Consider the following 109,352-nt stretch of genomic DNA (forward strand, 5'->3'; position numbering starts at 1 on the left):
TTGTTAAACCAAGCTCAACAAAAAGGGATAACAAATACACTGAGTGAAGTTGCTCAGTCGTGTCTGACTCTTTGTTACCCCACGGACTCTAGCCCACCAGGCTCCTCTGTCCTTGGAATTTTCCAAGCAAGAATACTGGAGTGGGTTTCCATTTCCTTCTCCGGGAGATCTTCCTGACCCAGGGATTGAACTGCATTGTAGGCAGATGTTTACCGCCTGAGCCACCACGGATGTCTTAATAAACACACTACATATATATATATACACACTACTATATATCAACTAGATAAATAACAGTGTGCTACTGTGTAGCACAAGGAACCATATTCAACGTCTTGTAATAACCTGTTATGAAAAAGAGTATATATATGTGTAACTGAATCGCTTTGCTATACACAAGCAGCTAACACGATATTGTGAATCAACACTCCAATTAAAAAAAGGAGGAAATATTTCAAATACTGGGCAGATTTTGGCCCTTGTGAGCACATCACTGAACAATGAGGCATGTCACTGCTTTGCTCATTACTGAACGGAAACTCATTTGCTGAGTTATTGCTGTAAAACTTCTATTTATGTCTTCTGGAATAATTAAAAATAGAACACTTTCCCTTATGTAGTAATCTCACCACTTTATGTGTGGCAGAAATATTCATGGAACGCCTAATAACAACAGAAAAATTAAATCTCTCCGCTTAGCCCTTTCTGCCTCCCAGGCATGTATGTGTTGCTTGGATGCCTCTGTTTCTGATAAAACAGCTAAAGGCAAGACTCAAAGGCCTAAGGGAAAGATCAGTATTAAAACAATCCTTCTAATCCCTTGGGCTTCCCTGGTGGCTGAGAAGTTAAAGTGTCTGCCTGCAATGCGGGAGACCTGGGTTTGATCCCTGGGTGGGGAAGATCCCCTGGAGAAGGAAATGGCAACCCACTCCAATATTCTTGCCTGGAGAATCTCATGGACGGAGGAGCCTGGTAGGCTACAGTCCACGGGGTCACAAAGAGTCGGACACAACTGAGCAACTTCACTTTCACTTTCTAATCCCTAGAGGATGGGCCTCCCTGATAGCTCAGCTGGTAAAGAATCTGCCTGCAGTGCAAGAGACCTGGTTCTTCCCGGGGTTGGGAAGATCCTCTGGAGAAGGGAAGGTCTATCCACTCCAGTATTCTGGCCTGGAGAATTCAAAAGAGTTGGACAGGACTGAGCCACTTTCACTTTCAATCCCTAGAGAGTCGATAACTTTTTCTGAGATGTGAAAAACCTAAAAGTCATGCTGCTGACGAGCCAGTCAGCCTCTAAGCAGATTGTGGTCCATGCAGGACCATGCTGTGAAGAAGATGGAGGCCGCCCTGTGCCCGGTACTGGGGCGCCGCTGGGGCCCTTTGGCCCCTTCTGCTGGGAGGCGGGGCTCATGGTCCTTCACAGTGGGACATCCTGCATGGTGCTCACTTGCCACCTGACCCGTCACTAGTCACCCCGTCCTTTTCCAGGCTCCTGAAGAGGTGGTTTTCACTGAGGTTGGGATATAATAAAGTGCACACTTGGTCCTTGTCCCCAGTTCCTGGCACGGAGCTCCTAAAACCCAGGTGATCCGAGAGTTGGAATCTTCAGCTCCACCCCCGACCTCCTTGGCTGGCTGATGATGAAGCCGTCAGGCTCACAGGAAACCCCTAAATGAGGGGCCCGGGGAACTCCCAGGTGGGTGAACGCACGGAGGGTGGTGCCAAGGGACGGCCTGGAAACCGGGCGGCCCTCCCCACACCGGCCTCGGCAGCTCTGTTTCTCAGGGCAACCATGCTGGTATGGAAAGCGCCTTCCTGAGTTCTGTGAGTCATTCTTGCCACTTATCAAAGCAGGAAGGGGTGGGCTGTGGGAAGGCTGAAGCTGCAGTAAGCTGGTAAGAATGCAGTGTCCTGGCCTCCCCGCTGGCACTGGAGGCCCCCTCCTGAGCCCTTAACTTGTAGGGAAACACTAACTGCGAGCAGTGAGTACACGTTGAATGGAATTCTGGACACCCCGCTGCTAACCGGTTGGTATGAGAAAGAATCTCTCAAGTGTCTGCACGCCTACCTGCTGTCTCAGAGAAAAGGAAGAACAGGAGAGATAAGAGAAGAAGGAGCAGGCCTGAACATTCCTAGGTTTTGTGGTTTTGTTTTTTTTTTGCTTTATCTGCTCCTAACTGCGTGTCTTAACTAAGTTTGCTTCTCTGCACACCCCCAACCCTGCAACAGCTGCATTCAGCACCTATTAGCCTTTGCTTTTCCCGGTGGTCATGTATGGATGTGAGTTGGACTATAAAGAAAGCTGAGCGTGGAAGAATTGATGCTTTTGAACTGTGGTGTTGGAGAAGACTCTCGAGAGTCCCTTGGACTGCAAGGAGATCCAACCAGTCTATCCTAAAGATCAGTCCTGGGTGTCTTTGGAAGGACTGATGTTGAAGCTGAAACTCCAATACTCTGGCCACCTCATGCGAAGAGCTGACTCATTGGAAAAGACCCTGATGCTGGGAAAGATTGAGGGCAGGAGGAGAAGGGGACGACAGAGGATGAGATGGCTGGATGGCATCACTGACTCAATGGACATGGGTTTGGGTGGACTCCGGGAGTTGGTGATGGACAGGGAGGCCTGGTGTGCTGCGGTTCATGGGGGCACAAAGAGTCGGACACGACTGAGGGGCGGAACTGAACTGATCCTTTGCTTGCGCTCGCAGCACTCCCTTCCCCTCCTAGTTACACGTCAGAAGGAAGGCCGCAGGGCCACCGATCTGCCAGACTGAACTGCTGAGTTACCGACAGCCTACGACTGGTTTTGACAAGAACCTAACACCTTTATTCCTCATCAGCAACTCCTGACCGCGAGCCCTCAGAAGTGCCATGAGGACAAGCCGTCAGGAAAGCGTTGTGGCCACATGCCTGTGTGAGCCGTCAGGGGTGAATTAGTAAAAGGACAATTCAAGCGCCTCCTGGGCTCCCTGCTGGTCACGCAGGGCCTTTGGGGGAAATCCCATCACATCCTGGCCTCTCCTGGTGGCTCAGCTGGTAAAGAATATGCCTGCAATTCAGGAGACCTGGGTTCCATCCCCAGGTTGGGAAGATCCCCTGGAGAAGGGAAAGGCCACCCACTCCAGTCTTCTGGCCTGGAGAATCCCATGGATTGGACAGTCCATGGGGTCGCAAAGAGTTGGACATGACTGAACGACTTTCACTTTCAATTTGTCATGTCTTTATTCAAGAAAACTGAATTAACTATTATCCTCACTGTTTTTAATAAACACAAAAAATTTATTACCTTAAAAATTTGGTTTCTTCATAAACAATTTTGTAAAGCAATTATCTTTCAATCAAGAATAAATAAAGTTTTTTAAAAATTGGTTTCTCACGTTACTTTGAAATAAATTCCAAAGCGAATTAATAACAAAGAATAAAATGACAAAAATGCTAAAGAAAAATATAGGTGCATATTTATATGATTTGAGTCTTCAGTGACTGTTACGTTGGTGTTTCAACCAAGAAACAGAATGTTTGCTGCCGCGTCAGTAAACAAGGATGCCTGTCATCAGTGACTGCGGGCCTCCAGCGTTGCCTGGTGAGCCCCACGGGAGCTCGGGAAGGAAAGAATACCTGCGATTAGTAGCCAGCAGACCTCAGCCACTCCCCACGGTGAGCCCTGAACGACTCAGGATGTGGAAACACAGGATCCTGGTCCCAGATAGCTGAGGCACACGGCGCAGGAGCGATGTCAGCGAGCCAGGCTCTTGCATCTTTCTATACATGGAAAAGCACTAAGTTGAAATCCCTTAACCTGGATTATCTGGTTTCCTCTAATTTACAAGAAAACTTTTAACATTGAAGACTACCGGCCCTTTGTTGCAAAGCTTCTATACAGCCTGGCTCTGACCTCCACCTCCTCGGGGTCACTTGAGGTGCTGCCTCAGGGGCCCAAGTCCTAAGAATTTCCACCAAAGAAAACATAGCTCAGTTTTTTAGGTTGCTGTTTTTTCAGGCAACAACATGGAAGCATAAAGATGAAAACAATAGATGGCTGGGGGAAAGCAGATTGTTTCACAAATAATGTTGAGAACTTGGCTATTTATAAATAACCCAAGTCATATTTTCTCCTGAATGTCAACAACACAAAAAAATAGTGACAGATTAAACAGTTAATTGGTTTAAAAAGTATAAATATAGAAGAAAAATAGGTGACTAACTGATTTCTCAGTGGGAGGGTAATTCCAATACTGAAAGCAGAAAGCAGGGTAGAAATCACTAAGGGAAAGCCTAAATTTTATTACAGGGAAAATATTGCTCCTCAATAAAACACCACAAAGAAATATGCAAAAATATTAAGTTCGGCCCCTACCTCATATCACAGATATCAAATAGATTAACAATCTAAATAGAAAACTTAAAACCATAAAAGTCTTAGGGAAAAAAAACAGCTGTAAATCTTCGTGACTTTGGATAGGGCAATAGATTCTTAGCTGTGACACCAAAAATATAAGCAACAAAAGAGAAAAAATAGATGAACTCAACTTCATTGAATTAAAACTTCTGTGGATCGAGGGACATTATCAAGAAAGGAAAGATATAACCTAAAGAATGCGAGAGAGTACTCGCAAATCACAGAGCTGATAAAGGCCTAACATCCAGAATGCAGAAAGAACTCTTACCACTCGACAACAAAAAGACCAACAGCCCAGTGAAAAAATGAACAAAGGACTCGAACACACTTTTCTCCAAAGAAGATACGCACACATGGCCAGTAAGCACGTGAAAAGACACGCAACATTATTAGACGCTGCTGCTGCTGCTGCTGCCAAGTCGCTTCAGTCGTGTCCGACTCTGTGCGATCCCATAGACGGCAGCCCACCAGGCTCCCCCGTCCCTGGGATTCTCCAGGCAAGAACACTGGAGTGAGTTGCCATTTCCTTCTCCAATGCATGAAAGCGACAAGTGAAAGGGAAGTTGCTCAGTTGTGTCCGACTCTTAGCGACCCCATGGACCGCAGCCTACCAGGCTCCTCCGCCCATGGGATTTTCCAGGCAAGAGTACTGGAGTGGGGTGCCATAGCCTTCTCCATATTAGATGTTAGGGAAATGGAAATGAAAACTACAGTGAGGTATCACTTCTTACCCACTTTCTTTTAATACTTTTAAACGAAAGGAAATAACAGACATTGGTAAGACTGCGAAGAACCTGGAACCCTCATGCAAGGTGAGTGGAGAGCAGCCACTGTGGAAAGCACGCTGGTAGCTCCTCAAAGAGTTAAACGTGAAATCACCATTCGATCCAGCAACTTCTCCTAGTAATGTACCCAAAAGGATGAAAAGCAAATACTCAAATAAATACATGTATATGCATGTTCATAGCAGGATTGCTCACAGTGAGCCAAGAGTGGAAACTTACCAAATGTCCATCAGTGGATGGTTGGACAAACAATATGTGTTCTTTGCATATGATGGAATATTATTCAATCACAAAAAAGGATGAACTGCTGACATCTGCTATAACATGGGTGAATCTTGAACACATTTTGTTGTTCAATCCCTCAGTCATGTCTGACTCTGCGACCCCGTGGCCTGCAGCACGCCAGGATTCCCTGTCCTTCACCATCTCCTGGAGCTTGCTCAAACTCATGTCCATCAAGTCGGTGATGCCATCCAGCCGTCTCATCCTCTGTCGTCCCCTTCTCCTCCTGCCCTCAATCTTTCCCAGCATCAGGGTCTTTACCAATGAGTCAGCTCTTTACATCAGGTAGCCAAAGTATTAGAGCTTCAGCTTCAACATCAGTCCCTCCAATGAATATTCAGGATTGATTTTCTTTAGGATGGACTGTTTTGATCTCCTAGAAGTCCAAGGGACTCTCAAGAGTCTTCTCCAACATCATAGTTCAAAAGCATCAATTCTTTGGCACCCAGTCTTTATGGTCCAAACTCTCACATCTGTACATGACTACTGGAAAAACCATAGATTTGACTATACGGACCTTTGTTGGCAAAGTGATGCCCCTGCTTTTCAATACGCATTATGTGAGACGAAAGAGGCCAGACACAAAAGAGGTCACGCATGATTCAGCTTGCTGGGAATTGCCAGCACAGGAAAGTCCACGGAGATGGAAAGCAGGCTGGTGGCTGCCACTGGTTGGGAGCAGCAGGGAATGGGTAGTAACTGCTTAGTGGATACAGGGTGATGAAAAATATTTGGAGCTAGATCAATGTGGTGGTTGAACAACAGTGTTAACAGACTAAACACCAGTGTGTCATTCACTTTAAATGGCAATTTTAGGTTTTATAAATTTCACCTCAATAAATTGTTTTTTAAATAAATTGTTTTTATTATTTATCAATTAGAAAAAGTGGTTTCTAATCTTTTTTTTTTCTAAAGTCACAGAGCTCATCATCTAATTGCTTATCCACGCACTGTAAGTGACACCCTGATGCGTAAGACACAGCCCCATCCCCAAGGGCCTTAAGGCCGGAAAACACAGACGGGGAATATACAAAGAGCTACTGTCAGAGACGCACCATCCCCCGGGGGGCAGTGTGGGTACAAAGGCGTACCTCTGGTTATGCAGGAAAGGGAACAACTCTCAGAGAAGACGACACTGGAAATGAGCTTTAAGGGTTGAATGTGATTTTCCCCGTTAAGAGTTGGAAGTGGAGAAACAGAGTAACACGAGGAAGCGTGTGACCCCTCCAGTGGCCACATGGTCACCTAGAGGCAGGACCCAGTCCAGCCTGGTGGTCCTCAGAGCTGCCTGCCTCTACCACGGGGGCCGCAGTCAGAGGTCCACACGCCCCACTTCCTTCCCCAGGGCCTGATGCAGGGTTGGCAATATTCATGCCGACCAGTGAAAGTCAAAGAAAGATAAGATGTGCATTAAAGAGGGAATTCCCAGGCAGATCAACGGAAGGGAAGCCAAGCTTCCGCCGCAGGGGCCATGGGTTCCATCCATCGTTGGGAAACTGACATCCCATGTGCTACACAGCCAAAAAAATAAATATGCATTATGGAACATTCCTAAAAGCTCAAGCACCAAGAAATGTATCAAACGGTAGGGACGGCTAGTGGCCTGGACGGATACCGAGACAGCCTCAGGCAAGCAGGTGACCAGGAAGAGAACACAGTGCAACCGGAAAGAAACGCGCACGGGAGTGAGTGGGACGTGAGCCTGCGGCCTGCGGAGCACTTTGCCTGCCATCCTACGGGATTCAGGCTGCGTCTCACTGAGGCCTACTGGCCCTCAATCTCTGTTCAGGGGTCAGCCTGGGGGAGAAGCACGGGTGTGCAGGCTGGGAGCTGCCCAGGCCCTGGAGACACAGGGAGGGCAGGGCGGGCAGGCGCGGCGCGCACACCCCTACGGGGAGGAGAACCTGCCGCAGAAGAGCGTGCTGCGGGAGCCGTTGTGTCTGATGAAGAACAGGAAGGGGTGGTCGGCACAGAACCGGGGCTGGTCCATGCCGCAGTCAACCTCGATCACAGCCGAGGCGGCCGCGGCCTCCGTGCCCTCCTCGTTCACCTCCACCACGCTCTTGTGGGCGAAGGCGGACAGACACAGGCCTCTGCCAGGCGACATGCCTGAGAAGTCAGCCCGGTCCGGCTGGAAGGCCTCAACCACCCCCAGGCCTGGGAGCACCAACAGCATGTTGTAGGTCTCCTCCAGCTTAAATTTCGGGAGGAAGACAGCCACCTGGGTCTTCTTCATGGAGTCAGGCTGGGTCCAGGCGAGGAACTTCTCCCAAGTGAGATGCTTCTCCACCTGAAAGGCCAGAATTCGACTTCGGGACTCAGCAGCATCAGACAGCCCTGAGCCTCCTTTCCCGGAGGGACAGCATCACCGCCGCCCCAGCCCGCCCCCACTCCCGCCTGAGTCACCTGGCAGACAAGTGTGCCATCTCGTGCTCTGGTACCCGAGCTAGTGCGCCCCAGAGCGGGAGGAGGGGCTCGAGGGCCAGCCCGGCAGGAAGGGCGCGCAGGACACTCACCGAGCTCAGAGGCACGTGGTCGTCCGGGAGCAGCACCAGCATGCTCAGCTCCTCGCCCTCGTATGGCAGCTCCAGCACCTGGGCCTGCACCTCCTTTATGCGGGCGAGTCTGAACTCCCTGTCCTGAAACATCATCGGCACCGGCCTCTGCTCCTTCTGCAGGAGTAAACGGATGACCCGGAATCAGACACAGATCACCGGAGGAGGCAGCAGCATCTCCGGGAGAGGCGGTGGATGGAGGGGTGTGCAGAACCCCCGATGGAAACGGCATCCGTGCCCTGGTTAGCGCTACAAACTGTCCAGCAGCTTCTCCCTGTTCCCATCACAAGGCACCTGGCGTCAGCACACCGGTGCTGGCCTGGGAAAGATGGCTCATTCAGCAAAATAAACATGGTGCTCTGCTGTGCTCAGAGAGGAAGTCAGATTTCCAGAGCTAAAAGATGCCCGGTAAATATATCTAACGAAACAATAGAATCTGATGAAAATCACTGCTATTTAATTAGAAAAATGTTTTATGAAACCTTAGAGTTTCACAGCAGTGCAGTCCAGAAAGGTAGACAGGCTCGGAAAACAGTGTGACAAGAAGTGCAAGGAGCCGCAAGGGAGGTTCTCTGGGGCCCAGAGGTTAGACTGCAGGGGTGGCAGGTTTAATTCCTGCTCAGGAAGCTAAGATCCCACATGCTGTGCTGCACGGTGAAAAAAAAAAAAAAGAACTATATGGGTCTTCATGCATTTAAACCCAACTGTACCAATTCTGAAACTTTAATTGGAGGAAATAACTTTTTAAAATACAGAAGTGCTATATGTACACAGAAGTTGACTGAAATGCTACCCTTACTAAATTCAGTTTTACAAGTTGACACAGGTCATCTATTAAAAAGATTAAAACAAATTTCTAAACTCCATGCCAGCTGTGGATGGCTAGCTGGGCTCCCCTCCCACGCTGCAACTAGAAAGCTGATTATTTACTGTATTCAAAGAAAAGGGTTTTACTCTTATAAATTTCTGAATTGCATTAAAATGGTATTTTTATGAGCTGGCTGTGGGGGAGTGGTTAACAAACTATTTTAATGCCTGTCTCAATTGAAATTATACCTCAATATCAAGACTAAGGTCTGTGTAAGTTTTATTTTTAGAAAACTATGATTACTGAATTTCTGATGATTAATTAATAGCAAATCAAGTCTGTATTTATTCTCATTTTTAAATAATTGATTAAAGAAATACATTTTCTTATTCTTTCTCTCTGCAGACCCCCCCACCACACCCCACCCCCATCATAGTAATGATCACACTTTCCTAACACCTGTGGGGGTTTAAAATTTGGATTTCGTCTTCATTTTTTGCTTTCTATCTGAGTAATTTGGACTTAAAAGGAAAACTTAAGCTTTCAGGCTGAATGTAGGATGGCCACGCTCATCCAGCAACGACTTGATGAGAAATTGTCACGGCTCTAGGAGCAGTAAAAAAAGTAAAAGGCTAAAGGCAACAAGTGTTTTTCATCCCTTCAGTTCTTCCCCACCGAGTTTAAAACTTCATTCAGAAATGTGTGACGTTTCAACTTATTATTAACCAATGATTTATGCTCTTACAAAGTTAAATTTTTCGATTTTTTCACCAAATTCTCAGGATGTTCAGAAGCTTCCCCTACCTGGTTTATTCGAAAAGGCATCTCCCTGGTGTACGCCTTGTCGAATTCCTCACTCCACCTCCCTCTGAAGTAGACAGCGTTGACCAGAACCAGCTTGGTCTCTGCATTAATGGAGTTCGGAGGCAACAACTCTGGAATCTTACCTTAGGGAGAAGTAGAGAATACAAAGCATGATTTAAAAAAAAAAAAAAAGAAAACCCTTGATGAGGCTCATTGGAGAATCCTGATTAGTAGTCTAGAACCAAAGTCCTCGTTTCAGATTTGCCCAGTCTGGGTTGTTCTACACGGGACCCACTCACATGGATGGTGTTTATGATCATGGTGCTTCAGGACCTCTGCAAAGTGGGTGGCGTGGACCACTTCATCACGCAAGGATAAGTCTGCTCCAGGTGGGTGGAGACAGACAGGAAACAAGGGGTGGGCTGGAGAGGCTATGGCTGGAGAAGCCACATGCAGAGCCAGCCTTCCAGGACTGCACGGAGGCTTGTCACAGGAGGCCACAATGAATGGCTCAGAGGGCACACCATCAGCACAAGGACAAACTTCTGCAAGCCTCTAGCAAAGGTTTCACTATTTGATCCTCCAGACATTCTCAGAGAAGGTCAGGGAGCATGTGAAAGGTACTCCTTTCTCCCCTGGAGATCAAGTCAAGCCTTTTCAATGAACTAAGAGCACCCCTGCTAATTCACGCCTCCAGAGGGCAGGGGAGAAACAGGGCAAGGATGGCTAAGTCTTGAAGGAAAGACAACCTCCTGCTCTCTGCTGGTTCACATACCAGCGGAAACAGCATTGCTCCCAGTGGAACCACGTGTAATTGGTACAGAGGGGCCTGCGTGGGCCCAACGTCACATGGCAATCAGGAGGCCACGGCCGCAGCAGGACAGCCTGCGGAACAGAAGCGACCAAGGCTCAACCCGCCCCCGTGCGGTGATTTCAGTCTGCAGGACCATCAGCCCGAGACAGGGTCTGCAGCAGGCCTGTCGCAGGACTAGGTTCATCACATCTGGGGACAGGAGTGGAGGCAGGAGACAAGGAAGGAGCAGGAGGGGGTCGGTCTGGTGTGATGGAGGGCCCCAGAGGCTGTTCAGAGGCGGCCCCAGAGGCTGTTCAGAGGCGGCCCCAGAGGCTGTTCAGAGGCGGCCCCAGGCTCCTTCCCACAGAGGTGGGGCATGCAGCAACGCGCGAACACACGCCCGAGGGAGACGACGCTTCTCTGTGAGGTGTTAACCTGCAAGCCCGGCCTGGGAGCGTCTGCTCCTGCCGGTCACTCTGCTCCAGGGAGAATGGACACAGTGAAGTCTCTGCTGTTGAAAACCCCAGCATCTGATCAGAACCTCTGCAAGTCCATTAGCGTTCAGACAGTCCACGGGGCCCAGGCAACACAGCGCTGACCATCAGAAAGACCAGGGACGGGAGGAGCAGGAGGATCGGAAGCGCGGGCGCCGCCGAGGAGCACTGACCTTCAGTCTTCTTTGAGATCCAAGCGTTGATCTGCTTCCTGGACGGCTCTGCAGCTTCGGCAAAGGAGAGCTGCTCCAGCTCAGCACAGTAGAAGCGGAGACACGACTCCTTAAAGGTCTTTGGAGAGGAGAGTGGTCAGTGAGTTTCCAAAATTCTGAACAGTATATATATTACATTAAAGTAACCATTAATCCCTTAAAGGTGATCATCCTGGTCTGCTAGATATGAAAAGATCAGCGTTTATAAACAGGTAAGAACTCAGCTATGAATAATCATAATGGATCAATGCATTTAGAAACAGTCAAATTTCAACTAATTCAAAGTACAGTTAGAGAATTACAGGTTTTAAAAATCATGTTCATAAGTATCAGTTCTCTGGGGTCTCTCTCTCACACTCTACATTTTGAGCACAACCTGTACTGTTCTGTTGATTGAACTTACAGAGAGAAATTCACACGTCTTCTCCCCAAAGACCCTGTTGGCCATCCTGAGCAAGTACTGAGTGTCAGGCTTGTTCAGCTCAGCAAGTAGCTGCTGGAAATCCTGGTGAAAGTCCGTCTCTGTGTTTAAGGAAAGCACCTATCGAGATAAGTAATTTAAAATGATCAATATTGCCCTTCAATTTCTGAAAGTTTTGTGACCAACATTTTTTCTCAAATACTTCACAAAATATTCCTAAAAGGACACTACTCTAAGAGGCGAGATGACAGGGGTCGGGGGAGTGGATGCTCCTGAGTAGCTATTCATCTAGGCTAACTCCCACCTAAGCATCTCTACAGGTAAAGAGCCCACGCCTTTGCACCTTCTTTGCACATTTCCGCTTATCCCCTGACTCAGCTGGAAAGTACGGTGGTATATCATTGACTTGAAGTACCTATTAACCTACCCTTCTCAACAATGAACAGCTGTACGTTTTAGTACAAAATCGGTACTCTCAAACTGAGACAGAGCTCAGCTGCTGAGATCTCAAGCAATTGTTATCATAAAGTATTAAGACAAAATTTTGATAGTCACATCCAGGCTATTAACTGGAGAAGGATTACCCAAGGAAAACATTGGTGAAGGAGACCTCAGCTCCGTCCTCTGCGTCTGGGCATCCCCAGCCCCTCCGGAGGCAGCAGCGTCTGCACTCCCGTCCACTCTACCCTCCCACGGGCAGGCCTGGAGAAGGCAGTCTGCAGCCGGGCGAGCGGACAGGACACGGGAAAGAGTCCGCGTTCCCAGCTCACCTGGGCCACCTGGGCAGCGGTATCCCCTTTGGCTCCAAGGAGGACCATGGCCAGGACCGAGGAGAGGCTCACAGGAGAAAAAATCACGTTTCCTGAAGGGTGATCTTCACACAGGGCCTTAAAAAGGCGGAGGGCGAAGGTGCCATTTGCTTCACAGAGCGCATCCATGAGGCCAGGTCTGGAGTCTGAGAGCGGAGAGAGAGGCCCTCAGTAACTCTGAATGCCGTCCACCTGAAACAGGACACTGTCCTTTTAGGGTGGAGCGTAAAATAGTCTACGGAGCAAGATCCGTGTATGGGTGCTTTCCATCCTAATAGAAAGTCCAAGGTTAAGGTCACTAACTACGTGTGGTCCTGGCAGCAGGTCAAGCGGTTGAGAGCCTCGGGGAATGAACAGCAATGGCTAACGGGGGCACCAACCCCCCCCCCCACCCACACACTGCTGGGCTCCTGGGAGCAGTGAAGTCCAGTCCTTTCCCATCTGAGAAGGGGGAGGACAGGGCCAGAGGGGAGGAGGGGAGAGACCCCACGTGAGAGCCTTGTCGGCCCTCTGCCGGGTCCCCACAAGGCCCCGTGTATCCTTGCACATACTCCTGAGGAATCCCAGAGAGATGTTCAGTTATGAAGCAGACCAGGTCTCTCCATTTCCCAGCTGATAGCTGAGAAATGTTTGAGAAGCTGAACTGGAGCCAGACAGGCTGGAATCTGGGAGGAAATGGGCTGTGAAGCGAGGAATTTCCACCTACAGCGGCTGCTCCGTGCCAGCCGGGCCTCGGGTCCTGATGGTCAGCAAGTGTCCCTGAACCCCGACCCAGCTCAGGGCACCTGCCCTCCGCTCCCCAGCCCTCAGGGACCCTCGGACACGGGACGTGGGGCCCAAGTCCTGTGCTTTTCTTTGAAATTTGAAGTTCTTTCTTTACCAGAAACAGGATTTGAAGGCTCCCTCCTTCCTTCCCTCAACAGCCACCAGCGGACACCGAGCCTGACATTGGAAACCAGGTCCCGAGGGACACAGGAGAGAACGGACTAAAGACAGGTGTTCAGGAGAGGACCGTCAGGGTGACGGGGTGCAGCCAGGGCGAGCACTGAGGCCGTGGGAGAGGCAGGGGAGGTCAGAGGGGGTCAGGCAGGCCGGCGCAGTGGCCCAGGCCCTCCTGAAACCGGACATGGCACGGCCATCAGCCCCCAGCCCACCTGTGGCCATCTTTCCTTGGTAACGAGACCCTCACTCACACCACGGCTGGCCTCAGGCCCTGAGGGGGCCCTGTATCCTCCCAGCCCACTCCAGCCCCCCAGAGCCACCACCAAGCCTTGCCTCCTGTCCCCTTAAAGCTCTCCAGCCAGGCTGGCCCTGACCCCACGTCTATTCTGGCCCGCATTCTCCCTGCTGCCGCTCGGAGCCTGAGAACAGTGTCCCCACTCCCCACCTCCCGCCACTGCGGCAGGCGGAGGCGGTCCTGACCCTCCACTCGGGCTCTTGCCTGGCCCAGCCCTGGGGCTCAAACACACTTGGCCAACACGGCTCATCCTCCTGCCAGACCTGAGAGCCCCTTCAGCCCCGCCGAGGCGCTGGGACCTCTGAAAGCTCCGCTTACCCAGCTCCCCATCCTTCAACCAGGAAGTCACCCTTCTGCCTCCAGGTGGCGGCGCAGCGGCTTCTCAATCCCCACCTTCTAGATGTGCCCTGAGCCCGTCCCCCGCCGGCGCTCCCCTTCAGCTCCCTCTCGCGCGGGAGGGGCTCACCTGCCTCCTCAGCTCCAGACGCTGACAGCTCCCAGCAGGGAGTGGCCTCTGGTCCCGGAGGCCCCGCGAACAGAGCCCGAAGGGCGGGGCCGCCTCCAACCCCGCCCCGCCCACAACTTGAGGTTCAGCCCACTGCCCTGGGAGCTCCGTTCTGGCCTCAGGATGCAGAAGGTGGGGGTGGGGGTCAGGGGGGTGGGGTGTGGGGGGTAAGGGTCGCGGGGTGGGTAAGGGTCGGGCGGGGGAGTGGGGGTCGGGGTGGGGGAGTGGGGGTCAGGGTGGGCGGACCCAGGCCTCCAGGATGTGGAGGTTTTTCAAAGTCTTTAGATCGTGATCTGACTTGCAGCTCTAGAGAAGAAACAGAGATGGTCCTGGCAAGTGCACCCCAGCAGGTCTGGGTCACCTGTCAGAGCACCATCTCCCACCACCACCACGTCAGTCCCCCTTGGCCTCCTAACTCTCAGCCCAGTGAGCCCTGTGCGGGTATTGTTAGCAAAAGACTGTGCCTGCAGCTCTGCCTGCGGGCACTCAGATGCCATTTCTCAGCAGCCTACAAAGAGCAATGCTGAGCACGGCCCTGTTCTGCAAAGCTTTCTGGAACTTTGAAGGCCTTTCTCCCTCTAAACTTGTTTCTTCCCTAACTTTGAATAACCTTTCTTTAAACTTGATTCTTCCTTAACTTTGAAGACCTTCTCCCTCTAAACTGGTTTCCCCCATGAGTGCTCCATCCCTCCATAATGAAGATTGTCAACTCAAATAGCAGGGACGTCTCGGCCTCTCCCACGAGCGTGGCACTGGGCTGGGCGCTGGGCACCTGGCTGAGGACATGACCTCGACCTGAGGTGCCTCACAGGTGATGAGAACACCAGAAGTGCTCAGAGGTACTTCCTAGGTGTAATGAGAAAACATCTAGATGGTGGCAGCCACACACAAATTCCCCAAGAAAGTCCCCGGCAGACACTGCACTCTGGACGGACTTTATGGAGGAGCTTCCGTGTTCTGTATGGTTCCCGCTAGGTGACCAGCCTTGCTGCTGCTGCTAAGTCGCTTCAGTCGTGTCTGACTCTGCGACCTCATAGACGGCAGCTTACCAGGCTCCGCTATCCCTGGGATTCTCCAGGCAAGAATACTGGAGTGGGTTGCCATTTTCTTCTCCACTCGGTGACCGGCCTTAGGACAGCCTCATTCTCCTTGACTTGATTTTGTGTCCGTACCATCAACCACAGTGTCTGGACACATTTCTAAAGGGATGGTGAGGCTTCCTGGGGGATGTGATTATGCACAAATGTTAAAGCTCTTCAGCCAGACGCAGAGGGAAACAGCATTTTAGATCCAGGTCTTCTCGGGGATGTCAGAGAACAGGTCCTCTGAGAATGGCCTGGGAGGTCCCGGGAGGTGGCGGTGGGGGGCGGGGACTGTGTCCTGGAGGGGATTGAGGAGAAGACGGGTGCAGGAAGGGGCCTTGAAATCGGAGCCAGGCCAGATCGGGAAGGGCCAGCACCCAGCACACGGAGCCCAGAGAAGGGCGCCCGGTGGTTCCCGGTTCCGCGCAGGAAGTGCTGGGCAGTCGGCACCTGCTCCCTCACCTCCTGAACGTGACTTCAGGTTCCGGATTTGTCCCAGCTTGGAGCCTCTCACATGTGAGTGGCTTTTCCACCTGGAAAACCGGTCAGATCCTACATCCAGAAGACCTCGTCTGTCCCGCACACCTGTCTTAGCACCCCTCGCCCCAGCTCTCACCCCAGCTCAGAGCACGTGCGTGGTGGGCTCTGCTTCAAGACGATCCACAGACTGTTTTCTCTGCAGAAACACTGCAGGACCCATCCCAGAGTCTCGGGTGTTCCTGCCCTACGAACACAAGGGTGAGACAGAAACCCCCAGGGCAAGCAGAGATTTTAAAAGAGCGATTTGCCCTAACCTCGTTTAATATGGTTTTTCATTTCCATTGGCTCCTAGCCAGTGGCTGGATCTATTGTGCTTACTTGTTTGTGTCGTGCACAACCCTCCGAGCCAGAAGGTGTTGTGTGAGAGCAGAGCCAGACGTCTCGGCTCAGCAGGCTGAAGTGGAAGAGAAGGGTGTCGGGGTCCCCCAGTCCCCTGAATGGGGTGCTTCTTCCCAGAGAGGCTCGCAGCTTTGGGCATCTCTGGGCCCCCGCTCCAGCTGTCCGCCTGCCCAGAAGTTAGCGTCCAGCCATCTGGAGCCAGGCCTTGTTCGATGTGTCCAAAGGAAGGACAGGAGGCAGGGGGCTTCGTCCTGCTGCCGGCCTCTCTTTCCATGGGGAGTCCAGGTGAGCCCTGATCCAGGAGCGGCTGCCTGGACGCAGTGCCGGCCCCAGGCTCCCCTGATGTTCGCAGCCGTCCGGGCAGACGCCTGGGGAACGCCTCTGTCCCCAGGAGGAGAGGCAGGAGGCCCGCAGGCCACCACGAGGCGTGCTGCCCTCTGTCTGCTCGCAGAGACGCTGCTTCAGGGCCCAGGCGTTGCAGGCCTCGCTGAGGGCGCTTCCACTGGGAGCCAGCAGGACGCTCACCCTCGCTGTGCACGGAGCCAGGGCCTCTGCCCGCTCGTCCTCAGCTCTGGGCCTTCACGCTCCTGACAAGAGGGCTCTCTCCTCTACCGTGGACGCGGGCCGCCCCTGTGTGCCAAGGCCTGAGGGACCTCCCTCCGTCCGGCTTGTATCCCCGTGGTAGGAGATGGCTTTAACCAAGGATGAAAAAACTGAGCTCGAAATGAGAAAAAAGCTTTTCATTTTTTCCTCCCTCTTCTCCCAACAATAGCTACATGGACTTAATCCGCCAGGCTCCTCTGTCCATGGGATCCTCCAGGCAGGAATACTGGAGTGGGTGATCGTTCCCTTCTCCAGGGGATCTTCCCGACCCAGGGATCGAAACTGGGTCTCCAGCATTACAGGCAGATTCCTTACCATCTGAGCTACCAGAGAACTCCCAAAACAATATATAGGGGACGTCAAATCCTTTTAACAATCATTTAAAAATCAAGAGATTTTGAAAAGCTATCTTATCCATCTTAATTTTCCATATGTGATTATTTTTAAGAAAGTAGCATTGTATCTGAAAAATATTTCCCTATCTGGTTGAATCTGAAGGATCCTGCCAAAAAAGAGGAAAACCAGGCCGCTAGAAGGAAGCATTTTCGGAAGTGTTCCAACACTGTCCAGACGGGACGAGGTTTCTGTGTTTTTCAAAGTCTTTATTTCACGATCTGACTTTCAGCTCTAGAGAAGAAAGTGTTGGTTTCTGGCAAGCGCACTCCAGCAGGTCTGGGTCAGCCGGCAGAGCACCATCTTCCACCACCACCAAGGTTAGTCCCTTTTGGCCTCCTAACTCTCAGCCCAGTGAGCCCTGTACGGGTATTGTTAGCAAAAGACCGTGCCTGCAGCTCTGCCTGCGGGCACTCAGATGCCATTTCTCAGCGGCCTACAAAGAGCAATGCTGAGCATGGCCCTGTTCTGCAAAGCTTTCTGGAACTTTGAAGGCCTTTATCCCTCTACACTTGTTTTTTCCTTAAATTTGAAGAACTTTATCCCTCTAAACTTGATTCTTCCTTAACTTTGAAGACCTTCTCCCTCTAAACTGGTTTCCCCCATGAGTGCTCCATCCCTCCATAATGAAGATTGTCAACTCAAATAGCAGGGACGTCTCGGCCTCTCCCATGAGCTTGGTACTGGGCTGGGTGCTGGGCACCTGGCTGAGAACATGTGTTCTGATGTGTTTCACATGTGAAGAGAACACCAGAAGTGTTCAGAGGTACTTCCTAGATGTTTTGAGAAAACATCTAGATGGTGGCAGCCACACACAAATTCCCCAAGAAAGCCCCCAGCAGACGCTTTACTCCACACATACTTTATGGAGGAGCTTCCGTGTTCCCCACTAGCTGACCAGCCGTAGGACAGCCTCATTCTCCTTGAATTGGTTTTGTGTCTCTACCATCAACCGCAGTGTCTGGACACATACCTAATGGGATGGTGAGGCTTCCTGGGGGATGTGATTACACACAGATATTTTTTAAATTTGCGTATTTATTTTAATTGGAGGCTAATTACTTTACCATAGGGTGGTGGGTTTTGCCATGCATTGACATGAAGCAGCCATGGTGTACATGTTTCCCCATCTTCTCTAGAAGCTCGAGCAGCCATCTGTATGTCCTCTTTGGAGAAATGTCTGTTTAGTTCTTTGGCCCATTTTTTGATTGGGTTGTTTATTTTTCTGGTATATTTTTATGCAGTATTGAGCTGCAGGAGCTGCTTGTATATTTTTGAGATTAACTTTTTTTCGTTGCTTCACTTGCTATTATTTTATCCCATTCTGAAGGCTGTCTTTTCACCTTGCTTATAGTTTCCTTCGTTGTGCAAAAGCTTTTAAGTTTAATTAGGTCCCATTTGTTTATTTTTGCTTTTATTTCCGTTACTCTGGGAGGTGGGTCATAGAGGATCCCGCTGTGATTTATGTCAGAGAGTTTGCCTATGTTTTCCTCTAGGAGTTTTACAGTTTCTGGTCTTACATTTAGATCTTTAATCCATTTTGAGCTTATTTGAGTGTATGGTGATAGAGAGTGTTCTTGTTTCTTTCTTTTACAAGTGGTTGGCCCGGTTTCCCAGCACCACTTGTTAAAGAGATTCTCTTCTCTGCTTTGTATATTGTTGCCTCCTTTGTAACAAATGTTAAAGCTCTTCAGACAGACGCAGAGGGAAACAGCATTTTAGATGCAGGTCTTACTGGTGATGTCAGAGAACAGGTCCTCTGAAAATGGCCTGGGTGATCCCGGGAGGTGGTGGTGGGGGCCGGGGACTGTGTCCCAGAGGGGATTGAGGAGAAGAGGAGCCTTGAAATCCAGGCCAGATCGGGAAGGGCCTGCACCCAGCACACGGAGCCCAGAGAAGGGCGCCCGGTGGGTCCGGGTTCCACACGTGAAGTGCTGGGCAGTCAGCTCCCCTGCTCCCTGCAGCCCAGCCCTCAAGTGTTTTAGCTTCTGTAAAGAAACAGGAGGTGGCCGGGAGGAGGGACCCTGAGCCCAGGAAGGTGTCCCACTATACGGCAACACGGAATGACAGAGCAGGCTGATGGTTAAAAATGAACATTGATTAAGCAGGAGATTCCTGGATCATGAGGCTGACCCAGCACCACACCCAGTGAGGTCAAGCCCCCGAAATGGCCCCAGGAGCTGAGATGCAGGATGTGTGAGTCACAGAGGCGCCCTTGCTCTGCAGCCCAGTCAGAGGGCCGGGACCCCTCCTCCCGCTCACTAATCTCACCCCACAGCCACCCTGCGTGTCATGTGGCAGAAAGCGGGACTTCAAGTATGGCTGTACGGAGGGTTTTTTCCAGACCAAGGAATTTTATGAAAACTACACAGATTGAAAGCTTCAGTTTCATAAAGAGGTTTCTCTCTAAAAGCCCTGTTCAGTCCTAATGTGAATTTATGACACAGAGGAAAGGACCAGGTTGGACCTAAAGAGACACTCAAGAAGAAGTCAAATGATAGGGGTAAGATTCCCTGAGACTCAGAACTGAAGCAATCGCGGTGTGCCTCAGAAAGGGGTAAGAGGTCCTGGGTGGGGCGGCGAGGGTGGCGGTGACCTGCCCAGGAACGGAGAGCTGGGAAGGGAGGACCCAGGGTGGTCCCCGTACAGGACAGCGGGAACAGGGAGTCGGGGGGACGCACAGGCTGGGGTACAAGGGGTGGGCGTATGGAAGTGATGCCAAGGAGGGGGGCCACAGAAACAAGAAGGGAGGCAGACATAATTCAGAAGCAATATTAAAATTCAAAATCAGAGTTTCAGACCTGTATCTCTCAGCCCGCGTTTATTCATGTATTTCCTTTTCATGAATGTCTGAACCTGACTTCCTGACAGCCGTTACACCTATTAGCTCCACAGAGTTGGTGGGCAGTTTCCAGAAGACACTATGTGTCATGTTTTTTAACTTCAGTGAGAAGTGATGGGAAGCTTGGTACACATCTGTCTCCACCACTGTTGTCGGGAAATACCACCACTGACTTTGCACATCACCCACTAGGCCCCCAAAGAGAAACCTCCAGACACATCGCTGTGCTGGAGATGTGGTGGGTTCCGACGTGAAAGGGGCCCGATTACGTGTCCAGGCAGCATTGCTCACAGGCAGCACCGCTGACAAGTGGGGTCAGATGACCATTCCTGACGTGGCTCCTGTGCCCCTCCACTAGAGGCCAGCTGCACCTCCCTCCATTAGGACAACAGAAACACCTCCAGGCGTGCCACCTGTCTTCAAGGGGGACAGTGCCCACCAGCTGATAATGATGTCACAGACTCATTCAGCCCAGGAGGGCATAAACCATGATAACCGGAGGAAGACAGGAAAAATCTCTTTGGGCTGAATCTAACCTGGCCTGGGGAATACAGGGAAGAGCATATATAGAAACGAAAGTGAAAATGCTTCACCAGCAATTTCACAGAATTTTTCAGACACAGTGGAGATTTTGTCACAATGAGAGTTTAGGTGATTCCTGTATCCCCCACCACCCCGACCCCCACCCCGGCCAGAGATTACCTGCTCCATGAGCAGAACCAGGACCCCGGGGAAGCCCAGTTGGGATCCCTGGATGCATCTCAGGCAAATGTGCACACACCCTGGTGCTAAGTGCTGTTGTTGATCACATTACATGTGAATTACATACATGATATGGAGCGTATGTTAATGTCCTGCATTTCGGGACACATTCACCCTGAGTTTGTGGTGATCGGTTATCGGAAACCAAGACACCTGTTTACTCACCTGTTTACTCAGCCAGTCCTGGTTACCGGGGCTCATAACCAGTGACTCGGGGCAACAGGCCCCGGTGGGCGAGAGCCCCGTTCCCTGGGCACCAGCTGCCAACGCTTCTCTGAGCCAGAACCACGCACACTCAGCTCTCAGAGCCTCAGAGACGCATGCCGAGGGCAGGGCAGGCGTGACCCAGCTCTAAGCCAGGGGAGATGTGGCTGAGGAATCGGGTGAGTCTGAGCCGAGAACAGCAGAGAACCCCCAACTGCTGTGGGCCAACTTCAGGTCGCTGTGTGCACCACCATCCAAAACAGAGTTCTGCAGAAAAACATGCAGTTCTCAGTGAAGAAGAGCCACATTTAAGTCCCCATGTCCTGAATTGGTTTGCCAGAAGTTTTACCTTCATTTCTTGTTTGAAGGTTTCCTTAACAAAAGAAACCCCTTGTTCAGTTCAGTTCAGCCGCTCAGTCACGTCCAAGTCTTTGTGACCCCATGGAGTGCAGCACGCCAGGCCTTCCTGTTCATCATGAACTCCCGGAGCCTGTTCAAACTCATCGAGTCGGTGATGCCATGCAACCATCTCATCCTCTGTCACCCCCTTCTCCTCCTACCCTCAATGTTTCCCAGCATCAGGGTCTTGTCCAATGAGTCAGGTTTTTGCATCAGGTTGCCAAAGTATTGGAGCTTCAGCTTCAACATCAGTCCTTCCAATATTCAGGACTGATTTCCTTTAGGATTGACTGGTTAGATCTCTTTGCAGCTGAAGGGACTGTTGAGTCTTCTCCAACCTCACAGTTCTAAAGCATCAATTCTCTGACGCTGTCTTTTTTATGATCCAACTCTCACATCCATAGATGATTCTGCAGTTTTGAGACTGCTCCATCAAGCTGGGGAAAGGCCGTCTGTGCCTCTGGGGACACCTCGGGACAAAAGCAGGGCTGGGTGCTTAAGACAAGGATGGGGTCGTGACCGTGTCCACCAGCAGCTCTGCTGCTCGAGGATTTATTTCACTTGCTTTGCTCAGTCGCTAATTTGTGTCCAACTCTGAGGCCCCGGGGACTGTAGCCCACCAGGCTCCTCTGTCCACGGGGTTTACCAGGCAAGAATCCTGGAGGGGTGGCCATTTCCTCCTCCAGGGGATCTTCCCAACCCAGGGATCACCCTTCATCTGCTGCATTGGCAGGCGGATTCTTCACCCGGGAAGCCCAAGGAGCACTGAGGGTGAGCCAAAGGCCAGAGGGACATTGACCCGAGGACGCTGGCTCGGAAGAGGAAGGTGACTATTCCTTCCCAGGAGGGCGGAACATGCCACCTGCACCTGTGACCTCAGATAGCCAAGGAATGTTGCAAGTACAGGCAGAGCGAGCTGCCAGGACCGTCAGGCCCTCCTTCCGGGAGGCTGAGAGTGGGGAGTGGAACTACAGGGCTGGGCAGTGCAGGCGCTAAAGCAGACAGGCACCACTTTCCGGCGGTTTCTGAGGTTTGAACAGAGAGAGAGAGGAAGGGAGGGGAGCCTGTGCCTGCTGCAGGAGGTGGGGGAAGGGAAGAGCTCTGTGCAGCTGAGTCCACAGGCCTCTGGAGGAAAGCGCCTCCTCCTTAGGGACCTCAGTCACTGTCAGCTGACTACACCAGGCCCCTTACGTGCTGGCAGCCAGTCTGCCTTACTCAGAGTCGACTCATGTAATCCTCATCTCCTGTAAAAACTGCCTTCACGGCAACATCTCAATGGGTGTTAGACCAATTAACTGGTCCTCTGAGCCAGTCAAGGCGACACACAAAATTGACTGTCACACTTGGCTACCTTGTTTTTCCGGTGGTCATGTATGGATGGGAGAGCTGGACCATAAAGAAAGCTGAGCGTGGAAGAATGGATGCTTTTGAACTGTGGTGGTGGAAAAGATGGTTGAGAGTCCCTTGGACTGCAAGGAGATGTAACCAGTCCATCCTAAAGGAAATCAGTCCTGAATGTTCATTGGAAGGACTGATACTGAAGGTGAAACTCCAATACTTTGGCTACCTGATGCAAAGATCTGACTCACTGGAAAAGACCCTGATTCTGGGAAAGATTGAAGGCAGGAGGGGAAAGGACGGAAGAAGATGAGATGCTTAGATGGCATCACTGACTCGATGGACATGAGTTTAAGTAAGCTCTGGGAGTTGGTGATGGACAGGGAGGCCTGGCGTGCTGCAGTCTATGGGCTTGCAAAGAGTCAGACACGACTGAGCGACTGAAATGAACTGAACTGGGCTACTTCTTTCTCTCATGGAAACACATGATCTTGGAGTTGAAAAGCCAACTATGGAAATATCCCGACCAAAATGTGTATATATTTTTATGTGAAAAGACTCAGGATTTGCTTTGCGCTTGCCTGGTACTCAGCATCTGAAAAAAGACTATTTTTCTCCATAAAAAATTCTGTAGTCCACGGCAGGACTGGCTCCGTAATTTGCAGGGCTGGTGCAAAATGAGAATGCAGGACCCTCTGCTCAAAAGCTAAAAAGACTCTGAAGGCAATGAAAGCAGAGCACCGAGCCGGGGGTCCTTCTGGGGGGCCCAGGGAGGCCCACCGGCCACCCCTCCTTGAAGCCAGAGCTGGTCACAGACAAGATCAACCGGGAGGACAGTAAGTGACACCGAGCGTGGCTCGGTCACGTCTGACTGTCTGAGACCCCGAGTCCGTGGGATTCTCCAGGCTGGAATCCTGGAGTGGGGAGCCAGTATCTCCCGGGGACGTTCCCAACCCAGGGATCGAAGCCCGGTCTCCTGCACTGCAGGCAACTCTTCCCAGCCTGAGCCACCAGGGAAGGACTATGACGAGGACAGGAATTCCAAGTTTATTGATGACAAACGCACGGGAGATTGTAAGGCAATTCTATTGAAAATTTTAATAAGATCATATTGAAAAATACAGTTTTGAGGAAACTGCCCAACATGTAGCGCAGCAGATCCAGCTAAGAGAGAGACGGCAGAGGCCGAGCTGCGTGACAGGGTCTGCAACACCAGAGACCACGGTGTCCATCCTCACAGGTCGCTGCTGATGGCCTGATGGGGAGGAAGGATAGACGCCTCTGACCCTGGCTGGACAGACAGCTCACTTCAGGCGACAGTGGGCACAGGCTGGGGGGAGGTGGGCGCTGACGCCACTGGACCCGCTGACCGCTCCCAAGGGCAGCGTCTCTGCAGCCTGTCTCTCCTCACGGCTCAGGTGCTGACTTGGGCACAGCAGAGACAGCGGACTAGAGACAGGCTGAGAATGTGGGTCACACCATCAGGTTAGAGGGAGCCCAGCTCCTGATGACGCCACAGGGAGGCCAGTGGACCCCGCACCGCTCTCCACCCGAACCTCAGCATCGGCTGGGCGCAGGCCCCACGTCTCAGCAGGGAACACGGGCGGCTGCAGAAAGCTTCGTGCAGTGTGGTCGCTCATTCGTGTCCGACACTTTGCGATTCCATGGCCTATAGCACGCCAGGCCTCCCTGTCCATCACCAACTCCCGGAGTTCAAACTCATGTCCATCAAGTCGGTGATGGCATCCAACCATCTCATCCTCTGCCGTCCCCTCCCCCTCCTGCCTTCAGTCTTTCCCAGCATCAGGGTCTTTTCCAATGAGTCAGCTCTCACAGGCGGTCTCGATCAGCCCTTTTGCTGTGGACCTTCACCAAGGTCACATGGGGTTTCAGCTCTTCACAGAGATCGGGGAGAACGGTGAGGAGCACCGGGGGTCCCCACCACCTTGTCACGGTGAGCAGAAGCGGCCACAGAACAGGATGGCCCCGGTCTTGCCATGCTGGATGAAGAAGAGGAAGGGGCGGTTGGCACAGAACCGGGGCACGATTCTCAGGCATTTCAGCATGAAGCCGGCCATTGTGGAGGCTGCGGCCTCCGTGCCCTCCTCGGTGACCTCCACGAAGGACTTGTGCACGACCTTGGACAGGTACAGGTCTCGCTGGGACGACATCCCACTGAAGTCGGCTCCGGCCTCCTCAAAGGCGTCGGTCATGCCCAGGTCTCGGAAGACACACTCCATGTCATAACTCTCCTCCAGGGTGAACCGGGGAAGAAACACCTCCACCTCCTCCTCGTCCATCACATCCGGCTTCGTCCACGCGACGAATTTCTCGTAGGTCAGGGCCTTCTCCACCTGGAGGAGAAGGTAGAAGATCTCAGGGTCTGCAGCAGCCCTGCCCCGGGGACCTTCCGCTGTGACCCACACACCGCGCCCTGCGGGCCACACATGAGTTCCCGGAGCCCAGTGCCCAGCATGGATCGGTACGAGAGCCCAGCCTCAGGGCACAGCTGCCTGGTTACCGTGTACACGTCAGTGCTTTCACTGGGCAGCAGGATGACCATGTTCAGCTCTTGGCCGACGTAGGGAAGCACCAGAATCTGGGTGCTTATTTCTTCAATGTAGGTCATTTTAAAGGTGGACTTCTTGAACATCATCTGCACAGGTTTCTCCACGTTCTATAAAGGAAATGGATAAACGTTAACTTGAAACAAGACCCGTGGACACGCGGGACGAGTCATCAGAGCCGGCCCCCTGCGCCCACACACTCTGTCTTGTCTCCAGACCCCCCCCCAGCTCCGCGTCGTCAGCTCATCTGCGCGGCTCCAGCTCCCACCCCTGGTTCCCAGCGCTCAGGCCTCAGGCTGCTGTTCTCCTGCTGACCCAGGAGGGCTCCACTTGGACGTTTCCGGCAGGACCTCGCCCCCGGCCCCTGCCGGCCTGACATCCTCATCTGGACGCAAAGGAGCCTCCAGCTCGGCTCGCACACTGGCGGCTCGTGTCCCCTCCGCCTGCTCCATCTGTACGTTCCCACCTCTGCTCATGGCGACACCACTCATCCCGCCGTCAAACCCTGTCGTGTCCTGGGAGCCTGGACTTCCCGCCCACAGCTGACCATGAACAACCATGTGGGCTCTGGTTTTAAAGACAACAGGGCTGCCTGGTGGCTCAGGGGCAAATAATCCGCCTTCCAATGCAGGACACACAGGCTCCAGCCCTGGTCTGGGAAGACCCCACAGCTCAGGGGCTTCTAAGCCCACGGGCCACAACACTGAGCCTGGGCTGAGAGCCCGGGAGCCACAGCTCCTACAGTCATGGGCCCGGAGCCCGAGCTCCGCACCAGGAGAAGCACCAGCAGGAGAAGCCTGAGCCCCGAGCCCAGAGGGCCTCCGCCTCGGCAGCAGCAGGAAAGGCTGAGCGGCAAGGAGCCCCGCACAGCCGAGTAAATAGATACAAGGATCAGAAAACCACAAGGCAATCTCACTTCTGCTTCCTACCCCCGCCACTCTCAGCCCAGCCAGCGTCCTCAGGAAAACTTCCAAGTAACCTCCCGGGTCCTGCACATGGGCCCGAGGGGCTCTAGGGGATCAGAGTTACTGTGAGGGGCCACGGGCTCTGTGAGAGTCAGAGGAGGGACACAGGAACCAGGAACCTGGGCCGTGGAGACCGCTAGGGAGGCTCCTGGACGCCCTGCAGAGAAAGGCGTCTGTGTAGGTAGCTCCTGACGGGAGGGGTCAGACGGTAGGATCGAGGCCCATGAGCGTCACAGCCACAGTCTGAAGTTTAAACTGGGTCTCAGGGGCTCTAGCAGGCCCAGAGACCTGCGAGCTGCCCCCTGGGATGTGTAATACAAGACGGTACACCCTCCGCACAGACCGCCCCTGATGACACAGCAGAGGAGGAGTAGGGGGAGAGGAAGCCAGGGTTTGCCCGGATCCACATCTGGGCCGCCAAGGCCACAAGAGGCTCACGTTCCTGAAGGTCAGCCTCCTGGCACGATCCATAAACTAAGAGGACCCCAGGGACTGTTTCCAAAACCTCCTTCACTTTATGAAACATTCTTGCTCACCTTGCTGACTCTGAATGGCCTTTCCCTGGTGTTTTCTTTGGGAAACTGTTTTTCCCAGTTTCCTTTGAAGTAGATGGCATTCACGAGAACCAGATGTGTCGCGGGGTTAACCGAATTTTCAGGGAGCAAGTCTCTAATTTTACCTGCACGGAAGATTTAAAGGACCAGTTAGCTAACAGGGTTTCCTGGTGAGGTGCTGGGCAGGGTAGTTACTGGCCCGTCCCCTGGAGGAGTCAGTGCACAGACCAGAGGGTTCACTGTCCCCAGACAACCACGTGCAGCGAGTTGTCCGTCTACTCGCTAAGTTGGGTCCCACTCTTTGTGACCCCATGGACTGTAGCCCACCAGGCTCCTGCATCCATGGGGTTCCCCAGGCAAGAATACGGCAGCAGGTTGCAGTTTCCTCCTCTAGGGGATCTTTCTGACCCAGGGATCCATCCTGCCTATCCTGCTTTGGCAGGTGATTCTTTACCATCTGAGCCACCAGGGAGACCCATGCAGGGGGCCTGGCCCCAAAAGCAAAATCAGGGACAAAAACCTTAAAGTCTATGCTCAGAGAGATACCATGAGTTGCATAAAACACATAAAATGAACAAATAATAAGGGCAGAATTATTCACAGGGACAGAAAAAGGAATGTTCGGTCTACAGCGTGAGGGGACCCTCCTGAAGGGGAGAGGTCGAAGCCAGTGTGGAGAGCACGGAAACAAAGAAGCGCGGGTGGCCCAGGGCCTGACCGCGTGTCCTGCAGTGATGCTCGGCGACCCGCAGATCACGCGCTCTGCTCAACAGGCAGGGAGGTGGGGCTGCATCCGGAGTCTTCCTTCCACCCTTTGTGAAAAGGCAGACTATAGGAACATTAACTGCAACAGCCAAAAGTTAAAGTGTGATTGCTCTGGAAGAGGTGCACTGAATATTGATGAGGAGGGGGAAAGCTAGAGAAATTGATTGCTGATTAAATTTCAGAAGTGGATTTGATAGTTCCAGTTCTTTAGAGAAAAAGCTGCCGGGGTCCAGCCCCGGTGGATCCAGGGTGATTCGAAGGTGGGAACGGAGTTGGCGTCTTTGGAAAAATACATATTTAATCACAGATATAGAGAGATTAGAAATGGATAGTGCAGTAGGAAGATTAGTGGAGAAAAAGAGGCTGAATAACTTGGATTACATGGAATAGCATCCATGCTCCAGATGGGAATTCAGCCAGAAAAACGGGAGCAAGAAAGAAGCGACAGGGGGAATCAGTCTTTCTGGAAACTGATCCGATTTCTTTATTTTTGGGTTTGCTTATATACGTTTTGTTACACATAGGGATGAATAGAGTCACGCGGGAGTCAGCAGTCCTGACCTTCATCAAAATCAGGTGCTTCACATAAATGGATAAAAAAGGTACATCATCTTCTGGCCATGAGTGAGACCTGCTGACATTTTATGATCCTTTCTTTCTGATAACCAAAAAACTTATTTCTTCCAAGGGTGTTTTTTCTTAAACCAGGCACCACCCTCCAAATAAAGTTACATTCCTATAGGGTGAGGGTGTAGTGAGTTACAATCAAGAAAGGAATTTATTTAACCCAAGGTTAACATGATTAATCTTAAAGGTTAATACTTATTTCTCCTATATGCTTAAAGGTTAATACTTATTTCTCCTATATGCTAGTTGTATTCATTATAAGGGCAGGGAATATGGAGATTTAGCAGCAAACATCAGCCCAACAAATGAAAATCCTTTCACCAATGTTCCCCTTAAGATCTATTTAGTCTTAAGATATTGATCAAGTTACATTCTTACCTAGCAAGGACACAGTGATTTATAACAAAGTACAGTGATCTATTACAAAAGAGAAAATCCATTAACTCAAAAAGTCTAGTATTGCTAACATCAAACTACTATATTTCCTTTTCTATATTCCAAATACATTGATTAATATATTCCCAGGTGCCTAAGCATATGGAGGCCTGGTGGCAATCATTGACTCAACAAGAAGAAAAAGCCCTGTGCTAATTAAGACTCTCAAAATACTCCAAAACTCTCTGTGCTGTTTACGGTTGAGAGGTAGTAAACAATCATGTGGCAGGAGTATGGATAATCCTGTCACACAAGCTAGTCTGTCAGCAGAGAGGTTTGACCTGAGACACCCTTGTCCCACCCAGAGCAGGGAATTAGCAGCAATTATTGACACAACAAATGAAAAACCCTTCACCAATATAATTCCTAACCAACCCACTATACTAATAATTTCTAACTCCCCAAAAGAATTTGCCTTTAGTAAGTCTAAAACATCTTGTGCCTCTCAGATTTGGAGGCTGTAAACAATCACATGTGGCCGGACGAACCTATACAGGCGGCCTAGATCACCTTCAGAGCAGTCCGGAAGCTGAAACCCTCTCGTCACGCCCAGGAATGGTTATTGCCTTGGAGCTGCACGTTTACTCCTTCTCCGAGAGAAACGGTGATGGGGGAGAGCCCCCCGTAAAGTCAGAGGTGTAGGTGAGAGCATAAAACAGACTCTGGTTTGGGGGTAGATGCTCGGGAACAGGGGGTTTCCTGAGGCTTGATCACGCCTTTGCGTATGCCAAGCCTCCTTCCTCATGACCTTTGCCATGGGCGGAGTTCCTCACGCCGGTCTCCGGCAAAAAGCCATTTCTGTTTACAATCGATGGTCTTGAGAAGGAACTGATGGAAAATAAGACCGATTCAAATACTGTGCAAACAGAAGTAGTGACACGTCCTCACCTTCTGTCTTTTCAGCTACCCAGGTGTTTATGTGCTTCCTGGACTCCTCCGAAGCGCTGACAAAGTCCAGCTCTTCCATCTCTGCTTGGTAGAACACGCGGCAGGCATCTTTGAAAGACTAGGAGAGACGGAATGACAGAATCACATGGCTACAGAAACAGACAACGCCAATGGCTTACTTCTTCACCACGCATAACCTCGACACAGATCTTTTGATGGTTACTTGTGTAATGTACAAACGAATGTGCACAATTAACCTTCAATCCACTTTCTCAGTTTTCAGCTACAATAAATAAATAACTCAGTAAAATCACAGGCTTCCCAGGTGGCACAGTGGTAAGAATCGGCCTGCAAATGTTGGAGGAGCCTGGAAGGCTGCAGTTCACAGGGTCACGAGGCTGAGCATGCATGCATGAAGGTGGAGGGAGATGGGTTGGTAGCAATAAACTGGTAGAACTGAAAAAAAAAGGTGAGAATAAACTTGTAGGTAATAAAGCATAGAGCAATAAAGCATGGAGCTAAGACGGATAAAAACAAGTAAACCAGGTTGTAAAAGAAATTCGTACCAACCCGTACAAACCTACAAATATTTGACCTCATGCTGACTATATTCACTTTATACCACCTGTTTTAAAACAGTTAATTTAGAGTATGAAACAAGTGTGAAAAATAATGAAAAAAGTTATATAACAGAATAAGATTGTTATCCTAAACATACAAAGAACTCAGTTAAAAAAAAAAAGGCATAAAACCCATATTTAAAACTACACAAAGGACACATAAATAGGCAATTTTCAGAAAAGATACAAATGTTTGATCCACATGCAAAGCTGCTCAGTCTCATGAAAAATCAGAATGTTAAAGGCTCAGGCCTGTAGCGCTGAGCAGAGGGTGGACGTGCCCACCCACTACCCTTTCTGAGGATAAGAGGAAGGGCTGCAGCCATCAGGGCAGGAATGAGGCAGAATTCACTGAGATCTGAGAGCCTCCTCTGTCCCTTCCTTCTAAAGTCCATCTGAGTAGCACACACAGGACAGAACCACACACACACGGTCCCTGCCGGCTCGGCCCGGGCTGGGCCCTACCACATGCCCACCCAGGGGCTGGCGGCTGCGTCTCGGTACAGCCACCCCTGAGCACGCCGCCCACCACCTTGAGAAAGGGTGAGGCGGACACACACTGCTGCTGAGGCTGAAGCTACATCCCTGTGCCCACCAGATAGGAAGAGCAGATCTATCAGAAAAGACCCTGGTGCTGGAAAGATTGAAGGCAAAGGAGAAGGGGCCAACAGAGGATGAGGGGTTGGATGCATCACCAACTCAATGGACATGACTCTGGGACGTAGAGAGGACAGAGGAGCCTGGCCTGCTGCAGCCCACGGGGTCGGAAAGAGTCGGACACGGCTCAGCAACTGAACCACAGCAGGCACACGTGCACTGAGATGCAAAGACTTTCTCCGTGTCCAGGGCCCAAGCCGTGATACAGGGCGCGGGGGCAGGGCGGGGACGAGAGCGGGAGGACTCTGGCCTTGTCTGCCTTTTTATATGATAAGAACACACTCAGAGATGACTTGAGGTGGGTATGAAAAAAATTTTTAAACCATGAAAGCACTGTAATTAAATAAAGCCAGAGAAAAAAAGACAAAAACTTCAAAAAAAATTCTGCATAGGAAAAGATAATCAAAATATTTACAGGTATAAAATAATTGAACATCTCACAATGCACCAAAAAATTCCAACAGGTGAAAAACAACATCAGAAATATTCTATTCCATCACTTCCCTGTTTGGGCCAACTCACCTGCAACTGTGGTATGATCTGTGTTAGCTCTCTGACAATCAACTCATCGAAGCTTCAGGAACACGTGAACAGGGCTGTTACAGGGCTCCTCTTACAGGCAATGACCGAATGGTTCCAGGAAGCGTGAGGTCGTGACTGGGGTCCCACATCCCAGCCACCGTGTGGGTCTCAGCCCACAAGGCCTCTCTGCACCACAAGGCCCGCCTCCCGTCTACACAGGACTTCAGTCTCTATCTGCTTCGGGCAATCGGGAGTATGACTTACCAAGAGGAAATCGGAAGTCTTCTCTCCAAAAAGCCTGTTGGCGGTTCTGAGCAAGTACTGTGTGCCGGTCCTATTAACTTCACTGAGAAGCTTCTGGAAACCCGGGTGGACATCTTCACCTCCACCACTGCTCTTGCTTAGAGAAAGCGTCTGAAATCAAAAACAGATAAAACCCTCCACTGCAGTACGCCCTGACTACAGAAAATGGACACAACACTGAAGTCAGCCTAAGCACCGCACTGATCCTCATGGCAGCTTGAAACAAGACTCACGCAAATAAAGGCACAGTGGCTCTGGGAAGGCCCCCAGCCCGCCTCCCGCTCGGGCTCAGGCAGCGACGGCGAGCACAGAAATGCCCCTGGACGAGCCCAGGGCCCTGTGCTCGCAGTCTGCCTGCAGACAGGGCCGCAGACAGGCCTCCCGTCTCTGCACAAACAGGCCACGTCTTTCGGTCTGGACTGGCCTCGGAACGGACTCCGACCACTGACACAAGAAGTGGCTCTTCTGGGCCAAGGCCTTTGTAAAGGCCTGGCACCTCCACGTTCGCTGTCTTGCCCCTGTTGCCAGGGTGCAGAAACGCCCAGCCATCCTGCTGCGGCCTCATGACAACGCGGCAGAGCGGACACATGGAGGAGAGTGCCTAGCGGATCAGGGCCGGTCCTGGACCAGGAGGAGCCCAGCGGGCACCGTGCGGCCAGGCCGCAGAGTCCCAGGCACGGTCCCGGTCATTCCCGGTCGTGGGCGGTCTGTTCGGGAGCCACAGAGAGAAGGTCCAGACAGCTGTCTGGCGCGGATCCACAGTAACACATAGCTAAAGCCTGGGCACGGGCTTTGCACCCAGCGGCCGGCCGAGGCCGGAGGGCCGGGGGCACCACTGCTGGAGGAGAGGAGGTCGGGTGGGAGCCCTGGAGAGAGGCCCGTGCAGGGCGGGAAGGCCGGCCCTCCCCCTGGAATCGGAATCTGCACAGGAGGTGCCCAGAGAGAGGGCGGCCCCTTCAGAGCCTGGGAGAGCGGGAGGGGAGACAGTGCCGAGCTCAAGAGGGGACTGCTCCCTTTTCAGCAGGACTTAAAGGGAATACGTGCGTCTCCCAGGTGGCGCAGTGGGAAAGGATCCACCTGCCGGGGCAGGAGACAAGACTCGCGGGTTCCGTCCCTGGGTCGGGAAGATCCCCTGAAGGAGGACATGGCAACCCACGCCAGCGTTCTTTCTGGAGAACCCCATGGACAGAGGAGCCTGGAGGGCTGCCGTCCACGGGGAAGCAAACAGTCAGAGATGACTGAGCAGGAGCACCCGCGTATTTGCGTCCTGACACTTGCTGGGTGGAGGGGCACGTGTTCCTCACTCCCAGCCTCTCCAGCTGGCACAGGACCCTGAAAGTGATGGCCTTAGGGCAGAGGTCAAACTCACGGCCCCGGCTCGAGGGCGCGATCAGGACTCTGTTACACCTGGAGGCCCTCTGGACCCCAGGACCTTGGGAAGGGTAAGGGCACCCCACATGCGGGAAGACTGTGACCCCCAGGGGCCAGACATCAGCGCCCCGCCGCCACTGTGGCCCAGGAGCTGACGTCCACACCCTGTGCAGCCAGCCCGGGCTGGCTCTGGGCGTCTCGTTAGGATGGGCCTTCGCCAGCACGGCCTTGCACAGCGGGTCTGAGGAGAGGTTCGATGAACGCTTGCTCGTTCAAGCCTGTCCTGCTGGAATCGGGTGCTGCGCTGTCAGGAGCCCCAGACCACACGCCAGACAGACACTGGAGGGGGCGCAGCGACGGGGCAGACAGGGGAGTAGGCCTGGCTGTTGAGCAAGGTCTTTGGGATTCGGATTGTGAACCCCGTCTCACCCGTCAAAGAAACAGCATCTTCTGCCGCTCAGAACTGGCTTCCCGAACGTACCTGGCACATCTGTGCTGCGGTGTTGCCCCTGGCCCCCATGAGGACCATGGCCAGGGCAGAGGAGATGCTTAGAGGTGAGATAAACACATTTTTCGAGTTGTCCGCACCCAGCTTTTTCAGAAGGGTCAAGGCAAAGGTGCCGTTTGCTTCTGACAGCGCATCCATGGTGGCGAGGCTGAAAGGATGGATTTAAAATCAGTGTCACGCAAATTCAGGCCACAGGTCGACCGTGTCTCACTCTGCTCTTAACTGTTGTTAGCATTGATGCTTTGCTTCGAAGAGAAAACAGGTACACGCACAAAACGCGGTTTCCTCGGGGTTTCCCCTGCTGCCCCAGGCCCAGGCCCTGCTGACTCCGCTGGGGACAAGGGCCTTGGGACGCACCCACGTCCACCTCCAGGGCCCGGCCTCGGAGGTGAACAGCCCCGCCACGGAGGGTGTTTGGTGCAGAATAGGACACTGTGGGGCTGGGCGGAGGAATGTGAGGGTTCAGGGCCTCTCTGCCAGGTGTGAAGGGATGACAGCTGAGAGATCCCCAGTTCTGCAACAGAAAGCAGCATCAGTCCTAGATACCGACCTGGGAGAAACAAGCAGGTGAGCCCGAGGACAGGGCCCGAAGCCGCAGGGCGTGCAGGCTGGCAGCCCCGCTCTGGGCCCTGCATCAGCTCCCTGATTTCTGCTCCCTGCATGAGGACGGGGACGCACCAGGTAATCTGTGCGCCTGATGGGTGCAGGGCAGCTCACCCCAGAACACTCCACTGCAGCACACTGATTGCTCTAAAGCGACTTGAGAAACAGCTGGTGCAGAAAGCATACGCTGCCCTTCTTCTGTTCCCCCTGGAGCTGAAAATACATCTCCACGTGGAAATACCCTCCCTGTACCAGGAGGTAGAGAGACATCTTTACGGCCAAAGAGGGGAACGAAAGGCTGAAAAGGCTGTTCAAGAGACCAGCAAACCCTGTTACTTCACGACCTTGCTGCCCCAGGCAAACCCCCTTGTTTCGTCAAATCTTCACACACACAAAGCTGCCTGCCTGGTCACTTCTTGAGCCTTGTTTCCTCGAGGTTCGCACAAAATTCAGTGGGGTTGGTTTTCTGCTATTGATTTGTCTGAGGTCCATTTAATTCCTAGACCAGCCGGGAAGATCCTAGAGGAAACAACCCCCACCACCGCACACACACATTCTCTTCCAGCTTTAATATCCAGTTTCTTGCTCAGTAGCTGAGTCATGTCTGACTCTTTTGTGACTCCGTGGACTACAGCCTACCTGGCCCCTCTGTCCATGGATTTTCCAGGCAAGAAACTGGAGTGGGTTGCCATTTCCTCCTCCAGGGGATCTTTCTCACCCAGGGATGAACCCGAGGCTCCTGTCTTGCAGAAGGATTCTTTCCACTGAGCCACCAGGACAGGCCTTAGTATCCAATAGCTTAACACTAATACACAGAAAACCAGAAGGTCACTGGTCTTCAAAGGCCACAGTGAGGCTGGTAATAGTTCTTTCTCTGCACTGACAACAGTTGCTGATGGTCATTCAAGGTGAGAGCATACCCACTCCCTGTAAAACCACTAAACTGAAAAGGAGGGAATGAAGAGGTGAGGCCCAGAGGTTTGTTCAGGACACTCTGACCGCAGAAAATACATGAATCGTGAGATAAGTGAACAGCCCACGCTGATGCAGGCCACGAAATCAAACAGGAAGCGCAGCTTCGTGCACTGCCCGGGGCACTGACACAGAACACCAGAGGCGGCACTGAGCCCCCCGGGCAGGGACTTGGGAGGGTCCTGGTCCCCAGCGCTGGTGGGAATTGCTCTGATAGTTCAGGCCCTGCAGACTCAACTCAGGAACAAGGCACAGGAAAGCTATCAGAAACAACACAAAATGAGCCTAATTAGCAAACTCTGTGGCGGCTGACCTGCAGAGCAGCCAGAATCAAGGAAGTGGTCCACCACGGGCAAGAATGGAGCCAACGCAGCTCCCGAAAGAGCCGAGTAAAGCAGCAGCTTAGCTCTGCTGGGCTCCAAGGAGCAGAGTGAGAGCTGAGCAGCAGGTCATGGCCCTGCAGTCCACCCCTCATCCCTGTGGCAGCGCCCCCTCCCCAAATACGAGACAGAGAGAGAGAGGGGAGGAGAGCAAACTAAAACCTCCTTTTTCAAATAGAAACTTGAACAGTGGGAGAACCATCATTTCCAATAGGGACAAAGTAAGACCGCAATTTCTTCTCACTCTGGGCAAATGATGCTACAAAGTGGTGCCCCAGTGTTTCCAGTGTAACTAAGAACAGCTGTTGCTGTTTAGCCACTAAGTCCTGTCCGACTCTTTGATGACCCCGTGGCCTAAAGCCCACCAGGCTCCTCTGTCCACGGGACTCTCCAGGAAAGAATACTGCAGTGGGTTGCCACGACCTCCTCCAGGGGTCCTTCCTGACCCAGGGTTCAAACCCATGTCTTTTATGTCTCCTGCACTGGCGGGCGGGTTCTTCACCACTAACGCCACTAGGGAAGCCCCGGGGCGGATCAAGCAGCCTTAATCCCCATAGAGTCTGGTTTACTGGGGACTCGGCTCCTGCGCTGTCCCCGCCTGGTCTGTGTGTGTGTGTGTATGTGTTATCTAGTGTGTAATCCGGATGGTTCTTTCTACTCTATAGGTTTACTGAGGGGGTTACGTCAACTGATGCCTGGCCCACAGTCGGTGTTCAATAAATGGTGAATAGAACTGCACACGCTTTTCCTCCTTGTTTCCAGAAAGCTTGGTGGGCGAGGTGTGTGGGCTTCCCGGGGTCTGACAGCAAGCCCTTTGTGTGTGTAGCACGCTCTTAGTGCAAGCAGGAAAGAACAGTGGCTCCATTTACGCTTGTTTCTCTCTACTGTACTGGCTGGAGTGATCAGGCCAGAAGCTGAGCTGCAATACAACACTTAGAACTGGAACTGGCGTCATGTGGTTCTAAATACTTAGTTTACATGGCCAATATGACTGAAACCATGGCCTTTCTCTGGGGTGGTATAACGCTGAGGGTGCAGTTAGTCACCAGTTGTGGGGAATCCTGGACACGCTACGCCCCAGAACACTGATAACCACAGCCCTTCCTGTTTATGGGGACCTCAATCCAAGGGATACTTTTCACACGCCCTCTCTGTCTCAGCCTTAAAGCACACCAGCGGGGAGGCACACAGTCTGGCCAGTCCCAGCAGAACCCGGCCTCCCCCAGCAGCTCAGAATTCCTGGCAGCATGTGAACGTTCATTTCCCATACTTTTTTTTCCCCCTCAAACTAGAACTCTATGGGGGGTGGACGGAGAGAGAAGGGAAGAAAGTAACTCAGGTTGTTGGGACCTGACCTGAGCCATGACAGGCTCGACAGGTCACACTAGGCCTAAGTTTCAGGTTCTTGTGAGCATGAGTCACAATTCTGGGAAGACCCACAAGGTCCCCGATGACACCAAGGTCCCCAATGACACCAAGGTCCCCCCCCCCCCCCCCCCCCCCCCCCCGATGACGCCAAGGTTAAGTCAATCACCACGACGACCCAAGGTTGAGTCAATCACCACACGCCAACTACACTATTGCTGAGACAAAAGACCGCCTGTATATAAGCAGCTGTGATTTAGAGCTCGGGGCCCTCGTCAAGATTCCACTGTGCTGGATGAGACTTGGGCCCTAAGTCGAGCTAGCAATAAACCCCTTTATGCTTTTGCATTGCTGTGGACGTCTTATTCTCTCAGTTTCGGGGACTCAGACACTGGGCATAACAAGGTGCCAACTTATCGAGCACCCACGTGCGACTAAAGTCTCTCCCAGGCCCTCTTGGCCCTGAAGATGCCCACTCTCGGAATACTGCGCCTGCAGCGTGTCTAGCGAAGACAAAACCAGCCCTAACAAGCTCTGAAACGGTCCTCAGGATCATCGTCGCAGGCCTGAGGGGCAGGCCGCGCGGTGGGCGGGAGACCGCTGGGCCCCGGGTCCGCCTGGGCGCTCGGGCCGGCTCCTACCCGCCCTCCGGCCTGCGCCCCGTCCCCCGGGTCCGCAACGCCCGGCGCTCGCAGAGGGTACCTGCGCGCGCGGGGCCCGGGAAGGCTGGGCGCCGCCCCTTGCGGCTCCTCCGGTGCCCGGTCCCGGCCGGCGGCGCCGCCACACTCGCCGGGTCGCCACGTCCGCCGCGGCCGCCTGACTCGAAAGGAAACCTAGCCCGCCGCCGCCCGCCGCCCGCCTCGCGCGCAGGCCCGTTCCGCGGCCCCTACCTCCCCACAGGTCCTCGAGCGCGGCCGGGGCGGGCGGGGCGAGACAGAGTCGCCGGGCCAAACTACCGCGCCGGGCGCGCCGCGCCGGGCCGGGCCGGAGGGCGAGAGCCGAGCCTCCAGGGCGAACCCGAGCGGGGCGGCGAGGAGGGCCGGGCCGGGGGGCGGGGCCTAGCGGGAGGGGCGGGGCCGAGCGGGGGCGGGGCGGGCAGGACGGGAGGGCGTGAACGAGGGGAATGGGCGGGGCCGAGAGGGAGGGCGGGGCCGAGCGGGGGCGGGGCGGGCAGGACGGGAGGGCGTGAACGAGGGGACTGGGAGGGCGGGGCCGAGAGGGAGGGCGGGGCCGAGCGGGGGCGGGGCGGGCAGGACGGGAGGGCGTGAACGAGGGGAATGGGCGGGGCCGAGAGGGAGGGCGGGGCCGAGCGGGGGCGGGGCGGGCAGGACGGGAGGGCGTGAACGAGGGGAATGGGAGGGCGGGGCCGAGAGGGAGGGCGGGGCCGAGCGGGGGCGGGGCGGGCAGGACGGGAGGGCGTGAACGAGGGGAATGGGCGGGGCCGAGAGGGAGGGCGGGGCGATCAGGACCCGAGGGCCGGAGCCAGCGGGAGGCGCCGGGCCGAGCAGGAAGGGCGGTCCTGGCCGGAAGGGACCGAACGGGACCGAACTGGACCGGAGGGCCGTGCCGCACGGCTGGGCGGAGCCGAACAGCAGGGGCGAGCCAGGCGCCAGATGAGCCGCGAGTCCGGTCCGGCCGCAGTGCGGGGACCGCTACCCGGGGCCGCAGGAGGAGCGAAGGCCCGGCCCTAGGAGGCCTTCAGCGTGCGAGCCCGGGGTATTCACGGGGCGCACGGGCTGATACTTGGTCCGGAGGGGCGCCGCCCGGGCACCTGGGCTTGAGTCTCTGCCCGAAGCCAGGCGCGCTCCTCCCGGTGCACAGAGGCCCGTGTGAACCAAGCACGGGGGAACCCTGGCCTGCCCGCCCAGCACAGCCTTGGAGGGCGGACAGGGCGCCGGTGACCGCAGTGGGGAAATTAGCGACCTCGACTGAAACATGACAGGTTCAGTTTGGAAACCTGGGAGAGCTGGGGGCGTCCCTGGTGGCTCAGAGAGTAAAGAATCGGCCCGCAGCATAGAAGACCCAGGTTGGATCCCTGGGTGGGGAAGACCCGCTGGAGAAGGAAAAGGCAGCCCACTCCAGTATTCTTGCCTGGAGAATCCCATGGACAGAGGAGCCTGGCACCATTGCAAAGACTCGGACTTACTAGGCACACACAGGACTGTTCAAGTCTGAGTGTAGGCTGTCAGCCCAGTTGGGTGATGGATACACTGTTAATTCTCCCTGTTGTTTCTATTTCTCTTCTTTTAATGACCGCACATTGAAATCAAACCAGATGATCCTCTATTAAATGTTGACATTGTTTATTGTGTATGACAAGTGGTTCTTTTGCTGATGAATCCTTCGAACCTGAAAGGAAAGGAAAACTTGCAGCGAAACAGTTGGTGTCTCGTGTTTAGAGAATTCGCTTCAAATGTGCAGATGATGCCCACAAAGTTTGTCTTTGTGACCCCGGCCAATTCATCCCTGGTGCGAACCCTGACAGAGCCCCTGATCCTCAGAAAGAAAAGGACATGTTCTTTCCCCACTTGTCCCCAGGTAGGGGGCTGGTTTCTTCTCTTTCCATTTCAAAGGACTCAGCACTCCCTGGAAAGTACAAGTAAACAGAGCCTGTTAGGCATGGGTCAGGCAGTCTGAATTTCCAGCCAGTGCTCTGGAACCAGGAACAAAGAAGGCTGACCGAGGGTCTAAACACAGCTTTGTCATTTGTGAATTGGGGATTGTTATAAGTCAGTGTTTTCATTCGCTGTGCTTTATTTTTGAAAATAACCTTTCTTTCAAATGTTGGAAATAATACATTGGCAAAAATACATTTAGAAAGCACGTTGCAACCCATATCCGGGTCACTTAACACAAGTCAGTTTTGACACACACAGCAACTCACCCAGGACCAGACCGCAGAGCAGCCACTAAACGTTCCCCTGGGTCAGTCAGCATTCTGTCCTGCTGAGGCTTCAGCTCCAACACAGAAGGAGAGGGTGCTCACCTCCTCACCGCAGGTTCTACTGGGACGTTTGCACCACTAATACGATTGTTTCTAAGTGAATTTTCCAGCATTGCCTGAACTGACTGACTCATGAAACGCTAGAGAATGTCTGCCTGATGTCCGTGGTGGAGATGCATGCAGATTGATAAGGCTGTCTGAAAATAGTGCACTGGGGGCTTAGATGCATAACAAAAAAAGACACCCTAATGGGTGAGACCAGCGATGATTATGTCAATTGCTTACTGATTCACGCTAATTAAGTGGATATTTACTAAACATCTGTAATGCAAAGCTCTAGACTAGTCCAGGGGTGGAACTTCTGGCCTCCAATGGAGGACATGAAATAAGTTCCAGGATATAAGGTCCAGGCAGCTATCTATATCTGTCTGGCTTCCTTAGAGACAGTGACCCCTGGGATGTTTCCCACAAACAACAGAAGTAATCCAGATGACACAGAGCATATCTGGTTAGCAACCCACAGGATTTACCAGCTTTTCGGATCTGATGGCCCAGCAGAACTTGCAGAGAAACTGCAGCAGCCCCGCCCAGAGATTCAGCCGTGAAACGTGCTCAAGGCCTGGTCCTTCTGAAAGACAGACCAGGTGGGCAGCAGACAGCACACTATGAGGCCGTGGACACAGAGCGGGATCCCTCATATGGACAGAATGCCTGAAACCTTGCCTTTTGCCGGTGTGTGTGTGCTCACTTAGTCATAGCCAACCATTTGCAAGCCCGTGGCCATGCACTGTAGCCCGCCAGGCTCCTCTACCCGTGGGATTTGCCAGGCGAGAATATTGCAGTGGGCTGCCACTTCCTTCTCGGGGGGTCTTCCCGACTCAGGGATCGAACCCACATCTCCTGCTTTTCCTAGGGAGCAGGTGGATGTTTTCCCAGTGTGCACTTGGGCAGTGACAGGTCATTAAAGAAGCGGGTTAAAATCAGACTCTGCCCAAAGAGAGAGAATTGATGAGACTGCACCCTCCTTGGGGCACTTGTTGTTCAGTTGCTAAGTCGTATGTGACTCTGCGACCCCATGGCCTGCAGCACACCAGACTTCCCTGCCCTTCACCATCTCCTGGGGTTTGCTCAAGCTCATAATGATTGAGTCCATGATGGCGTCCAGCCACCTCATCCTCCCTCGTCCCCTTCTCCTCCCGCCTTCGGTCTTTCCCAGCATCAGGGTCTTTCCAGTGAGTCAGCTCTTCACATCAGGTGGCCTACGTATTGGAGCTTCAGCATCAGTCCCTCCCATGAATATTCAGGGTTGATTTCCTTTAGGATTGACTGGTTGGCTCTCCTTGCAGTCCAAGGGACTCTCAAGAGTCTTCTCCAGCACCACAGTTCAGAAGCGCCACATGGATTCAGACCCCAGGCTCCTCCATGTCTTCTCTTTCGGGACAGTTTGGGAAGGACCCTGAGCTCCACCCGAGCAGGACAGCCCTCTCCCACCACGCTGCCTGCTCCTAGATTTACTGCAAAGACCTCAGCTTCCTTGAGCGCTTTCGGGGACCTGGGCAAACATCCTGCCTTCTTTCCGGCTAGCAGAGGTTCAGGCACCGACACCGGAACATGTTTCTCTGGGGGGATCACCCGGCTCTCCTTCCAGATGCATAGGGACCACGTGCGAGACAGGACTCCTCACCCCACCGGCTCTCCTTCCCTATGGCGACCACGGCCTGCCAGCGGGGTGACCCAGGGTCCTCAGTGCCCGCCTGATGTTGACCTTCCGGTGCCCCTGCCAGAACTCCTAGGAAACTCCAGCGTGAATCTACCGCCTCCACGGTCACAGTTAAGATAACTGACTCCAAGGGGAAGACAGAGAGGCGCAGCCAGGCACTGCCCTCCTCCCAGGAGATAGTAATCTACCACACAGCCCGCAGGCCAGGAGCCCTGCCCGAGCTGTGCCAGGCAGCCAGGCGGAGTTCCCACCCTGAGGGCCTGTGACCTCGGCACAGGAAGGCCAGGCCCACTCCACGTCACACCAGACAAGCTGGGGGCTCCCCCACGAAGCTCCTCTAGGGCTCATGGGCCGGCCTAGACATCCTAAAGTTCATCAGGAACAAAGAACCACTCTCGACACCGCAACCTTCACCGACTCACACACGAGCTAGGAAATTATTACGAGGAGTAATTGCTACCGTCCACGGTTCTCAGAGGAACGGAGAGACAGAGGAAACAGAAAGGCGCCCGGCAGTGAGGGGGCCCCGTGTGCACCGCAGGCCCTCCCCGCCTTCTGGGCGACTCCTGCCCACGTTCCTCTGTCTGCTCTAGACACTGCCCTGAGGGCGGGACGTGGGAAGGAGCCCCTCTCCCGGCTAACCTCGGCCACCTGGGCAGCAGTGAAACCCTTTGGCTCCCAGGAGGACCATGGCCAGGACCGCGGAGAGGCTCACGGGAGAGAGAAGCACGTTGCCTGAAGGGCCGTCTTCACACGGGGCCTTTGAAAGGCGGAGGGCGAAGGTGCCATTTGCTTCACAGAGTCGTCTGTGAAGCTAGGTTTGAGTGAGGCCCTCAGTAACTCTGAATGCCGTCCACCTGACGCAGGACACTGTCCTTTCAGGGTGGAGCATAAAATAGTCTATGGAGCAAGATCCGTGTATGGGTGCTTTCCGTCCTAATAGAAAGTCCACGGTTAAGGTCACTAACTACGTGTGGTCCTGGCAGCAGGTCAAGCAGTTGAGAGCCTCGGGGAATGAACAGCAATGGCTAACGGGGGCACCAACCCCCCCACCCACACACACACTGCTGGGCTCCTGGGAGCAGTGAAGTCCAGTCCTTTCCCATCTGAGAAGGGGGAGGACAGGGCCAGAGGGGAGGAGGGGAGAGACCCCACGTGAGAGCCTTGTCGGCCCTCTGCCGGGTCCCCACAAGGCCCCGTGTATCCTTGCACATACTCCTGAGGAACCCCTGGGAGATGTTCAGTTATGAAGCAGACCAGGTCTCCCCATTTCCCAGCTGATAGCTGAGAAATGTTTGAGAAGCTGAACTGGAACCAGACAGGCTGGAATCCGGGAGGAAATGGGCCGTGAGGCGAGGAATTTCCACCTACAGCGGCTGCTCCGTGCCAGCCGGGCCTCGGGTCCTGATGATCCGCAAGTGTCCCTGAACCCCGACCCAGCTCAGGGCACCTGCCCTCCGCTCCCCAGCCCTCAGGGACCCTCGGACACGGGACGTGGGGCCCAAGTCCTGTGCTTTTCTTTGAAATTTGAAGTTCTTTCTTTACCAGAAACAGGATTTGAAGGCTCCCTCCTTTCTTCCCTCAACAGCCACGAGCGGACCCCGAGCCTGACACTGGAAACCAGGTCCCGAGGGACACAGGAGAGGAGAGCACTAAAGACAGGTGTTCAGGAGAGGACCGTCAGGGTGACGGGGTGCAGCCAGGGCGAGCACTGAGGCCGTGGGAGAGGCAGGGGAGGTCAGAGGGGGTCAGGCAGGCCGGCGCAGTGGCCCAGGCCCTCCTGAAACCGGACATGGCACGGCCATCAGCCCCCAGCCCACCTGTGGCCGTCTTTCCTTGGCAACGAGACCCTCACTCACACCACGGCTGGCCTCAGGCCCTGAGGGAGCTCTGTATCCTCCCGGCCCAATCCAGCCCCCCACAGCCACCACCAAGCCTTGCCTCCTGTCCCCTTAAAGCTCTCCAGCCAGGCTGGCCCTGACCCCACGTCTGTTCTGGCCCGCATTCTCCCTGCTGCTGCTCGGAGCCTGAGAACAGAGTGTCCCCACTCCCCACCTCCCGCCACTGTGGCAGGCGGAGGCGCCCTGCTCTTGCCTGGCCCAGCCCCGGGCTCAAACACACCTGGCCAACACGGCTCATCCTCCTGCCAGACCTGAGAGCCCCTTCAGCCCCGCCGATGCGCTGGGACCACTTACCCAGCTCCCCATCCTTCAACCAGGCAGTCACCCTTCTGCCTCCAGGTGGCAGCGCAGCAGCTTCTGGATCCCCACCTTCTAGAGGTGCCCTGAGCCCAAGTGCCCCTCCAGCGCTCCCCTTCAGCTGTCTCTCACGCGGGAGGGGCTCCTCAGCTCCAGAGGCTGACAGCTCCCAGCATGGAGTGGCCTCTGGTCCAGGAGGCCCTGCGAACAGAAACTGAACGGCAGGGCCGCCTCCAACCCCGCCCCGCCCATAACTTGAGGTTCAGCCCACTGCCCTGGGAGCTCGGAATCTGGGCAGACCCAGGCCTCCAGGATGCTGAGGGTCGGGGTGGCGGTCAGGGTGGGGATTGTGGGGGTCGGGGGGTGGGTAAGGGTCGGGGGCAGTGGGGGTCAGGGTGGGTGGACCCAGACCTCTGGGACGCGGAGGTTTTTTCAAAGTCTTTAATTCGTAATCTGACTTTCAGCTCTAGAGAAGAAACAGAGTTGGTCCTGGCAAGTGCACCCCAGCAGGTCTGGGTCACCCGGCAGAGCACCATCTCCCACCACCACCATGTCAGTCCCCTTTGGCCTCCTAACTCTCAGCCCAGTGAGCCCTGTACGGGTACTGTTAGCAAAAGACAGTGCCTGCAGCTCTGTCTGCGGGCACTCAGATGCCATTTCTCAGCAGCCTACAAAGAGCGATGCTGAGCATGGCCCTGTTCTGCAAAGGTTTCCAAAACTTTGAAGGCCTTTATCCCTCTCAACTTTTTCTTCCTTAACTTTGAAGACCTTCTCCCTCTAAACTGGTTTCCCCCATGAGTGCTCCATCCCTCCATAATGAAGATTGTCTACTCAAATAGGGACGTCTCGGCCTCTCCCACGAGCATGGCACTGGGCTGGGCGCTGGGCACCTGGCTGAGGACACGACCTCCGACCTGAGGTGCCTCACAGGTGATGAGAACACCAGAAGTGCTCAGAGGTACTGTCTAGATATTATGAGAAAACATCTAGATGGTAGCAGCCACACACAAATTTTCCAAGAAAGTCCCCGGCAGACACTTCACTCTGGAAGGACTTTATGGAGGAGCTTCCATGTTCCCCACTAGGTGAGCGGCCTTAGGACAGCCTCATTCTCCTTGACTTAGTTTTGTGTTCCTACCATCAACCACAGTGTCTGGACACATTTCTAATGGGATGGTGAGACTTCCTGGGAGATGATTATGTACAAATATTTTTTAAATTTGCGTATTTATTTTAATTGGAGGCTAATTACTTTACCATAGGGTGGTGGGTTTTGCCATGCATTGACTTGAAGCAGCCATGGTGTACATGTTTCCCCATCTTCTCTAGAAGCTCGAGCAGCCATCTGTATGTCTTCTTTGGAGAAATGTCTGTTTAGTTCTTTGGCCCGTTTTTTGATTGGGTTGTTTATTTTTCTGGTATTGAGCTGCAGGAGCTGCTTGTATATTTTTGAGATTAACTTTTTTTCGTTGCTTCACTTGCTATTATTTTATCCCATTCTGAAGGCTGTCTTTTCACCTTGCTTATAGTTTCCTTCGTTGTGCAAAAGCTTTTAAGTTTAAATAGGTCCCGTTTGTTTATTTTTGTTTTTATTTCCGTTACTCTGGGAGGTGGGTCATAGAGGATCCCGCTGTGATTTATGTCAGAGAGTTTGCCTATGTTTTCCTCTAGGAGTTTTACAGTTTCTGGTCCTACATTTAGATCTTTAATCCATTTTGAGCTTATTTGAGTGTATGGTGATAGAGAGTGTTCTTGTTTCTTTCTTTTACAAGTGGTTGGCCCGGTTTCCCAGCACCACTTGTTAAAGAGATTCTCTTTTCTGCTTTGTATATTGTTGCCTCCTTTGTAACAAATGTTAAAGCTCTTCAGACAGACGCAGAGGGAAACAGCATTTTAGATGCAGGTCTTACTGATGATGTCAGAGAACAGGTCCTCTGAGAATGGCCTGGGTGATCCCGGGAGGTGGTGGTGGGAGGCGGGGGGATGTGTCCCGGAGGGGATTGAGGAGAAGACGGGGGCAGGAAGGAGCCTTGAAATCCAGGCCAGATCGCGAAGGGCCTGCACCCAGCACACGGAGCCCAGAGAAGGGCGCCCGGTGGTTCCGGGTTCCGCATGTGAAGTGCTGGGCAGTCAGCTCCCTTGCTCCCTGCAGCCCGGCCCTCAAGTGTTTTAGCTTCTGTAAAGAAACAGGAGGTGGCCAGGAAGAGGAGCCCGAGCCCAGGAAGGTGTCCCAGTGTTTGGCAACACGGAAAGACAGAGCAGGCTGATGGTTAAAAATGAACGTTGATTAAGCAGGAGATTCCTGGATCATGAGGCTGACCCAGCACCACCCCCAGTGAGGTCAAGCCCCCGAAATGGCCCCAAGAGCTGAGATGCAGGATGTGTGAGTCACAGAGGCGCCCTTGCTTTGCAGCCCAGTCAGAGGGCCGGGACCCCTCCTCCCGCTCACTAATCTCACCCCACAGCCACCCTGTGTGTCACATGGCAGAAAGCGGGACTTCAAGTATGGCTGTACGGAAGGTTTTTCCCAGACCAAGGAATCTTATGAAAACTACACAGATTGAAAGCTTCAGTTTCATAAAGAGGTTTCTCTCTAAAAGCCCTGTTCAGTCCTAATTAGATTTATGACGCAGAGGAAAGGACCAGATTGGACCTAAAGAGACACTCAAGAAGAAGTCAAATGATAGGGGTGAAATTCCCTGAGACTCAGAACTGAAGCAATCGCAGTGTGCCTCAGAAAGGGGTCAGAGGTCCTGGGTGGGGCGGTGAGGGTGGCAGTGACCTGCCCAGGGACGGAGAGCTGGGAAGGGAGGACCCGGGGTGGTCCCCCTACAGGACAGCAGGAACAGGGAGTCAGGGGGACACACAGGCTGGGGTACAAGGGGTGGGCGTATGGAAGTGACGCCAAGGAGGGGGGCCGCAGAAACAAGAAAGGAGGCAGACATAATTCAGAAGCAATATTAAAATTCAAAATCAGAGTTTCAGACGTGCATCTCTCAGCCCGCGTTTAAGACATGTGCCAGCGTTGCTCGTATTTCCTTCTCATGAATGTCTGAACCTGACTTCCTGACAGCAGTTACACCTATTTGATCCACAGAGTTGGTGGGCAGTTTCCAGAAGACAGTGCGTGTCACGTTTGTTAACTTCAGTGAGAAGTGATGGGAAGCTTGGTACACATCTGTCTCCACCACTGTTGATGGGAAATACCACCACTGACTTTGCACATCACCCACTAGGCCCCCAAAGAGAAACCTCCAGACACATCGCTGTGCTGGAGATGTGGTGGGTTCCGACGTGAAAGGGGCCCGATTAGGTGTTCAGGCAGCATTGCTCACAGGCAGCACCACTGACAAGTGGGGTCTGATGACCATTCCTGACGTGGGTCCTGTGCCCCTCCACTAGAGGCCAGCTGCACCTCCCTCCATTAGGACAACAGAAACACCTCCGGGCATGCTACCTGTCTTCAAGGGGCACAGTGCCCACCAGCTGATAATGATGTCACAGACTCATTCAGCCCAGGAGGGCATAAACCATGATAACCGGAGGAAGACAGGAAAAATCTCTTTGGGCTGAATCTAACCTGGCCTGGGGAATACAGGGAAGAGCATATATAGAAACGAAAGTGAGAATGCTTCACCAGCAATTTCACAGAATTTTCCAGACCCAGCGGAGACTTTGTCACGATGAGAGTTTAGGTGATTCCTGTATCCCCCACCACCCCGACCCCAGCCCGGCCAGAGATTACCTGCTCCATGAGCAGAACCAGGACCCCGGGGAAGCCCAGCTGGGATCCCTGGACGCATCTCAGGCGAACGTGCACACACCCTGGTGCTAAGTGCTGTTGTTGATCACATTACATGTGAATTACACACATGATATGGAGCGTATGTTAATGTCCTGCATACGGCGAGGTTTCAGGACACATTCACCCTGAGTTTGTGGTGATCGGTTATCGGAAACCAAGACACCTGTTTACTCACCTGTTTACTCAGCCAGTCCTGGCTGCCGGTGCTGATAACCGGTGACTCTGGGCAACAGGCCCCAGTGGGTGAGAGCCGCTTTCGCTCTGCACCTGCCGCCAACACTTCTCTGAGCTGGAACCACGCACACTCAGCTCTCGGAGCCTCAGAGCCGCACGCCGGGGGCAGGGCAGGCGTGACCCAGCTCTAAGCAGGGGAGATGTGGCTGAGGAATCGGGTAGTCTGAGCCGAGAACCGCGGAGAGCCCCCGACTGCTGCTGGCGCACCTTCAGGTTGCTGTCTGCACCACCATCCAGAACAGAGTTCCGCAGAAAAACATGCAATTCTCGGCAAAGAAGAGCCACATTTAAGTCCCCATGTCCTGAACTGGTTTGCCAGAAGTTTTACCTTCATTTTCCATTTGAAGGATTCCTTAACAAAAGAAACCCCTTGTTCAGTTCAGCAGGGACCCTCAGTCATGTCCAAGTCTTTGTGACCCCATGGAGTGCAGCACGCCAGGCCTCCCTGTCCATCACCAATTCCCTGAGCCTGCTCAAACTCATCCAGTCGGTGATGCCATGCAACCGTCTCATCCTCTGTCACCCCCTTCTCCTCCAGCCCTCAGTCTTTCCCAGCATCAGGGTCTTGTCCAATGAGTCAGGTGTTTGCATCTGGTGACCAAAATTTTGGAGCTTCAGCTTCAACATCAGTCCTTCCAATATTCAGGACTGATTTCCTTTAGGATCGACTGGTTTGATTTCCTCGTAGTCATAGGGACTGTCGAGAGTCTCTCCAACCCCACAGTTCAGAAGCATCAATCCTTTGACGCTCAGTCTTCATTATGATTCAACTCTCACATCCATATATGACTACTGGAAAAACGAAAGCTTTCACTAGATGAACCTTGTCAGTAAAGAAATGTCTCTGCTTTTTAATATGCTGTCTAGGTTGGTCATAAGTTGTCATCCAAGGAGCAAGCATCTTTAATTTCACAGCTTCAGTCACCATTTGCCGTGATTTTGGAGCCCAAGAAAATGAAGACTCTCACTGCTTCCACTGTTTTCCCATCTATTTGCCATGAAGTGATGGGACCAGATGCCATGACCTTCCCTGTTTGAATGTTGAGTTTTCAGCCAACTTTCTCCTTCCTCTCTTTCACTTTCATCAAAGGCTCTTTAGTTCCTCCTCGCTTTCTCCCATAAAGGTTGTGTCATCTGCATATCTGAGGTTATTGGTGTTTCTCCCGGCAATCTTGATTCCAGCTCGTCACACACAAATATACAGGTTTCATTGTCGATAGCTCCCTGAACTTAATTTCAGCATGCAGGTCTCAAAAGAAAAGAAATAGAAACAACAGAGAGAAGTAAGAGCACACACATCACCCAGGTGGGTTCCCAGCCGACACCCAGACTTTTCCATCCCTGGGAAATCCTGAAGAGTCAGTCTGGCCCCCAGCTGGGAAAGGATGCCGGGCTGTGCGTCCACCCCAAGGGTGCGACGTCCCACTGCGGTCATGGGGGCTGCCGTTAATAACCCTAGGCTGCACACTGACATCAGCATCGGCGCTGTGAACAAACGCAGCTCCGGTTTCTTCCTTCAACTGTTACAATGCTGTTTGTCTCACCTTGTGAGTCAGAAGATTCCTTAGACTGGGGCCTAATATCAGGAGCTAAGAAATTCCAAACCCACTGCTTTGGTACCTAAAGTGCCCCTTGACTTGCTGGTAACGATTGTCATGCTTGCAGGCAGGTATGAGGTACAGGCAGGGTCCAGGGTCTGAAGTCGGTCAGAGGTATGCTGCCCTTTCTCTGAAGCGTGACCCAGGCTACCTCCACTTTCATTTCCCAAAAGTGTCAAACTTGGGAGATCGAGGAAGACAGGGAGTACAGATTTTGGCAAGAATGTGGGTTGGATCACACAGGATTTGTCCTTTTGCGAGTGGTGTGTTTCACTTGGCGTCCTATCCTCAAGGGTCATCCACGTCAGAGCCCGTGTCCCCCTTACCTTCCTCTTTTAAAGGCTGGATGTGTCTCCGTTGTGTGTAGAGACTACACTTTGTTACCATTTGTCTCCGCACGGACATGTGGGAGGCTTGCACTCTTGGCTGTTGTGAATAATCTTGCTAAACACACGGGGCTGCAAGTGTGTGTCTGAGACGCTGCTCTCAGTTCTTCTGGGCCACAGCCAGAAGTGGAACGGTGCCTCACGCGGGCCTTCTGTGTCGAGGATTTGAGGAATGGCCATTTGGTTTCAGACCCATTTTCATAAGCAGATGGATCATCATGGGATCTTTCTTCCAGATTGCCAGTGGATGGCAAAGTGCTTGGATCTGAGGTTGTGAGACCACTCCGTGAAGCCGGGGAAGGGCTGTCTGTGCCTCTGGGGGCTCCTCGGGACAAAAGCAGGGCTGGGTGGGTAAGGTGGGGGTGGGGTCGTGACCGTGTCCACCAGCAGCTCTGCTGCTCCAGGATTTATTTCACTTGCTTTGCTCAGTCGCTAATTTGTGTCCAACACTGAGGCCCCGGGGACTGTAGCCCACCAGGCTCCTCTGTCCACAGGGTTTCCCAGGCAAGAATCCTGGATGGGTAACCATTTCCTCCTCCAGGGGATCTTCCCGACCCAGGGATCACCCTTCATCTGCTGCATTGGCAGGCGGATTCTTCACCCAGGAAGCCCACAGGAGCACTGAGGGTGAGCCAAAGGCCAGAGGGACATTGACCCAAGGACCCTGGCTCGGAAGAGGAGGATAACTATTCCTTCCCAGGAGGGCGGAACATGCCACCTGCACCTGTGACCTCAGATAGCCAAGGAATGTTGCAAGTACAGGCAGAGCGGGCTGCCAGGACCGTCAGGCCCTCCTTCTGGGAGGCTGAGAGTGGGGAGTGGAACTACAGGGCTGGGCAGTGCAGGCGCTAAGCAGACAGGCACCACTTTCCGGCGGTTTCTGAGGTTTGAACAGAGAGAGAGAGGAAGGGAGGGGGAGCTTGTGCCTGCTGCACGAGGTGGGGGAAGGGAAGAGCTCTGTGCAGCTGAGTCCACAGGCCTCTGGAGGAAAGCGCCTCCTCCTTAGGGGACCTCAGTCACTGTCAGCTGACTAGACCAGGCCCCCCAATGTGCTGGCGGCCAGTCTGCCTTACTCAGAGTCGATTCATTTATTCCTCATCTCCTGTAAATACTGCCTTCACGGCAACACCTCGATGGGTGTTAGACCAGTTAACTGGTCCTCTGAGCCAGTCAAGGCGACACACAAAATTAACTGTCACACTGGGCTACCTCGTTTTTCCGGTGGTCATGTATGGATGGGAGAGCTGGACCATAAAGAAAGCTGAGCACCAAGTAGTGATGCTTTTGAACTGTGGTGTTGGAGAAGACTCTTGAGAGTCCCTTGGATTGCAAGGAGATCCAACCATTCCATCCTAAAGGAAATCAGTCCTGAATGTTCACTGGAAGGACTGATGCTGAAGCTGAAACTCTAATACTTTGGCTACCTGATGCAAAGATCTGACTCACTGGAAAAGACTCTGATGCTGGGAGAGATCAAAGGCAGGAGGGGAAGGGACGGCACAGGTGAGATGCTTGGATGGCATCACCGACTCGCTGGACATGAGTTTAAGTAAGCTCCAGGAGTTGGTGATGGACAGGGAGGCCTGGCATGCTGCAGTCCATGGGCTTGCAAAGAGTCAGACACGACTGAGCAACTGAAATGAACTGAACTGGGCTACTTCTTTCTCTCATGGAAACACATGCTCTGTGGAGTTGAAAAGCCAACTATGGAAATATCCCGACCAAAATGTGTATATAGTTTTATGTGAAAAGACTCAGGATTTGCTTTGCGCTTGCCTGGTACTCAGCATCTGAAAAAAGACTATTTTTCTCCATAAGAAATTCTGTAGTCCACGGCAGGACTGGCTCCGTAATTTGCAGGGCTGGTGCAAAATGAGAATGCAGGACCCTCTGCTCAAAAGCTAAAAAGACTCTGAAGACAATGAAAGCAGAGCACTGAGCCGGAGGTCCTTCTGGGGGGCCCAGGGAGGCCCACCAGCCACCCCTCCTTGAAGCCAGAGCTGGTCACAGACAAGATCAACCGGGAGGACAGTAAGTGATGGCGAGGGTGGCTCGGTCACGTCTGACTGTCTGAGTCCCCGAGTCCGTGGGATTCTCCAGGCTGGAATCCTGGAGTGGGGAGCCAGTATCTCCCGGGGACCTTCCCAACCCAGGGATTGAAGCCCGGTCTCCTGCACTGCAGGCAACTCTTCCCAGCCTGAGCCACCAGGGGACTATGACGAGGACAGGAATTCCAAGTTTATTGATGACAAACGCATGGGAGATTATAAGGCAGTTCTATTGAAAAATTTTAATAAGATCATATTGAAAAATCTAGTTTGAGGAAACTGCCCAACATGTAGCGCAGTAGGTCCAGCTAAGAGAGAGACGGCAGAGGCCGAGCTGCGTGACAGGTTCTGTAACACCCGGGACCACCACGTCCATCATCACAGGTCACTGCTGACCTGTGGCCTGATGGGGACGAAGGAGAGACGCCTCGGATCCTGGCTGGACGGACAGCTCACTTCAGGCGACAGTGGGCACAGGCTGGGGGGAGGTGGGCGCTGACGCCACTGGCCCCACTGCCCGCTCCCAAGGGCAGCGTCTCTGCAGCCTGTCTCTCCTCACGGCTCAGGTGCTGACTTGGGCACAGCAGAGACAGCGGACTAGAGACAGGCTGAGAATGTGGGTCACACCATCAGGTTAGAGGGAGCCCAGCTCCTGATGACGCCACAGGGAGGCCAGTGGACCCCGCACCGCTCTCCACCCGAACCTCAGCATCGGCTGGGCGCGGGCCCCACATCTCAGCAGGGAACACTGGCGGCTGCAGAAAGCTTCGTGCAGTGTAGTCGCTCATTTGTGTCCAACTCTTTGCGATCCATGGCCTATAGCACGCCAGGCCTCCCTGTCCATCACCAACTCCCGGAGTTCAAACTCATGTCCATCAAGTCGGTGATGGCATCCAACCATCTTATCCTCTGTCATCCCCTCCTCCTCCCGACTCCAATCTTTCCCAGCATCAGGGTCTTTTCAAGTGAGTCAGCTCTTCGCATCAGGGGCCAAAGTATTGCAGTTTCACGTTTAGCATCAGTCCTTCCACTGAACCTTCAGGACTGATTTCCTTTAGGATGGACTGGTTGAAACCGTAGCCACCTCTTTCTCCCTCAGAACCAGCGGCAGGATGGAATGTCACCCGGCGTGCATCCATGACGTGGTCTGAAAGCCCCCACCTCGTGAACAGGACCTGTCTGCTCATCTCTGACCCCGGGGGCAACTGAACATGCTCAGAGAGTGGACGGTCAAGCACTTGAACAGGCCTCTGACCACAGACCCTCCAATGCAGACACAGTGGCTCGGGGATGGACTTCTCCCAGTCTGGGTCCACGGCCCTCCCCTCTTCTCCTGGTTTCTGGAGGGCTCACATTCAGGGATCTCTGAGGCCCGCTCCCCCTCCCCGTGGCTGCCGTAGCCTCTGCTTCGCTCTGGTCTTAGGAGCAGGGCCACTGAGCGGAGGAGACAGGGAAGCCCCGCTCATCCTTCCAGGCCCGGAGCAGAGCGCGCTCCCCGAGGACCTGGACGGGGCGGGCGGAGGGAGGACCCAGAGAGCATGAGCCAGTGCTCCCCACCGGCAGGACCACCGAGCGCCCGTCTCCAATGGCAGCTGCAGCTCCGAGAAGGCATGGGACACGAAAACACACACACAGAGACACACACACACACAAACACAGACACACAGAGACACACACACACAGAGACACAGACACAGACATACAGACACACACACACAGGTGCACACACACACACATACAAACACACACACACGACACAGACACACAGAGACACACAGACACACACAGACACACACACACAGATACACAGACATACAGAGAGACACACACACAGGCACACACAGACACACATACAGACACACAGAGACACACAGATACACACAGACACACAAAGACACAGACACACACACAGGCACACAGACACACAGAGACACACAGATACACACAGACATACAAAGACACAGACACACACACAGGCACACAGACACACAGAGACACACAGAGACACACACACACAAAGATACAGACACACACACAGACACAGAGATACACACAGACACACACACAGACACAAAGATACACACACACAGATACACACACACACACGCAGACACACACACATAGGCGGTCCAAAGCAGCCTTTTATTTGTGGACTTTTGCTAAGGTCACTTGGGGTTCCAGGCTCTTTGCAGAGATTGGGAAGAGCCGTGAGGAGCACCGGGGGGGCCCCCACACCTTGTCACGGCGAGCAGAAGCGGCCGCAGAACAGGATGGCCCCGGTGTTGCCGTGCTGGATGAAGAAGAGGAAGGGGCGGTCGGCACAGAACTGGGGCCCAGCGCTGAGGGAGCGCGTCATGACCACCGCCCCTGTGGCAGCCGCGGCCTCCGTGCCCTCCTCGGTGACCTCCACGAAGGACTTGTGCACGACCTTGGACAGGTGCAGGCCTTGCCGGGACGACATCCCGCTGAAGTCGGCCCCGGCCTCTTTGAAGGCGTCGGTCATGCCCAGTTCTTGGAGTAACTCTTCCATATCGTAACTCTCCTCCAGAGTGAACCGGGGAAGAAACACGTCCACCTCCTTCTCTTCCATGAGAGCCGGCTTCGTCCACGCGACGAATTTCTCGTAGGTCAGGGCCTTTTCCACCTGGAGGAGAAGGTAGAAGATCTCAGGGTCTGCAGCAGCGCTGCCCCAGAATAGTCCGCTGTGACCCGCACAACGTGCACTGCGACCCAGGGGCGGCCTGCCGGCTGCACACGAGTTCCCGGAGCCCAGTGCTCAGCAGGGATGCGGACCAGACCCGAGCCCCAGGCCACGGCTGCCTGGTTACCCTTTTCAAGTCAGTTCTTTCACTGGGCAGCAGGATGACCATGTTCAGCTCTTGGCTGACGTAGGGAAGCACCAGAATCTGGGTGCTTATTACTCTAATGTAGGTTATTTTACAGGTGGACTTCTTGAACATCATTTGCACAGGTTTCTCCACGTTCTATAAAGGAAATGGATAAACGTTAACTTGAAACAAGACCCGTGGACACGCGGGGCGAGTCATCAGAGCCGGCACCCTGCGCCCACACACTCTGTCTTGTCTCCAGACCCCCCGCAGCTCCGCCTCGTCAGCTCGTCTGCACGGCTCCAGCGCCCACCCCTGGTTCCAGGTGCTCAGGCCGCAGGCTGCTGTTCTCCTGCTGACCCAGGAGGGCTCCATTCGGACATGCCCGGCAGGACCTCGCCCCCGGCCCCTGCCGGCCTGACATCCTCATCTGGACACAAAGGAGCCTCCAGCTCGGCTCGCACACTGGCGGCTCGTGTCCCCTCCGCCTGCTCCATCTGTACGTTCCCACCTCTGCTCATGGCGACACCACTCATCCCGCCGTCAAACCCTGCCGTGTCCTGGGCGCCTGGCCTTCCCGCCCACAGCTGACCATGAACAACCATGTGGGCTCTGGTTTTAAAGACAACAGGGCTGCCTGGTGGCTCAGGGGCAAATAATCCGCCTTCCAATGCAGGACACACAGGCTCCAGTCCTGGTCTGGGAAGACCCCACAGCCCAGGGGCTTCTAAGCCCACGGGCCACAACACTGAGCATGGGCTGAGAGCCCGGGAGACGCAGCTCCTGCAGTCATGGGCCCGGAGCCCGAGCTCCGCACCAGGAGAAGCACCAGCAGGAGAAGCCCGAGCCCCGAGCCCAGAGGGCCTCCGCCTCGGCAGCGGCAGGAAAGGCTGAGCGGCAAGGAGCCCCGCACAGCCGAGTAAATAGATACAAGGATCAGAAAACCACAAGGCAATCTCACTTGTGCTTCCTACCCCCGCCACTCTCAGCCCAGCCACCGTCCTCAGGAAAACTTCCAAGTAACCTCCCGGGTCCTGCACACGGGCCGAGGGGCTCTGGGGGATCAGAGCCACTGTGAGAAGCCACGGGTCTGTGAGAGTCAGAGGAGGGACACAGGAACCAGGAACCTGGGCCGTGGAGACCGCTAGGGAGGCTCCTGGACGCCCTGCAGAGAAAGGCGTCTGTGTAGGTAGCTCCTGACGGGAGGGGTCAGATGGTAGGATCCAGGCCCATGAGCGTCACAGCCACGGTCTGGAGTTTAAACTGGGTCTCAGGGGCTCTAGCAGGCCCAGAGACCTGCGAGCTGCCCTGTGGGATGCGTAATACAAGACAGTACACCCGCCGCACAGACCACCCCTGATGACACAGCAGAGGAGGAGCAGGGGGAGAGGAAGCCAGGGTTTGCCCGGATCCACATCTGGGCCGCCAAGGCCACAAGAGGCTCACGTTCCTGAAGGTCAGCCTCCTGGCACGATCCATAAAGCAAGGGGACCCCAGGGACTGTTTCCAAAACCTCCTTCGCTTTATGAAACATTCTTGTTCACCTTGCTGACTCTGAATGGCTTTTCCTGCGTGAACTCTTTGTTAAACTGTTCATCCCAGTTTCCTTTGAAGTAGATGGCATTCACGAGAACCAGACGTGTCATGGGGTTAAGTGAATTTTCAGGGAGTAAGTCTCTAATTTTACCTGCACGGAAGATTTAAAGGACCAGTTAGCTAACAGGGTTTCCTGGTGAGGTGCTGGGCAGGGTAGTTACTGGCCCGTCCCCTGGAGGAGTCAGTGCACAGACCAGAGGGTTCACTGTCCCCCAGACAACCACGTGCAGCGAGCTGTCTGTTTACTCGATAAGTTGGGTCCCACTCTTTGTGACCCCGTGGACTGTAGCCCACCAGGCTCCTGCATCCATGGGGTTCCCGAGGCAAGAATACGGGAGCAGGTTGCCATTTCCTCCTCTAGGGCATCTTTCTGACCCAGGGATCCAACCCGCCTATCCTGCTTTGGCAAGTATTCTTTGCCATCTGAGCCACCAGGGAAACCCATGCAGGGAGCCTGGCCTGAAAGCAAAATCAGGGACAAAAACCTTCAAGTCTCTGCTCACAAAGATACCGTGAGTTGCATAAAACACATAAAATGAACAAATAATAAGGGCAGAATCATTCACAGTTTCAGAAAAAGGAATGTTCGGACTACAGCGTGAGGGGAGGCTCCTGAAGGGGAGAGGTCGAAGCCAGTGTGGAGAGCACAGAAATGAAGAAGCGCAGGTGGCCCAGGGCCTGACCGCGTGTCCTGCAGTGATGCTCAGCGACCCGCAGAGCACGTGCTCTACTGGACAGGCAGGGAGGTGGCACCGCATCCAGAGTCTTCCTTCCACCCTTTGTGAAAAGGCAGACTATAGGAACATTAACTGCAACAGCCAAAAGTCAAAGTGTGATTGCTCTGGAAGAGGTGCACCGAATATTGATGAGGAGGGGGAAAGCTAGAGAAATTGATTGCTGATTAAATTTCAGAAGTGGATTTGAAAGTTTCCAGTTCTCTAGAGAAAAAGCCATTTCTGTTTACATTCGATGGTCTTGAGAAGGAACTGATGGAAAATAAGACCGATTCAAATACTGTGAAAACAGAAGTAGTGACACGTCCTCACCTTCTGTCTTTTCGGCTACCCAGGTGTTTATGTGCTTCCTGGAATCCTCCGTAGCGCTGAAAAAGTCCAGCTCTTCCATCTCTGCTTGGTAGAACACGCGGCAGGCATATTTGAAAGACTAGGAGAGATGGAATGACAGAATCACATGGCTACAGAAACAGACAACGCCAACAGCTGACTTCTTCACCACGCATAACCTTGACACAGATCATTTGAAGGTTACTTGTGCAATGTACAAACGAATGTGTGCAATTAACGTTCAATCCGTGTCTCAGTTTTCAGCTACACTGAATAAATAACTGAGTAAAGCTCAGGCTTCCCAGGTGGCACAGTGCAAAAAATCTGCCTGCAAATGTTGGAGATGAGGGTTTGATCTCTTTGTGGGAAGATCCCTGGAGAAGGAAATGGTAACCCGCTCCAGTATCCTTGCCTGGACAATCCCATGGACAGAGGAGCCTGGTGGGCTACAGTCCCTGGGGTCGCAAAGAGTCAGACACAACTGAGCGACTAAACAAGAACAACACAGCCATTCAGGGCAATGTGGCCACACTGCCGCCAGCACGCGTTCCGGGCCTCCCTCCTGTGTGACCCTGGAAAGGCCGCTGCGTCTCTCTGGTTCCTTGCCCCCTGGAAGCAAGGACGCAGTGGTAGCTACGTCTCAGAGGTGCTCTGAGGACCAGGAGAATTGGCTCTGTCCGATGTCACGTGGCTGAGTTCTCCCCACACCGTGGACCCTGCATCTCGTGGTCCGGGTGCCTCATTGCATAGAACCCTCACATCATTCAGGCTCTGCCAACCTACTGCTCCACTCTTAATCGGGGCTTTTGAAAAAGACGTCAGTGTCTCAATCTAAGAAAATAGTCTGGAAGCAAAGTGGTCACCTCCAAGTCGATACCTCCTCATACCCTTGGTGATTTCAACAGCTTTTAAACACATCTGAAAACAAGGGCCTGCTTCTTAAATTACTGCTTATTTAGTAATGACCAGTCAAAAAGCAAACTAAAGCAATATCTAATTATACACTGTGATTGGTATTGGATCCTTGGAATACTCGATCACTGTGAAATAACTGACAATTATTTTGAATGTTTTATTCTATAGCCCATATCAAAATAACATTTTAAACATCAATGCTTTTCTTCACTATCCTCTAGAAAAGAAAGGGACTGAAGGAAAGTGAGCCAATTCTTTGTGTTTATTGGGAGTCTTTCTTTTTTGAATATCTAGGGGTTACACAAACATGCCAGTACCAGGAGAAGGAACCGGCAGCCCACCCCAGGGTTCTTGCCGGGACAGTCCACGGGCAGAGGAGCCTGGCCGGCTGCAGTCCACGGGCTTACATGCCTGAGCACGCAGGCAGGAGGGGGGAGGGGGATGGGTTGGTAGCAATAAACTGGGAGAACTGAAAAAAAATCTGACAATAAACTAGCATGCAGCTGAGACGGATCAAAACAAGTGAACCAGGTGGTAAAAAAAATTCATACCAAGCCGTACAAACCTTACAAATATCTGACCTCATGCTGACTACCTTCACTTTACACCACCTGTTTTAAAACAGTTAATTTAGTCTGAAACAAGTGTGAAAAATAATGAAAAAAATCATATAACAGAATATGCTATCCTAAACATACAACGAACTCAGTTAAAAAAAAAACATAAATCCCAAAAGTAAAACTACACAAAGAACACATAAATAGGCAATTTTCAGAAAAGATCCAAATGTTTCATCCACAAGCAAAGCTGCTCAGTCTCACGAACAATCAGAATGTTAAAGGCTCAGCACATGGAGCGCTGAGCAGAGGGTGGACGTGCCCACCCGCTACCCTTCCTGAGGGTGACGGAAGGGCTGAAGCCAACGGGGCGTGAATGAAGCAGAATTCACTGAGATCTGAGAGCCTCCCTCTCTCCCTTCCTTCTAAAATCCATCTGAGTAGCACACACACACAGGACAGAACCATACACACACGGTCCCTGCCGGCTCCATCCAGGCTGGGCCCCACCCCACGCCCACCCAGGGGCTGGTGGCTGCGTCTCAGTACAGCCACTCCTGAGCATACTGCCCACCACCTTGAGAAAGGGTGAGGCGGACACACACTGCTGCTGAGCCTGAAGCTCCGTCACTGTGGCCACCAGATACGAAGAGCCGACACGTCGGAAAAGACCCTGATGCTGGAAAGATAGAAGGTCAAGGAGAAGGGGCCGACAGAGGATGAGGGGTTGAATAGATCATCAACTCAATGGACATGACTGTGGGCAAACTCTGGGACGTAGAGAGGACAGAGGAGCCTGGCCTGCTGCAGCCCACGGGCTCAGAAAGAGTCGGACACAACTCAGCGACTGAACCACAACAGGCACAAAGGTAGTAAGATGCAAAGACTTTCTCTGTGTACAGGGCCCAAGCCCTGATATGGGGCGTGGGGGCAGGGCGGGGACGAGTGTGGGAGGACTCTGGCCTTGTCTGCGTTTTTACATAATAAGAACACACTAACAGATGACTTGAGGTGGGTATGAAAAAAATTGAAAACCATGGAAGCACTCTAATTAAATAGAACCAGAGTAAAAAAGACAGAACTATTGACATGTATAAAACAATTGAACAAGTCTCACAATGCACAAAAACTTCCAACGTGTGAAAAACAACATCAGAAATATTCTATTCGATCACTCCCCTGTTTGGGCCAACTCACCTGCAAGTGTGGTATGGTCTGTTAGTTCTCTGACAATCAACTCATCGAAGCTTCAGGAACATGTGAAGAAGGCTGTTACAGGGCTCCTCTTACAAGCAATGACCGAACGGTTTCAGGAAGCGTGAGGTCATGACTGGGGTCCCACACCCTGTCCACCGTGTGGGTCTCAGCCCACAAGGCCTCTCTGCACCACAAGGTCCGCCTCCCGTCTACACAGGACTTCGGTCTCTATCTGCTTCGGGCAATCGGGAGTATGACTTACCAAGAGGAAATCGTAAGTCTTCTCTCCAAAAAGCCTGTTGGCGGTTCTGAGCAAGTACTGTGTGCCGGTCCTATTAACTTCACTGAGAAGCCTCTCGAAAGCCTGGTGGACATCATGATCTTCACCTCTGCACTTGCTTAGAGAAAGCGTCTGAAATCAAAAACAGATAAAACCCTCCACTGCAGTACGCCCTGACTACAGGAAATGGACACAACACTGAAGTCACCTAAGCACTGCACTGATCCTCACCGCAGCTTGAAACAAGACTCATGCAAATAAAGGCACAGTGGCTCTGGGAAGCCCCCCAGCCTGTCTCCCACTCGGGCTCAGGCCGCGACGGCGGGCGAAGAAATGCCCCTGGGCGAGTCCAGGGCCCTGTGCTCGCGGTCTGCCTTCAGATAGGACCGCGGACAGGCCTCCCGTCTCTGCACAAACAGGCCACGTCTTCGGGTCTGGACTGCCCTCGGGATGGGCTCCAACCAGCGGGAGACAGGAGAAGTGGCTCTTCCGGGCCCAGGCCTTCGTAGAGGCCTGGCACCTCCACGTTCGCTGTCTTGCCCCTGTTGCCAGGGTGCAGAAACGCCCAGCCATCCTGCTGCGGCCTCATGACAACGCGGCAGAGCGGACACATGGAGGAGAGTGCCTAGCGGATCAGGGCCGCTCCTGGACCAGGAGGAGCCCAGCGGGCACCGTGCAGCCAGGCCGCAGAGTCCCAGGCACGGTCCCGGTCATTCCTGGTCGTGGGCGGTCTGTTCGGGAGCCACAGAGAGAAGGTCCAGACAGCTGAAGGTGTGGTTCCACAGTAACACATAGCTAAAGCCTGGGCACGGGCTTTGCACCCAGCGGCCGGCCGAGGCCGGAGGGCCGGGGGCACCACTGCTGGAGGAGAGGAGGTCGGGTGGGAGCCCTGGAGAGAGGCCCGTGCAGGGCGGGAAGGCCGGCCCTCCCCCTGGAATCGGAATCTGCACAGGAGGTGCCCAGAGAGAGGGCGGCCCCTTCAGAGCCTGGGAGAGCGGGAGGGGAGACAGTGCCGAGCTCAAGAGGGGACTGCTCCCTTTTCAGCAGGACTTAAAGGGAATACGTGCGTCTCCCAGGTGGCGCAGTGGGAAAGGATCCACCTGCCGGGGCAGGAGACAAGACTCGCGGGTTCCGTCCCTGGGTTGGGAAGATCCCCTGGAGGAGGACATGGCAACCCACGCCAGCGTTCTTTCTGGAGAACCCCATGGACAGAGGAGCCTGGAGGGCTGCCGTCCACGGGGAAGCAAACAGTCAGAGATGACTGAGCAGGAGCACCCGCGTATTTGCGTCCTGACACTTGCTGGGTGGAGGGGCACGTGTTCCTCACTCCCAGCCTCTCCAGCTGGCACAGGACCCTGAAAGTGATGGCCTTAGGGCAGAGGTCAAACTCACGGCCCCGGCTCGAGGGCGCGATCAGGACTCTGTTACACCTGGAGGCCCTCTGGACCCCAGGACCTTGGGAAGGGTAAGGGCACCCCACATGCGGGAAGACTGTGACCCCCAGGGGCCAGACATCAGCGCCCCGCCACCACTGTGGCCCAGGAGCTGACGTCCACACCCTGTGCAGCCAGCCCAGGCTGGCTCTGGGCGTCTTGGCAGGAAGGGCCTTGGCCAGCACGGCCTTGCGCAGCAGGTCTGAGCAGAGGTTCGATGAACGCTTGCTCGTTCAAGCCTGTCCTGCTGGAATCGGGTGCTGCGCTGTCAGGAGCCCCAGGCCACACGCCAGACAGACACTGGAGGGGGCGCCCAGGGAGGGGCAGACAGGGGAGTAGGCCTGGCTGTCGAGCAAGGTCTTTGGGATTCGGATCGCGGACACCGGCTCACCGACCAAAGAAAGAGCATCAGCCGCCGCCCACAACCGGCTTCCCGAACGTACCTCGCACATCTGTGCTGCGGTGTTGCCCCTGGCCCCCATGAGGACCATGGCCAGGGCAGAGGAGATGCTTAGGGGTGAGATAAACACATTTTTCGAGTTGTCCGCACCCAGCTTTTTCAGAAGGGTCAAGGCAAAGGTGCCGTTTGCTGACAGCGCATCCATGGTGGCGAGGCTGAAAGGACGGATTTAAAATCAGTGTCACGCAAATTCAGGCCACAGGTCGACCATGTCTCACTCTGCTCTTAACCGTTGTTAGCACTGACGCGCTACTTCGACCAGCAAGCAGGTACTCGCACAAAACGCGGTTTCCTCGGGGTTTCCCCTGCTGCCCCAGGCCCAGGCCCTGCTGATCCTGCTTTGGACAAGGGCCTTGGGACGCACCCACGTCCACCTCCAGGGCCCTGCCTCGGAGGGTGTTTGGACTAGAACAGGACACTGTGGGAATGGGCTGGGGTGCACAGGGTTCAGCACCTTTCTGTGCATGGTGGGAAGGGATGACAGCTGAGCCTGACACCGACCTGGGGGAGACAGAGCAGGTGAGCCCGAGGAAAGTGCCTGAAGCCGCAGGGCTGCAGGCTGGCCACCCCGCTCCAGCCCCTGCGTCAGCTCCCTGATTTCTGCTCCCTGCATGAGGACGGGGGCGCACAGGGTAATGTGTGCTCTTGCTGGCGTGCAGGACAGCTCACCCAAAACCCTGCACTGCAGCACACTGATTGCTCTAAAGTAAAGACACTATGCCAAAGCCTTTGAGTGTGTGGATCACAATAAACTGTGGGAAATTCTGAAAGAGATGGGAATACCAGACCACCTAACCTGCCTCTTGAGAAACCTGTATGCAGGTCAGGAAGCAACAATTAGAACTGGACATGGAACAACAGACTGGTTCCAAATAGGAAAACGAGGACGTCAAGGCTGTATATTGTCACCTTGCTTATTTAACTTCTATGCAGAGTACATCATGAGAAACGCTGGGCTGGAAGAAGCACAGGCTGGAATCAAGATTGCCGGGAGAAATATCAATAACCTCAGATATGCAGATGACACCACCCTTATGGCAGAAGGTGAAGAGGAACTAAAAAGCCTCTTGATGAAAGTGAAAGAGGAGAGCGAAAAAGTTGGCTTAAAAGCTCAACATTCAGAAAACGAAGATCATGGCATCCAGTCCCATCACTTCATGGCAAATAGATGGGGAAACAGTGGAAACAGTGTCAGACTTTATTTGGGGGGCTCCAAAATCACTGCAGATGGTGATTGCAGCCATGAAATTAAAAGACGCTTACTCCTTGGAAGGAAAGTTATGACCAACCTAGATAGCATATTCAAAAGCAGAGACATTACTTTGCCAACAAAGGTCCGTCTATCCAAGGCTATGGTTTTTCCAGTGGTCCTGTATGGATGTGAGAGTTGGACTGTGAAGAAGGCTGAGCACCAAAGAATTGATGCTTTTGAACTGTGTTGTTGGAGAAGACTCTTGAGAGTGCCTTGGACTGCAAGGAGATCCAACCAGTCCATTCTGAAGGAGATCAGCCCTGGGATTTCTTTGGAAGGAGTGAGGCTGAAGTGTAACTCCAGTACTTTGGCCACCTCATGCGAAGAGTTGACTCATTGGAAAAGACTCTGATGCTGGGAGGGATTGGGGGCAGGAGAAGGGGACGACAGAGGATGAGATGGCTAGATGGCATCACAGACTCGATGGACCTGAGTCTGAGTGAACTCCGGGAGTTGGTGATGGACAGCGAGGCCTGGCGTGCTGCGATTCACGGGGTCGCAAAGAGTCGGACACGACTGAGCGACTGAACTGAACTGAAAGAGACTTGAGAAACAGCTGGTGCAAAAAGCATACTCTTCTTCTGTTTCCCCTGGAGCTGAAAATAAATCTCCATGTAGAAATACCCTCCCTGTACCAGAAGGTAGAGAGACATCTTAACAGCCAGCCTAAGAGGGGAACAAAAGGCTGAAAAGGCTGTTCAGGAGACCAGCAAACCTGTTACTTCACGACCTTGCTGCCCCAGGCAAACCCCCTTGTCTGTCAAATCTTCACACACACAAAGCTGCCTGCCTGGTCACTTCTTGAGCCTCGTATCTTCGAGGTTCGCACAAAATTCAGTGGGCTTGGTTTTCTGCTATCGATTTGTCTGAGGTCCATTTAATTATTCGACCAGCCAGGAAGAACGTAGAGGAGAAGAAACACTATCCCTACACACATTCTCTTCCACCTTTAATATCCAGTTTCTTGCTCAGTAGCTGAGTCATGTCTGACTGTTTTGTGACTTCGTGGACTACAGCCTACCTGGCCCCTCTGTCCATGGATTTTCCAGGCAAGAAACTGGAGTGGGTTGCCATTTCCTCCTCCAGGGGATCTTTCCGACCCAGGGATGAACCCGAGGCTCCTGTCTTGCAGAAGGATTCTTTCCACTGAGCCCCCAGGACAGGCCTTAGTATCCAATAGCTTAACACTAATACACAGAAAAGCAAAGGCCACAGCGAGGCCGGTAATAGTTCTTTTTCTGCACTGACAACAGTTGCTCATGGTCATTCAAGGTGAGAGCATACCCACTCCCTGTAAAACCACTAAACTGAAAAGGAGGGAATGAAGAGGTGAGGCCCAGAGGTTTGTTCAGGATACTCTGACCGCAGAAAATACATCAATAGTGAGAAAAGAGAACAGCCCACGCTGATGCAGGCCACGAAATCAAACAGGAAGCGCCGCTTCGCGCACTGCCCGGGGCAATGACACAGAACACCAGAGGCGGCACCGAGCCCCCCGGGCAGGGACTCGGGAGGGTCCTGGTCCTCAGCACTGGTGGGAATTGCTCTGATAGTTCAGGCCCTGCAGACTCAACTCAGGAACAAGGCACAGGAAAGCTATCAGAAACAACACAAAATGAGCCTAATTAGCAAACTCTGTGGCGGCTGACCTGCAGAGCAGCCAGAATCAAGGAAGTGGTCCACCACGGGCAAGAATGGAGCCAACGCAGCTCCCGAAAGAGCCGAGTAAAGCAGCAGCTTAGCTCTGCTGGGCTCCAAGGAGCAGAGTGAGAGCTGAGCAGCAGGTCATGGCCCTGCAGTCCACCCCTCATCCCTGTGGCAGCGCCCCCTCCCCAAATACGAGACAGAGAGAGAGAGGGGAGGACAGACAACTAAAACCTCCTTTTTCAAATAGAAACTTGAACAGTTCGAGAACCATCATTTCCAATAGGGACAAAGTAAGACCGCAATTTCTTCTCACTCTGGGCAAATGATGCTACAAAGTGGTGCCCCAGTGTTTCCAGTGTAACTAAGAACAGCTGTTGCTGTTTAGCCACTAAGTCCTGTCCGACTCTTTGATGACCCCGTGGCCTAAAGCCCACCAGGCTCCTCTGTCCACGGGACTCTCCAGGAAAGAATACTGCAGTGGGTTGCCACGACCTCCTCCAGGGGTCCTTCCTGACCCAGGGTTCAAACCCATGTCTTTTATGTCTCCTGCACTGGCGGGCGGGTTCTTCACCACTAACGCCACTAGGGAAGCCCGGGGTGGATCGAGGGAGCCTTAATCCCCATAGAGTCTGGTTTACTGGGGACTCGGCTCCTGCGCTGTCCCCGCCTGGTCTGTGTGTGTGTGTGTATGTGTTATCTAGTGTGTAATCCGGATGGTTCTTTCTACTCTATAGGTTTACTGAGGGGGTTACGTCAAGTGATGCCTGGCCCACAGTCGGTGTTCAATAAATGGTGAATAGAACTGCACATGCTTTTCCTTCTTCTCGTGTCCAGAAAGCTTGGTGGGCGAGGTGTGTGGGCTTCCCGGGGTCTGACAGCAAGCCCTTTGTGTGTGTAGCACGCTCTTAGTGCAAGCAGGAAAGAACAGTGGCTCCATTTACGCTTGTTTCTCTCTACTGTACTGGCTGGAGTGATCAGGCCAGAAGCCGCGCTGCAATACAACACTTAGGACTGGAACTGGCCTCATGTGGTTCCAAATACTTAGTTTACACGGCCAATATGACTGAAACCATGGCCTTTCTCTGGGGTGGTATAACGCTGAGGGTGCAGGGGAATCCTGGACACACCATGCCCCAGAACACTTATAACGACAGCCCCTCCTGTTCACGGGGACCTCAATCCAAGGGTTACTTTTCACAGGCCCTCTCCGCCCGGCCCTAAAGCACACCAGCGGGGAAGCATACAGTCTGACCAGTCCCAGCAGAACCCGGAGCTCGCCGAGGGTACCTGGGCACGCGGGGCCCGGGAAGGCTGGGCGCCGCCCCCATGCGGCTCCTCCGGTGCCCGGTCCCGGACGGCGGCGCCGTCACACTCACCGGGTCGCCACGTCCGCCGCGGCCGCCTGATCCTAAACAAAACCCAGCCCGGCACGCGCCCCCGCAGCCGCCCGCCGCCCGCCTCGCCCGCAGGCCGGTTCCGCGGCCCCAGCATCCCGAAACGTACCTGAGCGCGGCCGGAGCGGGCTGGGCGGGGACGGAGGCGCCGGGCGTAAATACCCCGCCGAGAGGGGCGGGCCGGGCCGCAGCCGGCTGGACCGGAGAGAGGGACCAGCCGGGAGGGGCGGAGCCGAGCGGGAGGGGCGGGGCCGGCCGGTCCGGAGGGCAAGGCGGAGCGGGAGAGGCGTGGCCTAGAGGGAGGGGCGTGGCCGAGGGGAGGGGCGGGGAGGGCCGGAACGGAGAGCGGGACGAAGGGAGGGGTGGGGCCGAGCGGGAGGCACCGGGCCAAGCGGCAGGGGCGGGGCAGACGGGAAGGGGCGGGGCGGGCAGCACAGGATAGCGGGGCTCGAACAGGAGGGGCGGGGCGATTCGGGCCGGGGGCGGGGCCGGGCCGGAGGGCGGGGCCGGGCCGGACAGAAGGGCCCAGGTCGAGCTGGAGGGCCGGGGTCGAGCTGGAGGGCCGGGGTCGAGCTGGAGGGCCGGGGTCGAGCATGAGGGGCTGAGCAGAGGGGGAGGGCCGGGCCCGGCCGGACCGGACCGAACTGGACCGGAGGGCGGTGCCGCATGGTTGGGGCGGAGCCGAACAGCAGGAGCAAGCCAGGCGCCAGGTGAGCCGCGGGTCCGGTTCGGCCCCAGTGCGGGGACCGCTACCCGGGGCCGCAGGAGGAGCGAAGGTCCGGTCCTAGGAGGCCTTCAGTGGGCAAGCCCCGGGTCTTCGCGGGGCGCACGGGCTGATACTTGGTCCGGAGAGGCGCCGCTCGGGCACCTGGGCTTGAGTCTCTGCGCGAAGCCAGGCGCGCTTCTCCCGGTGCACAGAGGCCCGTGTGAACCAAGCACGGTGGGACCCTGGCCTGCCCGCCCAGCGCAGCCTTGGAGGGCGGACAGGGCGCCGGTGACCGCAGTAGGGAAATTAGCAACCTCATCCGAAACATGACAGGTTCAGTTTGGAAACCTGGGAGAGCTGGGGGAGTCCCTGGTGGCTCAGAGAAGACCCAGGTTCGATCCCTGGGTGGGGAAGACCTGCTGGAGAAGGAAAAGGCAGCCCACTGGAGTATCCTTGCCTGGAGAATCCCATGGACAGAGGAGCCTGGCGGGCTGCAGTCCATGGGGTCACAGAGAGTCGGACAGGACTGAGCGACCCTCACCTTCAGAGAGCTTAGTGCCTTCTCCGCCCTAAAGCCTAAGCCAGGGGCTGTCAGCAGCGACCCTGTACTCACCTCTGGCCGGAGAATCCATTGCTGTGGGAGGGCCGTCCTTGCCCCTCTACCCACTAGATGCCAGCAGCAAAGCCCTGGTGTGAGTGCCTTAGTTTTATTTTTGGAGTAGTAAACATTGAGGGTTGCCCCGTGGGCATGGCTTGGTTTCACTGAGTTAGACAAGGCTGTGGTCCTAGTGTGATTAGATTGACTCGTTTTCTGTGAGTATGGTTTCAGTGTGTCTGCCCTATGACGCCCTCTTGCAACACCTACCATCTTGGGTTTCTCTTACCTTGGGCGTGGGGTATCTCTTCACAGCTGTTCCAGGAAAGTACAGCCCCTGCTCCTTACATTGGACAAGGGGTATCTCCTTACTTCTGCTTTATTGACTATGCCAAAGCCTTTGACTGTGTGGATCACAATAAACTGTGGAAAATTCTGAAAGAGATGGGAATACCAGACCACCTAACCTGCCTCTTGAGAAATCTGTATGCAGGTCAGGAAGCAGCAGTTACAACTGGAGATGGAACAACAGATGGGTTCCAAATAGGAAAAGGAGTACGTCAAGGCTGTATATTGTCACCCTGCTTATTTAACTTATATGCAGAGTACATCATGAGAAACACTGGGCTGGAAGAAGCACAAGCTGGAATTAAGATTGCCGGGAGAAATATCAATAACCTCAGATATGCAGATGACACCATCCTTATGGCAGAAAGTGACGAGGAACTCAAAAGCCTCTTGATGGAAGTGAAAGAGGAGAGTGAAAAAGTGGGCTTAAAGCTCAACATGCAGAAAACGAAGATCATGGCATCTGGTCCCATCACTTCATGGGAAATAGATGCGGAAACAGTGTTAGACTTTATTTGGGGGGGGCTCCAAAATCACTGCAGATGGTGACTGCAGCCATGAAATTAAAAGACGCTTACTCCTTGGAAGGAAAGTTATGACCAACCTAGACAGCATATTCAAAAGCAGAGATATTACTTTGCCGACTAAGGTCCGTCTAGTCAAGGCTATGGTTTTTCCTGTGGTCCTGTATGGATGTGAGAGTTGGACTGTGAAGAAAGCTGAGCGCCAAAGAATTGATGTTTTTGAACTGTGGTGTTGGAGAAGATTCTTGAGAGTGCCTTGGACTGCAAGGAGATCCAACCAGTCCATTCTGAAGGAGATCAGCCCTGGGATCTCTTTGGAAGGAATGATGCTAAAGCTGAAACTCTAGTACTTTGGCCACCTCATGCGAAGAGTTGACTCATTGGAAAAGACTCTGATGCTGGGAGGGATTGGGGGCAGGAGGAAAAGGGGACAACAGAGGATGAGATGGCTGGATGGCATCACGGACTCGATGGACGTGAGTCTGAGTGAACTCCGGGAGATGGTGATGGACAGGGAGGCCTGGCATGTTGTGATTCACGAGGTCGCAAAGAGTCAGACACAACTGAGCAACTGAACTGAACTGAAACATTGAGGGAGGCTCAAATATCTCACTTCTACCCTTAATTTCTCCAGCCCTTTTCACCCCAGGTTTATTCACTTGGCTCTATCCTTCCAGCTTATCTTTGTGCAGAAATAAGCAACCTATTGTAAAATGAGAAATAAAATTGAGTCACTGTGACAAGGAGTTTTAAGCAGAGCCAAAAGTCCATCAAAGAGATGGACATAGGCCTTGGCCTTACCAGGTGGAATCAGGAATTTTTGAACTGGGCCAACCGCAGACACTCCGAGGACTTTGCAAGAACACCTGCAATTGGTCACAAGAAGGGACTTTCCCCTCCCTTGCCCGATGGCCTTAGCCATCCCCTGGCCAGCCCCAGGGCTTCTAAAGCACAACTTGCAACGTGAAGCAAACAGCATTGCAAGAGTTACACCAGAGTTGTGTTTCTGCGTGCAAACTGATGATATCAGTTTGCGGCATTTGATTATAAGCAGGAGCCCCGAAAACTGCAATTTGAAGCCTCACCCATGGGGTGGATGCACAGCCAGGGACCTTTTCCCAACTGGGACTCCAGATAGCTGTTCCTCGGGACTCCCAGTGCTGTTCAGGGCTTCCCAGGTGGTACTAGTGCTAAAGAGCCCGCCTGCTGCTGCAGGAGACCCAAGAGACGCTGGGTCGGGAAGATCCCCGAAGCGCATGGAAACCCACTCCCGTGTTCTGGCCTGAAGAATCCCATGGCCAGAGGAGCCTGGCACCATTGCAAAGACTCGGACTTACTAGGCACACACAGGACTGTTCAAGTCTGAGTGTAGGCTGTCAGCCCAGTTGGGTGATGGATACACTGTTAATTCTCCCTATTGTTTCTATTTCTCTTCTTTTAATGACCGCACATTGAAATCAAACCAGATGACCCTCTATTAAATGTTGGAATTGTGTATTGTGTATGACAAGTGGTTCTTTTGCTGATGAATCCTTCGAACCTGAAATGGAAGGAAAACTTGCAGGGATACAGTTGGTGTCTCGTGTTTAGAGAATTCGCTTCAAATGTGCAGATGATGCCCACAAAGTTTGTCTTTGTGACCCCGGCCAATTCATCCCTGGTGCGAACCCTGACAGAGCCCCTGATCCTCAGAAAGAAAAGGACATGTTCTTTCCCCACTTGTCCCCAGGTAGGGGGCTGGTTTCTTCTCTTTCCATTTCAAAGGACTCAGCACTCCCTGGAAAGTACAAGTAAACAGAGCCTGTTAGGCATGGGTCAGGCAGTCTGAATTTCCAGCCAGTGCTCTGGAACCAGGAACAAAGGAGGCTGACCGAGGGTCTAAACACAGCTTTGTCATTTGTGAATTGGGGATTGTTACAAGTCAGTGTTTTCATTCGCTGTGCTTTATTTTTGAAAATAACCTTTCTTTCAAATGTTGGAAATAATACATTGGCAAAAATACATTTAGAAAGCACGTTGCAACCCATATCTGGGTCACTTAACACAAGTCAGTTTTGACACACACAGCAACTCACCCAGGACCAGACCGCAGAGCAGCCACTAAACATTCCCCTGGGTCAGTCAGCATTCTGTCCTGCTGAGGCTTCAGCTCCAACACAGAAGGAGAGGGTGCTCACCTCCTCACCGCAGGTTCTACTGGGACATTTGCACCACTAATACGATTGTTTCTAAGTGAATTTTCCAGCATTGCCTGAACTGACTGACTCATGAAACGCTAGAGAATGTCTGCCTGATGTCCGTGGTGGAGATGCATGCAGATTGATAAGGCTGTCTGAAAATAGTGCACTGGGGGCTTAGATGCATAACAAAAAAAGACTTACCCTAATGGGTGAGACCAGTGATGATTATGTCAATTGCTTACTGATTCACGCTAATTAAGTGGATATTTACTAAACATCTGTAATGCAAAGCTCTAGACTAGTCCAGGGGTGGAACTTCTGGCCTCCAATGGAGGACATGAAATAAGTTCCAGGATATAAGGTCCAGGCAGCTATCTATATCTGTCTGGCTTCCTTAGAGACAGTGACCCCTGGGATGTTTCCCACAAACAACAGAAGTAATCCAGATGACACAGAGCATATCTGGTTAGCAACCCACAGGATTTACAAGCTTTTCGGATCTGATGGCCCAGCAGTACTTGCAGAGAAACTGCAGCAGCCCCGCCCAGAGATTCAGCCGTGAAACGTGCTCAAGGCCTGGTCCTTCTGAAAGACAGACCAGGTGGGCAGCAGACAGCACACTATGAGGCCGTGGACACAGAGCGGGATCCCTCATATGGACAGAATGCCTGAAACCTTGCCTTTTGCCGGTGTGTGTGTGCTCACTTAGTCATAGCCAACCATTTGCAAGCCCGTGGCCATGCACTGTAGCCCACCAGGCTCCTCTACCCGTGGGATTTGCCAGGCGAGAATATTGCAGTGGGCTGCCACTTCCTTCTCGGGGGGTCTTCCCGACTCAGGGATCGAACCCACATCTCCTGCTTTTCCTAGGGAGCAGGTGGATGTTTTCCCAGTGTGCACTTGGGCAGTGACAGGTCATTAAAGAAGCGGGTTAAAATCAGACTCTGCCCAAAGAGAGAGAATTGATGAGACTGCACCCTCCTTGGGGCACTTGTTGTTCAGTTGCTAAGTCGTATGTGACTCTGCGACCCCATGGCCTGCAGCACACCAGACTTCCCTGCCCTTCACCATCTCCTGGGGTTTGCTCAAGCTCATAATGATTGAGTCCATGATGGCGTCCAGCCACCTCATCCTCCCTCGTCCCCTTCTCCTCCCGCCTTCGGTCTTTCCCAGCATCAGGGTCTTTCCAGTGAGTCAGCTCTTCACATCAGGTGGCCTACGTATTGGAGCTTCAGCATCAGTCCCTCCCATGAATATTCAGGGTTGATTTCCTTTAGGATTGACTGGTTGGCTCTCCTTGCAGTCCAAGGGACTCTCAAGAGTCTTCTCCAGCACCACAGTTCAGAAGCGCCACATGGATTCAGACCCCAGGCTCCTCCATGTCTTCTCTTTCGGGACAGTTTGGGAAGGACCCTGAGCTCCACCCGAGCAGGACAGCCCTCTCCCACCACGCTGCCTGCTCCTAGATTTACTGCAAAGACCTCAGCTTCCTTGAGCGCTTTTGGGGACCTGGGCAAACATCCTGCCTTCTTTCCGGCTAGCAGAGGTTCAGGCACCGACACCGGAACATATTTCTCTGGGGGGATCATCCGGCTCTCCTTCCAGATGCATAGGGACCACGTGCGAGACAGGACTCCTCACCCCACCGGCTCTCCTTCCCTATGGCGACCACGGCCTGCCAGCGGGGTGACCCAGGGTCCTCAGTGCCCACCTGATGTTGACCTTCCGGTGCCCCTGCCAGAACTCCTAGGAAACTCCAGCGTGAATCTACCGCCTCCACGGTCACAGTTAAGATAACTGACTCCAAGGGGAAGACAGAGAGGCGCAGCCAGGCACTGCCCTCCTCCCAGGAGATAGTAATCTACCCCACAGCTTTGTAAACTGAGAAAAGGGGACTTCCTTTTTTTTTTTCAAACCAGAAACCACCTTTTACATTCAGATGCTTCGATCCACAGCATTGTCAGCTACAAACTGGTGCTTGCCGAGGTCTTTCCCTGGTAGCTCACATAGTAAAGAGTCCATCCATGGGGTCCCAAAGAGTCAGACAGCACTGAGTGACTTTCACTTTGGGTACCCCCAGTGACGCAGATGGTATAGCGTCTGCATGCAATGCAGGAGACCCTGGGTCGATCCCTGGGTCAAGTAGATCTCGTAGAGAAGGAAATGGCAACCCACTCCAGCATTCTTGTCTGCAGAATCCTGTGGGCAGAGAAGCCTGGTGGTTTAGCAGGATTGAACCCTGTGCTGCGGCTGCCAACCTTCAACTCCCGCTGTGGGGAATTCAGGGTGGGGATTGAGGCACTCTCTGCTCTGGGGAAACTGGCGGAACAGGTCTTTGGATAGAGATTTTCAGGAATTGATTTCATGATGCCACTCCTTGCATTTCATCATATCTAGAAAAGCACTAAATCCCTTCATGGTAGCATCAGCTCTTTGTGAGTAGCACAAAACCTCTTATCAGTGTGTGATTTCATTGAACTCCCCCATTCATCAAAACCAAATATATTAATTTACCCCACTACCTCTTTGGAGCAGTTTCTCAGAGCTATCCGAGATACTGTGTCCCAGGATAGAATCCTCAGTCAGTTCAGTTGCTCAGTCCTGTCTGACTCTTTGCGACCTCATGGTCTGCACCACATTGCAAACTCCGGGAATTTACTCAAACTCATGTCAATTGAGTTTGTGAAGCAATCCAACCATCTGATCCTCTGTCGCCCCCTTCTCCTCCTGCCCTCAGTCTTTCTTGCATCAGGGTCTTTCCAATGAGTCAGTTCTTCACATCAGGTGGCCAAAGAATCAGAGTTTCACCTTCAACATCAACCTTCCAATGAATATTCAGGGCTGATCTCCATTAGGATGGACTGGTTGGATCTCCTTGCAGTCCAAGGGACTCTCAAGAGTCTTCTCCAACACCATAGTTCAAAAGCATCAATTCTTCAGGGCTCAGCTTTGTTTATAGACCAACTCTCACATCCATACATGACTACTGGGAAAACCATATCTTTGACTAGATGGACCTTTGTTGGCAAAGTAATGTCTCTGCTTTTCAATATGCTCTCTAGGTTGGTCATAACTTTTCTTCCAAGGAGTAAGTGTCTTTTAATTTCATGGCTGCAATCACCATCTGCAGTGATTTTGGAGCCCCAAAATAAAGTCAACTACTGTTTCCACTGTTTCCCCATCTATTTGCCATAAAGTGACGGGACCAGATGCCATGATCTTCGTTTTCTGAACATTGAGCTTTAAGCCAACTTTTTCACTCTCCTCTTTCACTTTCATCAAGAGGCTCTTTAGTTCTTCTTCACTTTCTGCCATAAGGGTGGTGTCATCTGCACATCTGAGGTTATTGATGTTTCTCCCGGCAATCTTTATTCCAGCTTGTGCTTCATCCAGCCTGGCATTTCTCATGATGTACTCTGCATATAAGTTAAATAAGCAGGGTGACAACATACAGCCTTGACATACTCCTTTCCCTGTTTGGAACCAGTCTGTTGTTCTATGTCCAGTTCTAACTGTTGCTTCCTGACCTGCATATGGCTTTCTCAAGAGGCAGGTCAGGTGATCTGGTATTCCCATCTCTCTCAGAATTTTCCACAGTTTATTGTGATCCACACAGTCAAAGGCTTTGGCATAGTCAGTAAAGCAGAAATAGATGTTTTCCTGGAACTCCTCTTGCTTTTTTGATGATCCAACAGCAATTTGATCTCTGGTTCCTCTGCCTTTTCTAAATCCAGCTAGAACATCTGGAAGTTCATGGTTCACATACTATTGAAACCTGACTTGAAGAATTTTGATCATTACTTTGCTAGCGTGTGAGATGAGTGCAATTGTGTGGTAGTCTGAGCATTCTTTGGCATTGCCTTTCTTTGGGATTGGAATGAAAACTGACCTTCTCCGTTCCTGTGGCCACTGCTGAGTTTTCCAAATTTGCTGGCGTATTGAGTGCAGCACTTTCACAGCATCACCTTTTGGGATTTGAAATAGCTCAACTGGAACGCCATCACCTCCACTAGCTTTGTTCATAGTGATGCTTCCTAAGGCCCACTTGACTTCACATTCCAGGAAGTCTGGCTCTAGGTGAGTGATCATACCATCGTGATTATCTGGGTTGTGAAAATCTTTTTTGTACAGTTCTTGTGTGTATTCTTGCCACCTCTTCTTAATATCTTCTGCTTCTGTTAGGTCCCTACCATTTCATGAGAACCGCACGAACAGTATGAAAAGGCAAAAAGATAGGACACTGAAAGATGAACTTCCCAGGTAGGTAGGTGCCCAATATCCTACTGGAGATCAGTGGAAAAATAATTCGAGAAAGAATGAAGGGATGGAGCCAAAGCAAAAACAACACCCAGTTGTGGATGGGGCTGGTGATAGAAAGCAAGGTCTGATGCTGTAAAGAGCAGTATTGCATAGGAACCTGGAATGTTAGGTCCATGAATCAAAGCAAATTGGAAGTGGTCAAACAGGAGATGGCAAGAGTGAACATCAACATTCTAGGAATCAGCGAACTAAGATGGACTGGAATGGGTGAATTTAACTCAGATGACCATTGTATCTACACTACTGTGGGCAGAATCCCTTAGAAGAAATAGAGTAGCCATCATGGTCAACAAGAGTCTGAAATGCAGTACTTGGATGCAGTCTCAAAAACAACAGAGTGATCTCTGTTCGTTTCCAAGGCAAACCATTCAGTATCACAGTAATCCAAGCCTATGCCCCATCCAGTAACGCTGCAGAAGCTGAAGTTGAGCGGGTCTATGAAGACCTGCAAGACCGTCTAGAACTAACACCCGAAAAAGATATCCTTTTCATGATAGGGGACTGGAATGCAAAAGTTGGAAGCCAAGAAACATATGGAGTAACAGGCAAATTTGGCCTTGAAATACGGAATGAAGCAGGGCAAAGACTAATAGAGATTTGCCAAGAAAATGCACTGGTCATAGCAAACACCCTCTTCCAACAACAAAAGAGAAGACTCCACACATGGACGTCACCAGATGGTCAACACCGAAATCAGACTGATTATATTCTTTGCAGCCAAAGATGGAGAAGCTCTATACAGTCAACAAAAACAAGACCAGGAGCTGACTGTGGCTCAGATCATGAACTCCTTATTACCAAATTCAGACTCAAATTGAAGAAAGTGGGGAAAACCACTAGACCATTCAGGTATGACCTAAATCAAATCCCTTATGACTATACAGTGGAAATGAGAAATAGATTTAAGGGACTAGATCTGATAGACAGAGTGCCTGATAAACTATGGATGGAGGTTCATGACATTGTACAGGAGACAGGGATCAAGAACATCCCCATGGGCCTGCGGTGTCCATGGAGAGAGCTTGAGATGGCCGACCTCCAGCCCTAAACACCGGGGCAGCAGGACGGCGAGGATGTCGGCTTCGTTAGTCTGGGCCACTGTCCGGGCTTTGAGCAAGAGGAAGCTGCAGCCCACCCGGGCCGCCCTCACCCTGACACCTTCAGCAGTAAACAAGATAAAACAACTTCTTAAAGATAAGCCTGAACATGTTGGTGTGAAAGTTGGTGTCCGAACCAGGGGTTGTAATGGCCTTTCCTACACTTTAGAATATACAAAGACAAAAGGAGACTCTGATAAAGAAGTTATTCAAGATGGAGTCAGAGTGTTCATCGAGAAGAAAGCACAGCTAACACTGTTAGGAACAGAAATGGACTTTGTTGAAGACAAATTATCCAGTGAGTTTGTGTTCAATAACCCAAACATCAAAGGAACATGTGGCTGTGGAGAAAGCTTTAACATTTGACTCCTCAGGACTGCTAGGGCCCCAGGAGAGCTGTGGGAGCTCTGGGGCTTATTGAAGAAACCATGTGACTGTCACGTGCTTAAGGTGTGTAATGCATGGCTGCCTTCCAAGGAAAATAAAGTGATGCATTTGAAAATAAAGCCAGTGTGTTAGATTCCAGAAGAATTGATACTTTTGTTCTTTATACGGGACAGAAAATGAGAATCCATTGCTCTCTTTGGGTCATCTTTCTGATCTGTAAAGAAAAAGTTAATTGCTCCTTCCTGCATCCTTTCTGTTAGAACTGGTCCCACGGAGGTGGCCTTCCTGGGAGGATTTCAGAAAACGTATTCTTAACAGCTGGGCTTTGGTAGATCTTTCACTTACCACCAAGACTGATGACTGGAAATTCAGAGGCAAGAAGTCTAGACTGCTGGCGTCCTGTGATGGTGCACTGTTTTCCTACCCAGACTTGGTATCGTGTCCCTACATTTTTTATCCAGAATTTCAGTGTCAGATGCCTCATTTGCTTATCACCCTGTAGCATCCCCAGCCATTAGATTAAAATACTGGACAAAGCTTTCCTTGAACTATAGTGCTGAATAGTTCCCAGTGATGAGACCAGAAGGTAAATACTTCACCCACCTGTTTTTAAGTCCATTTCTTTTGCCACTCCTAAGTGTCTGCCCAGAGGTGAGACCTCAAGCTGACTCAGGTCCTTTCTCTTGAAGTCTCTTTAAGGGACTTCCCTGGTGGTCCAGTGGTTAAGACTCCCCACTTCACTGCAAGGATCAAGGGTTCCATCCCTGATCAGGGAAACAAGATCCCAAAATGCTGCGTGGCGAGGCCAAAAAAAAAATAGCAGGAAGTTCTCTGAAAAGCCATCTAACCCACTCACTCGATTCTTTACCTGGGGAATAAAACCCCAGGGATGCTGATGGGCTTTGTCCCCCGACACTGCAGGCCGGACTGGGGCAGAGCGGGGACCACCCAGATCTCCTCTCTTCGAGGTACTGCCCCAGCCCTGTGCTCTGAGGCAGTCAGTGGAGGTAAATGGGTGATCCGGCTTCTCTATCTGGTCAGCATTTTGATTAGATTTCCTTGTAATTTGGAGAGCATATTTAGCTTTATTTTATTTGGGGTGAGAAGAGTCTTATTTTAAAACCCATTTGTGTGAATTACCATCTTATTTCACTAGGACTTGGAACAGTAGTTCACACTAGCAGGGAAGAGGACACCGTAGCAACCCAGAATTGTTCTTTTGGAATGTGGTAGTGATTTTGAAGCAGAACACGGGGATCTTTCCTTGTAATTACCAGCATGTGTACACTTTCTGGACCCTAAGTCCAATTGCTAAAAATTTAAGCCTAATATTTTAACCTAACATTTTTATCACCACCCTTTCTTAAACAGTGTTCCTTTTGTCCTTCAGTTATCATTTTTCCTGGATTTGACTTATTAAGTGTTCTATGAGATGACACATTTGCCGCTTTTGAAAGCCTGTTCTTATGAACTGGAGTAGCTGAGTTCCTTTATGTTTGTCATATTTACTAAGGTACCTGGCACAAAATGCACCAAAACCTGGAGCAGCAGCTTTATGTAAATGCTTACGAATTTATATTGTTACTATAATTGTCAACCCACTTATAATTTATGCAATACTGTATATATGTAGAGATTGAATTGCCAATAAAAAAAAAAAAAGAAAAGTAAAAAAAAAAAAAAGAAAAAGAACATCCCCATGGAAAAGAAATGCAAAAAAGAAAAATGACTGTCTGAGGAGGTCTTACAAACAGCTGTGAAAATAAGAGAAGTGAAAAGCTAAGGAGAAAAGGAAAGATATACCCATTTGAATGCAGAGGTCCAAAGAATACCAAAGAGAGATAAGAAAGCCTTCCTCAGTGATCAATGCAATGAAATAGAGGAAAACAATAGAACTGGAAAAACTAGAGATCTCTTCAAGAAAATTAGAGATACCAAGGGAACATTCCATGCAAAGATGGGCTCAATAAAGGACAGAGATGGTAGGGACCCAACAGAAGCAGGAATGGTCATTTGACCCCAAATGTCAGCAGTGTTGCCTTTGAGAAATGCTGGCTGGACATGTAATCAGCCCCCTTTAACATTGGAACCTACCACCCTGGGTCCTCCCTTCCCTTCCCTCGGTTCCTGGGCAGGTCACCATCACCCCCACCGTCCCCCTGCTCCCAGGATCTCTTATCCCCTTCTGAGTCACACTGAGATGGCCTAAACTCTGAATTAGGAAATCTTTATGCCTATAATTTGAATTGCTTCTTAAGTGTCTCTTTATGTCCAACCTGGTCCTGCATTTTGAGTAGACGATCTTCATTATGGAAGAATGCAGCACTCATGGGGGAAGAAGTTCAGAGGGAGAAGGCCTTCAAAGTTACGGAAGAAACAAGTCTAGGCGAAAGGCCTTCAAAGTTATGGAAGAAACAAGTTTAGGGGAAAGGCCTTCAAAGTTACGGAAGAAACAAGTTTAGGAGAAAGGCCTTCAAAGTTATGGAAGAAACAAGTTTAGGGGAAAGGCCTTCAAACTTATGGAAGAAACAAGTTTAGGAGGCCTTCAAAGTTATAGAAGAAATAAGTTTAGAAGAAAGGCCTTCAAAGTTATGGAAGAAACAAGTTTAGGAGGTCTTCAAAGTTTTGGAAGAAACAAGTTTAGGAGAAAGGCCTTCAAAGTTATGGAAGAAACAAGTTTAGGGGAAAGGCCTTCAAAGTTACGGAAGAAACAAGTTTAGGAGAAAGGCCTTCAAAGTTATGGAAGAAACAAGTTTAGGGGAAAGGCCTTCAAAGTTATGGAAGAAACAAGTTTAGGAGGTCTTCAAAGTTTTGGAAGAAACAAGTTTAGGAGAAAGGCCTTCAAACTTATGGAAGAAACAAGCTTAGGAGAAAGGCCTTCAAAGTTATGGAAGAAACAAGCTTAGGAGAAAGGCCTTCAAAGTTATGGAAGAAACAAGTTTAGGAGAAAGGCCTTCAAAGTTATGGAAGAAACAAGCTTAGGAGAAAGGCCTTCAAAGTTATGGAAGAAACAAGTTTAGGAGAAAGGCCTTCAAAGTCATGGAAGAAACAAGTTTAGGAGGCCTTCAAAGTTATGGAAGAAACAAGTTTAGGAGGCCTTCAAAGTTATGGAAGAAACAAGTTTAGGGGGCCTTCAAAGTTATGGAAGAAAAAAGTTTAGGAGAAAGGCCCTCAAAGTCATGGAAGAAACAAGTTTAGGAGGCCTTCAAACTTATGGAAGAAACAAGTTTAGGAGAAAGGCCTTCAAAGTTCCGGAAAGCTTTGCAGAACAGGGCCATACTCAGCATTGCTCTTTGTAGGCTGCTGAGAAATGGCATTTGAGTGCCCACAGACAGAGCTGCAGGCACAGTCTTTTGCTAACAATACCCGCACAGGGCTCACTGGGCTGAGAGTTAGGAGGCCAAGAGGGACTGACCTTGGTGGTGGTGGGAGATGGTGCTCTGCCAGGTGACCCAGACCTGCTGGAGTGCGCTTGCCAGAACCAACTCTGTTTCTTCTCTAGAGCTGAAAGTCAGATCGTGAAATAAAGAGTTTGAAAAACATGGAAACCTCCTCCCTTCTGGACAGTGTTGGAAGACTTCTGAAAATGCTTCCTTCTAGGGCCCTTATTTTTCTTTTTTTTTGGCAGGATCCTTCAGATTCAACCAGATAGAAAAATATTTTTCAGATACAATGCTACTTTCTTGAAAGTAATCAGATAGGGAAAATTCAGATGGAAAAGATAGCATTTCAAAATCTCTTGATTTTTAATTGATTCTTAAAAAGATTTCATGTCCCCTATGTATCGTTTTGGGAGTTCTCTGGTGGCTCAGATGGTAAAGAACCCACCTGCCAGTACAGGAGACACCGGTTTGATCCCTGGGTTGGGAAGATCCCCTGGAGAAGGGAACGATCACCCACTCCAGTATTCCTGCCTGGAGGATCCCATGGACAGAGGAGCCTGGTGGATTAAGTCCATGTAGCTATTGTTGGGAGAAGAGGGAGGAAAAAATGAAAAGCTTTTTTCTCATTTCGAGCTCAGTTTTTTCATCCTTGGTTAAAGCCATCTCCTACCACGGGGATACAAGCCGGACGGAGGGAGGTCCCTCAGGCCTTGGCACACAGGGGCGGCCCGCGTCCACGGTAGAGGAGAGAGCCCTCTTGTCAGGAGCGTGAAGGCCCAGAGCTGAGGACGAGCGGGCAGAGGCCCTGGCTCCGTGCACACCGAGGGTGAGCGTCCTGCTGGCTCCCAGTGGAAGCGCCCTCAGCGAGGCCTGCAATGCCTGGGCCCTGAAGCAGCGTCTCTGAGAGCAGGCAGAGGGCAGCACGCCTCGTGGTGGCCTGCGGGCCTCCTGCCTCTCCTCCTGGGGACAGAGGCGTTCCCCAGGCGTCTGCCCGGACGGCTGCGAACATCAGGGGAGCCTGGGGCCGGCACTGCGTCCAGGCAGCCGCTCCTGGATCAGGGCTCACCTGGACTCCCCATGGAAAGAGAGGCCGGCAGCAGGACGAAGCCCCCTGCCTCCTGTCCTTCCTTTGGACACATCGAACAAGGCCCGGCTCCAGATGGCTGGACGCTAACTCCTGGGCAGGCGGACAGCTGGAGCGGGGGCCCAGAGATGCCCAAAGCTGCGAGCCTCTCTGGGAAGAAGCACCCCATTCAGGGGACTGGGGGACCCCGACACCCTTCTCTTCCACTTCAGCCTGCTGAGCCGAGACGTCTGGCTCTGCTCTCACACAACACCTTCTGGCTCGGAGGGTTGTGCACAACACAAACAAGTAAGCACAATAGATCCAGCCACTGGCTAGGAGCCAATGGAAATGAAAAACCATATTAAACGAGGTTAGGGCAAATCGCTCTTTTAAAATCTCTGCTTGCCCTGGGGGTTTCTGTCTCACCCTTGTGTTCGTAGGGCAGGAACACCCGAGACTCTGGGATGGGTCCTGCAGTGTTTCTGCAGAGAAAACAGTCTGTGGATCGTCTTGAAGCAGAGCCCACCACGCACGTGCTCTGAGCTGGGGTGAGAGCTGGGGCGAGGGGTGCTAAGACAGGTGTGCGGGACAGACGAGGTCTTCTGGATGTAGGATCTGACCGGTTTTCCAGGTGGAAAAGCCACTCACATGTGAGAGGCTCCAAGCTGGGACAAATCCGGAACCTGAAGTCACGTTCAGGAGGTGAGGGAGCAGGTGCCGACTGCCCAGCACTTCCTGCGCGGAACCGGGAACCACCGGGCGCCCTTCTCTGGGCTCCGTGTGCTGGGTGCTGGCCCTTCCCGATCTGGCCTGGCTCCGATTTCAAGGCCCCTTCCTGCACCCGTCTTCTCCTCAATCCCCTCCAGGACACAGTCCCCGCCCCCCACTGCCACCTCCCCGGACCTCCCAGGCCATTCTCAGAGGACCTGTTCTCTGACATCCCCGAGAAGACCTGGATCTAAAATGCTGTTTCCCTCTGCGTCTGGCTGAAGAGCTTTAACATTTGTGCATAATCACATCCCCCAGGAAGCCTCACCATCCCTTTAGAAATGTGTCCAGACACTGTGGTTGATGGTATGGACACAAACACATGTCAAGGAGAATGAGGCTGTCCTAAGGCCGGTCACGTACTGGGGAACATGGAAGCTCCTACATAAAGTCTGTCCGGAGTGAAATGTCTGCCGGGGACTCTCTTGGGGAATTTGTGTGTGGCTGCCACCATCCAGATGTTTTCTCAAAAGAACTAGGAAGTACTTCTGAGCACTTCTGGTGTTCTCATCACCTGTGAGGCACCTCAGGTCAGAGGTCGTGTCCTCAGCCAGGTGTCCAGATCCCAGCCCAGTGCCACGCTCGTGGGAGAGGCCGAGACATTCCTGCTATTTGAGTTGACAATCTTCATTATGCAAGGATGGAGCACTCATGGGGGAAACAAGTTTAGAGGGAGAAGGTCTTCCAAGGTCAGGAAATCTGTGCAGAACAGGGCCATGCTCAGCATTGCTCTTTGTAGGCTGCTGAGAAATGGCATCTGAGTGCCCGCAGGCAGAGCTGCAGGCACAGTCTTTTGCTAACAATACCCGCACAGGGCTCACTGGGCTGAGAGTTAGGAGGCCAAGAGGGACTGACCTTGGTGGTGGTGGGAGACGGTGCTCTGACGGGTGACCCAGACCTGTTGGGGTGCGATTGCCAGAACCCACTCTGTTTCTTCTCTAGAGCTGAAAGTCAGATCAGGAAATAAAGACTTTGGAAACCACGGACACCTCCTCCCTTCTGGACAGTGTTGGAAAACTTCTGAAATAGCTTCCAGAAAACATAAGGTGAGTGTGATTGCACGGACACTATGGTGATACTCATTGCATTCCTGGGTCGGGAAGATCAGTGCCTTGTTTTTCTTTGTTTTTGGCAGGATCCTTCAGAGTCAACCAGATAGGGAAATATTTTTCAGACAAAGTGCTACTTTCTTAAAAGTAATCAATATGGAAAATTTAGTTGGAAAAGGTAACATGTGAAAATCCTTTGAGTTTTGATTGACGGTTAGAAGGATGTCACGTCCCCTATTTATCTCTTTTGGGCTCCTCTGGTGGCTCAGATGGTAAAGAATTGGCCTGCGATGGCAGATACCCAGGTTCGATCCCTAGGTCAGGAAGATCCCCTGTAGAGGGGAAAGGGTACCCACTCCAGCATCCTGGCCTGCAGAATTCTATACATGAACCATACAGTCCATGAGGTCACAGACTGATTCGACAGAGTGACTTTCACTCTCCCTCTGGTGGGGCCTCAGACTCTGGCCTCAGCTATGACTGACACACAGGCGCAGCTGGGCTGGTGAATCCCGCCTGCGGCTCCTGCGCCTACGTCCCCCATCCTGCTCTGTTCCTACTTGTCTCCTGGGCACCTTCACTTCATGCTCCGCAAGCACCACGAGTCCTCTTTGACAGGAGATGCGGGTTTGATCCCCGGGTCAGTAGTTTCCCCTGGAGCAGGAAATGAACATCCTACGAGTGGATTTTCAGTCCATGGTGGGCGACAGTCTGTGGGGCCTCAAGGAGTCCGGCACGACTGACCACTAAGCGCAGCAATGTCGCATTAGACCGCTGACCCTCCCCTTCCCCGGCAGGCTCTCTTTCAGTTTATCACATCACAATGAGTACAGTTACCCGAGCTAGACTAGGAAATGGCCCCTGCATCTCCACTCCTTTCCTGGCCCCTTGCCCCCAGTCCACCTGGTTCTCACATCCTGTGATGCCCGCCCTCATCAGCTCTGGGCAGCATCCCGTCACTGCTGCACTGCCCAGGCTCAGGCTGGCCTGTCTGTGCCCTGGTCCCCAGAGCTGAGCCCTAGGGGCCCCTGGGGCCTCTCCCCCTGCACCCAGTCCATCCTAAGGGCCGGTGCTGGAGTCAGAAAGGAAACGAGAGGGAAGGAGGGGAGGATATGGATGAATGAAGGAATCATGATACTTGTCCAGTTTCAATCTTAGAATGGTTCCCCCAGTTCTTGTTCAGTCCCCCAGTCCTGTCTGACTCTTGAGACCCCGTGGACTGCAGCAGGCTAGGCTTCCCTGTCCATCACCATCTCCTGGAGTCTGCTCAAACTCATGTCCATTGAGTCAATGATGAATCCAACCATCTCATCCTCTGTCATCCCCTTCTCCTCCTGCCTGCAATCTTTCGCAGCATCCGGGTCTTTTCCAATGAGTCAGCTCTTCACATCAGGTGACTAAAGTTTAGAGCTTCAGCTTCAGTCCTTCCAGTGAATATTCAGGCTTTATTTCCTTTGGGATTGTCTGGTTTGATTGCCTTGCAGTTCAAGGGACTCTCAAGAGTCTTTTCCAACACCACAGCGCCATGACTGACAGATAAAACCCCAATTCCTCAGAGCGGCCTCCAGGTTCTTTCCAGTCCAGCCCTGCCCCATCCTTCCAGCCCTGCCTGCCTCACCTTGGCCGCTCCCCGGCCCACACCCCCTGCCCGGTCCTGAGTGTACCTCCCGGGAGCGGGAGCCCTTTCCCACCAGTGACTCCGCCTGGTTGTTCCTCCTCCAGCCGCCCCTGGACCTCACCCCTCCTTCGAGCCCGGCTCCTCTGTCACCCCGGGAGCCCTGCCCAAGCCCCACCGCCTCAGTAGCTCCGACCTTCTGGCCCCATCGGGCTGGTTACGTGCCCATCAGAGCCGCCACCCGCTGCACCCAGACACAGCCTCTTTCCTGTCCCTCTGAACCCACAGAAGAGGAAGAGCGTGTTTGATCCGTCTTATCCCTCGCCTCCTTTGTGACCTTAGAGTCCTCTGTACTGTCAGTTTCCAACCCATAGAGCTTGGGGGTTTCAGCTCTGCTAGGAAGTGGGGCTTCGGGGTAGGAAGATGCTGTTGCCCCCTGAGCTGGTCTGACTGTTGCCCCGCCCTCCGGCTTGCCCGGTCCGCCCCGCCCCTCCCGCTCTGCCCCGCCCTCCGGTCGTCCCGCCCCGCCCCGCCCCTCCAGCCCAGGTATTTGGGCCCCAGCGCCTTGGACAGTGGAGCCTGGTGGGCTTCTGTCAATGGGGTCGCACAGAGTCGGACACGACTGTCGCGACTTAGCAGCAGCAGCAGCAGTCTTGGTCCCTACTCAGCCTGCTCCTACCGTGCCCGGTATGTGTGGGGCGGTGGGGCCGTGGCATCGGCCTGCGCGAGGCGGAAGGTGGGTGGGCCGGGCGGGGGCTGGCGAGAGGCTGGGTTTTCTTTCGGACCAGGAGGCAGCGGCGGACATCACGACGCTGTGAGTGTGGGTCCTGGCCCCCATCGCGATTTTAGGGTCCTGTGAAATGTGTATGCTTCTTACTGGCGTAGGCATGAATGGAGAAGAGCTGTCCCTTAATGGGGATCTTCCCCCCCATGGCTCGAAGCTGGGTCTCCTGCACTGCAGGGGGGTTCTTTACCATCTCAGCCACCAGGGAAGTCCAATTTCAGTATCTATCGAAGCTCATTGAAACATTTCGTTTGTAAGAAGTCGTGAGACTGTTAATAAGCAGGCGGGTTCTTCACCAGCTGAACCATAGGGAAGCCCAAGAATACTGGAGTGGGCAGCCTCTCCCTTCTCCAGCACAGTTTCCAACCCAGGAATCAAAGCGGGGGCTCCTACAGTGCAGGCAGATTCTCTACCAACTGAGCAACTAGGGAAGCCCATGGGTCTATCTTCTCTTTGTTATATCTTCTTACACCTTTCCTAAAGGTGATAGTGAGCTTTCCTGATAGGTCACTTGGTAAAGAATCTGCCTGCAATGCAAGAGACCCTGATTGAATTCCTGGGTCGGTAAGATTGCTTGGAGAATGGATAGACTACCCACTCCAGGATTCTTGGGCTTCCTTGTGGTTCAGCTGGTAAAGAATCTCCCTGCAATGGGAGCCCTGGGTTCGATCCTTGGGTTGGGAAGATCCCCTGGAGAAGGGAAAGGCTCCCCACTCCAGTATTCTGACCTGGAGAATTCCATGGACTGTATGGTCCATGGGGTCAAAAGAGTCGACATGACTGAGCGACTTTCACCTTCACTTTCATAAATACCTTTTTGCTTAAGTACAGCTGCAGAAATACATTTCACAGCCATTGTGCTGCTCTGTGCACTTTGAAATGTATTTGAGGCTTCCCAGGTGGCTCAGTGGGAAAGAATCCACCTGCCAGTACAGGAAACTCAGGTTTGATCTCTGGGTCCAGAAGATTCCCTGGAGGAGGGCATGGCAATCCATTCCAGTATTCCTGCCTGAAGAATCCCATGGACAGAGGATCCTGCCTGAAGAATCCCATGGACAGAGGAGACTGGCAGGCTGTAGTCCATGGGGTCATAAAAGAATCGGACAGGACTTAGTGGCTAAACAGCAGTTCTTAGTTACACTGGAAACACTGGGGCACCACTTTGTAGCATCATTTGCCCAGTGTGAGAAGAAATTCCTGTCTTACTTTGTCCCTATTGGAAATGATGGTTCTCGAACTGTTCAAGTTTCTATTTGAAAAAGGAGGTTTTAGTTGTCTGTCCTCCCCTCTCTCTCTCTGTCTCGTTTTTGGGGAGGGGGCGCTGCCACAGGGATGAGGGGTGGACTGCAGGGCCATGACCTGCTGCTCAGCTCTCACTCTGCTCCTTGGAGCCCAGCAGAGCTAAGCTGCTGCTTTACTCGGCTCTTTCGGGAGCTGCGTTGGCTCCATTCTTGCCCGTGGTGGACCACTTCCTTGATTCTGGCTGCTCTGCAGGTCAGCCGCCACAGAGTTTGCTAATTAGGCTCATTTTGTGTTGTTTCTGATAGCTTTCCTGTGCCTTGTTCCTGAGTTGAGTCTGCAGGGCCTGAACTATCAGAGCAATTCCCACCAGCGCTGGGGACCAGGACCCTCCCAAGTCCCTGCCCGGGGGGCTCGGTGCCGCCTCTGGTGTTCTGTGTCATTGCCCCGGGCAGTGCACGAAGCAGCGCTTCCTGTTTGATTTCGTGGCCTGCATCAGCGTGGGCTGTTCACTTATCTCACGATTCATGTATTTTCTGCGGTCAGAGTGTCCTGAACAAACCTCTGGGCCTCACCTCTTCATTCCCTCCTTTTCAGTTTAGTGGTTTTACAGGGAGTGGGTATGCTCTCGCCTTTAATGACCATGAGCAACTGTTGTCAGTGCAGAAAAAGAACTATTACCAGCCTCACTGTGGCCTTTGAAGACCAGTGACCTTCTGGTTTTCTGTGTATTAGTGTTAAGCTATTGGATACTAAGGCCTGTCCTGGTGGCTCAGTGGAAAGAATCCTTCTGCAAGACAGGAGCCTCGGGTTCATCCCTGGGTGAGAAAGATCCCCTGGAGGAGGAAATGGCAACCCACTCCAGTTTCTTGCCTGGAAAATCCGTGGACAGAGGGGCCAGGTAGGCTGTAGTCCACGGAGTCACAAGAGTCAGACATGACCTAGCTACTGAGCAAGAAACTGGATATTAAAGCTGGAAGAGAATGTGTGTGTGCGGTGGTGGGGGTTGTTTCCTCTAGGTTCTTCCCGGCTGGTCTAGGAATTAAATGGACCTCAGACAAATCAATAGCAGAAAACCAAGCCCACAGAATGTTGTGCGAATCTCGAAGATACAAGGCTCAAGAAGTGATAAGGCAGGGGGCTATGTGTGTGTGCAGATTTTACCAAACAAGGGGGTTTGCCTGGGGCAGCAAGGTGGTGAAGTAACAGGGTTTGCTGGTCTCTTGAACAGCCTTTTCAGCCTTTCGTTCCCCTCCTTGGCCATAAAGATGTCTCTCTGCCTCCTGGTACAGGGAGGGTATTTCCATGGGGAGATTTATTTTCAGCTCCAGGGGGAACAGAAGAAGGGCAGCGTATGCTTTCTGCACCAGCTGTTTCTCAAGTCGCTTTACTTCAGAGCAATCAGTGTGCTGCAGTGGAGTGTTCTGGGGTGAGCTGCCCTGCACCCATCAGGAGCACAGATTACCTGGTGCGTCCCCGTCCTCATGCAGGGAGCAGAAATCAGGGAGCTGATGCAGGGCCCGGAGCGGGGCTGCCAGCCTGCACGCCCTGCAGCTTCGGGCCCTGTCCTCGGGTCACTTGCTTGTTTCTCCCAGGTCGGTATCTAGGACTGATGGTGCTTTCTGTGGAAGAACTGGGGATCTCTCAGCTGTCATCCCTTCTCACCTGGCAGAGAGGCCCTGAACCCGCACATTCCTCCACCCAGCCCCACAGTGTCCTGTTCTGGACCAAATGCCCTCCGTGGCGGGGCTGTCGACCTCTGAGGCCAGGCCCTGGAGGTGAACGTGGGCGCGTCCCCAGGCCTTGTCCCGAGCGGGGTGAGCAGGCCCTGGGCCTGGGCACGGGGCCCTGGGTTTGGGCTTTGGCACAGTTGGAGCTCCCAGAGGAGGAGACCTTGGCATCAGGGGGCTTGTCTTCGAGGCTTTCATGCTTCTTTGGATGGGATTTACTTCTCTTTTATCTCAAGGCTTCAGCTTATGCTAAGCGGGGTCTTTCTCTCTCTTTACATAACGTTCAACTTGTGTAACTGTGTGTTTGGATTGATCATTTTGAATGATTCTTGTTATAAAATCGTACCTAGAGGCCCCAAACACAGCGAACAGTCTAGAAATGGGACCAAAAGCCAGCAGTACCTTCCCAACCCTCCCAGATCGTGTCCCAGCGCCCTCTCTGTATCAGCGCTGGCTCTCAGCCGTGTTCACATGTCAGAAGCCCACAGGGGGGTCTGAGGCCCTGAGGAAACCGAGTTTTGTGCGTGTACCTGTTTGCCGATCGAAGCAGAGCGTCATTGCTAACAACAGTTAAGAGCAGAGTGAGACGCGGTCGACCTGTGGCCTGAATTTGCGTGACACTGATTTTAAATCCATCCTTTCAGCCTCGCTACCATGGATGAGCTGTCAGCATCAAACGGCACCTTTGCCTTGACCCTTCTGAAAAAGCTGGGTGAGGACAACTCGAAAAATGTGTTTATCTCGCCCCTAAGCCTCTCCTCTGCCCTGGCCATGGTCCTCATGGGGGCCAGGGGCAACACCGCAGCCCAGATGTGCCAGGTACATTCGGGAAGCCGGTTCTGGGTGGCAGCCGACGCTCTTTCTTTGGCCCGTGAGCTGCTGTCTGTGATTCGAATCCCATGGGCCGTGCTGACAGACAGGCCTCGCTCTCCTGTAGTCAGGGTGTACTGCAGCTGTGGGTTTTTATCTGTTTTTGATTTCAGACCCTTTCTTTAAGCAAGAGCAGTGGCGGAGGTGAGGATGTCCACCAGGGTTTCCAGAAGCTTCTCAGTGAAGTTAATAGGACCGGTACACAGTACTTGCTCAGAACCGCCAACAGGCTTTTTGGACAGAAGTCTTACGATTTCCTCTCGGTAAGTCATACTCCTGATTGCCCGAAGCAGGTAGAGACCGAGGTTGTGTGGAGACGGGAGGCAGGCCTTGTGGTGCAGAGAGGCCTTGTGGGCTGAGACCCACACGGTGGGCAGGGTGTGGGACCCCAGTCACGACCTCATGCTTCCTGGAACCGTTCGGTCATTGCCTGTAAGAGGAGCCCTGTAACAGCCCTGTTCACGTGTTCCTGAAGCTTCAATGAGTTGATTGTCAGAGAACTAACACAGATCATACCACACTTGCAGGTGAGTTGGCCTAAACAGGGGAGTGATCGAATAGAATATTTCTGGTGTTGTTTTTCACACGTTGGAAATATTTTGTGCATTGTCAGACTTGCTCATTTCGCTTATACATGTAAATATTTTGATTATCTTTTCGTGTGCAGAATTTTTTTTTAAGTTTTTTCTTCTTTACTCTGGTTCTATTTAATTACAGAGCTTTCCTGATTTTAAAATATTTTTCGTACCCACCTCAAGTCATCTGTTAGTGTGTTCTTATTGTACAAAATGCAGACAAGGCCAGAGTCCTCCCACTCTCGTCCCCGCCCTGCCCCCACGCCCCATATCAGGGCTTGTCCCCTGTACACGGAGAAAGTCTGCATCTTACTACCTTTTTGCCTGTTGTTGTTCAGTTGCTGAGCCGTGTCCAACTCTTTCCGACCCCGTGGGCTGTAGCAGGCCAGGCTCTTCTGTCCTCTTTACATCCCAGAGTTTGCCCAGAGTCATGTCCATTGAGTTGGTGATGCATCCAACCCCTCATCCTCTGTCGGCCCCTTCTCCTTTGCCTTTGATCCTTCCCAGCACCAGGGTCTTTTCCGATGGGTCTGCTCTTCGTATCTGGTGGCCACAGTGACGGAGCTTCAGGCTCAGCAGCAGTGTGTGTCCGCCTCACCCTTTCTCAAGGTGGTGGGCGGCGTGCTCAGGGGTGGCTAACTGAGACGCAGCCGCCAGCCCCAGATTGGGAGTGGGGTGGGGCCCAGCCCAGGCCGAGCCGGCAGGGATCGTGTGTGTGTGGTTCTGTCCTGTGCGTGGGTGCTACTCAGATGGACTTTAGAAAGAAGCGACAGAGGGAGGCTCTCAGATCTCAGTGAATTCTGCCTCATTCCTACGCCGACAGCTGCAGCCCTTTCCTGTCGTCCTTAGGAAGGGTAGCGGGTGGGCATGTCCACCCTCTGCTCAGCGCTACAGGCCTGAGCCTTTAATATTTTGATTGTTCATGAGACTGAGCAGCTTTTCATGTTGATGAAACATTTGCTACTTGTCTGAAAATTGCCTATTTATAGGTCCTTTGTGTAGTTTTACTTTTGAGTTTTAGGTCTTTTTTTTTTTTTAATCAGTTATTTGTATGTTAGGATAGCGATCTTTTTCTGTTATATGATTCTTTTCGTTTTTTTCCACACTTGTTTCAGACTCTAAATTCACTCTTATAAAACAGGTGGTGTAAAATGAATACAGTCATTGAGGCTAATATTTATGAGGCTTGTACAGCTTGGTGTGAATTTTTTTACAATCTGGTTTACTTGTTTTTGTAAGTCTTAGCTATATGCTGGTTTATTGTCATCTTTGTAGGAGCCTTTCATATGCAGAAAAGAGATTTTCCAATAAACACAAAGAATTGGCTACTTTTCTTTAACTTCCTTTGTTTGCTGCTGGATATTTGAAACATCATTTTTATATGGAATATAAAATCAAAAGATGAGAATTATTTGTCAGTTATTTCATAGTGATCGAGTGTTCCAAGGATCCAATATCAATCACAGTGTATAATTAGATATTCCTTTAGTTTGCTTTTTGACTGGTCATTACTGACTAAACAGTAATTTAAGAAGCAGGCCCTTGTTTTCAGATGTGTTTAAAAGCTGTTGAAATCACCAAGGGTATGAGGAGGTATCGACTTGGAGGCGACCACGTTGCTTCCAGACTATTTTCTTAGATTGAGACACTAACATCTTTTTCAAAAGCCCCGATTAAGAGTGGAGCAGTAGGTTGGCAGAGCCTGAATGATGTGAGGGTTCTATGAAATGAGGCACCAGGACCACGAGATGCAGGGTCCACTGTGTGGGGAGAACTTAGCCACGTGTCATCGGACAGAGGCTATTCTCCCAGTCCTCAGAGCACCTCTGAGACGTCGCTACCACTGCGTCCTTGCTTCCAGGGGGCAAGGAACCAGAGAGACGCAGAGACCTTTCCAGGGTCACACAGGAGGGAAGCCCGGAACGCGTGCTGGCGGCAGTGTGGCCACATTGCCCTGAATGGCTGTGTTGTTCTTGTTTAGTCGCTCAGTTGTGTCTGACTCCTTGCGACCCCAGGGACTGTAGCCCACCAGGCTCCTCTGTCCATGGGATTGTCCAGGCAAGGATACTGGAGCGGGTTACCATTTCCTTCTCCAAGGGATCTTCCCACAAAGAGATCAAACCCTCATCTCCAACATTTGCAGGCAGATTCTTTACCACTGTGCCACCTGGGAAGCCTGTGCTTTACTCAGTTATTTATTCAGTGTAGCTGAAAACTGAGACACGGATTGAAGGTTAATTGCGCACATTCGTTTGTCCATTACAAAAGTAACCGTCAAATGATCTGTGTTGAGGTTACGCGTGGTGAAGAAGTCAGCTGTTGGCCCTGTCTGTTTCTGTAGCCATGTGATTCTGTCATTCCGTCTCTCCTAGTGTTTCAAAGATGCCTGCCGCGTGTTCTACCAAGCAGAGATGGAAGAGCTGGACTTTGTCAGCGCTAAGGAGGAGTCCAGGAAGCACATAAACACCTGGGTAGCCGAAAAGACAGGAGGTGAGGACGTGTCACTACTTCTGTTTGCACAGTATTTGAATCGGTCTTATTTTCCATTAGTTCCTTCTCAAGACCATCGAATGTAAACAGAAATGGCTTTTTTCTCTAAAGAAGTGGAACTTTCAAATCCACTTCTGAAATTTAATCAGCAACCAATTTCTCTAGCTTTCCCCCTCCTCATCGATATTCAGTGCACCTCTTCCAGAGCAATCACACTTTGACTTTTGGCTGTTGCAGTTAATGTTCCTATAGTCTGCCTTTTCACAAAGGGTGGAAGGAAGACTCTGGATGCGGCGCCACCTCCCTGCCTGTCGAGCAGAGCGCGTGCTCTGCGGGTCGCTGAGCATCACTGCAGGACACGCGGTCAGGCCCTGGGCCACCCGCGCTTCTTCGTTTCGGTGCTCTCCACACTGGCTTCGACCTCTCCCCTTCAGGAGGGTCCCCTCACGCTGTAGACCGAACATTCCTTTTTCTGTCCCTGTGAATGATTCTGCCCTTATTATTTGTTCATTTTATGTGTTTTATGCAACTCATGGTATTTTTCTGAGCAGAGACTTGAAGGTTTTTGATTTTGTTTTCAGGCCAGGCCCCCTGCATGGGTCTCCCTGGTGGCTCAGATGGTAAAGAATCACCTGCCAAAGCAGGATAGGCGGGTTGGATCCCTGGGTCAGAAAGATCCCCTGGAGGAGGAAATGGCAACCTGCTCCCGTATTCTTGCCTCGGGAACCCCATGGATGCAGGAGCCTGGTGGGCTACAGTCCATGGGGTCACAAAGAGTGGGACCCAACTTAGCAAGTAGACGGACAACTCGCTGCACGTGGTTGTCTGGGGGACAGTGAACCCTCTGGTCTGTGCACTGACTCCTCCAGGGGACGGGCCAGTAACTACCCTGCCCAGCACCTCACCAGGAAACCCTGTTAGCTAACTGGTCCTTTAAATCTTCCGTGCAGGTAAAATTAGAGACTTACTCCCTGAAAATTCACTTAACCCCATGACACATCTGGTTCTTGTGAATGCCGTCTACTTCAAAGGAAACTGGGCTAAACAATTTCCCAAAGAGCACACCACGAAAAGAACATTCAGTGTCAGCGAGGTGAACAAGAATGTTTTATTAAGTGAAGGAGGTTCTTGGAAACGGTCCCTGGGGTCGCCTTGGTTTATGGAGCGGGCGAGGAGGCTGACCTTCAGGAACGTGAGCCTCTTGTGGCCTTGGTGGCCCAGATGTGGATCCGGGCAAACCCTGGCTTCCTCTCCCCCTGCTCCTCCTCTGCTGTGTCATCAGGGGCGGTCCGTGCGGCGGGTGTACTGTCTTGTATCGCACATTCCACGGGGCAGCTCGCGGGTCTCTGGGCCTGCTAGAACCCTCAAGATCCAGTTCAAACTCCAGACCGTGGCTGTGATGCTCCATGGGCCAGGATCCTACCGTCTGACCCCTCCCGTCAGGAGATACCTACACAGACGCCTTTCTCTGCAGGGCGTCCAGGAGCCTCCCTAGCGGTCTCCATGACCCGGGTTCCTGGTTCCTGTGTCCCTCCTCTGACTCTCACAGAGCCCGTGGCCTCTCACAGTGGCTCTGATGCCCCAGAGCCCCTCGGGCCCGTGTGCAGGACCCGGGAGGTTACTTGGAAGTTTTCCTGAGGACGCTGGCTGGGCTGAGAGTGGCGGGGGTAGGAAGCACAAGTGAGATTGCCTTGTGGTTTTCTGATCCTTGTATCTATTTACTCGGCTGTGTGGGGCTCCTTGCCGCTCAGCCTTTCCTGCTGCTGCCGAGGCGGAGGCCCTCTGGGCTCGGGGCTCGGGCTTCTCCTGCTGGTGCTTCTCCTGGTGCGGAGCTCGGGCTCTGTGCCCATGACTGCAGGAGCTGCGGCTCCCCGGCTCTCAGCCCAGGCTCAGTTTTGGGCCCCTGGGCTTAGAAGCCCCTGGGCTGTGGGGTCTTCCCAGACCAGGGCTGGAGCCTGTGTCTCCTGCATTGGAAGGCGGGTTATTTGCCCCTGAGCCACCAGGCAGCGCTGTTGTCTTTAAAACCAGAGCCCACATGGTTGTTCATGGTCAGCTGTGGGCGGGAAGTCCAGGCTCCCAGGACACGACAGGGTTTGACGGCGGGATGAGTGGTGTTGCCATGAGCAGAGGTGGGAACGTACAGATGGAGCAGGCGGAGGGGACACGAGCCGCCAGTGTGCGAGCCGAGCTGGAGGCTCCTTTCCGTCCAGATGAGATGTCAGGCAGGCAGGAGCCAGGGGCGAGGTCCTGCCGGGAACGTCCAAGTGGAGCCCTCCTGGGTCAGCAGGAGAACAGCAGCCTGAGGCCTGAGCGCTGGGAACCAGGGGTGGGAGCTGGAGCCGTGCAGACGAGCTGACGACGCGAAGCTGGGGGCGTCTGGAGACAAGACAGAGTGTGTGGGCGCAGGGGGCCGGCTCTGATGACTCGTCCCGCGTGTCCACGGGTCTTGTTTCAGTTAACGTTTATCCATTTCCTTTATAGAACGTGGAGAAACCTGTGCAGATGATGTTCAAGAAGTCCACCTGTAAAATAACCTACATTAGAGAAATAAGCACCCAGATTCTGGTGCTTCCCTACGTCGGCCAAGAGCTGAACATGGTCATCCTGCTGCCCAGTGAAAGCACTGACGTGTACACGGTAACCAGGCAGCCATGGCCCCAGAGCCCGAGGTCTCGTCTGGATCCCTGCCGGGCACTGGGCTCCGGAAACTCGTGTGCAGCCGGCAGGCCGCCCCCAGCCCGCAGTGCACGTTGTGTGGGTCACAGTGAATGGTCTCCGAGGCAGCGTTGCTGCAGACCCTGAGATGTTTACTTTCTCTCCAGGTCGAGAAGGCCCTGACCTACGAGAAATTCGTTGCGTGGATGAAGCCGAAACCTGCTGGCCGAGGAGAAGGTGGAGGTGTTCCTGCCCCGCTTCACGCTGGAGGAGAGTTATGACACAGAGTGCGTCCTCCAATGCCTGGGCATGACCGATGCCTTCAACGTGACCCGGGCCGATTTCATCGGATTGTCGTGCCAGCAAGGCCTGCACCTGTCCAAGGTCGTGCACAAGTCCTTCGTGGAGGTCACCGAGGAGGGCACGGAGGCCGCGGCCACCTCAGGGGCCAGGATCATGAAAGCCTGGGCATCGTGCACCGGTTCTGTGCCAACCGCCCCTTCCTCTTCTTCATCCAGCATGGCAAGACCGGGGCCATCCTGTTCTGCGGCCGCTTCTGCTTACCGTGACAAGGTGGTTGTGGCCCTCCTGTGCCCCTCACCATTCTCCCCGATCTCTGCGAAGAGCTGGAACCCCAGGTGACCTTGAGGAAGGTCCACAAATAAAGGGCTGATCGAGACCGCCTGTGTGTGTGTGTGTGTGTGCCTGTGTGTGTGTGTGCCTGTGTGTGTGTGTGTCTGTGCCTGTGTGTGTGTGTGCCTGTGTGTGTGTGTGTCTGTGTCTGTGTGTGTCTCTGTGTGTGAACCCCAGCCTGTCCGTTCCCCCGACTCCCTGTTCCCACTGTCCTGTAGGGGGACCACCCCGGGTCCTCCCTTCCCAGCTCACTGTTCCTGGGCAGGTCACCGCCACCCTTGCCGCCCCACCCAGGACCTCTTACCCCTTTCTGAGGCACACTGCGATTGCTTCAGTTCTGAGTCTCAGGGAATTTTACCCCTATCATTCGATGTGCTTCTTGAGTGTCTCTTTAGGTCCAACCTGGTCCTTTCCTCTGCGTCATAAATCCACATTAGGATTGAACAGGTTTTGTAGAGAGAAACCTCTTTGTGAAACTGAAGCTTTCAATCTGGGTAGTTTTCATAAAATTCCTTGGTCTGGGAAAAACCCTCCGTACAGCCATACTTGAAGTCCCACTTTCTGCCATGTGACACGCAGGGTGGCTGTGGGGTGAGATTAGTGAGTGGGAGGAGGGGTCCCGGCCCTCTGACTGGGCTGCAGAGCAAGGGCGCCTCTGTGACTCACACATCCTGCATCTGAGCTCCTGGTTCCATTTCAGGGTCTTGACCTCACTGGGAGTGGTTCTGGGTCAGCCTCGTGATCCAGGAATCGCCTGGTTAATCAACGTTCATTTTTAACCATCAACCTGATCTGTCTTTCTGTGTTGCTGAACACTGGGACACCTTCCTGGGCTCGGGGCTCCTCTTCCTGGCCACCTCCTGTTTCTTTACAGAAGCTAAAAACTTGAGGCCCGGGCTGCAGGGAGCAGGGGAGCCGACTGCCAAGCACTTCATGTGTAGAACCTGGAACCACCAGGCGCCCTTCTCTGGGTTCTGTGTGTTGGGTGCAGGCCCTTCCCGATCTGGCCTGGATTTCAAGGCTCCTTCCTGCCACTGTCTTCTCATTCTCCACCAGGACACATGCCCCCAACCCCTACCGCCACCTCCCGGAACCTCCCAGGTCATTTTCAGAGGACCTGTTCTCTGACATCACCGGGCAGACCTGCATCTAAAATGCTGTTTCCCTCTGCGTCTCCCTGAAGAGCTTTAACATTTGTGCATAATCGTATCCCCCAGGAAGCCTCACCATCCCTTTGGAAATCTGTCCAGACACTGCAGTTGAGGCATGGACACAAAACCAAGTCAACGAGAATGAGGTTGTCCTAAGGCCGGTCACCTAGTGGGGAACATGGAAGCTCCTACATAAAGTCTGTCCGGAGTAAAGTATCTGCCCGGGACTTCCTTGGGGAATTTGTGTGTAGCTGCCACCATGTAGATATTTTCTCAAAACAACTAGGAATTACTTCTGAGCACGTCTGGTGTTCTCATCACCTGTGAGGCACCTCAGGTCGGAGGTTGTGTCCTCAGCCAGGTGCCCAGCGCCCAGCCCAGTGCCACGCTCGTGGGAGAGGCCGAGACGTCCCTGCTATTTGAGTTGACAATCTTCATTATGGAGGGACGGAGCATTCATGGGGGAAACCAGTTTAGAGGGAGAAGGTCCTCAAAGTTAAGGAAAAATCAAGTTTAAAGAAAGGTTTTTCAAAGTTACGGAAGAAACAAGTTTAGAGGGAGAAGGTCTTCAAAGTTCCAGAAAGCTTTGCAGAACAGGGCCATGCTCAGCATTGCTCTTTGTAGGCTGCTGAGAAATGGCATCTGAGTGCCCGCAGGCAGAGCTGCAGGCACGGTCTTTTGCTAACAATACCCGGACACGGCTCACTGGGCTGAGGGTTAGGAGGCCAAGGGGGACTGACCTTGGTGGTGGTGGGAGATGGTGCTCTGACGGGTGACCCAGACCTGTTGGGGTGTGCTTGCCAGGACCAACTCTATTTCTTCTCTAGAGCTGAAAGGCAGATTAGGAAATAAACACTTTGAAAAACATGGACACCTCCTCCCTTCTGGACAGTGTTGGAAAACTTCTGAAATAGCTTCCAGAAAACCTCTTATAAGGTGAGTGTGATTGCATGGACACTATGCTGATACTCATTACATTCCTGGGTCGGGGAGATCATTGCCTTGTTTTTCTTTGTTTTTTGGCAGGATCCTTCAGAGTCAACCAGATAGGGAAATATTTTTCAGATACAATGCTACTTTTTGAAAAGTAATCAATATGGAAAACTAGTTGGAAAAGGTAACACTTCAAAATCTTTTGAGTTTTAATTGACTTTAGAAGGATTTCATGTCCCCTATGTATCTCTTTTTCCTATTTGGAATCAGTCTGTTGTTCCATATCCAGTTCTAACTCTTGCTTCCTGACCTGCATATAGGTTTCTCAACAGGCAGGTCAGGTGCTCTGGTATTCCCATCTCTTTCAGAATTTTCCACAGTTTATTGTGATCCACACAGTCAAAGGCTTTGGCATAGTCAATAAAGCAGAAATAGATGTTTTTCTGGAATACTCTTGCTTTTTCCATGATCCAGCGGATGTTGGCAATTTGATCTCTGGTTCCTCTGCCATTTCTAAAACCAGCTTGAACATCTGGAAGTTCACGATTACGTGTTGCTGAAGTCTGGCTTGGAGAATTTTGAGCATTACTTTACTAGCATGTGAGATGAGTGCAATTGTGCGGTAGTTGAGCATTCTTTGGCATTGCCTTTCTACAGACTGGTTTCAAATAGGAAAAGGAGTGCGTCAAGGCTGTATATTTCACTCTGCTTATTGAACTTATTTGCAGAGTACATCATGAGAAATGCTGGGCTGGAAGAAGCACAAGCTGGAATCAAGATTGCCGGGAGAAATATCAATCACCTCAGATATGCAGATGACACCACCCTTCCGGCAGAAAGTGAAGAGGAACTAAAAAGCCTCTTGATGAAAGTGAAAGAGGAGAGTGAAAAAGTTGGCTTAAAGCTCAACATTCAGAAAACGAAGATCATGGCATCTGGTCCCATCACTCCATGGGAAATAGATGGGGAAACAGTGGAAATGGTGTCAGACTTTATTTTTCTGGGCTCCAAAATCACTGCAGATGGTGATTGCAGCCATGAAATTAAAAGACGCTTACTCCTTGGAAGGAAAGTTATGACCAACCTAGAGAGCATATTGAAAAGCAGAGACATTACTTTGCCAACAAAGGTCCATCTACTTAAGGCTGTGGTTTTTCCAGTGGTCATGTAAGGCTGACCTTAAGGAACTTGAGCCTCTTGTGGCCTTGGTGGCCGATGTGGATCTGGGCAAACCCTGGCTTCCTCTCCCCATGCTCCCCTCTGCTGTATCATCAGGGGCAGTCCATGCGGCGGGTCTTCCTTCCGTCTTGTATCACACATCCTATGGGACAGCTTGTAGGTCTCTGGGCCTCATAGAACTCCTGAGACCCAGTTCAAACTCCAGACTGTGGCTGTGACACTCATGGGCCTGGATCCTACCGTCTGACCCCTCCCGTCAGGAGCTACCTACACAGACGCCTTTCTCTGCAGGGCGTCCAGGAGCCTCCCTAGCGGTCTCCATGACCCGGGTTCCTGGTTCCTGTGTCCCTCCTCTGACTCTCACAGAGCCCGTGGCCTCTCACAGTGGCTCTGATGCCCCAGAACCCCTTGGGCCCATGTGCAGGACCCGGGAGGTTACTTGGAAGTTTTCCTGAGGACGGTGGCTGGGCTGAGAGTGGCGGGGGTAGGAAGCACAAGTGAGATTGCCTTGTGGTTTTCTGATCCTTGTATCTATTTACTCGGCTGTGCGGGTCTCCGTGCCGCTCAGCCTTTCCTGCCGCTGCCGTGGCGGAGGCCCTCTGGGCTCAGGGCTCGGGCTTCTCCTGCTGGTGCTTCTCCTGCTGCAGAGCTTGGGCTCCGGGCCCGTGACTGTAGGAGCTGCGGCTCCCGGGCTCTCAGCCCAGGCTCAGTAGCTGTGGCCCGTGGGCTTAGAAGCCCCTGGGCTGTGGGGTCTTCCCAGACCAGGACTGGAGCCTGTGTCTCCTGCATTGGAAGGCGGGTTATTTGCCCCTGAGCCACCAGGGGCAGCGTTGTCTCTAAAACCAGAGCCCACATGGTTGTTCATGGTCAGCTGTGGGGTGGGAAGGCCAGGCTCCCAGGACACGGCAGGGATGAGTGGTGTCGCCATGAGCAGAGGTGGGAACGTACAGATGGAGCAGGCGGAGGGGACACGAGCCGCCAGTGTGCGAGCCGAGCTGGAGGCTCCTTTGCGTCCAGATGAGGATGTCAGGCAGGTAGGCACCGGGGGGGGGGGGCGGGGGGGTCCTGCCGGGAACGTCCGAGTGGAGCCCTCCTGGGTCAGCAGGAGAACAGCAGCCTGAGGCCTGAGCGCTGGGAACCAGGGGTGGGAGCTGGAGCCATGCAGCGCAGGAGACCGGGCTTCGATGCCTGGGTTAGGAAGGTCCCCGGGAGATACTGGCTCCCCACTCCAGGATTCCAGCCTAGAGAATCCCACAAACTCAGGGTCGCAGACAGTCAGACGTGACTGAGCCACGCTCGCCGTCACTTACTGTCCTCCCGGTTGATCTTGTCTGTGACCAGCTCTGGCTTCAAGGAGGGGTGGCCGGTGGGCCTCCCTGGGCCCCCCAGAAGGACCCCCAGCTCAGTGCTCTGCTTTCATTGTCTTCAGAGTCTTTTTAGCTTTTGAGCAGAGGGTCCTGCATTCTCATTTTGCACCAGCCCTGCAAATTACGGAGCCAGTCCTGCCGTGGACTACAGAATTTTTTATGGAGAAAAATAGTCTTTTTTCAGATGCTGAGTACCAGGCAAGCGCAAAGCAAATCCTGAGGAATGAAAGATCTTCTCAATCCAGTCTTTTCACATTAAAATATATACACATTTTGGTCAGGATATTTCCATAGTTGGCTTTTCAACTCCACACAGCCTGTGTTTCCATGAGAGAAACAGGTAACCCAGTTTAGTTGCTCAGTCGTGTCTGACTCTTTGCAAGCCCATGGACTGCAGCACGCCAGGCCTCCCCGTCCATCACTAGCTCCCGGAGCTTACTCAACCTCATGTCCATCAAGTCGGTGATGCCATCCATCCATCTCACCTGTGCCGTCCCTGCCCCTCCTTCCTTCAATCTCTCCCAGTGTCAGGGTCTTTTCCAGTGAGTCAGATCTTCGTATCAGGTGGCCAAACTATCAGAGTTTCAGCCACAGCATCAGTCCTTCCAGTGAACATTCAGCACTGATTTCCTTTAGGATGGATTGGTTGGATCTCCTTGCAGTGCAAGGGACTCTCAAGAGTCTTTTACAACACCACAGGTCAAAAGCATCAATTCGTCGGTGCTCAGCTTTCTTTATGGTCCAGCTCTCCCATCCATACATGACCACCAGAAAAACGAGGTAGCCCAGTGTGACAGTTAATTTTGTGCGTCAACTTGACTGGGTCAGAGGACCAGTTAATTGGTCTGACCTCAAACAAGATGTTGCCATGAAGGTAGTTTTCTTTACTGACAAAGGTTAATCCAGGGAGCAGGTAATCTCTGACAAAGGTAAAGCTATGGTTTTTCACATAGTCATATATGGATAGGAGGGTTGGATCATAATGAAGACTGAGCGTCAAAGAATTGATGCTTCTGAACTGTGGTGTTGCAGAAGGTTCTGGAAAGTCCCTTTGACTGCAAGGAGATCAAACCAGTCGATCTTAAAGGAAATCAGTCCTGAATATTGGAAGGACTGATGTTGAAGCTGAAGCTCCAATATTTTGGCCACCAGATGCAAACACCTGACTCATTGGACAAGACCCTGATGCTGGGAAAGACTGAGGGCTGGAGGAGAAGGGGGTGACAGAGGATGAGACGGTTGCATGGCGTCACCAACTTGATGAGTTTGAGCAAGCTCCGGGAATCGGTGATGGACAGGGACGCCTGGTGTGCTGCACTCCATGGGGTCACAAAGACTTGGACATGACTGAGGGTCCCTGCTGAACTGAACAAGGGGTTTTTTTGTTAAGGAATCCTTTGAACGGAAAATGAAGGTAAAACTTCTGGCAAACCAGTTCAGGACATGGGGACTTAAATGTGGCTCTTCTTCGCTGAGAACTGCATTCTTTATCTGCGGATATCTGTTCTGGATGGTGGTGCAAACAGCCACCTGAAGGCGGGCCAGCAGCAGTCGGGGGCTCTCCGCGGTTCTCGGCTCAGACTCACCTGATTCCTCAGCCACGTCTCCCCCTGCTTAGAGCTGGGTCACGCCTGCCCTGCCCCTGGCATGCGGCTCTGAGGCTCTGAGAGCTGAGTGTGCGTGGTTCCAGCTCAGAGAAGTGTTGGTGGTGGGTGTCAAGGGACAAGGGCTCTCGCCACCGGGGCCTGTTGCCCAGAGTCACTGGTTATGAGCCCGGGCAGCCAGGACTGACTGCCTGTGAGTAAACAGGTGTCTTGGTTTCTGATAGCCGATCACCACAAACTCAGGGTGAATGTGTCCTGGAACCTCGCTGTATGCAGGACATTAACATACGCTCCATATCATGTATGTAATTCACATGTAATGTGATCAACAACAGCACTTAGCGCCAGGGTGTGTGCACGTTCGCCTGAGATGCATCCAGGGATCCCAGCTGGGCTTCCCCGGGGTCCTGGTTCTGCTCATGGAGCAGGTAATCTCTGGCTGGGGTGGGGGTCAGGGTGGTAGGGGATACAGGAATCACCTAAACTCTCATTGTGACAAAGTCTCCGCTGGGTCTGGAAAATTCTGTGAAATTGCTGGTGAAGCATTTTCACTTTCATTTCTATATATGCTCTTCCCTGTATTCCCCAGGCCAGGTTAGATTCAGCCCAAAGAGATTTTCCTATCTTCCTCCGATTATCGTGGTTTGTGCCCTCCTGGGCTGAATGAGTCTGTGACATCATTATCAGCTGGTGGGCACTGTGCCCCTTGAAGACAGGTAGCACACCCGGAGGTGTTTCTGTTGTCCTAATGGAGGGAGGCGCAGCTGGCCTCTAGTGGAGGGGCACAGGAGCCACGTCAGGAATGGTCATCTGACCCCACTTGTCAGCGGTGCTGCCTGGACACGTAATCGGGCCCCTTTCACGTCGGAACCCACCACATCTCCAGCACAGCGATGTGTCTGGAGGTTTCTCTTTGGGGGCCTAGTGGGTGACGTGCAAAGTCCCTTTTAGTATTTCGCATCAACAGAGGTGGAGACAGATATTTACCAAGCTTCCCTGCCTGGAGCCGGTGTGAGGACCTCCGTCCATGGCAAAGGTCATGAGGAAGGAGGCTTCGGCATACACAAAGGTGGGATTGAGCCTCTGGAAACGCCCTGTTCCCGAGCATCTGCCCCCAAAACCAGAATCTGCCAATTTACTGTTTCATTCTCTCACCTACACTTCCGACTTTACAGGGGGCTGTCCCCCGGCACCTCTTTCAGAGAAGGAGTTAGCTTGCAGCTCCAGTCAATAAAAATTCCTGGGTGTGACAAGAGTGTTTCAACTTACAAACTCCTCTGAAGATTATCTATCCTGCCTGAACAGGTTCGTCTGGCCACATGTGATTGTTTACAGCTTCCCAACTGTGAGAGGCATGAGATATTTTAAACTTACTAAAGGCAGATATTTTTAGGAAGTTAGAAATTATTAGTATAGTGGGTTGGTTAGAAATTATACTGGTGAAGGGTTTTCATTAGTTGGGCCAATATTTGCTGCTAAGTCTCCATATTCCCTGCCCTTATAATAAATATAACTAGCATATAGGAGAAATAAGTATTAACCTTTAAGATTAATCATATTGACCTTAGGCTGAGTACATTCTTCTCTTAACTGTAACCCACTACACCCTAACCCTATAGGAATGCAATTTTATCCGGTACCTTCAGAGGGTGGTGCCTGGTATAAGAAAAATCACCCCTGGAAAATAAGTTTTCTGGTTGACTGATTGTTATCAGAAAGAAAGGATCATAAAATGTTAGCAGGCCCCTTGGCCAGAAGATGATGTAAAAACCCCTAAGACCTTTTTGTATACATTTATATGAAGCACCTGATTTTGATAAAGGTCAGGACTGCTGACCCCCGCGTGACTTTAAAATTTCCATTTGTCTCTATGTGTAACAAAAGGTATATAAGCAAACCTGAAAATAAAGGAAACGGATCAGTCTCTGGAAAGACTGATTCCCCCAAGTCGTTCTTTCTTGTTCTCCGTTTTTCTGGCTGAATTCCCATCTGGAGCGTGAGTGCTTGCCAAGCCTGCTAATTTTGCCCTGGTTTCCAAGACCCACGCGAGAGGGGGCCCAAGGTGGGGCACCCTCCGCTATTCAAGCAGGCGCCGCTGGCCTACGTAGGTGGTGCAAGCCTCTTGTCTTGAGGTTTTATTGGACTCCCATGTAAACAAAGTTATTCAGCATCTTTTTCTCCACTAATTTTCCTACTACACTATTCTTTTCTAATCTCTCTTTATACTTCTAATTAAATAGCTTTTTCCTAGGACGCCGATTCCATCTCCGCTTCGAATTACCCTGGATCCACCGAGGCTGGACCCTGGCACTTCCCATCACTTCTCGCTGAGGTTAACAAATGTGACACCCAGTGTCTTCTGGAAACTGCCCACCAATTCTGTGGAGCAAATAGGTGTAACTGCTGTCAGCAAGTCAGGTTCAGACATTCATGAAAAGGAAATACGAGCAACACTGGCACATGTCTTAAACGTGGCTGAGAGATACACGTGTGAAACTCTGATTTTGAATTTGAATATTGCTTCTGAATTATGTCTGCCTCCTTTCTTGTTTCTGAGGCCCCCATCCCTGGCGTCACTCCCATGAGCCTACCCCTTGTACCCCAGCCTGTGCATCCCCCCGACTCCCTGTTCCCGCTGTCCTGTAGGGGGACCACCCTGGGTCCTCCCTTCCCAGCTCTCCGTTCCTGGGCAGGTCACTGCCACCCTCACTGCCCCACCCAGAACCTCTTACCCCTTTCTGAGGCACACTGTGATTGCTTCATTCTGAGTCTCAGGAAATTTTACCCCTATCATTTGATTGGCTTCTTGAGTGTCTGTTTAGGTCCAACCTGATCCGTTCCTCTGCGTCATAAATCCACATTAGGACTGAACAGGGATTTTAGAGAAAAACTTCTTTGTGAAACTGAAGCTTTCGATCTCTGTACTTTTCATAAAATTCCTTGGTCTGGGAAAAAACCCTCCGTACAGCCATACTTGAAGTCCAGATTTTCTGCCATGTGACACGCAGGGTGGCTGTGGGGTGAGATTAGTGAGCGGGAGGAGGGGTCCCGGCCCTCTGACTGGGCTGCAGAGCCAAGGGCGCCTCTGTGACTCACACATCCTTCATCTCAGCTCCTGGTGCCATTTCGGGGGCTTGACCTCACTGGGGGTGGTGCTGGGTCAGCCTCGTGATCCAGAAATCGCCTGGTTAATCAACATTCATTTTTAACCATCAACCTGATCTGTCTTTCTGTGTTGCCGAACACTGGGACACCTTCCTGGGCTCGGGGCTCCTCCTCCCGGCCACCTCCTGTTTCTTTACAGAAGCTAAAACGCTTGAGGACCGGGCTGCAGGGAGCAAGGGAGCTGACTGCCCAGCACTTCATGTGCGGAACCCGGACCCACTGGGCGCCCTTCTCTGGGCTCCGTGTGCTGGGTTCAGGCCCTTCCCGATCTGGCCTGGATTTCAAGGCTCCTTCCTGCCACTGTCTTCTCCTCAATCCCCTCTGGGACACATGTACCTTCCCCCCACCGCCACCTCCCGGACCCTCTCAGGCCATTCTCAGAGGACCTGTTCTCTGACATCACCAGACAGACCTGCATCTAAAATGCTGTTTCCCTCTGCATCTGGCTGAAGAGCTTTAACATTTGTACATAATCGCATCCCCCAGGAAGCCTCACCATCCCTTTAGAAATCTGTCCAGACACTGCGATTGATGGTATGGACACAAAATCCAGTCAAGGAGAATGAGGCTGTCCTAAGGCTGGTCACCTAGTGGAGAACACGGAAGCTCCTCCATAAAGTCTGTCCAGAGTGAAGTGTCTGCCGGGGACTTTCTTGGGGAATTTGTGTGTGGCTGCCACCATCTAGATGTTTTCTATAACATCTAGGAAGTACCTCTGAGCACGTCTGGTGTTCTCATCACATCTGAGGCACCTCAGGTCGGAGGTCGTGTCCTCAGCCAGGTGCCCAGCGCCCAGCCCAGTGCCACGCTCGTGGGAGAGGCCGAGACGTCCCTGCTATTTGAGTTGACAATCTTCATTATGGAGGGACGGAGCATTCATGGGGGAAACCAGTTTAGAGGGAGAAGGTCCTCAAAGTTGAGGAAGAATCAAGTTTAAAGAAAGGTTTTTCAAAGTTACGGAAGAAACAAGTTTAGAGGGAGAAAGGCCTTCAAAGTTCCAGAAAGCTTTGCAGAACAGAGCCATGCTCAGCATTGCTCTTTGTAGGCTGCTGAGAAATGGCATCTGAGTGCCCGCAGGCAGAGCTGCAGGCACAGTCTTTTGCTAACAATACCCGCACAGGGCTCACTGGGCTGAGAGTTAGGAGGCCAAGGGGGACTGACGTGGTGGTGGTGGGAGATGGTGCTCTGACGAGTGACCCAGACCTGTTGGGGTTTGCTTGCCAGGACCAACTCTGTTTCTTCTCTAGAGCTGAAAGTCAGATCAGGAAATAAAGACTTTGGAAACCACGGACACCTCCTCCCTTCTGGACAGTGTTGGAAAACTTCTGAAATAGCTTCCAGAAAACCTCTCATAAGGTAAGTGTGATTGCACGGACACTATGGTGATACTCATTGCATTCCTGGGTCGGGAAGATCAGTGCCTTGTTTTTCTTTGTTTTTGGCAGGATCCTTCAGAGTCAACCAGATAGGGAAATATTTTTCAGACAAAGTGCTACTTTCTTAAAAGTAATCAATATGGAAAATTTAGTTGGAAAAGGTAACATGTGAAAATCCTTTGAGTTTTGATTGACGGTTAGAAGGATGTCACGTCCCCTATTTATCTCTTTTGGGCTCCTCTGGTGGCTCAGATGGTAAAGAATTGGCCTGCGATGGCAGATACCCAGGTTCGATCCCTAGGTCAGGAAGATCCCCTGTAGAAGGGAAAGGCTACCCACTCCAGCATCCTGGCCTGCAGAATTCTATACATGAACCATACAGTCCATGGGGTCGCAGAGCCGGACACGACGGAGTGACTTTCACTCTCCCTCTGGCGGGGCCTCAGCCTCTGGCCCCAGCTATGACTGACACACAGGCGCAGCTGGGCCGGTGAATCCCGCCTGCGGCTCCTGCGCCTACGTCCCCCATCCTGCTCTGTTCCTACTTGTCTCCTGGGCACCTTCACTTCATGCTCCGCAAGCACCACGAGTCCTCTTTGACAGGAGATGCGGGTTTGATCCCCGGGTCAGCAGTTTCCCCTGGAGCACGAAATGAACATCCTACGAGTGGATTTTCAGTCCATGGTGGGCGACAGTCTGTGGGGCCTCAAGGAGTCCGGCATGACTGACCACTAAGCGCAGCAATGCCGCATTAGACCCCTGACCCTCCCCTTCCCCGGCAGGCTCTCTTTCAGTCTATCACATCACAATGAGTACAGTTACCCGAGCTAGACTAGGAAATGGCTCCTGCATCTCCACTCCTTTCCTGGCCCCTTGCCCCCAGTCCACCTGGTTCTCACATCCTGTGATGCCCGCCCTCATCAGCTCTGGGCAGCATCCCGTCACTGCTGCACTGCCCAGGCTCAGGCTGGCCTGTCTGTGCCCTGGTCCCCAGAGCTGAGCCCTAGGGGCCCCTGGGGCCTCTCCCCCTGCACCCAGTCCATCCTAAGGGCGGGTGCTGGAGTCAGAAAGGAAACGGGAAGGAAGGAAGGGAGGAAACGGATGAATGAAGGAATCATGTTACTTGTCCAGTTTCAATCTTAGAATGGTTCCCCCTGTTCTTGTTCAGTCCCTCAGTCCTGTCTTGAGACCCCGTGGACTGCAGCAGGCTAGGCTTCCCTGTCCATCACCATCTCCTGGAGTCTGCTCAAACTCTTGTCCGTTGAGTCAATGATGAATCCAACCATCTCATCCTCTGTTGTCCCCTTCTCCTCTTGCCTGCAATCATTCCCAGCATCAGGGTCTTTTCCAATGAGTCAGCTCTTCACATCAGGTGAGTAAAGTATTAGAGCTTCAGCTTCAGCATCAGTCCTTCCAATGAATATTCAGGATTTATTTCCTTGGGGATTGTCTGTTAGGATTGATTGCCTTGCAGTTCAAGGGACTCTCAAGAGTCTTTTCCGACACCACAGCCCCATGCTGCTACTGCTGCTGCTAAGTCGCTTCAGTCGTGTCCGACTCTGTGCAACCCCATAGATGGAAGCCCACCAGGCTCCCCCGTCCCTGAGATTTTCCAGGCAAGAGTACTGGAGTTGGGTGCCTTTGCTTTCTCTGACTGACCGATAAAACCCCAATTCCTCAGAGCAGCCTCCAGGTTCTTCCCAGTCCAGCCCTGCCCAGTCCTTCCAGCCCTGCCTGCCTCAGCTTGGTCACTCCTCGGCCAACACCTCCTGCGCAGTCCTGAGTGTACCTCCCGGGAGCGGGAGCCCTTTCCCACCAGTGACTCCGCCTGGTTGTTCCTCCTCCAGCCGCCCCTGGACCTCACACCTCCATTGAGCCCGTCTCCTCTGTCACCCCAGGAGCCCTGCCCAAGCCCCACCGCATCACTAGCTCCGACCTTCTGGCCCCATCCGGCCAGTTACGTGCCCATCAGAGGTGCCATCCGCTGCACCCAGACACAGCCTCTTTCCCGTCCCTCTGAACCCACAGAAGAGGAAGAGCGTATTTGATCATTTTTATCCCTGCTTCCTTTGTGACCTGATAGAGTCCTCTGTACAATCAGGTTCCAACCCATAGAGCTTGGGGGTTTCCAGCTCTGCTACCCAGTGGGGCTTCAGGGGTAGCAAGATGCTTTTGCCCCTCCCTCCAGTCGTCCTGCCCTGCCCCGCCCCTCCAGCCCAGGTATTTTGGCCCCAGTGCCTCCATCCCTGCCTAGCCAGCTCCTACCGTGCTTGGTACGTGTGGGGCAGTGGGGCCGAGGCACCGGCCAGTGCAAGGCAGAAGCCGGGTGGGCCAGGCGGGGGCTAGCACTGGGCTGGGTTTCCTTTCGGACCAGGTGGCAGCGGCGGACGTCACGACACTGTGAGTGTGGATCCCGGCCCCCTGCGTGCTCTTGGGGTCCTGTGAAATGTGTATGCTTCTTACTGGCCTGGGCACTGAATGGAGAACAGCTGTCCCTTAATGGGGATCTTCCCCTCCCATGGCTCGAAGCTGGGTCTCCTGCACTGCAGGGGGGTTCTTTACCATCTCAGCCACCAGGGAAGTCCAATTTCAGTATCTATTGAAGCTCATTGAAACACTTTGTTTGTAAGAAGTCGTGAGACTGTTAATAAGCAGGCGGATTCTTCACCAGCTGAACCATAGGGAAGCCCAAGAATACTGGAGTGGGCAGCCTCTCCCTTCTCCAGCACAGCTTCCAACCAGGAATCAAAGCGGGGGCTCCTACAATGCAGGCAGATTCTCTACCAACTGAGCAACTAGGGAAGCCCAAGGGTCTATCTTCTCTTTGTTATATCTTCTTACACCTTTCCTAAAGGTGATAGTGAGCTTTCCTGACAGCTCAGTTGGTAAAGAATCTGCCTGCAATGCAAGAGACCCTGATTGAATTCCTGGGTCGGTAAGATTGCTTGGAGAATGGATAGACTACCCACTCCAGGATTCTTGGGCTTCCTTGTGGCTCAGCTGGTAAAGAATCTGCCTCCAATGTGGGAGACCTGGGTTGGATCCCTCGGTTGGGAAGATCCCCTGGAGAAGGGAAAGGCTCCCCACTCCAGGATTCTGGCCTGGAGAATTCCATGGACTGGACACCATGTCCCTGCCTGGGGAGCTCGGTGCCGCCTCTGGTGTTCTGTGTCATTGCCCCGGGCAGTGCACGAAGCGGCGCTTCCTGTTTGATTTCGGGGCCTGCATCAGCGTGGGCTGTTCACTTATCTCACAATTGATGTATTTTCTGCGGTCAGAGTATCCTGAACAAACCTCTG

At 52.6% G+C, this 109,352-nt stretch overlaps 3 protein-coding genes and 1 pseudogene across 8 annotated transcripts; 1 reads left to right on the forward strand and 3 right to left on the reverse strand.

Annotated features, from left to right (window-relative positions):
• Nucleotides 1–5,252: 5,252 nt before the first annotated feature.
• LOC128056904 (serpin B9-like) lies at nucleotides 5,253–43,582 on the reverse strand. 6 transcript variants are annotated; one of them, XM_052649728.1, is made up of 7 exons: nucleotides 43,568–43,582; nucleotides 12,324–12,554; nucleotides 11,536–11,673; nucleotides 11,094–11,211; nucleotides 9,634–9,776; nucleotides 7,983–8,138; nucleotides 5,253–7,756 (listed from the first exon to the last, which is right to left on the reverse strand). In XM_052649728.1, the coding sequence occupies exons 2-7, from the start codon at nucleotides 12,489–12,491 to the stop codon at nucleotides 7,355–7,357; spliced, it is 1,125 nt and encodes a 374-aa protein (XP_052505688.1). In that variant the 5' UTR covers nucleotides 12,492–12,554; nucleotides 43,568–43,582; the 3' UTR covers nucleotides 5,253–7,354. The 6 variants fall into 6 exon arrangements, with proteins under 6 accessions (XP_052505688.1, XP_052505691.1, XP_052505690.1 ...); XM_052649731.1 differs by having other exon boundaries at nucleotides 12,324–12,508; nucleotides 43,568–43,576; XM_052649730.1 differs by lacking the exon at nucleotides 43,568–43,582 and adding an exon at nucleotides 14,066–14,094.
• Nucleotides 23,680–37,735, reverse strand: LOC128056903 (serpin B6-like). The gene is made up of 7 exons (XM_052649725.1): nucleotides 37,599–37,735; nucleotides 33,362–33,536; nucleotides 31,471–31,620; nucleotides 29,408–29,525; nucleotides 26,675–26,817; nucleotides 25,128–25,283; nucleotides 23,680–24,960 (listed from the first exon to the last, which is right to left on the reverse strand). The coding sequence occupies exons 2-7, from the start codon at nucleotides 33,524–33,526 to the stop codon at nucleotides 24,556–24,558; spliced, it is 1,137 nt and encodes a 378-aa protein (XP_052505685.1). The 5' UTR covers nucleotides 33,527–33,536; nucleotides 37,599–37,735; the 3' UTR covers nucleotides 23,680–24,555.
• Nucleotides 43,583–53,828: 10,246 nt separating the features above from the next.
• On the reverse strand, nucleotides 53,829–66,470 carry LOC128056906 (serpin B6-like). The gene is made up of 7 exons (XM_052649732.1): nucleotides 66,374–66,470; nucleotides 61,955–62,126; nucleotides 60,061–60,210; nucleotides 57,112–57,229; nucleotides 56,014–56,156; nucleotides 54,470–54,625; nucleotides 53,829–54,285 (listed from the first exon to the last, which is right to left on the reverse strand). The coding sequence occupies exons 2-7, from the start codon at nucleotides 62,114–62,116 to the stop codon at nucleotides 53,881–53,883; spliced, it is 1,134 nt and encodes a 377-aa protein (XP_052505692.1). The 5' UTR covers nucleotides 62,117–62,126; nucleotides 66,374–66,470; the 3' UTR covers nucleotides 53,829–53,880.
• Nucleotides 66,471–87,809: 21,339 nt separating this feature from the next.
• On the forward strand, nucleotides 87,810–95,214 carry LOC128055996 (serpin B6-like; annotated as a pseudogene).
• Nucleotides 95,215–109,352: the final 14,138 nt, after the last annotated feature.

The sequence above is a fragment of the Budorcas taxicolor genome, chromosome 11 (assembly GCF_023091745.1).
Source record: "Budorcas taxicolor isolate Tak-1 chromosome 11, Takin1.1, whole genome shotgun sequence".
Lineage (NCBI taxonomy): Eukaryota > Metazoa > Chordata > Mammalia > Artiodactyla > Bovidae > Budorcas > Budorcas taxicolor.

Excerpts from the sequence above, each read along its gene's own strand:
- LOC128056906 (XM_052649732.1), bottom strand. The coding sequence starts at position 62,116 with ATGGATGCGCTGTCAGCAAACGGCACCTTTGCCTTGACCCTTCTGAAA. Across the intron at positions 57,230-60,060 it reads AGACTTACGATTTCCTCTTG|TCTTTCAAATATGCCTGCCG; the intron begins GTAAGTCATACT and ends CATCTCTCCTAG. Across the intron at positions 54,626-56,013 it reads AGCCATTCAGAGTCAGCAAG|AACGTGGAGAAACCTGTGCA; the intron begins GTGAACAAGAAT and ends TTTCCTTTATAG.
- LOC128056903 (XM_052649725.1), bottom strand. The coding sequence starts at position 33,526 with ATGGATGCGCTGTCAGAAGCAAACGGCACCTTTGCCTTGACCCTTCTG. Across the intron at positions 26,818-29,407 it reads GGTAGCTGAAAAGACAGAAG|GTAAAATTAGAGACTTGCTC; the intron begins GTGAGGACGTGT and ends TCTTCCGTGCAG. Across the intron at positions 24,961-25,127 it reads AAAGCACTGACGTGTACACG|GTGGAGAAGGCCCTGACCTA; the intron begins GTAACCAGGCAG and ends CTTCTCCTCCAG.
- LOC128056904 (XM_052649728.1), bottom strand. The coding sequence starts at position 12,491 with ATGGATGCGCTCTGTGAAGCAAATGGCACCTTCGCCCTCCGCCTTTTT. Across the intron at positions 9,777-11,093 it reads GATCTCAAAGAAGACTGAAG|GTAAGATTCCAGAGTTGTTG; the intron begins GTCAGTGCTCCT and ends CTTCTCCCTAAG. Across the intron at positions 8,139-9,633 it reads TGCCTTTTCGAATAAACCAG|AAGGAGCAGAGGCCGGTGCC; the intron begins GTAGGGGAAGCT and ends TTACTCCTGCAG.